The sequence below is a fragment of the Carcharodon carcharias genome, chromosome 14, assembly GCF_017639515.1.
Source record: "Carcharodon carcharias isolate sCarCar2 chromosome 14, sCarCar2.pri, whole genome shotgun sequence".
Lineage (NCBI taxonomy): Eukaryota > Metazoa > Chordata > Chondrichthyes > Lamniformes > Lamnidae > Carcharodon > Carcharodon carcharias.
Window position 1 is genome coordinate 39,290,849 of NC_054480.1, and position 116,142 is coordinate 39,406,990.

Consider the following 116,142-nt stretch of genomic DNA (forward strand, 5'->3'; position numbering starts at 1 on the left):
CAGCAGATTTCCTTCCCTAAAGGGAAGGGCATTAGTGAACCAGATGGGTTTTTACAACAACTGGCAATGGTTTCATGGTCGTCATCATCAGACTTTTAATTCCAGATTTATTTTTACTGAATTCAAGTTTCACCATCTGCCGTAGTGGGATTCAAACCCGGGTCCCCAGAGCATGCTTGTCCAGTGACTATGCTACCACCTCCTCAGTAAACACCAGGAGGTTGTTTCCCCCTTTTGGGGGATCTAGGGGATCTAGAACATGAGGACACAGTCTCAGGGTAAAGGGCCAATGGTTTAGGACTGAGATGAGAAATTTTTTCACTGAGGGTTGTGGATCTTTGGAATTCTGTACCCCACAGGGTTGTGAAAGTTCCATCGTTGGTTATTTTTGAGACATGAAAGACATTTTTTGATGAATCAGGGAATCAAAGGATATGGGGAGTGGTCAGGAAAGTGGAGTTGAGGGTGAGGATTAGTCATGATCGTACTGAATGGCAAAGCAGGCTTAAATGGCCACATAGTTCATTCCTGCTCTGATTATGTTCCAGCTTTTTCCGGTTTATCTGAAGATTTCCAGATTTTGAAGCTTGTTTTTTAGCATGGATTTTGTTACCACTAGATGGCACTTTAATCAGTGTGAGCAATATATTCCAAGAAATGCAAATGGCAAGTCCACCTTCACCCATCATTTAGTTGTAACACATATGGTGAAAGAGCATTATTTTTATTTTCTTAACCAAGACATGTTGTACCAGAGACAATATATATGGAGTAAATTTTTTTGGAACTATAATTTAAAAATAATTGTGTTAGTCTCCCGGGTTAATCTATATTATGCATTCATTTACATTGAGTAGCAATAATGGTTGTACTTGTCAGCTGCACAGTATATGCATTAAAAGTGCTGGTTATAGGAAATGGAGGGTATATGCCATACATGAATCTAATAATACATGTGGCTCATGGTTTTTCATTTTTATCATTAGTCTGCACTCCGAACTTCTATGTCGTCGAAATTTAGGGCTACTTTATATGTGAATCATTGAACCTGGATTGGAACTAAATTTTTAATACTGATTTCTCATTTCTGGACACAGGAGCAAGATTGCGCAATGTAATTTGTCAATCCAGCCCAATATTGTGGCCATGTTGTTTTATACCTCAACTGTTTGACAGAACTCCCAAACTAATTTCTGCAAAAATTGTAACTTGCTTTGTATTTTAAATGACCTGACACATGCCATGATGACAATTAACCTAATTAGAATCAGGAATTGCTGCCAATACTTATAATATTCGGGGGGTTTTTTATTCGTTCATGGGATGTAGGTGTCACAGGCTAGGCCAGCATTTATTGTCCATCCCTAATGCCCTTGATCAGAGGGCATTTTAAGAGTCAATCACATTGCTGTGGGTCTGGAGTCACATGTAGGCCGGACCAGGTAAGGACAGTGGATTTCCTTCTCTAAGGGACATTGCTGAACCAGATGGGTTTTTATAACAATGGACAATGGTTTCATGGTCATCATCAGATAATGATCTGATCACCACCATCAAACTTTTAATTCTAGGGCCAGGATTTTACGTTGGTCAGGCGGGCTCGGTGGGAACGGGCGTGGGCAGCTGGGAACCTGACCGCCGCCCACGATCGGCTCCGCACCGCCATTTTACGGCCCACCCAGCCTAATTCAGCGGGAACGGACGGGAGCTCAATGTCCACCAGGTCCAATGGCAACACAACGGCCAATTCAAAAGCAGCCGCAGCAGCCATGCAAAGGGAGGGCAGGTCAGCGGGGCTGTCAGCCCCACGGTTTTCCAACGAATGTTTCGCTGCCCTCCTGGAGGAGGTGGTAGCACGCTGGGATGTACTTGTCCCCAGGGACAAGAGGAGGAGGCCTCCCCCCACCTCACCAAAAATGCCTGAGAGGAGGTGACATCCAGGGTCAGCTCCCATGATTGGTGAGGCGCACATAGGTGCAGTGCAGTAAGTGTTTCAGTGATCTCCTGTGATCGGGAAGGGTGAGAACTGTAATGACATGGGTCACTGAGCACAGCAGTTAGGAGCGGCCCCCCCAGCTCCCACAGAGCAGAACTCAGAGTTCTTCGAGTGTGAGTGAGTGGCAAATGTCAATCTGGCAGCATCTGGGCAAGGAGCTGAGCCCTGGCTGCTTGGAATGAGTGTCTTGCAACTCCAGGGTCACGAATTGGCTGAGCCCTGCGAGGTTTTCCTCAGGTGGGGTTGGCCAGGCTGCAATGGCAATGCAGGTACAGGGTGGACTAATCAATGCTCCTCTGTCCTTTCAGGAGGAGACATCCCACAGCAATGCTGAAAGATTTTGGATTGGCAGAGGACCACCCCAACTATTAATCTTGACCAGATGTGAGCAGGAGGCATTGGAGCTGGAGAGGTGCCATGCGCCTAGGTCAACAGGCCGCGGTGAGGTTGGGGTGCTACAGGGAGGTAAGAGTGCGGTGCACTGAGGTCAGAATGTCTGTAATAGCAACCATTTCACTGTTGTCTGTATATTGAGTTCAGCCTCCAACATGGAATCCCCATTGATAATGGAAAGACGAAGGCACCCTGATCTGGGTGCCAGGCATGCACAGTAATAGTGTAATGACTTCAATACTGACATGTCCTTGTTTCTCCTTTCAGGCTCACCAGAGGCCCGTCAGGGTCAGGAACCTGAAAGTCAGCCACTCACCCCAGAGGACACAGACAATATAAACACACAAGCGTCACACCCTCTTAGCCACCAGTGCAGATACCAGCACCTCGATGGGCATTAGATTGGCTCAAAGTATCTTGGTGCACAGCGTTGAGGGCACTTCACACCCACTGGAGGTGCAGGTGGAAGCAGAGAGTGCCCAGGTCCCCGGCAGTTGGAGGATTGCTGGGGACCAGGAACTTGCTCAGTTGATGATGTGCCTCTGGAGTCATCCCTGAGGCAGTAGATGCTGGAAGTCCAGGGCGTGTGGCAGGATCTTTTGGCGAAGATACATGAGGAGATGTATGCTATGATCTCCATGATGGAGGAGTCCATGTGGAGCTTGAGCAATGCAATGACTCTCATGGCCAAGCACAATGCCTCCTCCATGGAGAGAATGGCAACTCTCATGGAGAGGCTCCTCCAGGAGCTGGGGATGTGCTTGGACCTGCAAGCCCTCACACCAGCAATGACCTCAGGTGGTCACTGTCAGTGTGGGAGATGGGTTGGGCACCCAGTATCCCAACTAGGTGTCCATCTATCAATGGTGAGCAGGGAGGTCCAAAGCGACCTGACCTTGGCGCATGAGCTGCTTGAAGTCTCTGTGGGCTCCTCTCAGGGCGCTTTGGATGAGGACAGCAGCTCCTTCACCCCTCTGCCAGTGACCGTGGCATCTGATGAGGCTCCGACGACTGGGGAGATGCCAGACGTGGCACAGGCCGGTCCCTCCCAAGTGGGGCCAAGACAAGCTCCACAGGCCAGAAGACACCCGCCAAGGTCATCAAGCAGAGTCAGCAGGCTGTCTCCAATGCCGGTGCCAGCGAGGGGGGAGCACCTAGATGTAGCACCCACAAACGCAAACTTAATGCACCTTAATCACAACATGGGCTTATCACTGGTGATATTTTCTTCCCCAGTTTTAAGTTAGTAGTGAGTAGGTGTGACGGAGAACACCTTTCCATTTAATTTGTTTTATGTATGCCAGGCACCACACCATTAAATGTGTTTATGTTCAACAAGCCTCTGGGTGCTTCATTAGTTCTGCAGGTGATGGGTGACCCATAATGTTATGAGTGACTTGCTTGTCATTGAGCTTTATTGAAATGGCACATAGTGCATGTTGTTCATCAAGCAAATGTTCCTGTCAGGTATCAAGTATGGAGCCTGCAGCCCTGGCAGGTAGTGGTGGTTCATCTTTGGTAGGCCAGCTGAAGGAATGTTGGATCAAAGCCTCCCAGGTGTCCCTGCCTCCCTGGAGGTTGCCCAAGTCAGCATCTGTCCGATCAGTGTTCTCTTGTGCGTGCTCATCCTCAGACTCACTACTGGACTCATTGTCTGCTGCCAGAGCAGCTGTGTCAACATCCTCCACTGCATCCCCCCCCTTTCCAGTGCCAGATTGTGGAGAGCGCACCATGCAACCACTATCAGTGACACATGATCTGCGGGGTATTGCACTGCGCCCCCTGAGCGATCCAGGCATTGGAAGTGCATCTTGAGAAGACCGATGTTTCTCTCTACCACCGCCCTTGTGGAGGCGGGGCTCCTATTGTACCGCTGCTCGGCCTCTGTTCATGGATGGCAAAGAGACGTCATGAGCCACCTTTTGAGGGGATAGCCCTTGTTGCCCAGCAGCCATCCATCCAGCCAGATTGGAGCACTGAAGAGCCCCGGCACCTGAGAGTCTCAAGGTGTAAGTGCCATGGGAGCTGCCTGGGTACCTTGCACAGACTAGCAGAATCTGCATCCTATAGTCACACACTATCTGCACTTTCATGGAGTGGAAGTACTTCCTGTTGACGAAGGCACCAGGCTCACCCACTGGTGCCTTGATGGCCACGTGTGTGCAGTCAATTGCACCCTTTTACAGGGAAACCCAGCAATCGTGGCAAAGCCTCTGGCTTGCTGTGTCTGACTGGCCTCATCCTTGTGGTAGTGAATGAAAGTCAATGCACAGCTGAACAGAGCATCTGTTACCAGCTTGACACAACTGTGGATAGCTGATTGGGAGACTCCACAAAGATCACCCACTGATGCCTGGAAAAAGCCAGAGGCATAGAAGTTGAGGGCCACTGTGACCTTCAGCGCCACTGGCATATGGTGTCTACCCACTCTGTTGGAGCTGATCTCAGACCCTATCCTCTGACAGATGGAGATCATGTTCTCCCATGAGAGGTGGAGCCTCCTTCAGCATTGCATCTCAGACATATTGAGGTAGCTGCATCGCTACCTGTATACCTTGGCAGCAAGATAGTGGTGTCTTCTGCGGCTTCTTCCGCCTTGGACTTCCTGTTGGCCCTGTGCCCCTTGTGCCTGCGCCTGTCCTCCCACAGGTCGCTCCCCCGAAGGCTGAATAGGGATGCCTGGCCTCCTCCCCCTTCTGGCCCTCTTTTTCTCCTCAGAGGAGTTGCCTCCAGCAGAGACCACAATCCCCATTCTCAGGGTAAGGGAAGGCTGTCTGACACCTGGAAGGCCCCAAGTGTTATGAGTCCTCTCGAGTCCTGAACGGAAGCCTATTATTTCAGTCAAAACAGCGCTGAAGCGAATTGAAGTTGTCCTGTTCATACAAGCAAGCAGCAGTAAGTTATAATCTAAAGTACTAACAACTCTCATTAGCAAGCCCACTCACTCCTCTGTCCTCATAGCGCCCACCTACCAAAATATTGTAATGGTGGGCAGTGCTGTTGGGACGCATTCCCGACATCATTGCGCGTCATTTTACATTCCGGCATGTCGGGCCTGCCCCTGCACACCGAATGTAAAATTCTGCCCCAGGTTTTTTTTGTATCTCAAATTCCACCATCTGTCATGGTGGGATTCAAACCTGGGTATTACTCTGGGTCTCTGGTTCACCAGTCTAGTGACAATACCACTCTGCTACTGCCAGGAAGACAGCTGTCAAGGTTCTTTGAGATCCTTGCAGAGTGGGCTTTTTCCCTTTCAAAGCAAACAAAATGTTAATTTCAAATAATGGTAGAATTATTTTAAGGTTCATTGATACAGCTATAGGTCAGTGTTGCCCAATGTGTTAACACTGGTCACATGGCTAATTTAGAATCTACAAGTGGATAATTACACTTTTAGTTAGTAAGCAAAGAAATGCCATTGGGCATGTGACCTGAATACTCATTCACATGGTTTATACACACATACTTTAACCTCATTCTGCATTTATTGATAGAATGGTAAGTCAAAAAACAGTATGGGTGAGTGTTTTTAGATCCTTGGAAGTATTTTACCTCCTTGGTTACTGAAAGAGGGTAGATGTCTGTAAAGTAAATATACATATGAAGTACATCTATTTGTATTGCGTGTGTAAAAAACAAAAACAGAATTACCTGGAAAAACTCAGCATGTCTGGCAGCATCGGCGGAAAAGAAAAGAGTTGACGTTTCGAGTCCTCATGACCCTTCGACAGACATGTTCTGTCGAAGGGTCATGAGGACTCGAAACGTCAACTCTTTTCTTCTCCGCCGATGCTGCCAGACCTGCTGAGTTTTTCCAGGTAATTCTGTTTTTGTTTTGAATTTCCAGCATCCGCAGTTTTTTTGTTTTTATCTCTGTATTGCGTGTGTGTTTGTTATTAAAAGTGCATATTGTTAAAACTATGTTGCCATAGCTACATCTGTGGCTAGTCAGCAATTTCTGTTGGGCAACATTGCTATAGGTGAAATTGGATGAATATATATAATTGTTTAATGTTTCAGAAAAAAACAGGAGTCCGTTGTTTTCAGTGTTGGAATCTTGGTTTGAATAGGATGAAAGGTTTCACTTTACTGGCTGAGAGAGGCAGGTGTTAAATGAGTGCTCAATCTCAGCCCAGTTCCTAGTGGAGTCACAACACAAAACTGCCCACAATTTGGCAAGTTCAGTGAGATAATAGAAAGATGGCTACTGTTAAAATTGAAGAGGAGATGACATTTCAGTACTGTACTTTCTTCTGAAAGTGAAACCAGAGCATCTTGTGTAAATTGGAGGCTACATTAGTCTGCATTTGCCTACACTGACCTGTCTGGCCATAGCCACAAGCTCTGTCATGTTTTTAAAGTTGGCACAGGGTTCTGCTTAATAATTTTGTTTAATGTTGAAGGCTTCAACAAAATATATTATTGCTGAAAAAAGAGATGTTGTCAAAACTTTTTGTCTTGCACTGTCAGGGCAGATTTGCAAGAATATCAAATCTCAAAGGGAGCAACAATTAATACTGCACGAGAAGAGGGTGCTGATTGGTTGACAAATGGACTCTGGTAGAGGTGTTGCAATGGAGAATGCATCACGCTACTTCCATTGAACCAGCATTGGTCATCAGGCTTGATGTTTTTTGTGGGGTATGGGATCTGTTAGGCCATGAGGTTACAGATTGTAATGGTATACAATTCTGCCACTGCTGATGACCCAATGCACCTCTATGGAGGCCACGTTTTGAATTAGTAGATGTATTCTTAGTCTATTCCACACAGCCACTTTTAATGCAGTCATGGGACAGATACATCTGTGTTAAGTAGATGGGTGAGGACAAGCTCAAGTATGTTATTCCCTTGTGTTGGTGTTCTGAAGACTTCCTGCAAGCCTAACTTGGTGGCCACGTCCTTCAGGATTCTTTCAAATTGGTCAGTGATGATACTACCGAGAAACTCTTCTTTCTGGACATCTAGAGTGCATTCCAAGCTCTAACTACCCTCAATGCTTTCTCAAAATGGTCCTCATTAAGGTAGAGCACTGATTCAACAGCTGAGGAAGGGCGATAGGTGGTAATCAGTAGTAGGTTTTGTTACCCATGTTTGACCTAAAGCCATAAGGCTTCATGGGATCCAGAGTCATCTTGAGGACCCCAGGACCACCTTGCTTCCTGCCCACCACCTCTACCCACACCAAGGATTCTATACCACTCTGCCCTATTTCTGTTTGCTCTTCATGTCTAAATTTTGTCATCAATCTCCACTTTTAAAAAAAAGAAAGCTAATATTCAGTGTTCTTATGATTCTTCTTGTTACTGTTGTATTGTTGACTATATTTTAGTCTCTTATTTATATAGATAATTTATTTAGAGTTGCATATGAGGATAACCCTTTATTCCACACAATTCCAGAACCAACATATAATAATTTTAAAAACCTAGGCTGGATTTCTATCCCTGTGACTCATTATGCTGCCAATACAAATTTTACTATCAAGATTTGAGAAGGAATTGGAAGGGGGAGAGTATCTTCATATTACTGCTGATTAGCAGGAAACCCCTGTGCCAGTACTGATAAATTATTTATATATTCATTAATATTTAGAGTGCTGAGGGTCTCAGTGATAAGTCATTTAAGTTGGCCCTGCAATATGTGTCTGATATATAGACTATATTTATCCATAATTTCTAACTTTAGTTCTCATGTGTAGAATTTTTAGGATAGTTGAAATATTCTGGAGGATATTTTACAATTTAGCATGTCTTCCCTGTTTTCTTTTCCTATGTTTCTATCACATTTTTACACTTGCGGTGTAACAATATGCTTGATGGTACGATGTCAGATATAGGACTTGGGTTCTAAATTTATGATTTATGGGTTGCCTCTAGTTTCATGAAACCTATATGTAGCTTTCTATCAAGCGTGTTCTATTTAAACTGTGGCTGCTGTGGCATCAGGAGAACCAGTATGGAAGTTTAGTAACTATGATTTTATTTATTGTGTAATATACCTTTAAGAATAATACTTGTTAAAGTAGATCACATGATCTGTTGTAACCAATAGGGGAGTAGTGCAGGCTACCTCAGCAGTCAGTGTAGAGATAGAGTGGGAGTTGAAAGCACACATGTAGTTGCTACTGAGTATACTGTAAATAAACTTAATGTTTCCACCAAACAAGCAGCTGCAGATCAACTCTATCATTAATGTTACAACTCAACCACCCTACAACAAACCAGCGATGAGGATAAAACAGAATTGAACAGAAGAAACCAAGTTAAAAAGAAATCAGCACTGTATCTTGCCCAGTGATTGTAAGTAGCAAGCTCCAGTAGAATTGAAGAAGTTATCCCCTCTCAAAATTCCATAACTTGGGAGAATTGATCCTTTTGAACCAGCCACAGACGATTGGTCTCAATACATAGAATGCCTCAGGTTCTTTTTTCAAGTGAACAAGATTATGGGGGAAGAGAAGATGTGAGCGAACCTCTTGAGTACTTGTGGCAGCAAAAGCTACAGTTTGATTCGAAGTTTGATGGCACACCGTGCCCCAGATACAAAAAATTTCGATGAATTTGTGGACCTAGTGAAGGGTCACTTTCAACCAAAGCCCTGTCACGATGCAGATGTTCAGGTTTAATTCACAAAATAGAGCCCCAGGTGAGACAATTGCATGCTACGTGGCAAATTTGAAGCAGCTAACGGAACATTGAGAGTTCAGTACGACTGAACGACATGTTCAGAGATCGTTCAGTGTGTGGTGTGAAAGAGGACACTATTCAGAAAAGAGTATTGTCCAAAGTGAATCTGGATTTGAAAGAGACGCTAGAGATAGCGCTGACCATGGAAAGTGCAGTAAGAGATTCAAAAGCAATACAGGGTGTGCAAAATGGTGCTGTCCTCCACTTTGGGTGGGAAGCCCCAGTCGAAAAGGGCGCAAAAATGTGATACTCTGCCGAGAAGTGGGAAATAGCCAAAAAAATAACTTGGCAGTGAAATCAAAGAATAATTTTAATAGAGGTGGAAACAATCGGTCTTTAAGTGATTGGCAGTTTAAAAAAATCGAATACTATCACTGCCACAGAAATGGATATATAATGAGGCAATGCAAGGAAAGATTCAAGCAGGCTTATTAAAAAAAAGAAACACAATGAAATCTACAATGTAGAAGAGCCTGAAACAAATTCTGACATTTACTCATCGTTTAATCTGAAAGTTGGAAAGACAGAACCGATATTTCTCACTGTGAAAGTAAGTGGCCAACCTGTTAAAATGGAAGTAGACATGGGAGTTTCCACTACAGTAATTGGGGAACGTACCTTCAGTTTTCTGAATAATGCTGAACATCAATAAAGTTTAGAACAAACAAATGCCAAGCTAAAAACATATATGGGTGAAGATATCCAAGTAAAAGGTATATGCAGAGTAACTGTCCATTATGAAAGCCAGTCGGTACAGCTACCCTTGATGGTGGTAGTAGGTGAAGGGCCAAGCCTCCTGGGGCAAAATTGGTTAAAGGAGATTAAGTTAGAATGGTCTGAAATTTTTCCAGTTGAGAGCTAGTGGGCTACAGAGCTACTTAGAAAGTATGCCACCATCTTCAAGGATGAACTGGGGAAAATCCAGGGCCTGCAGGCCAAGATTCATGTGGATTTGGAAGCAACCCTCGCTTCATGAAGGGGAGAGCGGTGCCATACACCCTACAAGAAAAAGTCAACACTGAGCTAAACAGGCTAGAGAAACTGCACATTCTCCAACCTGTTCAGTTCTCAGAATGGTCAACACTTGTAGTCCACATCCTTAAACCCAACCAAAGCATCCAAATTTGTGAGGACTACAAACTGATGCCTAATGAAGTAGCCAAGCTAGACAGGCATCCCATTCCAAACATCAAAGACCTGTATGCCAAGCTGGCAGGAGGGACAATGTACACAAAGCTTGACATGAGTTATGTTTATCAACAACTAGAATTGGATAATGCCTTCCGGGAATTTGTCACAACTAATATCCACAAAGGGTTGTACCAATACATGTGATTGCTTTTCAGTGTCTCCTCAACTTGTGCCATCTTTCAGAGAGCAATGGAAAGCTTACTGCAGGGACTGCCCCAGGTTGTAGTCTATTTACACAATGTATTGGTGACAGGATTCACTGAAAAAGAGCATATGGCAAATTTAGAAGAAGTCTTAAAATGTTTCTTGCATGCTGGAGTACATCTAAAAAAAGAAAAGTGCACATTCCAAGCAAGGGAGGTAATCTGTTTGGGTCACTGGGTATATTCACAGAGCCTCCACCCGGTTGAGGAGAAAGTGAGAGCCATAGGAGAGGCACCTGCGCCGAAGAACGCCTCAGAGCTCAAATCATTCCTAGGAATGATCAACTATTCCAGATGGTTCTTACCCAGTTTGTCTACAATACTGGCCCCCCTGCATTCTCTACTCAAAAAGAACCAGTGCTGGTGCTGGGAGGCACCCCAAAAAGAAGCTTTCATAAAGGTGAAATAATTGTTGTACTTGTCCAATCTATTAGTGCATTATGACCAGATGAAAGAATTGGTGCTGACATGCAATGCATCTCCTGACAGAGTGGGAATAGTGTTATCTCATCGGATGGACGATGGCACGGAGGTTTTGCATCAAGGATGCTCATTACTGTGAAAAGGGATACTCTCAGATAGAAAAAGAAAGCCTGTCCATCATCTCTGGTGTCAAGAAATTTCACCAGCATGTACACGGCTGCCATTTTACAATTGATTCAGACCACAAACTATTGCTAGGATTGTTTAGTGAGGAAAAGGCTATCCCACCCATAGCCTCAGCAAGAATACAATGATGGACCATAATTCTGGCAGCATATGAATACACTTTCCTACAAAGGCCTGGCAATGAAATCACAAACGCTGACCCCCTTAGTCGTTTGCCTTTACAAGAAAATTATGAGCACATTCCAATTCCACAGGGACTTGTTTTACTGTTAAATTTCTTAGATTCCTTGTTGGTATGTTCTTGACAGATCAGAGACTGGATTGGAGTTGGGACCCAGTCCTATCTCAAGTATGAGAACAAGTGCTGCATGGTTGGTCTCAGGAGCCCGTATCTGATGAAATGAAACCGTACTTCAACAGAAAACATGAAATAACCAGCCAGGATGGCACCTTATTGTGGGAAGCATGAGTGATAGTTCCTCCAAAGGGAAGGGAACCACTTTTAATTGAACTACATAGTGTCCATCCAGGAATTTCCCGAGTGAAGACCAGCTACTTATGTGGCCTGGGATGGATGGTGAAATAAAGAGTTAGTAAAGCACTGTGTCCAATGTCAGTGACTGCAAAAGTTGCCAGTGATAGCTCTGTTACACCCACGGGAGTGGCCAGGTAGGCCCTGAGTGTGATTACTCATTGGCTACGTTGGACCTTTCCTGGGAACAAGGTTTCTGCTCATTGTTGAAGCCCACTTCAAAATGGTTAGACATATACGAGGTGAAGTCACCAATGTCGAGTAGTACAATTGAGAAACTACGTCAGAGTTTTGCCATTCATGGACTACCAGAAGTAATCATTTCCAATAACAGCACAGCATTTACCAGTGCTGAGTTTCAACAGTTTATTAGCCTCAATGATATCACTCAGGTGAAAACTGCACTGTACTACCCTTCCTCAAATGGACTGGCCGAGAGGATGGTGCAAATGTTCAAGAAAGGCATGAAAAAGCTAACTGATGATTCCTTGGCAACCAAGCTAGCAGCTTTTTTTTTCATTACAGGACTACCCCTCACATAACCACAGGTGTCACACCTGTGGAATTATTATTGAAACACCATCTCAGGATGAGATTGAGCTTAATAATGCCGAATTTAGAGGGGAAGGTGGAAAGGAGTCAGGGAAACCAGAAAACTAGACATGACTGGTATAGTTGTGAGAGGAAATTTACTGTGGGAGAGCTGGTATACATGAAGAACTCCAGGGAAGGACCAAAGTGATTCCTGGGTGAAACAAGTGCAGCGATTAGACCTCTATCTTACCACATGGAGGTGGAAGGCTGGATCATCCATAAACATGTTGGCCATTTAAGGAAGAAAGAGACAAATCACCAAGATTTGGTTCCACTAGTGACCATGACCAGGTCTGTGTTTCCTGTTGCGTTTACTCAACCCAGGACTGATATGTCTGATGTTCCTATAAGAGTTGAGGATACAGAATTGCAAGTGCCCATGGAAGCTCCTGATGTTCAGGCAACTCCGGAAAAGGAGGTTACTGACAAAGAATCTGAAGTTGTGGAGCTGCAACATTCCACACATACCAGGAAAGCACCTGAAAGACTGAACTTGTAAATTCCTTACCCAGTGTAAGTATTAGGTCTCGAAAACTATATACTTGTAAATATAATATGTATAGCCAAATTAAAGGGGGAGGAATGTAGTAATTATGGTTTTATTTAGTGTGTAATGAACTTAAAGAATAGTACTTGTTAAGAAAGATCACATGATTTGTAATAACCAATAGGAGAGCAACACAGGCCATCTCAGCAGTCAGTGTACAAATAGAGTTGGAGTTGAAAGCACACGTGTAGTTGCTGCTGAGTATCCTGTAAATAAACTTAACATTTCCACCCAAAAAGTGTCTACAGATCAACTCTATCACTAACAGTGCAACTCGACCACCCTACAACAGGAAGACTTAGTGCTCTCAGCAGCAAGAAACACCAATAGATACAACTGTTAATACAGGAAGAAAAATCTTCCTGTTTGATGTGGCTGGGAGACTCTGTTTCCAGGCCCAGTGGAGTAGAAAGAGGAAGGAGACATGTGTCAACAGGTCTTCAGCCCCTTCATCTTGTTGACAGATTTCTTGTGTTGCTCTAGGGTTAATGTGCTTGTGAATTAGGGGATGCAGGCAAACAGAAGACATGAAAATGAGACTGGAGGGAGTATCATTGAAACTCAACGTTGGTGACTCAAAGCGAGTCTTCCAAAAGAAAATGGTTCTCTGATTGGAGAAGGGTCAAAAAAGTAAATTCCTTTCTCTTTCAAGTACTGTGAGATCAGAGGTAGGGGACTTCTGCTTACTATTTTTGGACAACAGCCAGGAGGTCCCTATGCTGGTGGCCATTATCACTCAGGTCTGCAGTAATGGTTGCATTTCCACACTTGATACCAAGAGCAAGGCCAGGTGATCATCCTGCATCTGAGCTGTGTTGGGCTGAGACTAGACTTGCACCCCATTTACAGTGGAAGGCGGGGAAGGAGTAGTGGTTGGGGGGGGGGGAAAAGGATTGTATCTAAGCTATTTTGGCCACTTTTGTCATTTCTACTGTCAGGTTAACCCTTTGAGCACTGATGAGAGATTGATAATAATCTAGAAGAAACAAAAATTTAGGATGCAATCTTGTCAATCTTCTGGATTTCTGGCTTTCAAATAGCAGAAAAATGTGACTTGAAAATTGGTTTCAGCAACTGAACATTATTCTTTTCTTTAAAAAAGATCTGATCCAAAATTCAAAATGAAGGATGAGAATCAGGAGAAGGGAGAATAGAAGTTTAAAATATTTTTTCCTCCCTTATTTTTCCAGTAATTTTCAGTTGCAAACCAGCCCCTCCCCCAAATGGGCATAATTCATATATGGACCAGAGTGAAATGTGGCAGATAATTTGACTGTGAGCTGTCATATCACAGCTGAGTTTGATGCTTGTTATAATATAAGAGTCGTGTATATACCAGGTTAATGTGGGACTGAGTACAATACTGCCCATACAGTAATGTAAGAAGGCACATGGCCCAGAGCTAAGGTCAGTATGGTGTTGAGCTGAGAGGTGTTAAGATCCAGACATGGAGACAGCTCCTTATCTGTACCCTTTACTGTATATACGTATATAATTACAATTAGTTAATAAAGCCTTGCTGGTAACATACAGAAGACTACAAACACTTCCTTAATAGACACGTTTTGTAACACTTGACTTTACTGGTCAGGGTGTCTGACTCTGGGTCATTGGCATGATCCTGGAGCTAGTGAGGTATGGCAGAAAACAGATCTTTGAGCTGATGTACGTCATCCATAACCTGTCTTTCTCTTGCCTGAGCAGGGATGCCTGCATAGCTCTGGATCCCCTCCAGCTGGCACCGGATGTCAAGACTGCCACTGTCATTAGCCAGCCAGAACAGCATGGGCCTGAGTACTCAAACAGTAAAAAGTATTCAGACTCAAGTTTCACCTTCAATCTCTCTTCTCTCTTTGTGGAGCAGGTTTGTCCATTATCATTCCAGGTCCAGAAAGTCCCCAATGGTCAGATCAACCTACCGCCCATGAGGTTACCATTGCACCTCTGGTGTAAGTGGCACCAGAGAATGATCAACAGCCTGAGAAGCTTCTACCTCCAGCTATGATGATGGTATCGCTGATTGACACAGCAACCACTGTGCACACACTGCAACTTCCAGACAGCATGCCACAACCACAAGGGATGCTGGAACCTGGTACCAGTCTCTCACCATTGACAACAAAACACAGAGGTGAGTGTACCATTGAATCTTCTTCTTGCCACAGTAATGCTCTTCCTCAGCCTCAGAGGACTTGCAGATGGCCCACGTGGAGAAAGAAGAAAAAGCAGCACCAAGGATATGAATACCATGTTCGTCCGCCCCGCAAGAAATAATCGACAGTAACAGCAACCATCGAACAATGTAACAGCCAAACCAACCAAGCATAGTTCAACATTAAGCAATGGAAGAAAAGAATGAAAGCATATCCAAACACCAGTCCAACCTCCAAGCCAATAACAAGAACCAGAACCAACCGAGACTGCCACTCTTCCGGCAGAATGGTGAACGAGGTGTAGAAGTGTTATGAGACCTCCAGATTTCCTGACTTGTCTAACTTCAAGGACTTAAAGGGGGAGATGGGGTAGTGAGAATGTTGTTAATGTCAATGTTGTAATAGCAATAATGTTGCAATAGCATTAACGTTGTAACAATAAGGTAAATGCATAAGACACAACAATGTCAGACTTGAAGTAAACTAGTGTTGACATACAAAGGTACTTGAGTGTCTTTGTACAGCAGTCACTGAAATCAAGCATGCAGGTGTTGCAAGTAGTGAGGAAGGCAAATGGGAAGTTGTCCTTCATTGCAAGAGGATTTGAGTGCAGGAGCAAGGATGTCATACTGCAGCTGTACAGGGCCTTAGTGAGACCACACCTGGAGTATTGCCTGCAGTTTTGGTCCCCTTACCTAAGAGATATACTTGCCATAGAGGGAGTACAGCGAAGGTTCACCATATTGATTCCTGGGATGGCAGGATTGTTGTACGAGGAGAGATTGGGTCAACTAGGCCTGTATTCACTGGAGTTTAGAAGAATGAGAGGAGATCTCATTGAAACATATAAAATCCTGACAGGAATGGACAGGCTGGATGCAGTGATGGTGTTTCCTCTGGCTGGGGGTGTCTAGAACAAGGGGTCACAGTCTCAGGATACGAGTAAGCTATTTAGAACCGAAGTGAGGAGAAATTTCTTCACTCAGATGGGTGGTGAACTTTGGAATTCCCTACCACAGAAGGTTGTGGAGGCCAAGTCATTAAATATATTTAAGAAGGGACTAGATAGATATCTGGACTCCAAAGGCATCACGGGGTATGGAGAGAGAGTGGAAGTATGACGTTGAGATAGAGGATCAGCCATGATCATATTGAATGGCAGAGCAACTCAAAGGGTTGAATTGCCTTCTCCTGCTCCTATTTTCTATGTTTCTATGTAATGCAACTATATCCATGGGGTTAAGACTTGGGGAGAGGTATAGTATAAGGTTCTGGTATATACAGGATTAATGAGGGACTGAGAACAGTATCACCCACAAAGTAATGTAAGAAGGCACATGACCCAGACCCAGGGTCAGTGTGGAATTGAGCAGAGCCGTGTTAAGATCCAGATATGGAGATATTCCTTGTCTGTACCGTTTACTGTATATATGTATATAGTTACAAGTAATTAACAGACACGTTCTGTAACCAACACCATTACAACACTCGTCAGCCACATGCACTTCCAGCCGACATCACAGATGGCAAGTGAGTTTGAGATTTGACTAACTTGTTTTTTGTTTCTTCGCTGAACCTTGAATGATAAAAGACTATTGGACCTCCCTACAGCTATACTGGTTGAAGTAAGTAACTTCAGCTGTTGTTGCATTTAAAAGAAATGCCCATGGTTTATTGGGAAGCAGCTATTTGCAGAAGTTTCAAAGGTCATAACTCCAGCCTATACAATTAGTGCTGCTTATTTCAAATCATTAAACTGCTCCTGTTTTCAGTATATTATTAAGTATTCTTTTTGAAATAGAATTTAAGCTTGTACTAAAAATGTGGATTGCATTCCAAATGGTACACTTTTTAACCTTGCACTTTTATTCATCAAATGGCAATATAAACTTTTCTATAATAGTTACTTAATTTGGTAGATTCCTTTTGTTTACTTATACATTAGAGATTTTTACCCCCATTATTTACCCACAAGTCTGAGTAAGATAGTCGGACTCAAGAAATTGCTATGACAATTTTGGTGCCTTTCTTGTAACAGTGACCGAGCATAAAATGTTTGACTTCATCTATCAGCCTGGCCAAACTGATTTAGTACTTAGCATAACAGTTAAGGTTATACCTGTTCAGTGTCCCTGCTGCTGTCACATTAAGAGGTAAGCTTTGGGAACTGGTCTCAATACTGTGACTATTTACTTTGGGTGTGGTAGCATTCTCTACAATGCTGACATTTTCCCACAGCGCAGAGGTTGAACAGATCTCTCTGTGTGTGTGTGTGTGTGTGTGTGTGCGAATCGCTTTGGTTAGACAACCCCAAATGGAATCTGAAATCATCTTCTTAAGAGAAGTTTGTCAGTAACCCCTCTATCCTTAATTAAGCTCTGTGTTTCACAGAAAGTGCATGCCTGGATTTTAACCCTATTCCACAAATCAGAGCAGTGGCAAAGAGTGATTGCCTTCTTTTTCCAAACACAGCTTACTTCAGTAGCCACTGTTCTCAAAATTATGTGATCAATAGCTTAGAAATGGTGTTCACAATTACTTGTTAGAGGTCATACATATTCTTGCATATTGTTGGTTATACTGAATATTTGAGGAGTTTTATAGAAACCAGTGATAACAGAAAAGTAATTCATTAGCTAAAATGAATAAATAGCAGTTTTGATTCTTTACTATTTTTTGCTAAGTAATAAAGTTTTTTATGTAGATGAATGCACAATTAAATAATTTTTAAAAATTTGCAGACTTAATTCTGTATTAACCTTTTGTATTCCCAGATTAGATTGTTCACCTTCAGATTCTTATCACAAATTGCTACAGCAGCACAGAAACTGTGACTAATAGCTAAAAAGTAAATAGACCATAAATAGAAACAATTGACTGTAATAGATGGGATTATTCACTGCTGGAAAATTGACCAACCTATATGTTTGCATCAGGGTTCTTTGAACTTAAAATCTGTTATTAGATACAGCAATCACATCTGTAACCTGAGAGATGTGTTGTACACAGTGGTTGACAGCAAATGTTGTCAGCATAAATGTAGGTTTAAATGCTAATGAGCAAGTAGCAAGCCACATTAATCTTTAGTTCTTATTGGTGGATTAAAATTATTTTAACAGAGACAGTTTATGAAATTATTAGAGGAAAAGCACTGATTGCTAACATAATCCAAACCTCTCCTAACTCAGCCAGGTACAGCACAGTTACTATAGTCACCTCTCTTCTCAAAAAAACCAAGCCTTTACCCCAGCCCATCTTTGCAAACTACTTGTTTCCAAATCCCTCATGGCCTGGACCCTCCCAATCTCTAATCTCCTCCAGTCCTACAACCCATCAAGATATCTGCACTGTTCTAATGTAGGCCTCTTGAGCATTCCTGATTATAATTTCTCCACCATACTTTCAGCTGCCTCGGCCCCAAGCTCTGGAACTTCCTATCTTAACCCCTCCATCTCTCAACTTTTTTTCCCTCCTTTAATGCAGTCCTTAAAACCTACATCTTGGACCAAACTCTTGGTCATCTGCCCCAATATCTCCTTACATGACTCAGTGTTATTTTTTATTTCAATATCTCTGTAAAGCACCTTGGGATGTTTTATTATGATAAAGGTACTTTATGAATGCAGTTGTTATTGCAACATGACTTCACAGCACATTGCTAGTTTGAAACATTTTCAGCTTCAAGCAACAGAAATAAAGTAATCAGTGTGCAAATAATAAAGGCCATTTCAATATGTGGGCTACATTCCGTTTCTTGATATCTTTCAGTTGCCTGAAAATTATCTTCCTCTCTGTTTCCACTTATATTACCATGCACTATTTCTTAATTTAGATGACAAGGAAACAGCTTGATTCCAAACCTTTGCAAGTTCAACGTGTAAGTAAGTTAGAAGAATTGCCTTGGGTTAATTCCTGGCAAGCTCCTGGCTTGCCTCTCAGCTAACTGGAAACTCCTTCTTCCATTTAGTACAGTGGAACCTATAGCAAATACAAACATTTGTTAACTTTAGTGCAAGACTATTTGAGACATCTAGGTCTTCATCTAGGTCTTTCCCATAAGTATAATCACAGAATCACAACACAGAAGAGGCCCTTCGGCCCATCGAGTCTGCACCGACAAGTAAGAAACACCTGACCTATCTATTTAATCCCATTTACCAGCACTTGGCCGATAGCCTTGAATGTTATGACGTGCCAAGTGCACATCCAGGTACTTTTTAAAGGATGTGAGGCAACCTGCCTCCACCACCCTCCCAGGCAGTGCATTCCAGACAGTCACCAACCTCTGGGTAAAAAAGTTTTTCCTCACATCCCTCCTAAACCACTTGCCCCTCACCTTGAACTTATGCCCCCTTGTGACTGACCCTTCAACTAAGGGGAACAGCTACTCCATGTCCACCCTGTCCATGCCCCTCATAATCTTGTACACCTCGATCAGGTTGCCCCTCAGTCTTCTCTACTCCAACGAAAACAACCCAAGTCTGTCCAACCTCTCTTCATAACTTAAATATTTCTTCCCATGCAACATCCTGGTGAATCTCCTTTGTTCCACCACATTTCCACCACATTTCACCATCCCGCACCGCACCCCCCCCCCCCTCCCCCCAACCCCCCACCCCGGCCACCACCACCACCCCCACCCTCCCAACTCCCACCATCCCCATACAAATTCCTCCTTCATAGCTTACCCTCCAGAAAAGATTGGCAGGGGTCTGGAAACACCAGCAACTTGCACCTTTAAAGAACTCAGGGAAAAGGATGATGATGCATCCAATCTACTACAATGGAGCACTCATAGAATCAAAGCCAAGCATGAAAAGGTGAGGCAAACACCCACAAATCTCAATCGTCCAGCAATTCAGCAAATTTCATTTTATTGCTCAATTGATTGCGCTGTCTCTAAGAGGAAGTGATGTTCCTGAAACACCAATGCATGCTGATCCCTTTGGAATTGACTTCATCCCTAGTCGACATTCCAGTGTGCCAAATTTATACTGAGTGCTGTCAAATAATAATTGAATGAAAACTATAATGAGTGGCTCTCATGTCCTCTGCATCAATCGTATGAAAGGATGTCAATTTGACATCGCAAACCAAATGTGCTGGAGCTGTACAAATTCCATTCCTTCCAGATTGATGGATCCTGCTGGGACTGTGGCTACCAGTATGCCCTCCTACATAGATTTTGGACATAGCCCACGCACATGTTTCTGTTACAGTCAGCAATTCAGAAGATCAAAATTACTATGACTTTCCTCCACATTTTATGGTCCAGCTGGATGTTCAATAGAAAATGCATCTAAAATGCAGCTCTCTGTTGTGGGAAAACACAGCTGTTTCCACAGAAAATGTGTGGCATGCAAGTCACTCTGAACAAGTGAAATCTACCCACAGCTGGAGTAGTACCAAGTGATTTTGAGTCCTTTCCCATTTTCCAAGCTCTCCCATCCTCACCATGTACACATTGGTCATTACCGCTAAGGAAAGCAGACTGCTTAACTGATAGGGCGAAGATAGCAATGTTCAACTTGTCCGTCTTTTATAAGGCAGAAGGTGGAAAGAAGTACTAGGTAAAATGAAGTGATACACCTGCACCTTTGATTTTTTTTCTTCAATTATACATTGAATAGGTCAGGACCGGTATCAGTAATTAGTCATAGCCTGCAAAGGACCATAGGCATCTTTCTATATTTAGAGAGACAGACAAGTGCTTATAGCTTGAGGGGCACCAATCCACATCAAAGGTGGTGATCAGGCATAACAAAAAGTATCCTGAGCTTGAACTGAGATGATGAAAAAGTGAATGAAGATTTATTGTGGCTAAATAAGGTAAATTCTATTATTATTTGAGATTACAGGCTTTGGTCAGTATTTTGGGGATTGTAATCTGTAATTGTATTCTGAAATAATGCATTCACTCAGTTCAGTCAGTTCTTTCTCTTTCGCCATCTCTGAGCCAGTGGGAATAGTTGACCTGAGTGTGATCTGGCACTATATTGACATGCTGCAAAGGGAATTAGAACAGACTGTAAAGTGTGTGAACATGTACAACTGAGTCAGTTCATCACATTTTATACGGCCAGTGCACCAGGAATACTGTTCTGCATCATTGTTTTCTGAGGTGGGTGATTAGCACACAAAATTGGATGAGGTTTGAAGGTTATGGGCAGGAATTTTTGCTCGGCCGGCTGGCGTGTGCCCGACCCGCTTGAGCATAAAATGACACGCATAGACATCCGCTGAGCTTGCCGATGTCAACACGCAGTTGCGCGATAGTTCAGTCGGTGGGCGCGTGCCAGAGTTGGCAGCGAGCCTGCCGACAATTAAAAGGCCTGTTAAGGCCATTGAATAATCAATTAAATTAAATTTTTGCCGCCCATCCAACCTAACAGTTGGCGGGAAGGTGAAAAGGCCAAGCGGCCTTTGCATTTTTTTTGGAAACCTCATCCACGGACGGGATGAAGTTTCCAAAAGCAAATAATAATAAAATTAAAACTTTAATTTTTCATAAATAACATGTCACAGAGTCACATGAGGGGACATATTTCAATACATTTTTATTTTCTTGATTTTCTTTTTTAAAAATGCTCGGCCCGCTCGCCTTCCTCGCCCCGCCCACACAGGCAGCACTGAGCGTGCTGCTCGCGTGTCACGCTGGGCGGGCCTTAATTGGCCCGCCAGCATGAATCGCAATCTGGTGCCGATTGCGGGCAGCAGCTGGCTTCCCAACCACCCCAGCCGAGCCCGCCCACCAAGGTCAAAATTCTGCCCTATGTTTTCCTCAATTTTCCACCCAAACCATTTGCATATAGTGGATGCAAAATCTGCCATGGGCCAGTGCAATCAAAAATTCTTAGAATGTGACTTACTGAAAAATAAATTGTTTGAAAAACATACCTTGATATATCTGAGTGGTAACTTGGCTCCGTTTGATTACATAGAGCTGAAAAGGAGTTTACCAGAAAATATAAGCTTCAATGAATGTCTGGTCCACCTTCTATGAGTAACCTGATTTCCAATACTGAAAATGGCTGGAGAACTATAGAAAACCATTTGCTAGTTATATTAGTGTATGGTAGTCAGCTGCTTAAATTAAAAAATATTATATTCAGAAGCTTTTAAAACAGGCCTATTAGTGACCCAGAGCCCAAAAGAACCAGGTTCATTTTAAAAGCCTCTTTGAAACCCTTAAAAAGAGGCCTCAAATTGGCAGAAATTCACAGTAATTAATCCAATCTGGGACATGGCCAGTTTGTGGGAAGGGATGACTTCTAGCGTAACGTTTTTTAAACTAGTACAAAAGATCACAGGAGCTTGACAGGTTGCAATTTGCACTTGAAATTCCACAATTTTATTTGCTGCTTTGATCGGTTTTGGGTACGTTACACTGAAAACACAGCACAACCAGAAGAAAATCTATTTCTTAGACTGCAGGTGATAGAATTGCTATAGAGTATTGGCAATCTCAAATTAAGATATGCAGTGCCTTGAGCTATCAATGTTGAGGTCAATCCTATTCCAACTAAACTGTTGACCACTTAATTTCCCTTACTTGGTCACATGTTAGCTGATATTCTTAATGGTTCCTTTTTGACAGGTATTATCCCACACCTTTCAAATCTGCTGTCAGCAGCCCCTCCTCAAAAAAGGCTTCTCATGACCCTCTGTGACTCGTAAACTACTACATGGTTTCCAATTTCTTCTCCAATGCCCATGGGCTGAATCTTTAGCTCGGCGCTGGGCGCGTGCCCAACCTAACAGAGCATAAAATGATGCGCAATGTCGTTGGGTGAGTGTCCCGATGTCATTGCGCACTCGCGCGATATTTCAGTCGGCAGGCATGCGCCGGAGTCAGCAGCTCGCTCATCAACAATTAAAAGGCCTGTTAAGGTCATTTAGGAAGTAATTAAAAGAAATTTTTTGCTGCCTGTCCAACCTTAAGATTAGGGGGCAGGCAAAAAAGCCAAGCAACTTTGTATTTTTTTGGGGTGGGATGAGGTTTCCAGCATCAAATAAAAATAAAAATAAAATTAAAATTTTAAAATTTATTTAATGACATGTCCCTGCTCACGTTACAGAGCCACATGAGGGGACATGTTTTGTAGCATTTTTAAGATCTTTATTTTTTATTTTTAAAACTGTTCAAGATTTTTGAATGTGCATCTGCGAACCTGGGGCAAAGTTCTTACTCGCCCTCCTCCCCCATCCACACAGGCAGCGCCGAACGGAGCCAGGGTTGGTAAAATCACGGTGCGACCTCGATCGTGGTCAACTGCCCGAACGCCCCCACCGAGCCCGCCCAACAAGGGTAAAATTCTGCCCCATGAACTTATTGTCACTTTCCAAATCCATGCCCACCTTTCCTACAATTCTATGTTTGAGTTCCTGCAATCAGGTTTCCAGCCCGGCTACAATACTGAAACAGCCCATGTTAAAAATCACATGGCACTCTTTGATAAACGAGCCCTTCTCATTCTTCTTGACCTTTTTCTAATTTTCAACACAGTTGACCATGCCATCCTCCTGTATGTATCTCTTGTCCAGGTATGTAGAACTTACATTGTTTGGTTCCATTCTTTAACTGTCTAATAATAGTCAGAGAATCATCTATAATGGCTTCTCTTCACACACTTGCTCTGTTACCTCAGGAGTTCCCCAAGGATCCTTCTTGACACCTTTCTGTTGATCATCGACATGCTTCCCCCTCGGCAATGCATTCTGAAAACACAATATCAGCTTTCACATATATGATGACAATTGGCTTTATCTCACCACCATCTGCTTGGACCCCCTCAACTATCTCTCAGTTGTCCCACTCCTTGTCTGACATCCAACATTGGTTGAGCAGAAATTTCCTTCAACTAAATATTGGGAAGACAAGTAATTTTCTTTGGTCCCTGCCACAAACTCTGTTTTTTGTCCACTGTTTCCATCCCTGTAAACTGTCTCAAGCTGAGTAACACAGTTTGTAACCTAGGTATTGTGATTGACCTAGACTTGAGTGTCCAACCACATATCTGCACCACCACCAAGACTGCTTCCACCTCTGTAACATCATTAGATTCCAACCTTCCCTCAGTTCAGAAACCCTCAACCATATCTTTGTTATCTCTAGAGTTGACACCTATTTCTATTATTATTTTCTTAAATTTATTTCCATCCATTGTTTTATCTCCACCTTTTAGCCTATTTCGATCCCTTCCCCCCGCCCCACCCCCACTAGGGCTATCACTTGCTCATCCTGCTTTCTATCCTTAATGTCACCATTAGCATATCCTTTAGCTCATATCACTACTGTCAACACCCCTTTGTCCTTTTGTTTATGACATCTTTGGCAATCTTTCCTTTGCCTCCATCTATCACTGGCCCTCTATCCAGCTCCACTGTCCCACCCCCCTTAAACAGCTTATATTTCACCACATTTCTTATTCCTCTTTAGTTCTGATGAAGAGTCATACGGACTTGAAACGTTAACTCTGTCTTCCTTTCCACAGATGCTTTCAGACCTGCTGAGTTTTTCCAGCAATTTTTGTTTTTGTTTACTCAATTACTCTCCTGGCCAGCCTCCCATCTTCCAACTTACGTAAACTTGTGCTCATCCAAACTCTGCTGCCTGTATCTTAACTCACTCCAAATTCTATTCACCCACAACCCCTGTGCTTGTTTACCTTCACTGGCTCTCTGTCTGACGGTACCCTCATTTTAAAATTCACATCCTTGTTTTCAAATTCCTCCATGTCCTCACTGCTCCATATATTCTGGCCTCTTCTGCATCCTGATTTTAATCGTTCCACTACCTTGGTCTTAGCTCTTGAATTCCTCCCTAAGCTTCTGTCTCTCTCTCCACCTTTCTCCCCGCTTTTAAGGTTCTCCTGAAAACCTACCTCTGGGGTCATCTTTCTTGATGTAACCTTCTATGACTCGGTGTTAAAAATGTTTTATTGATATCACTCTTGTTACGCACCTTGGGAGGTTTTATGACATTAAATGCACTATAAATGTAAGTTGTTGCTATCGTAATGTCGATCAAGTGATTACTACCCTCACACTTCCATTCTAACTACAAGTGTGACCTTGAGACTCCTGGCACTTGCCTTTTTAATTGACTTTAATAATTGCAGACCTTAAATGTACCTTCTACTTTATTTGTGATAAAGAGTTCTGGTAATTTGAGATAATGGGCTGAATTTTTCCGTTGGTGAGAAGAGGGTGGGGCCTGCTTGCCGATGCAAAAATGCCTCTATTTAAATTTTCAGGAAGGCGGGGGCACAGCACGATCAGCCATTGACAGGATAATTAAAACAATTAAAGGACCTGCCCATCCAGCCTTAAGGTTGGTGGGCTGGCCAGGAGCTCCGGTCGGCTTCTGAAAAAAACATGAAACCTCATCCACCGGCGGGATGAAGTTTCATGTCGGTTTTAAAAAAGTTTATTCAAGTTTTTGTGAAATTTATTAACATGTCCCATCTCGTGTGACATTATCACATGAGGGAGACATGTTAATGATTTTTTTATTTTTCTATTTTTAAAGTTTGAAAAACCTTCAGCGATCCCCCTGAGGCTGCATTTAGCACTCTCACATTTGGGGAATCCCCCCCGCCGCCAGCACAGGAATTTCCCAGCAGACGTCACACTGGGTGGGCCCTAATTGGCTCGCCCACTTAAAATGGCGGTGGGGCCCGCTTCTCCGGCAGGTTCGTCTCCCCGCCCGCTGGAGATTGGGTCGGGCCTGCCCACCAGACAGGCAAAAGATTCAGCCCAATGTGTCTGTGTTGGCGGTTGGTGAAGTGAGAGAGGGAAAATAGGTTGATGCTTGTGGTGAAGATCCTTTATTATATTTTGCTGCTGGAAAACATTTGTGTCCTTGTCGTCTGCCTGCTTTACTTTTCTTCAGATGGCTGGGCCCCGCTAGCTTCTCCTGTTTTCATTTCAGACTTGATTTACCCCCACCACCTCAACCATTCATGTGTACTTTTATCTCTCATGTATTTAAGTTCAATTATTATTATTCCCATCATTTTATAAAAATGTTATCTTAACCATATTATCATAAATACCTCCATAGCCATAAAGTGCATTATAGATCATTTAACCCATATGTCCTCTCGCGAGTTTTTAATCTCATCCCCACCTCCTCTTTGTATTGATCTATTTAAACATCGCTCAATTTTTATTTTTCCTGATTTGATTAACTGGGCACTTCTCTGCACATATGCCTACTGAGTTTTTCAGACATTTAGAGTTTTTTTTTTTGCTTTTTACTTCCTGAATTATGGCTGCCTGGTCATATGTTAAGGTAAATTATGGAAATTTCTGAACATCTATTTTTCAGTACAGTTTCGTTAAAAATTCATTTGAAGTAGTATTGAATGCCCATTTTGTTAGAATACAGGGGAAGAGATGCAAAGGCAACAGGAGAGAGTATCAAAGAAGCACAGGAAGAGAGAGAAAGTAAGACTATCACAGGGGACGATGCTGAAATTTGGAAGGAAACACCATTTTATATTATTTTCTACTTGTTTACTAAAATTTCTGAAAATTGTAATTTCAGCTCCAGGGAGAGAATGCACAAAACTGCAGATAAGGTGGAATAATACCTAAGGGCAGAGTAAAAGAGTGACCTTCCTATTAAATGTATGGGAATCATTAGGGGAGATAGGGTAATGAGATGCTGCAGTGGGTAACATACTTTACAGGCCTTTGAGCTCTGGGATGTGGGTTCAAATGCAGCACAGCCTGGTGGAATGGACATCTATGCTGGCAATGTCTTATCTGTGGAATGAGTTGGAGCAGTCCCAATCCAGTTTCTGAAGGGCATGAGTATACAGTGCAAAGCTGTCCTGAAATTTGGTACGACTTATTATTCAAAGGGATCTAAGGATGACTAGTGTGAGAAAATGGAGAAGTGCTGCAGTGGGACAATATGAATGGCCTCCTGAGATTGGGGTTAGGGCATGTTGTTGGTGCAGAGTAGAGAGTGAGCTTTATGCTGCATCTGGCTGTCCCATATCTGACTGGAAAGTGCCGGATGTTACTGGATGCCTGAAATGGAAAATATTCTTGCTCCTAGCACTGACATTCCTCACCGAGAAAAACACTTCAAAATAAAAGGTTGAGGTACAATTCCATCTGTCAATGAGATTGAGGGTGAAGGTAAATGGACTTTGTCAGCTATTTGGAGTGCCTTGTCTATGATGGCTTGTAGGGCTACACATGGATCAATACAGAAGATAAGGAAATGTGCCAGTCTACAGTTCTTTATCTGTAAATTTCTGGATTTTTATGGGATGTATGCCTCCACACTCTGCTGCTTAACGATCATGCCATGAAGGATAAATAAGTTCCAAAACTTCTCGACCCTGCCAGTGGTGGATTTGTATATCTCTTGTGCCAGTATATTCAGCCAATGTAAAAACTGTTATGGCACAGCCTATGGTAAATGCTGAATTGTTCAAATCCCAGAGGAAAACTTGAGACAACTGCCACAACTACTTCTGTAATTTTTATGTTTCGAGATCCGGGCTTTGAATTCAGTAGTAATAAGAGCGCCGAGCCTTTTAGGTTATTTTTTACAAAATTAGGTTAAACAGGGGAAATTATTTTTAAGCAGTCTACAAATTACTACGTTAATAACTCAAACCCTCTAATTAATCTAACTTCCAGTTACACTTTCGTTAAGGCAGCAGTAAGACCCAGTAAAGAAACATGATACCCTGAACAATTCAAATCCAAGTGAGTTTCCTTAACTTCAGTTCTTTGTAAACAGCAGCTTGATGCGTAGATTCTGAAGATGTTTCACACCTGTTAGATCTTAGAATTCCTGCCTTACACACAGTCTTCTCTCCTTTATACATATTTTCCCCTTGGAATGCAAATTCCCATTGTTTCACTATGTCTTTGGACTTTACCTCCCTGATCATAAAAAAATCATAGTACCAAAAATAAATGCACTGTTTCTTAACTTCTGCTGGTTAGACCTGGTATTTCATCCCTCCTTTGAAAACAATCTAGCCTGGTTTATTTTAAAATGCAAATGTTATTTTACACCTTACATTCTAAATTTGCCCCATGTTTACCTATTTAACATTTCAAACCCACCTTCTAACACATCAAAGCCTTCAATTGCTTTTAATCCAATTAAATCTCACACACACCGACACGTACAGGTACAGATGCTATTATACAATAAATTCCAATAACATTATAAAATCTTCCTGGCAAAACATATGCACTTTCCACGTAAATCTGAGAGTTGGTTTAACATGTACTGATTTATATGCACCGAAAGGCTTTGCCTGTTTTACAGCATTTGCTACGGTTTGCTGCTAATCTCGCCCTTTACTGATAACAGATCAGATTACAGTATGTATTCAATTAGCGGCAATCTGTTCAACTCCCAGGATACAAAACAGACCGAGAGAGGGCAGAATCCGAGAAAGGTAAAGTTGAATGGGGGACACTGGAAGTTATCATGATTGAGCAACCCGTTCAGCAGCCTGTGACATTGACCGCAGGAAGCCGGGATTCCGGGGCTCTTGGTTCTGACCATAGCCAGCAGGTGCAGACAGCACAGAGGTTAGGCAGGCGGCCAAACCTGAACGAGATTTTTATTCAAAAATGGAAAGTCTTCAGAACAGCGTGAAAAAGAAAGCAACTGAAAGGCATTACAAGGCTGAAGTACTAATTACAGGCGAGCAATTAAGGTATGGAGACAGCATGATGTCTATACAGGAGATCGCGGCGTTTGTATTACTGCACGACTATTATGTGTGGAAAACCCCAGTGTATTTAAACAAAAGTGTGGAAAATGCGTATCCATCAAGTAAAATTTGCAAATATTTACGAATCTGACAATGGTTGGCTTTTTGACTCATATGAAGCGTTCCGTCCTGTTCATCCCGGATAAAAATGTTTCCCACAAAAAAAGTGACACATTCCGCGTTGTTTGAAAACGCCTTTTAAGTTTCTGCCAAAGATAGCATGCTGCTTAATTATTTCTGTAACTAGATGCACAGAAATACGGGTACATAAAAGGCTGCTTAGCAGGGAAAGTAGTACACGCTCTGCTCGAGATAAGACTTCATCTATTGTACGTTACTGTCAATAATCACAACTGGTCTTCCAATTATATCCCGCTAAAACGATTCTTGACGAATTTCTGTTACTTGGGTTGGTTGAGGTAAAAGGTGAGTCAATTTTGTAGCTTGAAAATGTTGGCATAATTATTTAGAACGGTATAGTTTTAATGGGTACATGGGAAAAGTAGGAGAAGCCGCCAAAAGGCTAAATCCAGGTATCTAACATAACAGTGATCCTTGTGCCTTACAAAGAATAGAGTGCCCTATGCTGATACTATTCAGAAACATCATTATATTACAACGGACTAGAAGATCTCTCATGTGGATAGCACTGTTTAATCTTGCGTGTTTTGATGACACTTAATTGAGTGGAGATGCTGCAGCCCTTGTCATCATCCTGTCATGTCCCACTAGCTAGATTGACCTCCTGAGATAATGCTCATGGTAAGTCAGGAGCCTCCCAAAGATGTCTTCTTGGCCCCCTCCTATTTCTCATCTACGTGCTGCCCATCTCCACCTCAGCACCACTTCTCTCAACCCCTCCACAGTCTCTAATTTGTGACTAAGATAAAAGCAAAATACTGTGGATGCTGGAAATCTGAAACAAAAACAGAAAATGCTGGAAAAACTCAGCAGGCCTGACAGCATCTGTGGAGAAAGAAACAGTTAATATTTCAAGTCCATATGACCCTTCTTCAGAGCTGAAGAGAAGTGGAAATGTGATGAAATTTATACTGTTTAATTGAGTGGAGCCGGATAGAAGGCCAGTGATAAGTGGGGATAAAGAAAGGATTGACAAAGATGTCATGAACTAAAGGACAAAGGGAGTGGTTAGTGCTAAAAAAAAAGGTGCTGATAGTGGTGTAAAGGTAAGAAAGCAGAATGTTGTAATAGCAGAACAAGGGTGGCATTGTGTGAAGGAACACCATGGAATAAGTGACAGATGGCCGTTTTGGGGATCTGATGGGGGAGGGGCAGTACCGGGGAAAAAAAGGATAGAAAATGGGATAGAAGGGGGATAAAAAAAGAGGATACAACAATGGGATGAATGAATACAAATGAAAATAAAAATAAGTGGATCAAAAGTAAAAATGAATGTAGAAAAAAAGGGATAAAAAACGGGGGTGAGGATGGAGGAGAGAGTTCATGGTCTAAAATTGTTGAACTCAATGTTAAGTCTGGAAGGCTGTAAAATGATTAGTCGGAAGATGAGGTGCTCTTCCTCCAGTTTGTGTTGGGCTTCACTGGAACATTGCAGCAGGCCAAGGATGGACATGTGGCCATGAGAGCAGGATAGCCTGTTAAAATGGCAAGTGACCGGGAGGTCTGGATCATGCTTGTGGACAGACTGGAAGTGTTCTGCAAAGCAGTCACCCAGTCTGTGTATGGTCTCCCCAATGGTGGTTTCCTCTACATCGATCAACTTGGCCCTTGCTGCAGCTCATCTGCTGAAACACTCACCCATTCCTCTGTTATTTCTAAACTTGACTATTCCAAAGCTCTCCTGGTGAGCGTCCTATTTCCCACACTTCATAAACTCAAGCTTGTACAAAACTCTACTACCTGTGTCCAAGACCTTTTCAACCATTGCCCATGTGCTTGCTGACCTACATTTTATAATTCCCAGCTTTTTCAAATCCATCAATGACCTCACCCTTCTCTAATTCTGTTACCTCCTCCAGCCCTACCATCTTCTAAGGTCTCTGCACTTCTCCCATTCTGGCCTCTTGTGCATCCCTGATTTTAATCATTCTACCACTGGTGTGCCTTCAGTTGCCTAGGCCTTAAGCTCAGGAATTCCCTCTCTATACCTCCCTACCTCTCCTCCTTTAAGATGGCTCTTAAAACCTACCACTTTTACCAAGCTTTTAGTCATCTGTCTTAATATCTCTATAAGTGTTAAATTTCATTTGATAATGCTCCTGTGAAAAGTCTTTTGACATTTTACTATATTAAAGGTGCTAAAAAATACAAGTTGTTGTTCTTAATACACTGTTTTATAAAAATAGGAGCATCATGCTGCTACCATGGTACAGCTGTATATAACCATTGGAACATAGCCTAATTGCTGCATTGGGCATGTCTTGGGATAACTTAAAGGCTAACTGTTTCTCTAGCAGGAGATACTGACTGACTTTTTTTAAAAAAAGATTGTTTTGCATCTATAACAAAGTGTCTGAAATATGCTGGACTTGCATATGTGTATGGTCATTTTGCAAAGTCCTAGTGCCAGATGAAGCCTTGCTGGCTGTGGAAATGGGTGGCAAATTGGGTTATAATGTTGTAGCTCTTATTCAGCAGAGTCTGCATGGATTTACAAAAGGGAAATCATGCTTGATAAATCTACTGGAATTTTTTGAGGATGTAACTAGTAGAGTTGATGAGGGGGAGCCAGTGAGTGTGAGACCACACCTGGAATATTGTGTGTAGTTTTGGTCTCCTTATCTGAGGAAGGATGTTCTTGCTATTGAGGGAATGCAGCGAAGATTTACCAGACTGATTCCTGGGATGACGGGACTGACATATGAGGATAGATTGAGTCGGTTAGGATTATATTCACTGGAGTTCAGAAGAATGAGGGGGGATCTCATAGAAACCTATAAAATTCTAACAGGACTATACAGGGTAGATGCAGGAAGGATGTACCCAATGGTGGGGAGGTCTAGAACCAGGGGTCACAGTCTGAGGATACGGAGTAGTCCATTTAGGACTGTGATGAGGAGAAATTTCTTTACCCAGAGAGTGTTGAGCCTGTGGAATTCATTACCACAGAAAGTAGTAGAGGCCAAAATGTTGTATGTTTTCAAGAAGGAGTTAGATATAGCCCTTGGGGTGAAAGGGATCAAAGGACATGGGGAGAAAGTGGGAGCAGGCTATTGAGTTGGATGATCAGCCATGATCATGATGAATGGCAGAGTAGGCTTGAAGGGCTGAATGGCCTACTCCTGCTCCTAGTTTCTATGTTTCTACAACTGATGCTTGTTGCTAGAAGACATCACACTGATAACAAAGCTTTTCAAACTTAATCCCATAATTTTTGGAAGAACTCAAATTGTTTCTAATAGTGTCAACATCCAGCTGCTGAAGATAGCTGGCCAGGAGGAGAAGCTGGCATTATGACATTGGTGTTCTATAGTGCCATTGTACTGGCTTGTTTGCTATTTATTGATGCAGCAGTTTTTTTTAAAATGTGGTGTTGTATCAATATACAAGAACAAACAAATCCGTAAAACGATCCAAAGATTAAACTAATGTAGGAAGCCAAAGGATAAATTTTGATAATTGCTTTTTATTTAGTATTTACAAAAGGGAATGGTAAGAATAATGCAGGACTTATAATCAATAATTATGGGGCCTTAGCAACTTTTGATAGTTGTAGACATTTTACAAATAGGTTGTAACTAGGAATATTTAAGGTGAATATGATACCAGGCTAGGAATGTATAAGAATGTGAAATAATTCAGTGAAGAAAGAGCATTCAATTCATAAGTTTACTTTGTCTAGAATCCATATATAACTATTCCATCTTGGATTTCTCTTCCACATCATCTACTTACCCTCTAACCAAGGAACACTCATTTCTGGCAAAGATCATTCCACAGGGAACACACCTAGAAAAGGTGAAGCACAATCATGAGCTTTAAGTCAGCTAGAATTTTATTTTATTTGTCCTTGGTATGTGGATGATGCCAGTAAAGCTCATCCCCAGTTACATTGAGAAGGGGGTAATGGGTCCTATTGAACTGTGCAGTTAAACAAAAACATTATGGACTACCATGGTTTATGTTGTTATTAACCAAACACTGTGCAGATGAAAGCATCAGGTTCCAATCTGTCTTTTAGCCAGTGAAAATAATAACCATGTGGATGAGTTGACACATTTGCATTTTCCATGATATTGAAGTGAAAAGAATGACGTTGCTTTGGTAAAGTTCATAGAAGGCTCTATTTATTCATAAGATGATACAATGACAAGATCAGTGATACCATAGAAATTTCAACTCTAAAAGAGATCATTTAGTTCAATCTATTTGTGAAAATACTACGTCCTCATTTGAGCTATCTATTTTAATTGTATTTTCTTAATTTCTTCCCTTGTAACTTTTAATATTTTTCTTCTTTGTGTTTATTTAGACCCCTTTAAACTTGCAGGTTGATTTAGCTTCAATATCTACTAGTGTTAATGCATTCTGTACACTAATAAACCTTTTGTGTGGGAAAAAAATATCCTTCATGCCCATCCATGTTTCTAGTATAATCCTCAATTTGTTGCTGATTCACCGATCTGTGGAAATAATCTTTTACCAATTACCCTCTCAATATTTTTCAAAATTTTGAACACTTTTCAGATTCCCATTGATCCTCACTGTATACAACTTTATTTTTTAAACCTTTCCTGATAACTATACCCAGTATAAATAAATCAATCTGGAATATAAAGCTAGTCTCAGTAAAAGCAACCATGAAACCATTGTCAATTGTCGTAAAAACCCATCTGGTTCACTAATTCCTTTAGGGAAGGAAATTTGCTGTCTTTATTTGGTCTGGCCGACATGTGACTCCAAATCAACAGCAATGTGGTTGACTCTTAACTGCCCTCTGAAAAGGCCTAGCAAGCCAATCAGTTTAAGGGGAAGTAGGGATGGGCAACAAATGCTGGCTTTGTCAATGACACCCACATCCCATGAAAGAATAAAGAAAATATTTCTGGCAATAACCCATTTAAATCTAGGAATGTGGAACTAAACAGTACTCCAAATTGTGTACTAATCAAAGTCTTGTTGAAATTACTCACCTCCTGCTTCTGTAACACACTTATACATAAAATTTACAAGCTCTTTTCCATTTCTATGTTATTCTAGTTTTAAAGATCTTTCAGTTGTTCCACTACATTGAGAATTCTGCCATTTACAATATGTTTCCATTCTTTGTTTTTTTTTCCTAAGCTATTACTTTGCAGTCATCTACGTTGAACTGACAGTTTGCCATTCTCTGTAGTTTGGTACTGTCAGCAAATTTGATATCCTCAATATCTGTGTCCAGTATCAGTTCAGCATACTGTATTTTTCCTCCTCCACCATTGTATTTGTGAATTTGAGACCAAATATCGTCCTAAGGTGAAGCAGGGGTTAGAGGACTAAGGTCTGCAGATGCAACTCTGTACTTTTTTTAAAGTTATACATTCTATCATTTTGAATACCTTAGTATGATCATTTATAATTATATAGTAAAATCTGGGAGGCAGAGAAGTAGTGTTGGTTGCAACATGCAAGTTCTTCTGTAGTGCATGTTGAGGAGGTGAGAAACATTAATTTCAGGTGCTACAGCACCACCATTGACAGGAGGTTATAATTACAGCTTATTACATTATTAATGTAGAGATAGGAATTTATATTGAGGAGGGGGATGTTGACAGCAGGAAGTAAGGTTTTGTTGGTACAGGTGTGCTCAGATAAAGGATTTTCAATTTATAAAATAGATAACGAACGAGAAGTTCCGACACACATTCTTCAGTCAGATCACAGTCACATCTCACCAATCCAAGTATCATCTTTTTGTTGCTTACTCCCTTCTTTCTTTTAGCTACTCCTTTGTGCATGCTGACACTTTACTTTTAATACTTTCTTTTAATACTTTTAATTAATCTCCTTGATAAATTTCTCGAATGGCACTTCATCAAATGCCCCCTGGAAGTTTAAGCATATTACGGCCATTTCATTTATTTATCTGCTCGGTAATTTTCCTGAAAAGAATGTTTTATGTTAGACAGGCATGATCTGTGCTTTATAAACCCATGTAACTGTCCATTATGAACCTACACCTTTCGAAGTATTCACCCATATTTCCCTTATTATGATCACTGGCAGATTCCCTACTTACCAGTTCGAGGTTAACTGGTCCATGATTATGTGGCTTATTTATTTCTCCTTATTTTAATAGGAGAACATTTGCCTCAGTACTCAGTCCTTTTGGTTCTGTGCTTATTTCCAAATAACTTGAGGTAATAATTGTTAGTGCTCCGACTATATTTAGTAACTAATCTTCAGTATTTTGGAATAGACTATCCAGGCTGTTTGACGTATCAACTTTAAAGTCCATTGACCCTTTTAATGTCACTTTGTTAATATTTCGATTTACCATTTATTCCTGTCTCCTCCTTTATTGCTGCCATCCTTCCTTTACTCTCTTTGTAAAGACAGAAATAAAATGCAAGTTTAATAATTCTGCTGTTCTTTCAACCTGTACAATCAGGGTGCCTTCTTTCCTTCAGTGGTCTTACCTATTCTTTGACAAATTTCTTGCCTTTGTCCTTAATATAAACATCTATTCTTTTATCACACTCTCTATTTAATCTTTCCTATTTCCCTATTTGTTTCTTTCTCATCTTTTGAGATTGATCCCTGTTTACTTCTTTACTTTTAGCCTTTCTTTTACTGGAGGCCACCTTTTAAAACTTCATAGTTGTCCTAATCTTCTTCATTCAGGAAACTCTGGCTGTTACTGCAACTTCCTTATACTTGGTTAGAATGTTTTTGGGCTGTACCTATTTTCTGGGCTGCCCTTTTATCTGCCAGCTTTTCTGCCCAATTAAAATGGGCTAAGTTCAAATAGAATTAATAGGGGGTAGGATATTTCAAATCCAGATGAAGTATACATTGTGCAGGATATTACCAGTTTGCAATGGTTATACCTCGATTCCTGTTTCATTACTGTTGTGTAAAATAACATTACATTCTCTATACTAGGACAAGCCTGTTTATACAAGGCTGTTCTGATCAGTTTCCTGAAGAGCCTGTATAGACTTTTCTATCTATCATTCCCTACATTGTTGGCAATAGACACGGAAAATGCTGGAAATGCAAGATTTGTGGAGAGAAAGGGAAGGTTAAATTTTTTTCCGCACCTTTCATCAGAACTTTGTCACCCATTGGTTAGTTAGTTAAGTTTCTAGTGTTCCACAGTGAGCAGAGGTCCAGATTAAAGGGATTACTTTGTTTTACCAATGCACTTGAAACCTGTATCAGGTTCGCAGATTATAATTATGCGAAATAAACGTGTGGTGATAAATGCATTGGCAGAAACTTCAGGCAAGGAGTTATGTGCTAGGCTGCTTCTTCACTTTCATGTAAATTCATTCAAGCTTGCTGGGTTTCCTTTTTCTTCATTTTTTTCCTTTCACTTCTTAATTCCTTCTTTTTCCTTCACTCTTGGCAGATAGATTGCAAAGCCTTTTGAGTCTTTTCTGAAGCCGCACGAATTCTGTCCTCTATTCTGCCACTGCTCTTTAATTGCCTACTTTAAATTTTCCTGACGTGCAATTTTCTTCCCCTGCTTGCTTGTTCCTCGGACATAGCCAAATCCACGCTTGGAGCTATGCACAATTATGATAAGTGGGCCACAAATATTGTGTGCAATCAGCACACGTCACTTTTGGTGAACTTTGCACCTTCAAACTGCACTGTTTTGGAAAATCTATCCTATTAACTTTTCCAAGCCATTACCCCGTTAGTCTTCACTGTTTAAATAAAGCTTTTCAAAAATTGACAATGTAACGAAATATTGAACTGATAGATTTACATTGGCTATTTTAGAGTTGCAGGATTCTTTTGGTTGTTTGGAGGCCAATTCTGAGATCTGTCACAAATTTGAAATTATATTTTTTTCTCTGACTTGCTCTTCAATAACTCAATCCAAGCAGTTTATCTGATTTCTTTTTGATGAAACTCCACAGCAGTTACTCTAATTATTTTTGATAACTTTGGCCTACTACATGTAGGAGGACCATGACTGGTTTGAGTTTGAATTTAAAATTGTTGAACAGAATTTGACTGGCATTTGCAAATGGAGCTTTTGAAAATTAGTTGTTTAACAAAGAAATATTTTGTTGATGAAAATTGTAATATAGCTTTGTTTTATTTATCAGGCTCCGACTGCATGATGGAAAATTAATCAAAGACCGTCGCTATAATCTGCGAACCTACCCAAACTGCTTTGTTGCTAAAGAGCTAATTGATTGGTTGATAGACCATAAAGAGGCACCTGACAGGGAGACAGCCATAAAACTAATGCAAAAGTTAATGGATCATAACATCATTCATCATGGTATGTTACTGTCACAGTCCATTTACACCATATGTCTTTAATTCCATAATGAAAAAGGACTAAATCCCTTCTCAGCTGTATCATTAAGACTGATAAATCTAATGGAGAGTGAATTTGGGTTGAATGTCATTGATCAAGTCAGCTCCCACCCAGCATGCTTCCTAATCCTAATCAGTGGAATCAGTGGAAGGAATAATGGAAAACTTTGGATCAAGTGGCCAAGGATTTCAAGTAAATAAATCTAAGTATAATGATGCAACATAATTAATAGAGTAATAAAAAACAGAATTAATAGAGTAATGAAAAACTGAATATTGATCTTGTGTTGCTCTGTGTATGTGTCATTCATATAAAATGCTAGGAAATATGAACATAGTAAGATAGTAACAGTCTTATCAGGAGAAGCTTTTTATGTATTGCTAATAACCTGAACCCATTTCTTAACAAGAACTATTTAGCTTTTTCTGGAAATCCATTAAGGTTTTTTGTTTCACCATCTGTGCCAGTAATCTGTTTCATATACTTAACACCCTTTTCGAAAATTGGTCCTCCTATATTTCATTTTGTCTTTTGTTGTCCTTAATTTATAAATATGACCCTTTTATCCTAAATTCTGTACATTGCAGTACTACACTTCATTGGCTGTAAAGGACATTGGGACTCCTGATGTCATGAAAGGTTATATAACTGCAATTCTTTCTTTTTCTTCCACTTCAGTCCATATGAGGAAAATTGAAACCACAGGATTACTGCTGAAGACCTGACAGTCATCTCATAAATATTTTTTTAAAAATTCATTTACGGGATGTGGGTGTTGTGGTTAGGCCAACTTTTATTGCCCACCCCTAATTGCCTTTGACAAGGTGGTGGTGAGCTGCCTTCTTGAGCCGCTGCAGTCCCTGTGGTATAAGTACACCCACAGTGCTGTTAGGAAGGGAGTTCCAGGATTTTGACCCAGCGACAGTGAAGGAACAACAATTTATTTCCAAGTCAGGATGCTGAGTGGCTTGGAGGGCAACTGCCAGGTGGCGGTATTCCCATGTACCTACTGCCCGTGTCCTTCCAGATGGTAGAAGTCGTGGGTTTGGAAGGTGCTGCCTAAGGAGCCTTGGTGAGTTTCTGCAGTGCATTTTGTAGATGGTACACAGTGCTACCACTGATCGTTGGTAGTGGAGGGGGTGAATGCTTATGGAAGGTGTGCCAATCAAATGGACAGCTTTCTCCTGGATGATGCCAAGCTTCTTGAGTGTTGTTGGCGCTGCACTCATCCAGGCAAGTATCTCTCCCAATATTAGTATTAGCCTTCCATTGATCTTTTGATGGCCTTTAGCACACCTTAATGCATAACTTCTCTTATTGCCCTGTAAGTCTGCCCAAGGTGATTGAATACTACTTCTGTCATAGCTAGTCCTTCTATAATGACACAGTTTGTATTTTGTTCTTCAGCTCTCAAGACTTAAAATACTACTGTGGCTGACGAGTGAATAATGAATATGCATTTTCATCTGTATTAATTATTAACAATTTTAAAAATAGAATTAGAATGACTTGCTAAATAATGAAGAACATTTTAGTTTAGTTGCAAACCTATAGCAATTTCACTAACTAATTATACTAAAAAATATAAATTTATTCAAACTATTTGAAGTAAGTGCAATAAAGATGAAAATATCATAAGATCTTTCAAAAAATAAATTATTACGAAGAATTATAATTGATATAATATCCTCTTGTTTCTCTATACAATTTTTCCTGTCTTGAAGATGTATTTCCCTGATGGCCGTGGTCTATGTCTCCTTGCCTGAGTGGTCACATCTGAGCCTAGGCAATAATTTTACCAACATATTTAAGCCTGGTTTTCTAGCATGGATCACTAGATAGTGATTAAAAATAGAAACCCTTTTCTAAACTGTAAATGCTGACACAATTTTAGGCCTCATCTTTCCCTGTCCGACTCTCCAACCTCACAGCATATACCGGGTACTGACTGTACTGTCTGCTAAGAATACCTCAGTACCCATAACAACTAGTTCACTGACTCACTGGGACATCAGAGGAGCATCATCTTTCATGGTCTCGTCGGGACTTGGAAAAATTTATTAATTTTGCTTCCAATCTCCACCCCTCCATCATTTTCACGTGGTCCATCTCTGACACTTCCCTTCCCTTCCTTGACCTCTCTGTCTCAATCTCTGGTGATAGACTGTCCACCAATATCCATTACAAACCCACCGACTCCCACAGCTATCTCGACTACAGCTCCTCACACCCTGCTTCCTGTAAGGACTCCATCCCATTCTCTCAGTTCCTTCGCCTCCGTCGCATCTGTTCCGATGATGCTACCTTCAAAAACAGTTCCTCTGACATGTCCTCCTTCTTCCTTAACCGAGGTTTTCCACCCACGGTCGTTGACAGGGCCCTCAACCGTGTCCGGCCCATCTCCCGCGCATCCGCCCTCACGCCTTCTCCTCCCTCCCAGAAACATGATAGGGTCCCCCTTGTCCTCACTTATCACCCCACCAGCCTCCGCATTCAAAGGATCATCCTCCGCCATTTCCGCCAACTCCAGCATGATGCCACCACCAAACACATCTTCCCTTCACCCCCCCTTATCGGCATTCCGTAGGGATCGCTCCCTCTGGGACACCCTGGTCCACTCCTCCATCACCCCCTACTCCTCAACCCCCTCCTATGGCACCACCCCATGCCCACGCAAAAGATGCAACACCTGCCCCTTCACTTCCTCTCTCCTCACCGTCCAAGGACCCAAACACTCCTTTCAAGTGAAGCAGCATTTCACTTGCATTTCCCCCAACTTAGTCTACTGCATTCGTTGCTCCCAATGTGGTTTCCTCTACATTGGGCGACCGCTTTGCAGAACACCTGCGGTCTGTCCGCAAGAATGACCCAAACCTCCCTGTCGCTTGCCATTTTAACACTCCACCCTGCTCTCTTGCCCACCTGTCTGTCCTTGGCTTGCTGCATTGTTCCAGTGAAGCCCAGCGCAAACTGGAGGAACAACACCTCATCTTCCGACTAGGCACTTTACAGCCTTCCGGACTGAATATTGAATTCAACAACTTTAGGTCGTGAGCTCCCTCCCCCATCCCCACCCCCTTTCTGTTTCCCCCTTCCTTTTTTTTCCAAAAATTATAAAGATTTTCCTTTTCCCACCTATTTCCATTATTTAAGAAAAAAATTAAAAAAAAAAACTCCCACTAGAGCTATACCTTGAGTGCCCTACCATCCATTCTTAATTAGCACATTCGTTTAGATAATATCACCAACCTTAACTTTAACACCTATGTGTTCTATTGTACTATTGTCATTGACATCTTTTGATGATCTGCTTCTATCACTGCTTGTTTGTCCCTACAACCACACCCCCCCACCCCCCCACCCCCCCACCTCCCCCTCTCTCTATCTCTCCGCCCCCCACACACACACCTTAAACCAGCTTATATTTCAACTCTTTCTTGGACTCGAACTCAACTTCTGTCGAAGGGTCATGAGGACTCGAAACGTCAACTCTTTTCTTCTCCGCCGATGCTGCCAGACCTGCTGAGTTTTTCCAGGTAATTCTGTTTTTGTTTTGGATTTCCAGCATCCGCAGTTTTTTTGTTTTTATCTTTTCCAATAGTTCAGTTTAAACTGTAATCACTGGGATAGTGTCAAGTCACCTAAAAGTAGCCCCCTTAGAAAAGCAACAAGAAGGAATTATTTCAATATGTTAATCATTTTGTTATAGTATTCCATGTGTAAGTTCAAGACTGCTTAAAGGAACTAAATTTCCTTGTACTGGTAATGCTAAAGCTCTCTTGAGTCTATCTCTGCTAATACTAATTCAGCTTCCTCACGTGCTTGGTCCTCGTTGCTCTTTCAAACTGCCACCTATGTTGATTGATTAATTAGGATGTAATATTTGAACAAGATCAATGGAAGAGGGCCCAATTAAAGCACATTGCTTTATATGTTAATCTGATTTTTAAGAGGTCAGTGGTGAGGCATGAACCTTACATTTATGCAGAGAATTTATTGCAGTCCTCATTCTTTAATTTAGTTATAGACTTGATTGTGTGACTACACTTTGTAAATGTATTTGAAGTGTAGAATGTCCATCAGAGGATTGCACCCGAGGATTAGGATCCTGGGAGTGACTCTTGCAGTGTTTGTTATATACAGTCATAAATTGTTTATTTTTGTGAGTTCAGTTTTTTCATGTGAACATTTTCTGAACCGTTTTTAACCATCTAATTTCTAGCTCGACTACACCCAAATAATAGAACAGCGAAATGTACAGCGCACTCACATAAACAAGTATCGGAAGTGTTTCTGTTGCTATGTGTATTGGCTTGGAGTTTCTGCTAGGTTGAGGGTTTTTTCCGCACAATTCCCCTGAGATTCACCAAACCAGTGCAAAAGATCATGAAATTTCAAGTTCAGATTTTGCCCCATACAAATTGAGTTTCTGTTAGGTTTCTTTTGTTGTGTTAGAAGGTATTTCTGTCCACAAAAGTGGCCATATTCTCAGGATGAATTCATCCCTTTGTATCTTGAGGTGCATTTGTCTGTCCAGTGCCCCAACTGCAGCATGGCATCTGGAAGGCTGCTGACACTCAGTGAAGGAGACTGCAGGTGGTCTTGCAGAATGCTTGAGCAGCACTGGGCCTTGAGGTTCTGGCTTCAAGCTACACCACTTTGATATATGGACAACAGCACTGGTGGAATGGCAGTTGTGGGTGTACAAATGGTGTCATCCTATGAGAGGTTGCGTACCACATAATCACTGCCACTTCTTGGTGTCTCAGCAATCCAAGTAATGTGTTGGAGCAGAGATTGCTGGAGAGACCCAAGCCCCTGGTATCTGCAGCCATGATGGCAGCAGTCCGAGTCTGCATGGCACCAAGCATAGATCTCATGACCCCAATCTAAGCTTCCAATGCAGCATTGAGATGTTGAATGGCTTCAGTCTGTGCTGCAGTGGAAGCTGTGACATTGGTCACCACATGCTGCATCAGAGCTGGGTCTGCCTTTTCTAACATGGAGTTAGCAACCACTTCCATGCAGGAAAGGGCAGACTCCAAGCTCTATGTGAAGTCAGAACCAAGTCCGAACTGGACTCCTACCATCTACATTGACAACAAGGTTGCTGGCGGGCCTGGGTTAGGTATCAGGTGTGCATGCCGCTCAGCCTTTTCCTGTATGCTGCCCCAATCAAAGCCATCATCTGAGTCCTCTGCAGCAGACTCACCTGCAGCCTTGCACTCCGGGGAGTTGGCACACATGCTATCCTTTTTCCTTGGCCTTGCTGCAGCCCTCTCATGCCCAGTGACTCACCACATGCAGATCCTGCCTCTATACCACCCGTTAAGTGAGTAACAAAATATTGGAGCTGGTGGCTGCAAGTTTCAGATCAAGTGACAGTGCTTCATCCTCAGTGGTGTGCTCTTCTCCTTGCCCTTTATCATCATGCACCACTAGCTGGCCAGGCAGCAAGTCTCGGGCATCAGAAAGCATAAATGTATAAGGCGGGTGGTGGGTGGAAAGCATGTGATACATGGTTAAACCATCTGCAGCTTGTACTTTATAACAGATTGCAGGATGAGGGTAAAGTGGGACCTGGGAGGGTGAATAAGGCAGAAACACAGCATCATCCTGGATGACTTCAGCAACACCAGTTGTAACAGTAGGAAAAATAATATGGAGTACTGTCTCCTCCAGCGGGGTGAGGATATGCAGCTGTGCCTGTCTTCAATCAGTTCTTTGTTGCTGCTTCCTGTTATGCAAAAAGGCAGGGAAGTGCATGCATGTGTTGGAATGTGCTTTGAGGATGTGTCTGTCATAGATGTTAGTATGTGAAAGCTGCAAGATATGGGTGTGGAACTTGTAACAATGGTAAGTGGGTGAAGTGAAGCATTTGCATGTTAGGCATGAATCCTGTTTGCCAGAGGTTGTTAGTGGATCAGTGATGGGAATGTAGCTTATTGAGCAGTGTAAGGTTGGTGGTCCAGTTGTTAGGATATTGTTGACGTTTGAAGATGAATTCATTGCTCTTAATCACTCGTGAGGCCATTGAACTTTTTCTGGCACTGCAGCCAGGTCTTCAGGACCAAACTTCTGGCATTTGTCTCCATGGTTAACTGCTCCCATTCCCTTTGAAGTGCTTGTCTGGAGGGCTCCTGGTCCCCTGCAGAAAGACAGACACTGTCTCTTGCTTTCCGTGTCCTGCACTAAGATCTCCTGTCTTGCATCGAGAACCTGGGGCTTCTTTCTTTCCTACTGCACCATTTCTCATGTATTTTCCTATTCACAAAGCCTCTGCCATCCGCTTCCAGCACTTGCTGCTGCCCAGATGCACCTCCCTTTAATAGTTGTAGGCTGGTTTTATGTACAGGCGAGCTTTAGTTAGTGCTAGCCTCACATGAACCTGGGTCCCCTGCAGAGTGTGCAGCCAGTCAACAGCACATTTGGTGCTGGACTGCATTTTGCAATAGTGGAGATTAATAATAATAAGGCAGCATGAAGTTTGCATGCCAGCTGCATGACTTTGATCAGGGCCAGGGTAATTGTGCTTTGTGAATTTGGATTCCTATTGCCCACCAATAGGCCTTATCTCATTTTTAGCCCAATGTCTGCTGGAGGGGAGAAAATTTATGTGGAAGGAAGGAGGGAAAACACAACCTTTTGTATATACAAAAAAAGCAACCTACTGTCAATAGTTACATGCAAACTTGAATTCCCTAGAGCACTGCACATTGACTGGCTGGTTAATGGTTCATTGTATTGCACAAACTGTAGTATAATTCTACACTTGCTCATAACAAACTTATTCAGCCATTAACATCATGAAATCTGTGAACCTGTCTTGACATCTTGCTGACTCTTGTATTGCGATTATTTTGACAAAAATGACCAATACTGCACAGTCAGATTGTGCACACATTTTGTACTTTCCCAGATTTACAGCAAACAGCTTTGTTTGAAATTAAATTCTCTTGTGCTCTTTATTTCTCTGTTCAGTGTGTCTGTGATATTTGCTTGTATGAAGATTCTAATAATAACTTGTGCTGGAATCAGCAGTACTGTAATTACATAAAATGTCTGAATATTGGCATATATCTTGTTAAAAACTTTAATAGTTTAAAGACTTAAAGCACCATGTACGATTATTGAACAAGATTTCAATACTCTTCACTAGTAGGTGTGCTTACTTTTTGCAGCATGGTAATTATCAAGGTTGCAATTGAACCTGACCTTACACAAAGGTTAATGGAGCAAATATGACGCATGTATTAGAGGTTCCTCTCCATTGCTCACAAGAAATGTAAGAATATTGGGGTAGGTTTGACAATTTGGTGCCCCCAAATATATATTTGCACAACAGGCATACACATTGAGAATTTAAAAGTGGAGGCCATGATGCCTGATTCAAGTCCTTTATGATTTCTGTCTATTGAAATTAATGGATGGAAAATTGTGTGAGCTGAGAATCAGCTACTCTGGCCTCTGTAGCCAAATTCCATATTATACGATCCATTTACATGAAGCTTTGTATTGGGGAATTCAACTGTGAAAGTTACACTGTAATTTAGATTGAATAAAACTCAATGCAAATTATTATTTAGAACTATTTTTAACTTCAGTCTAATGGTTTCCTAGACTTCATTATGCAGTCTTTCACAAACACTGGCAAGGACTGGTTGGGCTGAATGGCCTGTTTCTGTCCCATATACCCTATGTAATCACTGCAAACTGTAAGCTTTTAATTATAATAAGCTTTCAGTAAAGAGAAAGAAATCTTTAATATTTTGTCTACTGAGCAACAAAGTTACTGCCATGAATGATAGTGCTAATAAATGAAAAATGTGACTGGAGACCTCAGTAAGTATTGATTTAAAATATGTACTGGCTTACGTCTTCCACAACATTTATATATAATGCTAATAACATAGGTTACGATATCTTTTTGTTAATCATTTCATCCTTTGAAGTGGGAGTATTGCATGCTAATAGAATCATAAAATCATATGGTGATAGAAAAAAGTAATCCTAGTATTTTGTCTACATATACAGCTTCAGTGCTTTCTCTCAAGTTAAGTATTAACCTTGTGTGCATTCAATTATCCAAATGTAAAAGGGTGAGATCATTTGTTGAATAACCTGAGCTAAACTGCAGCACCATTAAACCCCAAGGGATAAAGGTGTTTCCTTAATTAGGAAAACATATCTTAGCCGGGGTAACTACACAATGCAGCCAAGACCATAATGTGTCCAGTCTTAAGTACATGGCTATTTTAAGAACTTTATTATACTCCATGTTTCATTCTATCTTTTTCTCTGAAGGACTGTCTAGGATTAGCCTTTAACTACAAGAACTTCCATATAATGTTCGCTGCTGTCATAAAGAAGGTGACTTAGGTACAGGGCAATTCTACTTGCTGTAGGATTCATGTGGTGCTTCATAGGCAAGATCATGGCTATGGTGGCATTGTAGCTGAACTTGACCCCCTCGACATGTGTATACTTTTCCAACAATAATCCCTGAATAATGCTCAGGAGATCAACTACTGATTAACCTTTGCCTTTCTCTCTCCAGCTTAGACCAATTGTATAAGTATTCCAGTCACCCTTGAGACCAGCTAAATCCTCAGAGACAGGGATTAAACCTAGAACCCATTTTGGTCTGTAAATTTCTGTATCCGGTTACATGCTGCATTTATCCACTAAGCCATTACTGCAAATTTCCTCTACCCTTGTACACTTACAGGAATTCTTAGAGGCTAGTTTAGGGTTATCCAACACAGGAGCACTCATGACCTCCTCCATGGTTCCGTAATATTTATGATGTGAAAAGTTTCAAAGAAACAATCCTGACCAAATGTTTGATTAAGACTAAGTTTAAGAAATGACCAAATGGTATCAATGGGATTGAAACAGCAATAGTTAAAATCTAGTTTGCAAATGAAGTTTGAAAGAGAATCTTTCCATTTTGGAAATTGGTTTGAAAGGCCTATTTATTTCAGAATAAACCAGTTTTCTTATAAAGTGGATGATGTTTGAATGATGATACGACACCAGATCCTCTTCCACAATGAATCACCTGCATGCAGATATTTGAACTTCCTTATTAGGCCCAGCCAGTCCATGCCGCATTGATGCTACAGTTGAGCTCCCTCCCATCCTTCCTCATACAGTTATCAGCACAATCGTCTATTCCTTCCCCCCTCATACCCTTATCTGGCCGCCTCTTAAATGTATCTATACTACTCACCTCAACAACTTGCTGTGGTAGGGAGTTCCACGTTTTCACTTCTGTATGATTACTTCTGCAGTCACTTTCCTTGATCTCAAGTGAAAATTTGCTTTTTAAAAAAAAACTTCTGGAGCTTCATTCCATATGGAAATGATGGAAGTGGAATCAATTCTTGGATGTTTGATATATTAAAGTTCTGTCTATTTGAGAGCTCGAGTTTCCATGTGTTTCCTCTACAATTTTGACTGCTATATAAATGCAAAACTTTCCTTCTGATCAATGCATTATTATAATGTCAAAATGAATCTTGCCTCATTGGAAGATTATTAATTGCATTGGAATGGCACTGTTATAAAATTAAATTAATCACTAGAAAACATTTTTTTCATTTTAGTTTGTGATGGACATTCAGAGTTTAAGGACGCAAAACTGCTGTACAGATTCCGAAAAGATGATGGAACATTCCCATTAAATAAGGAAGTGAAGGTGTTTATGAGGGGCCAAAGTTTATATGAAAAGTGAGTTGCTTACAAAGCCCTTACATATCTGTCTCTGCAATCTGTCTATCTCATTTTGATATCCTTCAGTGTCAGGTCAATGAGCTTTACAATTACAGTAGTTATTTTGCATGGTAGTGGCTGAATGTCAACCCTAACTAGATGAGACAAACTGATTCCAGTTAGATTGGTCCAGTCTAGTGCCTTCTTTAGCTTCCTAATTTGGGAGAATGTTCATTTTTCAAATTCAGATATTGCAATTCATGAAAAAATATCAACCTTACTTGAAAATATTACAAAGTAACTTTGCCTCTTGATACTTAATAAATAAAAATGTTATAACAAATTTTCTTCTAAGCATCCTCATGTATGTGCTCAATGCCCATGAAGAATTTTATATTTAGTAATAATTGAAGAGAAAATTTCAAATGCTGGAGATCTGAAATTAAAACTGAAATGTTAGAAGTACACGGAAGTCCATTACCACTTGTAAAAAAGACAGATTGAAATTTCCTCAGAACCCTATCACCATTAAAAGATGAAAGCAAGTGTTCCCTTAATGGTGTCAGCCTTGACTCAGTGATAGCACTCTAACTTCTTAATCAGAAGATAATGGGTTCATGTTGCACCTCAAAATGTAGTATGAATTGAGTGCTGCACTGTCAGAGGTGCTGGCTTATTTATGAGATGTTGAACTAAGGCTTCATCTGCCTCCTCGTTGCATGTAAAAGATCCCGTGGCACTATTCAATGAAGAACAGGGGAATTATCCAGGTGTCTTGCCAATATTTATTCCTCAACCAATATTGCTAAAACACATCATCTGATTATTATCTCATTGCTGTTTTCTCAGACCATGCTGGATGTAACTTGGCTGTTGCATTTTCCTACATCAAATCAGTAACTACACTTGAAAGTTACCTCATTAGCTGTAAAATGCTTTGTGACATCCAGAGTTTGTGAAAGATACTCTATAGCTGCAAGTTCTTTCTTAATTTTGGGAAAGGAAAGGTATCCAAAGCCAGAGCTCCATGGATGACTAAAGATACAGCAATTAAAATGAGACACGGAAATGAGGCTTATGACCATTGCAAAGCTAATAATGCAGTAGCAATCAAGCTGAATATAGAAAGTGCAGGGGAGATCTAAGCAAAGGGATTGAGAGGGACATCGAGAAAGTATGAGTAGGTTAAATGGCTAACGTAAAAGGAAACACAAAAGACCTTTATAAGCACATAAATAGGAAAAGGGTAGACAAAGGAAGGGTGAGGCCAATTAAGGACCAAAAAGGAGATGATCTTGTGGAGGTAGAGTACATGGCTGAGGTACTAAATGAGTACTTTGCATCCAACTTCACTAAAGAAGAGAATGCCACCAGTGTAGCTGTGAAAGAGGAAGCAGTAGCAATATTAGATATTATAAAAATAGATAGAGGAGATACTTAAAAGGTTGGCAGTCCTCCAGGTAGAAAAGGTATGAATAGTCTGAATAGGAAACATCCTCGGTTATTGAGGGAAGTAAGGGTGGAAATTACAGATGCTCTGACTGCAATGTTACAATTAATCTTCCTTGGATATTGGAGTGGTGCCACAGGATTAGAGGATTGTAACTGTTGCACACCTGATTAAAAAAAGGATAAAACCTGGAACTACTGCCTGGTGTTGTGGGTGGGGAAACTTTCTTAAAGCAGAATTTTATGGCCCCTTTGCACTGGAGGCAAAGCCGTTAAATGTGGTGAGCCATTCAAAAGTCCATTGCCTTTGGTGGGATCGTAAAATCCTGCCAGCGTAAAATTCCACCCTTTATTCTTTGTGTGCTGCTGCCAAGCTTGCTCATCCCTAATTGCCCTTGAACTGAGTGGCTTGCTAGGCCATTACGGGCAACAGTTGAGTCAGCCACTTTGCTGTGGGCCTTGAGTCACATATAGGCCAGACTGGGTAAGGATGGCAGATTTCCTTCCCTAAAGGGCACCCGTGAACCAGATGGGTTTTTACAACAATCGATGTTATGGCCACTATGACTGAGGCTAGCTTTGTATTCCAGAGTTATTAATTGAATTTAAATTTCACCAGCTAGTATGGTGGGATTTGAACACAAGTCCCCAGAGCATAGACCTGGGCCTCTGGATTACTAGTCCAGTGAAATTACCACCATCTTCCCTGCACAATCTTTTTAGAGCCAAAAATTGGGAACAAAATTAATTGTCATTTAGAAATGTATTAGCTAAGAAATGAAAGCCAGCATGGTTTTATTAAAGTCTAATCATGTTTGACCACCTTGATTATGTTCTTTGGTGAAGTGGTGGAAAGGTTGATGAACATCATGTGGTTCACGTTGTGTATATGCACTTTCAAAAGGTGTTTGAGGCACTTTGACAACGTACCACAGCATAGACTTATTAGTACAATGAAAGTCCATGGGATTAAAGGGACAATGGCTGCAGGAGTACAAAATTGGCTAAGGGACAGAAAAAAGAGCATTGCTGAACAATTGTTTTCAAGACTGCAGGGAAATATACAGTGATGTTCCCCAGGAATCGGAAGGACCACTGATCTCTTTGCTATTTATTAATGGCTTAGACTGGGTTTTCATAGCATAATTTCAAAAATTTGCAACTGATACAAAACTGCCCAGAATGAAAAAAACAGTAAAAAAAGGGAAATAATACTGGTCTGAACTGGTCTTGTATAACTTAAAACAGAAGACCAGTAAAAACTCGGAAATAAGAGCAATGGTCCAAATGTTTTTTCCTTGTGAGTGGGAAATGTAGTAAGTGATGAGGAACACAAGAGCACAAGAAATAGGCGCAGGAGTAGACCATATGGTCTGTCAAGCCTGCTCTGCCATTCAGTATGATTATTGCTAATCTTGGGCTTGATCAGTTCCACCTCCCTGCACATTTCCCATATTCCTTGATTCCCTGAGAGACCAAAAATCTATCTGTAAGATAGTAAAGGACTATGGAAGGACATAAATTGGTGAAATGGATAGCAGATAGCAGACAAAGCAGATGAAATTTAACACAGGGAAATGTGAAGTGTTACATTTTGGTAGGAAGAATGAGGAGAAGCAGTATAAACTAAATGGTACGATGTTAAAGGGGGCGCAAGAACAAAGTGGTCTTAGGGATATATGTACACAAATCTTTGAAGATGGCAGGACAAGTTGAGAAGGCTGCCAGAAATAGCCTATAGATCCTTGGTTTTATTACTAGAGGAATAGAGTACAAAAGCAAGGAAGCTATGCTAAACATTTATGAAATAACCGTTTGGTCTCTTTTGGAGTTTTATGTTCATTTCTGGGCACCACACTTTAGGAAGGATGTCAAGGACCTGCCAAGGGTACAAGAAAGATTTACTGGAATGGTACCAGAGATGAGGGATTTCAGTTATGTGGAGAGATTGGAGAAGCTGTGTTTATTATCCTTATAGCAAAGAAGGTTAAGAGTTAATCTGAGGTGCTCAAATTCATGAACATTTTTGATAGGAATAAAGAAGGAGAAATGGTTTCCAGTAACTAGAGGACACACAATGAGCAAAAGAACCATGAGGAAGCATTTTTTTACACAGCGATTTGCTGTGATCTGGAATGCACTGCTTGAAAATGTGGTGAAAGCCAATTCAATAGTAACATTCAAAAGAGAATTGGGTAAATATTTGAAGGAAAAATATTCAAGGCCATGCAGAAAGATCAGGGTTGAGGGAAAGCTCTACCAAAATCTGCCGCAGGCATAATGAGTTGAATGGCCTCCTCCTGTGTTGTATCATTCTATAATTCTAACTACCAAATAATAAAGTCAGTACTTTGGAGGCTTGTAAAATCACAGTAAATACTGCTGATATATCCATTTATTTCTTTATTTGGTGACGTTTATGTTTGCATGAAGGGCGATTAATGGTGTCCCTTCATCTTTTATGTATTGCAGATACGCAGAAGCTAGCTCAGACTGATAAGTGGGTTTATTTTTTATGGGCACACACATTCCAGATTGCAGGAGGTTGCTTAATATGTTTTGGGCTTGGTGGTATTTGAAGCCCAGCCAGAAAAGCAACGATTAATGGGCCTGCCTATTGTGCTTGTTGAATTCATGCTTTCTATCAGGTTAGCACAAGGTGATGTTGATGCCCATTAGGAGAGTCTAGAATGTCCTAGCTTCCAAACTATATTCATTTCAGGATTTTTATATCTCTACACATTGACAGGCTTATAAATTCTGAGGATGCAATCATGAAATTACAAGAAGAAAATGGAGTGAAGTACCAGCGTGCCATGGTTAGCTGTGACATCATTGACTGGCTAATAAAAGAGGGGGAAGCTTCATCGAGGACGGAAGCAGTGGAGCTTTGCCGTAGAGAGCTTGAACATGGAATCATTCAACATGGTGAGGAAACTGCGACAACAGATTTTCATTAAACCTATCTTTTTAATAGGGACCTTTACTTATGTCTTTTACATTTATAAATGGAGCCACACATATCCTGTTCCACACAGTTCCATCATTCCCCATCCTCACACTGAATCCTCCAATTTATTAAGCTGAAACATTGCATCTCTACCCATCTCCACTGTCTCCTCCAGCTTTATATCTACCCCTGCCCCCACACCCACGTAATTTAGTTATTTAACCTTGACTTTTTGTGTTGTCCCTCTCCTCCTTAGGTCCCCCCACCACTCCTCACCCTTAGGTTGGAATTTAATGGGGCCTCTGGGAGTTGGAAACGAGGCAGGTGGGGGGGAGGACTTAATTAGGTGGGAGCCAAAATTTGGGTTTCCCCATGTTGAAAGCTCTTGAAATAAAGTCAGAGGAGAGCTGTCGCCAAACAACAAAATAGGCCACAAGGCCATCAGCTGACACCAGCCAAGGGAGAGGAGGTCAGGACGGAGGCAACCACAGCTGTCATCATCATCGATGAGCATTGGCGTGTCAGCGCATGCTCAGACTGTGTACCAACTACCTTCAAATGTCTGACAAGTAGTGCCGGAGATGACTCAGGCTTTTCTGGGAGGCAGTCACTGACCAGTGCACGCTCCTTCAATAAACCCTGCAGCTCCATGGATTTGGAGAGAACCCAATGCCAGTTGCCCTCCAGGTGACTGTGGCATTGAATTTTTATGCCAGTGATTCATTCAGAAGGGGCTTTCAGTTCACAACCAATGCCAAGTCACAAGAGCAGTGTGCTTCAGGGCCACCATGTGGTTCCCACAGGGTCAAGCTTCTTGAGTGATTTTGAAGCTGCACTCATCCAGGCCAGTGGAGAGTATTCCATCACAATCCTGACTTGTGCCTTGTAGATGGTGGACAAGTTTGGGGAGTCAGAGGGTGATTGACTGCACTTGTGTGGCCATTTGAACTCCCTGGGAACAGCCAGCTGCATTTGTGAAACAAGAACTTTCACTCCATTAACTAGCCTGCAACCACAGAAAATAAATTACTCAGGTCTTTGCTTTTTTCCCAGGGAGCTTTCATTTACGCAACTCCTAGCTCCGAGAGCCACATGAGGCCCCTCCTGGGTGACAAGGGCTATTCCCTCCATCATCCCCACAGCCTTGTGGGGGAGTGTTGGAAGGCAGCGCATGGATTTTCTTTTATTCATTCATTGGATGTGGCATTGCTGGTTGGGCCAGCATTTATTGTCCATCCCTAGTTGCCCTTGAGAAGGTGGTGGTGAGCTGCCTTCTTGAACGGCTGCAGTCCATTTGGTGTAGGTACACTCACAGTGCTGTTATGAAGGGAGTTCCAGGATTTTGACCCAGTGACAGTAAAGGAAAGGTAATATATTTCCAAGTCCAGATAGTGAATGGCTTGGAGAGGAACTTCCACGTGGTGTTGTTCCCATGTGTCTGCTGCCCTTGTCCTAGATGGTAGCAGTTGTGGGTTTGGAAGGTGCTGTCTAAGGAGTCTTGGTGAGTTGCTGAACTGCATCTTGTAGATGGTACACACTGCTGTTACTGTGCGTCAGTGCTGGATGCAGTGAATGTTTGTGGATGGGGTGTCAATCAAGCTGGCTGCTTTGTCCTGGATGGTGTCAAGCTTCTTGAGTGATTTTGGAGCTGCACTCAACCAGGCCAGTGGAGAGTATTCCATCACATTCCTGACTTGTGCCTTGTAGATGGTGGACAGGCTTTGGGGAGTCAGTAGGTGAGTTACTCGCTGCAGGATTCCTAGTCTCTGACCAGCTCTTGTAGCCACAGTATTTATATGGCTAGTCTAGTTCAGTTTATGGTCAACTGTAATCCCGAGGATGTTGATTGTGAGGGGTTCAGGGATGACAATGCCATTGAATGTCAAGGAGCGATGGTTAGATTCTCTCTTGTTGAAGATGGTCATTGCCTGTCACTTGTGTGGTGTGAATGTTATTTGCAACTTGTCAGTCCAAGCCTGGATATTGTCCAGGTCTTGCTGTATTTAGACATGGGACTGCTTCAGTATCTGACAAGTCACAAATGGTTCTGAACATTCTGCAATCATCAGTGAACTTCCCCACTTCTGACTTTATGATGGAAGGAAGATCATTGATGAAGCAGCTGAAGATGGTTGGGCCTAGGACACTACCCTGAGGAACTCCAGCAGTGATGTCCTGGAACTGAGATGATTGACCTCCAACAACCACAACCATCTTCCTTTGTGCTACGTATGACTCCAACCAGCAGAGAGCTTTCCCCTGATTCCCATTGACTCCAGTTTTGATAGGGCTCCTTGATGCAACACTTGGTCAAAATTGGCCTTGATGTCAAGGGCAGTCATTCTCATGACCCTTCTGGAGCTCAGCTCTTTTGCCCATGTTTGAACCAAGGCTGTAACGAGGTCAGGAGCTGAGTGGCCTTGGCAGACCACTCAGCTCCTGACCAGGACAATTGTAGAGCAGACCATTGGCTTGCTGAAAATGTGCTTCTGCTGCCTGCACAATCTAGCGGAGCATTGCAATACGTGCTGCAGAGCTAGAGTATCCAGAATTGTCATGGTCTGCTGTGTGTTGCACAATGTGGCATTGCAATGAGGAGAGGAATTACCAGACAAGGACATGGAGGAGCTGCTCTCCTCCTCAGATGGGGATGACAGAGAGAAATATGAGGAAGAGGCTCAAGAAATCACCCTTTCCAATGTGCCAGGGCAATGGAGAGAAGTGCCAGTGCTATCAGAGATCTGCTCTTATTTAATTGATTTGTGCAGGAATGAGGCACCCACCTGATCAGCAGTACATGGTCTGCAAATCATTGCATGCTTTGAATGTGCATCCATCTCTGTCACCCTCCACCCAGAGCTACCTCACTACCCTTGTCCTCTACCCCCTAAAAAGTCAAAGGAAGTGGATGTTTATTGCACATAATCAAAAGATAAGACTGACCCCAGGATGTAGGTTTTGCACTTGCAAGTAAGTCACTGAAGCTATTATGAGCGAGTTTCTTGATCCTTGCCCACAGTGACATGGCCATGAGTACACATATCTTATCATAGCAGCAAGTAACTTCAGCCACTCTCCTTAGCATGGCATATTTGGAAGGACCACCACAGGTAGCATATCCAGTCATATTGCAATGCCTTGAGAATACAAATGAACTTGCACATTTGACCATGCAATAAACACTGAATGCGAACACATCGCGACAATGTTGCCACTACATGTGAGATTTCTCTCAGTAGCTTTCATTTATCAATGATTGCCAACCATGAAACATGATAGTACAACATTCCCTCTGAATTCATACATACTAAAAAATGCACATGATCAAGTGAAACAAATATGATATGAACCTTTATATATGTGAAGAAGTTCTTTTTATTCACGGGATTTGGGCTTCGCTGGCAGCATTTATTGCCCATCCCTAGTTGCCCTTGAGAAGGTGGTGGTGAGCTGCCTTCTTGAACCGCTGCAGTCCATGTGGTGTAGGTACACCCACAGTGCTATTAGGAAGGGTGTTCCAGGATTTTGACCCAGCGACAGTGAAGGAACGGTGATATATTTCCAAGTCAGGATAGTGAGTGACTTGGAGGGGAACTTCCAGGTGATGGTGTTCCCATCTATCTGCTGCCCTTGTCCTTCTAGATCGTAGTGGTCGTGGGTTTGGAAGGTGCTGTCTAAGGAGCCTTGATGAATTCCTGCAGTGCACCTTATATATGGTACACACTGCTGCTACTGTGCGTCGGTGGTGGAGGGAGTGAATGTTTGTGGATGTGGTGCCCTTGTACATTGTCTGAATACCTGTGCCACCATTATGCCCTAAAAATGTTTTAACTTTCCTTTTCTGCCTTGGTGTGCAACCCCAACATCCACAGCTGAGGGCAGCCTGTTGTGAACAAAGCCCCATTGCATGCGATTACCTTAGTGGCCGAGGCCTTGAGGGCTCCAGCCTACTTGGGGTCTCCTGCATGGGTGTAGAGGCACCCCCTTCGGCCCTGCCTACGGGAGCAGCCGCTCAACCTGCGAGCGCCCTGAGAGAACAATCTCGGTGTGGCTGGCTGGTGCTCCCCCTCGGTGTGCAATGGCACCTCTCTGTATCCCTGAGCAGAAGGGGTACCTGGAGGGAGGTCCAGGTGCCTCATGCTCCTCTCACCTAGCCACTGATGTATAGAGTCCATGGTGTCTGAGTGACAGAATGTAGGTCTGAGTGTATATGAGTCGTATGTTAGACCTGGCTCTCTATGGCGGTCGGCAACCACTCCATGGAGGAAGCTCACATGCCGGAGCCATGGCAGAACTCGAGGCTTGGCTGAACTCCTTCACTCTCTGCCCAAGGTTCTGCTTAGCCTCTGGCACCTCTGCCAGATTTTCCCCTGCTTGTCTCTGCATCTCCCATAGGCTTATTTTGGCTGAGATCAGAGGACCATTATCAGCTTGGGGTTTATCATGGGCCTAATCCATCAGTTATCCCACTGTTAGTGACCTCAGCTGACACAACCTTTCTCAGCTGCTGACACATGTCTGTAACCCTGATTCTACACACGCACCATCTGAGATCCATGTGACTGCATGATGACGGAGGGGCAGATGACAGTGCATCATCTAAGTATTGTTGGTCACCATCCCCAGAATTGGAGTCGTCACTTTGTTCAATGGGCGGGGACCTTTGCACTCTATGGCAATGACCTGAAGTGACGAACAGAAAGAAGGACATTAAGGAGAAGGACAGTCTATCAGGACACCACAGTTTCATACATGTCCCTTGTGTGCCCATATCTTAACACCACATTGGAGGCATTCTCACTCAACTGCCTGGCTAACCTAGCCTCACCGTCTGCAGTGGAACAGCTGCCCTGCATCCCCTTGATCCTCTGAAACTTCCTCCTTACATGCCATCAAAACTTTCAACTCTGGAACACTTCTCCCCACCTTGGTCCTTCCATTGGAGTTGAAGCTGATCTTATCCTGCATGAGCAAAGTGGAGACTTTGTGGCATGTCAAGAGACATCTAATTCCTTTGTCCCCATGCATTCCCTTGCCACATACGTTTCCCACATTCTAACTGGTACCCAATCACCTTATCAAGCACAACTGTCACATGATCTAAAGTGCTATGCGATTCTGAGGATGACCATGCATTTTCCAGCCTAGCCTCTCTCTCCTCACCTGCAAAGTTCCATTGCTTGATACGTTCACAAGAGGCCTTTTGATGCAACACCACGTTGCCATTTACTCTGGTGGATTGGAGGAGGTCGTTGACCCTTTTGTGACGCTGCACCCATGTCCACTGCTGGACCTCACAGATGCTCATCTCCTCCACAATCTCCGCTCAGGCCTGCCTTGGTCAAGTGGGAGGATCTTCTATTGCCATCCTTTGGGAAGAGCACCTCCCACTGTTCCCGGACAGCTTGGAGTGGAATCTTCAGGAAGCCTTGGAACCCGACATGGTGCTGACGGGGATGGGGGTACTGATGTTTATGCCAGAAGATGACTGCTGCAGAGGAGAGAGTGGAGTGAAAGGTGTCCCGGAAGATGCTTGCTATTGTTGTTTTAGAGAAGGGATGGAGCGGGGGGAAGAGGGGAGGAGCGAGGGAGCTTAATTGACAAAAGCTGCAAAGGGGGGTGCAGTCTGTGGTTCCAGAAACAATGCTTTAGAGGCATTGCAATTGGAATATCTTGCCCCCCAGCTGCCTCCTGCTCCTCCCTGCCTACAGCAATTGGACGCTTGGAGGGGCAAGCCTTTTCCAGCTCACCCGATCTACAGTTGAATCTGGTGATGGTGGGGGCAGACAGGAAATGTCTGCCCCCTCTGCCACCAAGATGCCTGTGGAAGTGGGGCCCACTTCTGGTCCCACCCTTGGGAGCTGCACTGTTTTCACTAAATTCCTTAGTGGCAGTTTTCAGCCACCTTGGCTCCACTGCTGGTGCTCCTACCCTAAACCCTTTGGGCTCTCTATTTCTCTCTCCTCCCTTTAAATCTGGCAACAATTAATGTTTTCCTGCCTGAACCAGAATGTTCATTAGGGTTCAGTTCTCTATAACACGCAAATGCTCTCGTGACAAGTTTAAACATATATTATTTATTGGCTAAGGGCCAAGCATAAGTATTTGATAAACTAGTTCGATAGCTTCATTGTAGGATATGGTGCTATCAAATTTCCTGATTTCTGGTACAAAAAGGTTTAAGGGCTGATGATCAACTAAAAAAAATGTATCCTTTAAGTAAAACGTTGAAGAGACCAGTAGCCTTTCTGATCCTATATAAGAAAAGTACATTTTCTGCAGAATGTATGGCCTTGATAATAACTTGGAGTTGAAAAGAGAGTTGCAGGGCATTGGGTGGGTGGGGGTGGGGGGTGGGCGGGGGGGCGTTGGTGTGGTGGCAGCAGGGTGTTGTTTTGCAGTCAGGAAATCTGGAAGAACGGGTTTCTGGGTGAACGGATATCTCTCAGGTCATGCCAAATTTAACAGTTGGTTATTCGGGCCTCGTCTCACCTCCAATAAAACAGGCTTTAAGTTTGCAAAGGGTTGGATTTGGGTTTGCGATTTTTAATATTTTAACTCCCATGCAACCCTGAAGAACTTATTTTTAGAGTGCTATATTTCCCTCCAATCAGTGCTCGTGAAAAAGCTGATGTAAATATGAAATGTGGAGTCATTAAATATGATTATAAAGGAAAATAGTTGGACATATATATTTGCCTCTGTGGAACATTTCTAGGTCAGGCAATTAGAATGCAATTTGATGCAGCATAACTAAGACACCATCTCTGGGCTTATCCACTAGGAGCTGAAACCTAAATTCATTTCAGATATGACGTTTACAAACACTAAAGCAATGAGACTTTCATTCTGTTGGTCTGGGTTGGATTGCTATCCAGGTTTAAGAAGTGAAAGACCAGCGTGTGCTTCAACATGCTAGTCAGTGCTCCAGCACCTCCAATTGTGGAATACTAATATAATTCTAGAAGTGGAACAGCACAAAGTAACCAGACTGTTTTGACTAAGCAAATTGCTGTTTTGCAGTCTCCAACCGTCACCATTTCTTTGACGGTAACTTACTGTACCAGTTCCGCATAAACTTTCGCCGAAGACGACGACTCACTGAACTATTGAGTGAAAACTCAGGGACAGCACTAGAATCTCACGACAGCCCATTCTGCCTGCGAAAGCTGAATCCAGAACAAGATGGCTCAAGTTTTCTCTCAGGTAGAAGGATTTCCGAGTAGTATACTTGTTTAAAATGTACTTGGGTGTCTGCTTACACTTGTGTAAAAAATGTTGTTTGCTTCATTGCTTGAATGTGAAAACACAGCATTTTTCAAAATCAATGTTCTGGAAATCTTTTCCCATTTATAGTTTGCCCTGATGTTGATTAATTCATTTACCATATGATGCTTTAATTTTCTAATGCTTTAAATTCAAGAATTTCCAATACTTTCAGTTAGTAACTGATTTTGGCCTGGTTTATAGAAATATAGGATTCATGTTAGCAGCCTATTAGTTAAGTGTTCATCCAACAATAGATAGCTCAAAGTGAGTTCCACTGATCAGTAAGAATATGAGTTTAAAATGATCAAAAAAAGGATTAGGAGTGAGTTGTTTTTATTCTTTAATGGGAAGTGAGCATCACTGGCTAGGCCAGCATTTATTGCCCATCCCTAAGTCCCCTTGGAAAGGTGGTGGAGAGCTATCTTCTTGAACCACTGCAGTCCAGGTGTTGTAGGGACACACACAGTGCTGTTAGGAAGGGAGTTCCTGGATTTTGACCAGCGACATTGAAGGCACAGTGATATAGTTCCTAGCGAGGATGGTTGTGGCTTGGAGCGGAACTTTCAGGTGGTGGTGTTGTAGAGGTCATGGGTTTGGAAGATGCTGGCAAAGGAGCCTAGGTTAGTTGCTGCAGTACATCTTGCAGATGGTACACACTGCTGCCACTGTGCATTGGTGATGGAGGGAATGGATGTTGAAGGTGATGGATGGGGTGCTAATCAAGCAAGCTGCTTGATGGCTTCAAGCTTCTTGAGTGTTGCTGGACTGCACTCATCCAAGTGAGTGGAGAGTATTCTATCACACTCCTGACTTGTATGTGGTGGTCAGGCTTTGGGGAATCAGGAGATGAGCTACTCTCTGCAGAATTCCCAGCCTCTCACCTGCTCTTGTAGCCACAGTATTTATATGGCTGGCCCAGTTCATTTAATAGTCAATGGTAATTCCCAGGATGCTGATAGTGGGGGATTCAGCAATGCCACTGAATGTCAAAGACAAATGGTTGGATTCTTAAGAGAGGTTAGGACCATTTCTTTTTTGTACAGAGGATTGTGGGGACATACAATGTCCTACTAGAGACACTGCTGTAGTGAATCCATAATAATGTTTAAAAAGGAAATGGATAAATATTTGTAAAAAGTGAACTGTAAAAGAGTTTGGGGAAAGTCCACAGGAATGGCATTAACAGGAGAGCTCTTTTAGAAAGCAGGTGCAGGAAAATGGATTGAATAATCTCCTCTATAATTTTTTAAATTGCAGCAATTCAAGTAGGCAACTCACCACCACCTTCTCAAGGGCAATTAGGGATGGAGAATAAATGCTGGTCTAGTCAGCAATTCCCACATGAAAGAATGAAAAAAGACCTTTGGCCCATTTGATTTCATCCCTCCAGAATGCCAACATTACTGTCAAATGTATCAATGTGGACTGAAAATCCAAGTATAATAGGAATGAGGGGGTGAGTTAGTCAGGGGTACACACACAGACATTCTTCAACCTTTGAAAAACACTTCTTGCCTCAGTTGTTCAGATATATTCCTAGATTTTATCATTCAGGTTAGATCATTAAGGTCATGGCTGTGTTACCATTGATGGGAATAAATCTGATTATAGGCAGCCAATGTAAGGGACGCCTAACTTGTTTCCTGTTACTTATTTCTAGTGCAAACCAACAAAGAGATAAAGATGGTGTCTGCTGTGCGCCGGAGCAGCATTACCTCTGCTGTCACAGGAAGTACAGCCTTTTACAATACGTCTCCCAGTCTTGCCTGCTTGCCTACAGTGGAGTGTAACCCTAAATCAGGTGAGAGCAGCACAATCTAAACATACAGTGACAGAAATGTAAGTACTTGGGTGCAAAAATTTAATTACAGCACATCACATACATACTGGGAAAGCACATTGCAAAATTAGGAACCTCTAGCCTTGGCCTGTTTTTGTGCATTCAATTTGATGGGTAAAAAATGACAGGCTGTCAGTGCATAATTTTATTAAGTACTAGCTTCAGCCCAGAAGGCTTAAAGATATAATGGCCTCGAAGAAGCTACTATGCAGATTCACCAGAATGATACCAGGTTTAAGATTTGAGTATTGAAAACATGTTGCATAAACTAAGCTTGTATTCCCTTGAGTATAAAAGATTTGGGGTGATTTAATTGAATTGTTTAAATAAAGAAAGGATTCGATAGGGCAGATGAAGAAAAACTATTTCCACTGGTGGGGAATTCAGGACAATTGTGCATAAATTAAAAATTAGAGTCAGACCAGTGCAGTCAGCATTTCTTCACATGAAGGTGAGTAAAAACCTGGAACTCTTTCTCCATTGCACCTTCCCACCCACCACCATCACCACCCAAAGAGCTCTGGATGCTGGGCCAATAGGGATTTTCCAGACTGAACTTGATAGATTCTTGTTGAATAAAGGTCTCAAGGGATGTGGATCAAAGGCAGTAAAATAGGATTGAGGTACAGGTTAGCTCTGATTTAATCTAACATCAGAATAGAGTTGAGGGGCTGAAAGACCTACTCCTGTCCCTAAGTCAAACTTTTACAACAATGTTGCTGAGTGACTGCCCTGTCAAATCCAATCAACCTACTAAAATAGTTTTTAATATTTTTTCCATGAGGGGCAAATGACTGGGGCATAAGTTTAGAAAATTAAATAGTTAACAAGATATTGAATCCTTCTCAATAACTGCTGAACTTGGTTTGTTGAGAACCAAACTATAGAGGTCTATGGGCTGAATTTAACCTACACAAAGGGTTGGGTGGGTTTAAGTTCTGAAAAATATAATTCCCAACACAAATCTTTCTCCAACCCATCTACTTCCAGCTTTAACTAAGCCTGGGCAGTGGCCGGCAGCCAACCCGCTCCAAGGAGGCAGATTGGAAGTTAACGTGATAATGGGGCTGTGAACCTGATTGTAAATCAGCTTTGCAACTTGTCAGCCTTGTCTCCGCAGCATGGGGAACGTCCCACTCCTCTCCACAATCAGTCTGGCCTCTGGTCAGGGAACTGATCAGCGACTCACTGACACGCTTTGGGTTAAAGACATCCATGACGTGTAAGGGAATCCCAAATTGGGGGCTCCCCAAGACTTTTTCACCAACCAGTTCCCTGCAGGTCGGGTAAGTAAAAACTCCCCACTGTGGTTTGAGATATACAGATCAGGTCTGAAAGGTGCAGCTGTTGGAGCTTTTACAGTAGGACTTGGAAACCTGTTTGATTTCCCATTAACCCTATTTATATACTGAGACCAAAGATCCATGGCTCTGTTGATGTCTTCCTGCCGTAACTCGAGTGAATATACAGTAGAAGTGCCACAATCTAGATTGGAACTCTGATGTGTCAAACTTGGCCTTGCCCAGGGGTTTCCTCTAACTCTTTGATGGGGTTGATCCTCCCAAAAGCCCCAAACAAGGCCATTAGTGTGGAGGTAGTCAGACTAAGGCTGGAGTCCCCCAACCTGTGAGATCCTACATCCCTTGAGGCCCAGTGGATCTTTAGAAGCCGGTCTGCTCTGTGAAAGAAGGGCTGGATCATGTCCTAAAGAAAAATGTTATGTTTTTTAAAAAAAATTTGTTATCCCAGCCCTTTTACGAAGGAGGCTGAATAGTCACTTGGTTAGAGATCAGTAACCTTTCCTCAGACCTGGCAGCAGTGGGTCATTCATTTTACCATTAAGATAAAAGCAAAATACTGTGGATGCTGGAAATCTGAAACAAGAACAAAAATAGCTGGAAAAACTCAGTAGGTCCAGAGAGGAAGACTGTTAACGTTTCGAGTCCGTATGACTCTCCATTGGAACTCAAAGTCATACGGACTCGAAACATTAACTGTCTTCCTCGCCGCAGATGCTGTCGGACCCGCTGAGTTTTTCCAGCTATTTTTGTTTTTGATTCATTTTACCATATTGTGCACCCAGAGTCTGCCCAGATCAGTGTCCAAATCACATGGACCTTTCTGATACAGAATTCTCTATCCTCCCCAACCTTGCTCCCATTCATAGTGTGTAGGTGACAATGATGTTCTATTAACTTCAGTTTGAAGTCAGACTACTGAACTCTACCTACCATATTCACACTTACAACCTACAACTGCTAATTGGCCTTTCCAAACCACCATCAACTAGTGGAGGTTGTACCTTCTTCATGCTCTGGCAGTGTTTCTATGCTCAAAGGTTGTGGGGGTCTAGGTGGTTCAGTCTTTGTGTTGGTGACTGCTACAGTGATGGTGGTAGTATCAATGTCTCCTGGTGTGATAGAATTGTGGTTAGAAGTCTGGATGGTCAATATTGTTCTGTGAAAAGAACATAGGGCAGGATTTTTTGGACGGTGGAGTTTCTTGTCACCTGAAGAGTTGGCAGGGAATGCATCCTTTCTGATACTGGCTGTCCCGCAGCCATTTAACATTCAGCCGAGTGTTAATTGGCTAAGGGTGAGACTTCTACCCCCATGGGAGAAGTCCTGCCTTAGCGAGCTGCTGGCCAGTTGGATGACCAGCAGCTCTATTGTCCCAGCAACATCAGGTTAGAGCAGTGGTCATGCTGTGACTATAGCCAGCCCCTGAAGAAGAGAAGCTAATGGAGGCTGGGCAGAAGGTAAGGTATTGGCAGGGCCTGGCTGGCAGGTCCAGGCGAGGGAAATGAGGGGATTGGGGGCCAGTGGGAGGGTTAAGGGTGTATGACTTGGGGGAGGTGCCTTCAACATTTAACTTTATCACAGTATCTTTATAGCGCAGAATATGGCTATTTGGTCCATTGTGCCTGCACCGGTTCTCTGAAGAAACATTTCACCTAGTCCACTTCCCTGCCTTATCCCTGTAACCTTGCACATTCTCGCTTTTCAGGTAGCAATCCAATTCCCTTCTGAATACCTCGATCAAACCTGCCTCCACCACCCTTTCAGGAAGTTTGTTCCAGACTCCAACCACCCTCTGGGTGAAAAATTTTTCCTTACATCACATTTACTCTTTTTGCCAATTATTTTGAATCTATGCCCTCTAGTTCTTGATGTTCTCTTTGTGGGAACAGTTTCTCACTATTTACCCTGTCTATACCCCTCAGGATCTTGAATACCTCTATCAACTCTCCTCTCAGCCTTCTTTTCTCCAAGGAAAACAGTCCCAAACTCCCCAATCTATCCTCATAGCTACAGTTCTTTATCCCAGGAATTATTCTTGTGAATATCCTCTGCACTCTCCCCAGTGCCTTCACATTCTTCCTCAAGTATGGTGCCCAGAACTGGACAGAGTGCTCCAGATGAGGTCTAACTAGTGTCTTATATGAACAGACACCAGCCCACACAGTTAAAGTTGCCAGGCTACTTACGTGGCATGGGTCTTCCATGGGTAAAATAGTGGCAGGGGTGAGGCGAGACATTTAAGTTGCCATTAATAGGCCCAAGGGCGGGTGGGTGCCTGATGCCTCCTGGAATACAGGTCAGAAGTGGCAGGTAGGTGTCGGGCAGGCCACACGCTGCATTTTATGAGCCCACCCTGCCTTCAAACCCGCCAGCTGGGGACTGTAAAATTCTGCCCATGAAGTTCAATTAAATTGGATTATTCTATAATAGAGTTTGAAAATATTACTGGTGGTTACCTACTGCACAGCTGATAATACTCATAATGGTGACAACTCTACTTTAGACTAAAATATGTTTAATTAATTCCAGGAGGGGAGTAGTTAGGTTAGCTGAGCTAGCTCATCCTCCCTTCGCACGGTGGAAGGTGAAAGTTGTAGGAAACAGTCAGGAGCACAACAGCTATTAAGGATAGTGGTTAAAACCCTACTGAAGGTGGAAGTCGCTCTTCAGGATCACAGCACTAAAAGCTCAACAGATTGTCTATAAAGACGATGAATATCAGCCTACCTATTGCCAGGTGCCTCTCCAGTACCTCTGCTGATCTTCCCTGGACAATAAACTACTGTGGATCCCAGTTCAGCAACTTTAATTCACTCATTGCACTCAGTCTGGCCTAAGCTCTCAACCGCTATTTCCTAGGCTTCTATTTTTAGGATTTCCGTAGCCATGTTTAGTTTCTCCTGTGTTTTATCCAACAAAAGCTTCTGGTCTGGATTTTCATCACTGAGGCGGGTACTGGGAGCTGGGAAAATTCCTGACTCGGCCCACCTCCCTGAAGAGAATGTGCCCACAAAGGGGACATTGTCAGGGGTGGGTTTGGGCTGGAGTTGGACCAGCTGATCTGGGAAATTGGTCGGAGGCAGCCCCTGCGGAGGTGGGCTGTTTACAAGGCCCACCTCAGTGCCATGGACCACGCCCCAGTCAAAATAAAAACTGAAAGCCCTCTAGCCCTCACTTCCCACATATTCTCCATGTCTCCTCATGCCCCTATGCCATGTCATAAAAGTCATTTCACTCTGCTTGGCTGAGAGCCCAGATATCCGTTACTCTTGTTGAAACAGCAGCTTCGCATGGAAAACACTGCTTAAGGCGCTCTGGCTCTCTGATTTCTGCGATCCATTTCACAATACTTATTTATACAGGTTAAATGGTTTCAAAGAGCTTATGGTTTCTGCTATTGATACTTTAAAGGGTCTGGATGATTGTCACTTTTATTGTCTTGTGGTGAAATGACCTTTTTTTAAATATGGTGGAAAGTAATGAATGAATTACTTTTTTAAAACGAGGTGGAAAGTAATAAATGATTTTTAAAGCACTTTTTACACAACCTACAATTAATCCTATAGGACTCATTGTTTCTATAGTGTATATCAATGGGCTTGGAAGTGCCATAGCTTGGCATAGGGGGCAAGAGGTACCATGGAGAGTGGATGGGGGCACAGGTTGGCATGGGCACATAAGGACAACTTTTTGAACTTATCTTTTAAAAAGTCCTCTCTTGGGTTCGTGACTCCTCTAAGGAGCTGTGAACCATGACTCTTTAAAACCCTGGCCCAACTCCATGAAAATTGCGAAGGTATAGAGCATGCCTATCTCTTCAATGGAATCAGCCAGGTCAGGAGTGCCAAGTGCAGGCATTTGACATGAACCAGCCTGCACCCTTTAAAGCCACTCCTGAAAAGCAGACAACTCGGGAATGGGGTCGGGAATCCTGGAATTGGAATCTGCCTATCATTTTTAAAGGACCCCCGAGTCATCCTGAATTGGTGAAAATCCAGCCCTCTATCTCTCTGTGCGCATTCTGGCACTCTCAGACCTGAGCTCCTCTTGCCCATTGTTGGCCATTTGTTGCCCACTCTATTCCAACTTCATCCTTCATCTCCCCTGGCTTCTTGTTCCCCATTCTCCAGAATTTCCCCCTTCCTTTTATCTTCTGCAACTTGCCCTTAATTGTTTCCTGCCCAATGGATGCTTCTCCACTCCTTTGCTTTGCTTTTCAATTGTTGGTCCAGCCTCATGTCCACAGCTTCCCAATCTCCACTCTAGACATATCCACAGTCTAGATATTTCCATAATTTATCCAGAAAAATTCCACCCTTCTCCAAACCTTATTTTGGATGAGTCTATCAAAATCTTGTCCTGGGCATGGACAATGGATGGAATTTCCCCTTGCCCCCACTCAGCTGGCTTAATGGTGGGCAGTGGGGGAGGTCCAAAAATTGGTTTCACACAGGTATAAAATGACGGTGGGATCTTCTGCTACTGCCCACTATGGCGGGTTATATTTCCCACCAGAGGCTGTCGTGGTACCGATTTGCATCCTGCTAATGAGATGCAGATGAAGTCCCAACTGGAATCATCCCCATGCCCGATTCTCTGTGATGCCAGTGGGAAACCACACCGGTCCAGAACACGTCTGGACCAACACAATGTGTCAAAGTTGGGCCTTACCTTAAGAAAGCCTTGGGCAACTCGCGGAGATGAGGACAAGATGAAGGCCTTCAGCGACTGGACCCTGGAACACCATGTGCAGCACGGCATGGGTGGAGCATCAACCACATGGATCTTCTCCACAAAGTAACATCCAGGTGGTGGTTGTTCTTGGAACAGCAGCTTTGCCCAGGGATCGGATCTTCATGCAGAGACTTCACCAGGGGATCGGACCTTCATTCGGAGACTTTGCCTAGGGATTGGATCTTCATCCAGAGAATTTGCCCAATAATCAGATCTCCCAGTTGCAGGTGGAAGACGTCAGGCGGTATTGTTGGGCGGCAGGGGTCTGTTGTTGTTGTGGGGGGTGGGGGGGTGGTGAGGGGTGAAAGGCATTAGGAGAGGAATGAAGAGGTGGAGCGGGGTTTCAAGCCTAGAGGGGGCTGAGGGAGGTTGGGAGTGCTGGAGGAAGAGGGAATCAGAGAGGGTCCTTCAATGGGTCAGCTGGAAGTGAGTGGGAGGGTGGGAAGATCGTGTTGGGTTGTGGGTGGTGGGGGTGGGTCTTATGCAGGTCTGAAGTCGCATGGGGGTGTGAAGATGTCTGAAGTGGTGTGGAAGTTGTAGAGGTCTGAAGTTGCATGAGCGTTTAAAGGTCTGAAGGGGCATGAGGGGCATAGAGGTAGAAGGGGTATGGGGGTTGTGGAGGTCTGAAATGGCATGGGAGATTATAGAGGTCTGAAGGGATATGCGGGGGTGTAGTGGTCTCAAGAGGAGTGGGGGACATAGAGATGTGAAGGGGTTCACAGGGAGCAGTCAGTGGAGTCAATGGTGGATTCCTAGAATGCAAACTGAGGGTAACCATGGTAGAAGAGTATGGTGAGAGTTAAAAGGGGCAGTGAGAGCCGGTGGGGTTGGAGGGTGAGGGTACGATGATTTCGCATGAAGGGGCGCTGAGGCTTGTTGTTGGGGATATGTAGATGGGCACAGATTCGGCAGGTGGGCAGGATGAGGGGTATGGGATTCTCTGGGAGGAAGGGGACTTCAACATTAATCAGAACGTTCTGAAGGTGTTGGGGGAAGGTTGAAGGGTGACAGTGGGGATGTCAAACATTGGCAGAATTTTCCGGCTGGCGTGTGGGTGGCGGAGCCTACACGTCAGCGCTTAAAATGTCGCGTGAGCGTCCCGACGTCAGCGCGCGGCATCACGATATTTCAGTCGGCGGGTGTGCTCAGCAGTGGATGCTCGCCCACCATTAATTAAAGGCCTTGTTAAGGCCCTTAACTTGCCAATTGTCCAGGATTTTGAGGGGCCCGTGCGAACTTCGGGTCAGCACACGGGCCCAACGGGCAGGTGGGTAGGAGATTTTTTAATAAAAGTCATGCACTGGCGGGATATGTGGACTCAGAGGTGTTGTTCATGTTTTACACAAAGTTTTAATTGCTGAAAGTGTTTAAAAGTTGTCTGTTTGATTGTTAGCAGTTCACGTCGATTTCCATGACTTTTTTGTGTACATTGAAACCAGTCTGCAGACAGTAATCTTTCTTGGACCTGCAGCTTTCCAGAGGCCTCCATTTAGCCTGGGTATGGGTCCTGACATCTCCACTGGAGGCAACTCCTCTGAGGAGGAAGGGAGGGATAGAATAAGGAGGAGGCCAGGAGTGCACAATCAACCTCCAGGGGAGCCACCTTTGGGAGGCCAGGCACAGGCACAAGGGACGCAGGGCCAAGAGGTTGTCCAAGGTGGAAGGGGCCGCAGAAGACGTCACTATCCTGCTGCCAGGGTATACAGGCGGCGAAGCAGCTACCTCAATATGACTGTGGTACAGTGCCGAAGGAGGCTCCGAGTCTCAAGGGAGACAGTCAATCTGTCAGATGACTGGCCCTGAGCTATATCATAACTGTGTGGGTTGACACCCCATGCCAGCGGCTCTGAAGCTCACAGTTGCCCTCCACTTCTATGCCTCTTGCTCCTTCCAGGGCTCGGTGGTTGATCTTTGCTGTGTCTCCCAATCAGCTGTCCACACTTGTGTCAAGCAGGTTACAGACGCTCTGTTCAGACAGGCATTGACCTTCATCCACTTCCGCTACGACCAGGCAAGTCAGACACAGCGAGCCAGAGGCTTTGCGGCGATTGCTGGCTTCCCCCGCACCAGGGTGCAATAGACTGTACACATGTGGCCATCAAGGCGCCAGCAGGTGAGCCTGGTGCCTTTGTCAACAGGAAGGGCTTCCACTCCATGGATGTGCGGATAGTGTGAGATCACAGGATGCTGATTCTACAAGTCTGTGCAAGGTACCCAGGCAGCTCCCAAGACGCCTACATCCTCAGACACTCCCAGGTGCTGGGGCTCTTCAGTGCTCCGGCTTGACTGGATGGTTGGCTGCTGGGTGACAAGGGCTATCCCCTGCAAAGGTGGCTCATGACGCCAGTACACCGTCCAAGAACAGAAGCTGAGGAGCGCTACAATAGGAGCCACACCTCCACAAGGGCTGTGGCGAAGAGAGCCATCGGTCTTCTCAAGATGCAGTTCCGTTGCCTGGGCCGCTCAAGGGGCGCACTCCAGTACCCCCCAGATCGCGTCTCTCTGATAGTGGTAGCCTGCTACGCCCTGCACAATCTTGCATTGGAAAGGGGGGATGCAGTTGATGATGAAGACCTTGACGCCCTGGATGAGGCTGCACATGATGAATCCAGAAGTGCCTCAGAGGATGAGGAAGCACAGGGCGATGATGAGGGGCAGCATGCCGACCCACTGTTACACCAGGGAGGCAGGGACATCCGGGACAGTTTAATCCAAAGAACCTTCAGCAAGCTCCACACTCATGGATCAGCAGGAACAGCATTGCCTGGCACTTCCACACGTGGCACTTAGTTATGATATCTTCCACCTTATCAGCTGCAACTAAGGGCTTAGTACAGAAGCATCAATGTCCACTCAAACACTCATGATACATCTGTGAAAAAGAAAAATGCAACACAAAGGAAACACCCTCAGCCATGGTTAGAAAAGTGGACTTTATTACTTCCAAAAAAATAACAGAGACTACTGCTCCATTGCAATAAGAAGAATTTTGTACCATATTCTAAGGCCAACACAAAATCACCAGTGACAAACCCATTGAGTGCCTAACGTGCCTTATGCATATGTTTTCGGGTGCTACGTCTAGGTGCTGCCCCATCGGTCAGAGTGGCTTGTGAGACAGCCTGCTGACTCTGCTGTCCTGTTGGCACCAATGACCTTGGCAGGCGTCCTCTGGCCTGAACTGGCACCTCCCCAGTTGTCGCAGCCTCAACGGAAGCAACGCTGACTGGCAGAGGGGTGGAGGAGCTGCTGCCCTCATCCAGAGCGCCCTGAGAAGAACTGGCAGCGACGACAGGCACCTGCTGCGTCGTGAGGTCCCTTTCGACCTCCTTGCTCAACACAGATGCAGGGGAACCGAGCGCTGACGCTTGGTGCCCAAAACATCTCCCACATTGGGAATGACCACCCGTGGTTATTACCACTGAGGGCTTGCAGGTCAGAGCATAACCCAATCAGAAGATTTTCCATCCGATTGAACCCCCCCTCCATGAGAGTCACCAATCTCTCAGTGGAGGGAAGTGTGAAGCTTTGCCCTGAGGTTCATGCCTTCACGTGCACTCTGCCTGGACTCCTCCACTGGAGAGACCAACTGAAGCACACCCTCATGCAACCCAGCCAGATGCAAACGCGCTTCCTGCCGCTTGCACCTCCAGTCCTCTGGTGCTCCTGCATATTGTGTTGACTTTTTGCCTGCAGAACAGAGAAGACCATTTATTGAGGCTGATCGCTCATGTACTCTGCACGCGCACGCCGCACCCCATCCACAGTGGCTGATCTGAGGCCTCCATCGGCACCTGTCGACACTGCTGGTGATCAGTCCCCAGAAGATAGTACAGCTGCTCCCAACCCCCTCCCCCAACGGCCGCCTTGGACACATTAGTCGTCCATCAATTTGAATAACACACGGGTCTTAGCGTCCATGGCAATGAGGCACAACTAGGTGCGGCGCCGATGTCAGCAGATGGCATTTGGCCAAAACACCTTGAGGCTCCCCTTCTACCATCTCATCACCATCAATATGACATGTGTTGGAGTTCTGAGTATGTGTCTAGCTGCCTCCCCTGCAGGTTGCCCCCAGACTACTCAAATGCCACAAACACCAACATATGCTGCGGGGAGAACCCATCTTCTCCTCAACCACTAAGGCTGATGTAAGCATGGTCAGTACCCGTTTGCCCACCCAGCGTGCGCCAAATGCCCAATACAGTAATGACAGCAAGACGTGGTGGGGGAGTGGGGGGTGCTCAAAGGCTAAGGCTACCTTCTGGGTCAAATGCCCAAGGCCGACATGGAACTCACCCTTCCAGAGCGCAGCAAATCATTGAATCTTTTTCTGCACTGGGTGCCAGTGCACCGCACGTCCTCATGGGCACTCACAGCATCACCAACCTCTTCCCACGCCTGGCTGGTGTCATGGGGGGCCCTCATCCTCCCATCCTCCAGATACAACACATGCCGACGGCTGGAAACCATTTGGAGGAGGACAGCAAGGCTTGCATCGGAGAATCGAGGGGCACAGTGGCCCCCTGCTGGCCTCTCCTGTAGCCTGCCCCCCTCCTCCTCTGGAACCACAGCTCCCTTCCTCTCTCTCCGAGTAGCTATGGTGCACTGCTTCAAGCAGGCTGCCTGGCCACTCTTTATACAGGCTGCCGGCTCCCCATTGGAACCGACAGTCTGAAGCCGCCCGCCCCTGTGACTATTTTCCCGGAAAATGGCGGCGCAGCCCGTTTCGGCAGCGGCAATCGGCTGCCTGCCTGCTGCTGAGTCGGTTGGGCCCGCCCGCCCGTCAAACAGAAAATTCTGGCCATTATACCAGGGGGCCAATGGTTATGGGGAGGAGAGTGTGGTGACTGAATGAAGGGAAAAGGTGTTGGAGTGAAGATAGAAGATCACTATCACTATGGCTCAACTGGTCGCAACTATGGAGAGCATGCAAATTGGTTCATCGGGGATGGGCAACGATGCAGCTCATTTCAACTGGACAACTGAAGGGGAACACCAGCATGTAGCCTTTGCAATGCTAGGGCCTTGGGAGCCTGAAGGCCAAAGGCTCAGTTTGCACTGGAGAGTACTTGCATAAGGCTCGCAAGGGTCCTGGCAAATACCGATGATCTTGGTTGATCCTGCCTCCTCCTGCTGCGGACGCGTGTCTATGTGGTGACCACCAGGGTGTGAGACCCTTCTTACATTAGAGCTAATACCCACCGAGGTGTGTGTCCCTGGGCTGGTGGAGGGTAGAGGTGTCTGTCGTGATGCCTCTACAGTTTCTATGATGTCCTTGCTCTTCTCCGGATTTGGGCTTGCGTCAGAGCTTCCTGCGGCTTGGACTTTGCCCTCTTCCTGGCGGCAGGCATAACTGAGAGAGGAGAGAGTGAGTGACAGCATGAACTGCCTCTAACATGGAGGCACCCTTGGCCCTGTGGTTTCTATGACATGCATTTATTCTTCCTGGTTGGAGGACCAAATCCAGTCTCTTCATCTCCAATGGCCGGTCCCGCCCTAGCCCTGCCAGCTGGGCTGCCCGCTTCTCGAACTCTGTCACTTCTTTCATGTGTGACCGACCTCCTTCTGTTTTCTCCTTCCCTCGCCGGTTATGGCTTAACTTGCCCAGCTCAAAGAGCACAGAGAAGATAGGGTTGGAAGGAATTGTATTTAGCATCCGATTATACCTAGCAATTTCATGTATCTTTCTCATGCTTCCAGTCTTAGAGATAACTCACTGGATTATGTGGCATCTCATTAATGTACTGCAGGTTGTCCAGAAGGGTTCAGGCCACCACCCTCCAGAGCGGTGAGCCCATCAATATGCAAGGATACGGTGGGGAGCACTCAGACTTAAGGATTATAGCTTAAACTACACATTGGATGTGATTAAAGTAAAAGTGAACATATATACAAAAGTTTGCTATCTGTGACAGCAATAGTGCACTTGTGCAACCAATTGTGATTTCAGTATTTCTTAATTTTCCTCTCCCTACCATTTCTTTTAAGTACTCGCCTGAATTCCGCAGCATGGGTAGAGGCAGCCTGCTGACCAGTTGGCCCTGTTGTCTTGGATGACCTTGGCGGCCGTTCTCTGGAGACCTGAGGCCTGGAAGGCCCCAGCTTATTTTGGCTGTCCTGCTGTGGGCCAACGTTTGGGGAAGAGGCATCTGCGAGGTGCGAGTCTGATGACGGGCCTCTGGAATTGGCCTCCCAAATGATGCTGGAGAGTCAGCAAGAGGTGAGGGAACATCAGGCAGATATGTCAGGTGTCCTCAATGGATGGCACACAAGGTGGAGGAGGCTGTCCGCCTGCTGGCTGATGAAGTGGTGCTGACGTGCACACATCGAGGTCTCCATGGGGAGAATGGCAGACTCCATGGATCCTAGTCCAGGAGATTCTGCTGGAGATGTGCGCAGACCTGCACTCCACTGCGGGAGCCATAGGGGAGCTTCTGCCGTGGCTATGTGATAGGCGGGTGGAGCACCTCGATCTCCCTCCAGATGCCCCTTCCCCTCAAGGAGCTTCAGAGAGCCATGTCACTTGCAGAGCTTGCTGGTGCCCTCAATGCCTGAGCTCCATATCCTGACTTCCCCCTCCCCTCCCTACCAGACTGCATTGTGAGCTCTCTGTGTGGAAGGGTGAGGGACACACAGTGGCCTCTCCACCTGCAGAGTGGATGGACTTCAGTGGGGTTACGAAGCGTGACCTGATGGTGCTGCCACAGAACCCATGTCCTCTCTACCATTCATTGTGGTTAATGTGAGCGACTGTGGGTTCACTTACCCTGGCTGCACGGATGAGGTCATTCATCCTCTTCCACCATTAGAGGTCTGACCTGTGCTGGAGGCCCTGGGTACTGACTGTGGTGGCATCCTGCTCCCATGCAGAGTTGGTCTCCCTGCTTAGCCTCCTTCTCCCATCAGCTGGCTACAGCATATCCCTCCTGGCCTCCACCTGGTCGAGGAGCATGCTAAGTAAACCTTAGCGCTGGAGGTCCCAGTCCTCTTCTTGCCACCTCAATTAGCATTGTTAGTAAGTTGCTGTCTGGGCACCTTTTACATATGGCATCCGAATATGATGGCAGGGAGTGCGCCATTCAGCCCGCCCCACCACACAATACATTGGGAAAATCCCAACTGCATAATTAATGTGGCTGTGGTCACACGATACCACGTGAATTCCCGGTAGCCTCCGCAGCAGAAAACACTCCCCACCTTCCTCCCCACCCCTGTCAAGAGACTTAGACCGGAATTTTCCAGCCCCCCCATGCCGGCGGAATCTTCTGGTCCTGCGGATGTAAACATAGATTTCAATGGCTTGTTGGCCTTGCTGCCAAGGAACCTGCCGCGTTTGTTTGGGGGGGGGGGGGGCGGGGGGTTGGCACGGGCGTGCTGGAAAATTCCGGCCTTAGTCCTGGTTGGGAAAGTCCCCCCCAGATGAATTTTTCCCTCTCAATAAGAAAAATCTTGCCCCGTCTATGTAACCTGTGATGTTCAATGCCAAAATCATTTATTGTCAAAGCTCTTTATTAAAAGGGGCTAATAATTGGTTTGCACCTGTTTTGGGGGGTGTGGGGATTGTGATCCACCTGCAGCCGGCCCTGTTGAAGCAAGCAGCATGCAAAGTTTGCGGTGCCTCGATATTTGCCTGATTTTAGCGAGCGCAATTTTCGCTTCTGGCACGCTCAACAGGGGTGCCTAACTTAACTTAACGGCACAGATCTTACTAAAAATTTTAGCCCATTTCCCAGCCAGCCCCTGTGCAAATGAATACCAGAGAGGGGAGACTACACCTGTAGAAATGGGGCAGGAAGAGAAACCTACATGGGGGGATGGAAGAGAGCCCACAATCGGGGCTGGGTGGCAGCCTAAGACTCCCTGAGTATCCTGGAGAGGGTACTCCCTCTCTTCCTGGCCAACAGATAATGCAAAAGGCACTTCATTGGTGGAGCCTGCAGCACTCAACCCCAACCAGTTCCCCAACCCCTGGGTTACACTGTTGAAGTTTGCTTTAGAAATGTTGATTCAATGTCCCACCATTCCACGGCTGGACACTCAGGTACCCCGATATTACCACCACTAAAAAGGCAAAGTGATTAGCATGTTGGGATCACATTCCCCATATCTTACTTGGTGGGGGCGATGGGGTGAGGGTGGGGTGCATGGGGATTAATATTGCACCCCTGATCTTTGAAAAATATGTTTGCGCTTGGGGATCCAAGTTTCAAATGTGGAATTTTTCTTCTCTTGGCATTATGTAAAAGTAGCTACAGCAAAGCTTTGCACATTTGAAGACTTTTCTCAATCCATTATGAACTTTTGTGATCATTTCTAATCTCAGAGGTCAATGTCATTTATTTTGTATTCAGTTATTCTGGTTTTATAGGTTCCAGTTGATCTAGCCAATGCTGCGCACGCTGTCAAAATAGTGTTTCTTTAGACCATTCATTGTTTCATTGGTATTAATTAACTATAACGTTTCAAAAACTTCCTATTTTGTATAAAAACAAAGTTACAACCAGTTTTGTTTTACTCATTAATGTGGCCCTGCATGCTGTTCTGGAAGCAAAGTAGTTGACTATTTTCGTGAGTAGTTATTTATTAGACAGCCCTGTCCTTGTTCCTGCTCTCCCACCTACGGGCTGTGCTTGGCATGCTGCAGGTTGTAATCTGATCACATGTTTCTGAGATTTACTGTGTGCAATAAAACTACAACTTTAGTGGAGTGCAATGCCTAGTAAATAACAAAAATTCTGAATTACATTACATCAATTTAATGCAAGGCAATTAACAGAAATAATAAATTTAAATACTTAAGAGATACTAGGGGTTTTTTCTGTAATTGTTGTGGAAGCGAATTGTTTTAATAGATAACAGACATAAGAGCATTTAAATCTTTTGGGGGAAAACGAAAACATACCTTTGCCTGGTGGATAAAGATAGTCTTCGGTATTTTGGCATTGTAAATATCATGATGTAAAAGGGCTTATTCAACTTATACGTGGACATTGAGCCTCAAGGATTTTTCAACAGGAAAATGGTGGTGGCAGAAGCCAATCAGGAGCGAGTGGATTTGCAAAAATCGGAAGAACTAACTCCTGAGCTTTCCTTACCAAATAAAGCTCAAGGCCAGAAAAAGCTCATCACTAACTTTGTAAAACTCCTGCCCTTATGTTAGAATGCTCTGGGTTTGAGCCTAACTCCAAAATCAGAGTATGACTGACACTCCATTGAGGGTATTACATTGTTGGATTACTATCCTTTAAATCAAATGCTGAACTGAGATGTGGGGATTGTAGGGGGTGGTGGGGTATGTATTTTTTTAGTTTTAGCCCAGAATGAGTGCGTAGCCAGTGTGTGTCAGGGATGCCTGACTAAAGCCGCTATTTTCATGTTTGGAACTCATTTGAATCTAACTGGCAGACTGCAGGAACAAACGGGCACTTCACTGCACTTCACTTGCTGGCTTTGGAAAAATGGTCAGCTTCACCGTGGACCCAGCTGATAGGCTGGGCTTGTTGGGGCAGTTGGGTGGTTGGGGGGAAGTGGAGGGAGTGGAGGGGGGCGGGGTGGGGTTTTGCTGGCAGTATGATCCTGCTTCTCCAGGTCTCTCAAAAATTCCCTCCAAAATAGTTATCTGGGTGTTCAGGAGTTTCTAAAGTTTTCTTTCACTTGTCCTTCAGGCAAGAAACAGACAACTTGAAAATCACGTTCCCTCCCTATCCCGTTTAGTTGTGAAGTTTGTCCAAGTATCAGTCACAACATTCCAAAATAATCCATTGTGTAACAAACCTTGAAATGCTATGAGATATAAAAAGGCAATATATAAATTCAACTCTTTTCTCTAAATGTACTAACAAAAAATGATTCCCTCCTGCTAGTTGGTAACAGCCTGCCTAGAAAAGGCCTTGGTAGGTTTCTCATGTAAAGTCATTTTATTGGTTTTAAAATGTTAACATACTGTGTGCAAGCACTTACTGGTGTTTAACATTGTAGTGTTGAAGAGACCAGTAACTAATGAAGAACTCCTGTCACCTGGAGCACCTTACTTAAAGAAAACATTAACAGTAAGTGTGCATTCCTTGACGCTTTAATCAGTTACTACAGTGGAGCTGTGGTACAATCCAAATGGGAAGTTTTAAACTGATTCAACTACAGTACTGCCGTGGGAGAGTTAAGAACCCTTTATCCCAAATTGTATGGAAATTTGTGTAAGATCCAATGTTATCAAAGTGCAGAAACATTTCTGTTAACTTGCAGTGTAATTCACTGAGCTGGAAACCTCAGGAATCAGCGATCCCTGCATTCCAGTTTGGATTGTGCCTGCTGGTGATTGATCTCTGCTGTTTGAGTAAGAGATCAGCAAGTAACCTAATTTGAATTCCATCCCACACAACTACCTTAACACCATGTGCAGAATTTACAGGGCGCAGCAGTCCCCACCTCCCCAGCCAAAAAGTCAGGGGGTAGTGGGGGAACCTGCCTATGATCCCCATGCATGGTTGCCCTGCATCAATCTAACTCTTGAGAGCAGTTTTAACTGCTTCAGGGCGAGACTTGCACCCCATCTCGAGTGTAAGCCCTGCCTTGGGGAGCCATCCAATTTGCCAACAGGTCTGTATGTTCCAGCAGCAGCAGCTAGGAGCAGTGGCCACTGCTGGGGCTACAGGTAGTCCCACTGTACTGATGAATGCAGGTATGTCAGGGGCCGGGGGTTACAGTGAGGGGGTGAGGTGAAGCAGGGAAGCTGGGTTCACGAGGCCGGGGGAGAATTCAAGCAGGGAGATGACATTGTTGGGGTGGGGCCCAGGGGGTCTGTAAAGGATGTTGCCCCTTGCTCGACACCAGCTTGTGCACCACAGGTAAATTAGCAGCAGAGGCAGGATGAGGAATTTAAATGACCATGAATTGGCTTCTTCAGGGCTTCATTGGACTCAGAGTTGGATGGGCCACCCGATGCATCCCCCACCCCCTGTAAAATTTCAGACAGGTCAGAGACTGGTAGGAGGATAGGTAAGGCCACCCGCTGGATTTTACATGCCCCCTGCCTTGAAACGTGCTGCTAGGGGAGCGTAAAATCCAGTCCTATGTGTGCATCTTCTCCCAAAGACCAAGAATATTGCCCACCTGATCAATCCAAAGGTGGGGAGCAGGGTGCCAGGTTCCCCTCCCCAACCTGGAAAAATTTAACATCCATTTTAAAATGGGGGCATCATAAAATGATTAGATACATTTTGTTTGGGGTTCAGACTGCATCCCAGCTCTGGACCCATAACACCCATTTATGCCACTTGAGTAGCACATTCACTGGGCACACTGATTGTCGATCCTGTCCATGCCAACTGAGTGGTTGGGAATGTGAGAACTGATGTTGGAACTCCTACCCTGGCTCCTTGGGCCTCTGATGCCAGGCAGGACTCAATCTGTTTTCTGGCCCTTTGGCCATACTCCTGCTGGGGTTGTGGCAAGGGTTCACCAGAAGCTCCAGGAACTTTCTTGGGCAATCGCAGTGTTCCAGCTGAGTGGGGAGTCTCAGAAACAGCTTATGGTGGAAATATGAAAGTCTTTTGTTAAATCTTTAGTTAGATTATGTGGCTGTGACTAAGTGTTTTATGTTTGTTATGCAAATTTTAACTTGTCATTGATATTATTTAACAGAAAATAATGTTTAAGTTATTCAGACACAACAGCCCTGTAATAGGACATGCAATAAGTATGCAAATGCGTAATAGATGTATCTAAAATTCCCTTCTCTAATTTAGAGGAGGCATTAATCTGCTTGAATAAATTAATTAATGGCCATGTTGAAATAGTGAACAAAGGAATTTTAGAGGTATGTTCTAGATGTGTGTGCATTAGTATTCCACAGCAATATTACAGAGCCAAATTTCACTTCAGACCAGAATGTTAGTCAATAGTAATTTTAACATTTAGCTAAGTTCAGGGCAATTGCAACCTCCCTGGTACAACTCAGGCATTACAACACTGAAATGAACAGTAATGTTTTAGCAATAAAGATTTTCATCTGTTTGGAATAGCTTTATTAATGTAATAATAACACGGCAACAAAAATGGAGCCCGCAGCACAATCTTCCATAAGAATTAATTCTTCACCAGTTCTTGCCCAGTGACCTCCCTTTTGCCTCAAATTCTCTTTTTCTTCTTCAGTTTCTTTTTTACAAACTTTTAACTTTGACATTTTTATTTACTAAACTCTACACCAACCTTTTGTTTTAGAATTTTTCCAAACTTCAAATCTTTTACTTACTTGTGTTTTTTTCCTTTCTCCAAACTTTTGGGCTGTAACAGTGATGTGTCCACCCAACCTAAAAGCAAACATTTAAAGATTAGCAGTTATGTTGCTGTTATATTTTTCTTCAAAAGTAGGAAGAGCAGCTTTTGGATATGGAGTGTAACAGTGTCTGGTTGAGCAAAAGGGTTTGATTTCAAATTAGCTTTCTGTACTATATATAAAATGATATAAAATGATCCCCTATTCATGGTTAGCAGTGATCAATCAAATAACCAGAAAGGTTACCACATGATGAGAGGCAACCAATTGAGCATTTTTTCACCAACATAACTTAGCAAGCTAGCAGCACATAATCTTAGACAAAGTTTATGACATTTTAAAAAAATTTCAATTCTACTTAATGTCAACCACTTTTCTTAAGAATGAGCAGAACTCTGAAACTGACATGTTTGGATGCCTGGCCGTGTTGCAGTTCAGCCAAATCGCAAGGACAAACTAAACATTTGCCCATTCGCAAGTTTATTTATCTCTACTTTTCCCTGCAGCATGTAAAGCTTGTTATGAAGAGCTCATCATTGTATAATTAAAAAATATTTTTGTAGCAGCAGCATAGCACTGTTAATTTTTAGGTAATTGAATAGTCAGCATCAAATGCAACATAGATTACACTGTTCAAAAGCTTTATATATTTTAACTGGTCCAGTTACATCTTGGGGTGAATCGCCTGCTAAAAATGTTAATCCGATTTCTTTTAATTTATAAGCTCATCAAAAATTTGTAATTTAAAGAAATAACCATCTGCATTAGTGGGTGGACCAGCTTTCCTTCAGCTAAGTGGAAGAAGCTATGAACATGCTCCTGTGCCAAATACCTTGCGTGAGACATGCTAATATTGACAGTGTTTTTTTTAATGTAAGCTGCATTGATCAAAAAACAAAACAAGCTAAAGCCATTTTACTGGCACCAACATTTCAATCTGGACTTTGCAATGAAAGTATTTTGAACTGCAACTGGAAAAATAAAGAAATTTTGCTGATTCCTGAAAGTTTTTGTTTTATCTGCATAGTTCTCAGGTCTGTCTACCTTGTATTATTGGTGAACAAATTGTGTAGTTTTGGTAGTTAAATGTTGTTGTGACATTGGTGTGACCTTCAAGCTTCTAGCCTGAAAGCTGAGTCTTTACCAATAGTGCTCCAGCTCTTAACTACACTCAGTACTTTATCATTACAATCTTTGACCTACTCAGTTTTCACATTCTTTCTGCATCCATGGATCACTGAGATGCCTAATATCTTTCAAATGTGATTTTCTTTCGCCGGACTGTTATACAGTCAACTGAAAACTTTAATTTCCTCTGATCTGTATATCAGCGGATGGAATTTTCCATTACAAGCATTTCCAATTGTTAAACAGCATCCGCACAAATATATTTGTCATCAAATCTTATTAATAAATTTCAACAGCTCTCAGTACTTTATGTTTGTTGTCAGGAGCATTTGTTATCTGGGCACCCAATCTTTAACATGGACAACAAAAAAAGTGCTTTTTAGACAAAAACACCATTAGCAGCCATGATAATTATGGTTTAAATACTTCACAGGCATTTATTTTAATACATATTTATACAAGGACAGACTTGCAAGGTCCTACCACTGATGGGAAGGTCGAGGAATTGCATCATGTTGTATCCATTTTTCAGGCACCTAGCAGCCTCCTAATTCTCCAAAATGTCGGGCGTGAAGCATGCGCATACTTCTGACTGGATCCCCAAGATCATCACTTAACCTTTGAGATAGCTGAGGCCGGAATTTTCTGTACTTAGCTGTATGGAGCTCCTCCCACGGTGCCATTAGCATGGCAATGAGGTAAGAGAGACAATATACAAGGCTCCTCAGAGCTCGCCACTTGTGCGCAGGGTAAGTTCACTCCTTGGAGGGAGCACCCGAAAATGGGAGCTCTGAAATTTCTAGCTAGGAGCCTTGATAAACATGAGTGTGGAACACAGAGCTACAATGCTCTGTAGCCCTATCTCTGACCCATGGTCATATTGAGTGAGGCTCCATGCCAACAGTAAGGCCTTGCACAATCTGCTTAACATAATGTGCAGAGCATTGTAGAAAAGAAATACATCCACTTTAAAAGAATATAAAGCAGTTCCGATAAAATAGAGTTATTTTCGTATATTTCTCTTCATTTTAGATTGTGGGTGATGCAGTGGGCTGGGGTTTCGTGGTGCGAGGAGGAAGACCATGTCATATTCAGGCAGTAGACCCAGGTGGTCCAGCGGCAGCAGCTGGAATGAAGGTAATGCTTTAGATCGAAGAAGTATGTTGTTAAAAAAAAAACATGACTTTTGATTCCAAAGGAACTGGGTGATAGGTTAGACACTAACTTTTCACCTCTGTGGTCAGGTTTCAAATCCAGCCACATTAATGGTATGTGATTTTCTGTCTGATGGCTGCACGTTCCTATTTAAAAGGAGTTTGGGTAATGTCAATCCAACCCCAATTGGGCATGGGCCTACTTCATATGGCAGTTTTACTTAGAGACCACAGGGATATATGAAATGGAGAAAAATATCCATCTGGTGCAGTAGCGATGTTTTTTCAAGGTTGGGACTGAGGCTCATTCTTCAAGCAGAATAGAGGAAATTTTACCGTGAACCCTTTTTTAAGTTCATTCATGGGATGTGGACTTTGCTGGCTAGGCCAGCATTTATTGCCCATCCTTAATTGCCCATGAGAGCTGCCTTCTTGAACTGCTGCAGCCCATGTATTGTAGATACACCCACAGTATCCAATTTTCTGTATTGGTTAGATACAACTGAGTGGCTTGCTAGGCCATTTCAGAGTCAACCACATTGCCATGGACCTGGAGTCACATGTAGACCAGACCAGGTAAAGACAGCAGATTTCCTTTCCTAAATGGCATTAGTGAACCAGACGATGGCTTCAAGGTCATCATTAGAATTTTAATTCCAGATTTTTATTGAATTCAAATTTCACCATCTGCCATGGTGGGATTCAAACCCAGATTCCCAGAACATTACCCTGGGTCCCTGGAATACTAGTCCAGTGACAATATCTCTCCCCAGCTATAGCAGCAATATAGCTGATCCGTGTCCTGCAGGCTGCTTAAACCAGGTAAGTTTCTGATTTTCATAGATTTTTGTGAAGCTAGACTGCTGGAAGCCTATCTGCCCATTTCCTTCCTCCTTCTCCTCACCATTCAATTTGCATTTCCCCTATTAACATTAAACTTCCAGTTTGGATCCTCAGAGGAAACTAGATTTCTCAGTCTCTCCCCACCAAATCTGCCCACCAAACCCCAACCATTGAGCTACCTGTAAGTGCTGGTCGAGTGCTTGCTGCTTGCTGGCATTATGCAGGCAAGACCAAAATATCAAAATGGCTCAGTCCTTGAGGACATGGGGTGGGCGCTGCCTGCTGACTGTTCCATGTCTGCCCAAGCTGAAATTGGGCCCAATTGTGTTCTCTGCGGTAAACTGATTATTCCTTAGCATTACCCAATGAGATTAGATTTATGACTTTGTGCATTTGCACAAATATAATTGTAGCGGTAGAGTTAAATTCAGCACGGGTGCAAACTAGTAAAAAGCAAGCTCAGGACTGATGTTAAGAAGCATCTTTTCACACAAAGTGATGAACACGTGCAATGAAAGTGGAGATAAAAACTTATTTAACTGTTTGAAAACTATTTAAAAGCTACTTAGGTGTCCTCGTGTGCAGGGGCCTAGGTTTCTAGTGATGCAATGAGCTAGACAGTTTGAATGTCCCACCTCATCAGTATTTATCTTTCTAGCATCTTCCTATTCATAGATGGACTTTGCTTAACATGAGTTGCTCATCCATGTATTGAGATGCCTTCAATTTGTTTCTAGTGCACCATACCATGCAATTTTAGTGAATTGTCCTTGGCTTTGTGAATTATTTTGTGTTGGAAAAGGGGAAAAAAAAGAACTTGCATTTATGTGGCACTTTTCTTAACTTTAGGATGTCCCAAAGTGCTTTACAGCCAAATAAGTACGTTTAAAGTGTCGACACTGATGTGTTATAGGAAACACAGCAGCCAATTTGCAACAACTAGCTCACTCAAACAGCAATGTGATAATGACCAGATAATCTGTTTTTGTGATGTTACTTGGGGGATAAATATTAGCCAGAACACTGGGGATAATTCCCCTACGTTTCTTCGAAACAGTGCCATGGGATATTTTAAGTCCACCTAAGAGGACAGTTGGGGCCTAGGTTTAATGTCTCATCTAACAGATGGCATCTTTGACAATGCAGCACCCTTTAGTACTGTACTGGTGGGTCAGCCTTGATTTTTGTGCAGAAGTGCTGAAGTAGGACTTGAACCCAAAACCTCCTGACTCGGATGAAAGTACTATCCATTGAGCCATGCTGAGATGGCTGAATAATATACAGGGCTAATTAATATGGGTAGAAAACTGGTGGTATCTGAGCAATTAGCAGAAATGCAAATCAGGTGGGATGAATAACAGGTGCATAGTTCAATAATGCTAGTTTTCTACACCCCCGAAGGTTGAAATTTACCTCATGGAGTTTAAAAAAGCATTTGTAACACAATACAAGGAACTCTCTTATTACAAAAATATGTTGAATATAATGAAAATGAGTTAAAAATGGCAATCAAAACTCAAAAGATTTTCTATTGTGGCCTGTGGATGATTCGTGAACAGAAAGGTAAAACAACTGGTAAGAGAGACCTTGTGACTGATCTGTGATTATATACTATGAAGACAGTTGCAAAAAAAAAAATTATGTTGGTGTTAGCCGATGGCATGGTTGCTGGTTGAATTTCCTAAGGAGATTATAATTATGTTACTAGCTGTTTGGCAAACTACAAAGCAAATGGGAAACTCTTTAATGAGTGCTCTAATGAAGGACATCTAGTCTTAGATATTTTTCTTCATCATAAGCCTTCCCACACCATTTGTTTTCTTGCCAAGGGCTTGGTGGCCAGAAGTAATGGACTGCACCCAAATCAACATTACTGCTCCTCTGGTTGCCAGGAAACACTCAACAGGAGCTCCTCATCTAATCTCCCTCTTCCAACAGTCAAATGTCTGGTCTCCATGTGATGCCTCACTGCACTGTGCAACTCAAAAGAGGAACTGAGAAGAATGTAAGAATTTGGAGCTAAATCCTCTCGCTTTTTGGCACCGTATATCAGTTCGCTAAAATGGAACTAAACATTGCCTCTTTCATTATATTTTGGAAACAGCTGGAAGATTTAAGCCTTTTCTGTGCTAATGAGTGCCCACACATGTAGAGTACTGACATATGGCTTCTTACAGTTAGTAAGCTTTGAAATTATAATTCCTTGTCAGACATTTCCAATTTTAAATCTTAATTTGTGATTGATTTAGCTTGAAGTTTCATTGCTCCACCAATATATTTGAAGGCTTAGGCTATTAGATTCTGATTCTCTTTCAGCAGCATGCACATACAGAGGGTGGAGTCATCCCAGAGTTGCGGTAGTGGCTGTGAGAAACGACGTTTTACCCACCAGCTGCAATGACGAGTTTTCACGCCATATCATCCACTTCCTGCCTCATTAATTATGCAGCCAGAGGAAACACAGCATCTCGCTGGCGGCAGCCTCTGAATCACCCGCCAAGCCGTTACTTCACCCTTTCCTCACTCTGGGTGCCATACTTAAATTGCAGCCGCCCACACAGTTCTCAATTCTTGGAGCTCAGGGCTGCTCTAGTGAAGACGTGGCCCTGAAAACCAAGAACAATCCAGTGTCCTGTCACTGGAATGCCTTTTAGAGGCTGCCGTGATGTCCTCCAACCCAGTTCTGGTCACAGGAGGTCCAGCAATCTCACCACTCTGGCTTGAGAAGCGGTGGCAGTGGTGGCCAATGCCAGCGCTGCACAGAGAGGTTGGCCATCCAGTGTAGAAGGAGGATGAATGATCTTATCTGTGCAGCCATGATTGAATGGCGTAGAAGCTTCGATGGGCTGAATGGCCTAATTTCTGCTCCTATATTTTATGCTCTTAGGATAAAGCAATTATTTCATCACTCCAAACTCACATAGTCACAAGACCATCACACATTCACTGGCATCTCACCCACTGCCAGCTTAAGGGACATCACCACTCACTCTCTCACACACACCTTCACATCTCCATCTGGCCTCATCTCCTCTGGAGACTGCCTCCTTAGCACTCACCATCTTGAGGTCACTTGCACAGATCAACATGTGCCCCTACACACACCTTGGGTTACCCTCCTTCCTCAGTACAGCTCTCATCCTGCAGCCTCTTCCCTTGCCTGAGGCCACTTCTCCCCCTTCCCCAAGAAAGCCCTAGCCCTGCAGCCATTGAAAAGCCACACATGCCTTACAGTTGGTCTGGTAGGTAGAAACCTGCTTGTGAGCCCTCCTAAAAGTGATGTGGTGCTGCCTGTTAAGCCTGGTGCTGATGACTGTGAGTGCTGCCTGAAGCAATGTAAGCAAACAAGCCTCAAAATCCCAAGCAAAGTGCAGCTCACCAGGTGCATGTCGCTTATGTATAGTTGTGAAACATATGTCTGGATGATCCAGTGTAGGGGGGGATGATTCTGGTGAGCAGGGCTTATAATGAGATGCTAAAGTATTAGAATTAGGTTCCCGACATGCGGTGGTGGGAAACACAGCCTGCCATTGACCGGTGGAGCAGACGATCTCAAACAGGTGATACGATGACATGAAACCGATTTTTGTGATCTCCTGATAGTTTCTGCTCATGCCCGCTACGACACTTGCTGTAAACTGGAGTGGACGATTCCACCCATGGTTTCAGGTAACTCATGCTCCTGTACTAAATTTATTTTCTGTTTGTTATTTCGCCATGGTTATTTATTTCATTGAAGTTGTTAACATTGGTTAACATATTTTCGCCTTTGATTTCTTAAGTTTTGTATCTTATTGTCTCCACCTGAAGATGTCACGTTACCCGGGCTGTGGTTCTGTGGACACCAGTCATCCTCCTACACTTCACCCAAGCAGCTGTTCTTCATGCATGGGCCTCAAGAGTAATTATCTTCAAACTTTTGAGCTTCAAGGTAGCAGAGTTTACATCCAAGCACATGCACTCCCAGCAGGGAGTCACAGGATAGTGACCAGCGATGTATACAAGTATGACATTCTCAGCTCTCAAGCCTGTTCTGTTAGCTATTCTCAGCCAGGTTGAAATTTTCTCCCTGCAAAATTGCAAACCTAAGCGTGACAGAGTGTGATTCATGCCCTGCAGGCAAGAATTGTGCTTTATCCTGGTGCAGTCCCTTGAGTTCACCTAATTTTAATCCTATTGCTGAGTTCCCCATGCTATGAGTGTGACTCGTTGGGAGTTCAGCACTTGGGGTGGGAAGCTAGAGTGCTGCTGTATAATTTAAAAGGTTACTGGGGTCACCAGACTTCAATTTATTTTATACAATTGGCAAAATATTTTTCAAATAAGGTAATTTCTGTCAGTGCTGCAGGAGTGCAGAGAACCTAACTTTCCAGATAATCTGTAGAAGTGCTTCTACATAAAGTCAGGAATTATGTAAGCGGCCAAGGAATGCCAAACAGCAGCGGTAGCAGGAGATGACCACTAGGATCACTCATGCATGGTAATTCCTTACCACAAAATGTTTTAATGACCTTGCTAGTGTAGGCAATTCAATTGAAATCCTCCACATCTTCTAAGAATGACCTGAACTAAGCATTTCTTGCTGTCCCAGTCTCTGTTAATGTGTTTGAATTAATCATGATAAATGCCAAGGAAAAAGTAGATGCTTTTTACATCCCCTGGAAGTGTTCTTTCATTCACAACCTTCATGGAAACATGCTTCTAAAAGCCTTACATAGAACCAATGGTTTGGTCATGTACCACTGAACTTCCCCATTGTGGGTTGCAGGATATTTTTTTAATATTCATTCATGGGATGTAGGCATCTCTAGCTAAGCTAGTATTTATTGCCCAACCTTAATTGCCCTTGAGAAAGTGATGGTGAGTTGCCTTCTTGAATTGCTGCAGTCCATGTGTTGTAGAACACCCAGTGGGCTGTTAGGATTTGGATTTTGGCCCAGTGACTGCGAAGGAATGGCTAGGTAGTTCCAAGTCAGGATGGTGTGTGGCTTGGAATGGAATTTGCAGGTGGTGATGTTCCCATGGGTTTTCATTTAATCTGGGTTTCATTGCATCCAACGGCAATTGATATAGTTATTACTATCAGCATTTTGAATGACTATAACAGCCTGGAAAGATTGGCGACAAGTGTACAGATCTCCAACTATGATGTTCACCTGCAATGAAGAGGAAACATTGTAGATCCTGTGAATGGAAGCTGTGGAAGGTGAACACGGGAAAGTTGGAGGGTAAATGCTAATGGTATGTTTGTGATGACATTCTGCTTGTCCAATTCTACTATATTCCACTTTAACAGTCAGAAACTCTTCATGAAATATTCATGCCTTCTACTGAGTTATGTGAATCCTTTCTTCTCAAAATGGTATCTAATTTCTTCTCTTACTCTAGATGACCCCAATCAAAAACTACCACCTTCCCACTGTGTTGGGTTTGACCAGCATTTCATAGCACATACCATCACTCACTCTGTCTGTCTGGAATATATGGCAGCTCCAGAGACATCTGCAGTGGAAGCCTCCATTACAAAGATAAGGAACTATTTGCTTGTCCTCCATGGCTCACACTACTCCAATAGAGGCCTGAGATTCCAGAGTTGAAGAAGCTATCTCATCCAACCTCTAAACAAGTGGAGTTGGCTTGCAGTTAAGTACCTTACACAGTTGCATTCATCTCAATAGTATAATTCGTATCAGCCATCATTTCAACCAGCGCTTGGATTTGGCAGGTAGTTTTACACCCGGATGCTCTTCTTGCCGCTAACCTTTTCCTTTTCATCTGGCCTTGGGACCGGCACTGACATAGGCTGACTTGCTTGCGCCAGTGGCTGTGTGATGGAAATGGAAATTAAGCAACGGTTTAACTCTGGCTGGAGTAATTGGAAGAAGTGCAGTGGAATGTTGTATGACAGAAAAGTATCGCTGAAACTGAAAGGAAGAATCTATAAGACCAACCTTGCTAAATAGTGAAGAAACTTTGGTAACATCAAGAAGAGAGGAACAATGATTGGATACTAATGAGACGTAGATGCTGAGATGGATGTGTGGGCTAATGAAAAAGGAGAACATGTGGAACAAGTACATCAGGAGGGTCAGTGAAGCATTGAAGAAAGTAGCCAGGAAGAGATCAAACTGATATGGTCATGTGTTGTGAAGAGAGAGAGGAAATGTGATGAAGCGAGTCATGGAAATGGGACTGCCAGGAAGAAGGAGAAGAGGAAGGCCTAAGACCAGATGGAAAGATGCGGTGGTGAGAAACTTAAACACAGTGGGATTGGAAGATGAATGGGTGACTGACAGGAGGAGATGAAGGCTGGGATTTTCCGGGTGGAATGTCGAGGGTGGGACTTGCCGCGGGTGAGCTGGCACCCCAGCCAGAAGTCCATTGACTTGCAGCGGGACCGGAAGATCGTGGCGGCGGGTGGGTATGGAAAATCCCTAAGAAGGATGATCAACCAGTATTGAGATGACCCCAAGTAAAATGAAAGAAGAAGCTGAAAGAAGAAGTATCATTGGTATCTGCTTTCCATGAAGAGGCAAAAGTAGTGGCATGCCAGGAATGGGCATGGATACTGCTTTCTCTCAAAATAACAGCATATATGGGGCATGTACTCTCCCTTCCACTGCCTACATGTGTCCGAAAGCAAGCAGGGCATATGCAGCTGCACAAGAAATACAGCTTGTTCATATCACTTTAGCCCAAAGAGACTCCTGTAGCAAGATAGTAGTGAATTGATGTAATATTACCACTCAGAAAGCACTTAGGAGAAAAAACAGATTTGGTTCAATGGTTAATATATCATTAGACAATTGCCAGAAAAACAAGCATTCAATTGTATGCTGGTGTCATTGCAATAGAGCTGCACATTGAAAGAATGCTGATTTATGTGCTGGTGTTAACCAAGGGAATACATTAAGTGAACTAACATGACATTGTGGCTCTTTGGCTTTTTGGGAAACTTGCCATTCAGTAAAGGTAGAACTTAGAAAATCCATTTAATACTGGTATAATTCTGATTCAGCACAAATATGGCAGGAATCATATCACTACTAATGAAGCAGGAAGCTCAAGTCAGGAAATTTCCTAACTTGGCAGACCTGTCGCCATAGAAATGTCCATCACCACTATTTTCCCTCCAAGGAAGCGGAGGCAGCATCAAGTCAGGCCTGCCAACTGCAGAAGCAGGTCAAATGTGGCCGTGGAGGTGGGCAAGTGCTGATGAGGACTGGTTAGAAGGTCTGCCTTGGTTCTCTGGGGCTTCAGCCCAGTTGTTAGGCCCCCTGGCCCTCAGCCCTCACACTCCCTCATCCTCCCCACCCACTCCCCATGCCTTTTCTATGCTCCCCTTGCCCCCTCCATGCCCATTGATCCAGTATGCAATATGAACAGAAGCAATGACCAATATAATAACAGTGGCAATTTTTGAAATGATCATGAGAAAAACACCCATTCAGAAATCTGCTTTGAAAAAACTACTGCTCTCACAACCCTATAAAAATGTCAATCAGAAAGAGAGAAGCTTTCCCTCACTTCACACCTCTTAATTGTGTCCAAATAAACTTACATTGAAAAAGCAGATTAAAGAAAGAATAACTTTTTATAATCTCATAGTGATGTCAATCAATCAAAATAAACACTCCCCCTCCACCTGCCTAAATTGACCCCTGATGAGCTCATCCTTTAGTGAGACTTGGAGCTCAGCCAAGCATTCATAATGAGGCCACCTGGGAATAGTCAGACATCTGTTTCCCCAGATGGCCTCATGGGGTGCATGGAGGGGTCATGGGTAAGACCTTTTAAGCATATCTTTCAGAAGGTTCCCGAATCTGGACTAAGGTTCATGACTGCTTTGATGCACCCTGAACCACGAGTCTGCGAGAAGCTGGCCTGACTTCACAAAAATTGTGGCTGATATGAAATGCCCACCCCCACACTGGAACCAGTCAGGTTGGGAGTGCAGGGTGCAGGCTTACCACCCACACCCTTATTCTGCACCAGGAATGGGGGTTGAAATCCTGGAATCGGGCCCTGCCCACCATTTTTAAAGGCCTCCAGAGTGCACCCAACTCCACAAAAATCTGGCTTCATGCCTTAACACCAAAAATTGGGCAGTAAAATAACACAAACTCCTCCTTATCTCAGCTTCTGGAACATTGACTGTAAGGAGACTTCTAAACCTGTGAAACATCTTCAATTTAAAATGCAATGTAATGAATTTTCAAATACATTCTGTATTAAAAATGGTCAAAAATTACCAAAATATGCCCATTCCAAATTTTTACCAAATAACCACTGCTAAGAGTGCACATTCAAGGACAAAATTGGGGTTTGTCTGTGATCTTCCTTGTGGTTGAACAGCCTAAAAATTTCACAGTTTAGGTTCATGGAAAAATATTGACTACTTGGTCAGGAGTCAGAAAGGTGCAAGAGTCACAACCTTTAGTAAGAGAAAAAACTGCAGGAGAAAAGAAAACATCACCATTTTCCTCAACAGAGGAAACTGTTTTCTATCCCTTTCGTGCATGGAGTGCTAAATCTAATTGACTTAATTGTAGCAAAGAGTAAACCATGCAAACCACAAGTAGGCTTATGGTACCAGGTAATCACTTGTCCTAGCTACATGCTTATGGGCACTCCCCTCATAACCACACTAGCAAAAACGATAAGCACTATGTCAATAAGAACAAATTCAAGCAAATAAATTTTTTAAAAATCAGAAAACTTGGGAAGATGCCAATTCTTGTTGTTGTGCAATTATTGTTGTCCACTGATTAGAGAAGTGAGTGAACAACAATACTGTAACATTCTAGCATTGGAAGGCAAGTTGGGTTTGTCTCAGACCAGATTGCATTTTAATTAAGGTGGCTAAATAGTCCATAATTTGACACAACTTTGGTTCACTATGTGCTGATTAATACTGTACAACTTATAAGGATGAATTTGTGGTGACATTGGTCCGGATATTGAGGTCAGTGGTGAAGGTACTCACTACACTATTCATTACACTAACAGCTGCCTACAGACATTTCACAAGCTTTTGAGCAGTAACTTGCTTTCCCCGGATGTCCGATCCAGCCTGGTGTCCTCTGCAGATAATCTGTGGCCTGTATGAGCAGGACTCTTAAATCAATCAGATTCAGGAATCCTCACTGAGACATGCAGTCTAAACCAGGAATTATAAACTAAAACATTTAATTTACTGTAAAAGCATGCATAGAAAGGTAAATAAAGTGAGGGAAAGCAAGACAGGATTAAAATAGAGAGATAAAGGAGATATAAGAGACAGAAAGAAAATTAAAAATAATCTCCAACAATAATTAAATTTCCAAGGAATAAGATTGCACACTTATAAAGTAAAATGTTTAGTCTCAGAGAGGTTGGGTAGAATTTAACTCCCAGGGGGCGGGGGGAGGTGAGGGAGGTGTGGCTCTATTATGGAGCGAGAAGGTACAGGGTGGAGACCCCATCACCTTCTCGACTCTCCCCAGTTAAGTCCTCAACGCTACCTGCCCAAAGGCAGCCACTTAAGGGCTTCATCCTGTCACTACTGGTATTCAATCAGCAGCGGACAGGGGTCATGGCATGTAGGCAAATTGGGCCATATGAATCCTGCCAGATGTATCATGAATGCAAGGCATTATAAGGTGCTTATGTTTTGGGCTGTCTCTTTAACTCAGGATGAAATGGAGGAATGAAGAGGATACTGTGATCTGATATGTTTTTTGCCCAACAACAAGCCTGTGCAGCTTGGTTACCATGGGGACAGGAGGGATCCAGGAGAGGCTATTCAAATGTGCATACTGTAGTTCACACCTGAAAACAAAGGCAAGAGCAGCTGGCTTAACTGAGTCAGGTGTGCAGAGTCGGGAAAATTTCCAACTCCCCAAACCCAACTCGGGAGAAACTCCACCAAACCACTGGATTTTTGTTTTGGGGTGGTTGTCGAGGGCAGCGGGTGCTAACTGCAGTTGAGACCAGCCCCCAGAAACATTGAGGAGGCAGCTATAGAGGCTGATGAGTGCCGAGGCGAGCTGTTTAAAACGCCTGCCTCAGTGCCTCTGGGGCTTTGTCCCAGTCATAATAAAAACAGTAAGGCCCTCTAGCTGTCACTCTTCACACGCCCTCACCCCCCACACTCCCCAAGCCCTCTCCATGCCTACTCATGACATCTCATGCCCCACCCAGCCCTCATGGCCCCATATACCCTCCATGCTAACCTATCCACCCCCGTTGGCCCTTCATATCCTCTATGCTAACTCATTCCCCACATCCCCATGGCCCCTTATAATCCCTATGCCAATTTATGCCAACCTACACATCACCCTTTGCCATTACATCCTCCATGCCAACTCACCTAGTATCCAACATGGGCAGAACTCAGGACCCATGCGAGATTAAATAAAATGAAGTTCTAAGTATCTATTACAGACTTCACAATATTAAAAAAAAACTTTCATTGATAAAAGCCCACTCAATACATTTAAATCACTTCAAGTACTTTATCCCTTATAAAAAAAACAAACATTTGTATTCAAAGCCCTGCATCAATGATGGCTAATCTCTGTTTAAGCACTTGAAGCTGTCAATCAAACTGTGAATTTACAGGCCTCCCATTATGATAGTTGTTGTGGAATATTTTAAACCAACACCCATCACAGGGTCTTTTGTTCAAACGTCAAGTAGCCTTTATTTTTTACACTGGTGGGGAGACAATCTCTACTGGTAAACCAAGAGACTTCTCCAATGATGCAGAGCTTCAAGCAGTCTGTATACTATTCTAATTATGTTACAATCATAGTGCCGCCTACAACAGAACCGATACTATTAGAAAGACTGGAATTTAAGACATCACAACAATGACACAGGATAACCACCATCATGTCATCTGATTAAGAAATGGAGAAGGCCATTGTCAGAACCAAATGGCCCCAGACAACAGCAGCTCTTCTACTGTCTGAGGCAAATTTCAATTTCCCTGTGTTCAGCAGCTCTACCAGTGTATGTCACATGTGCAACACTATCTGACCTGACATGGTTATTGGCTCGCAGACTTACACTGCCCATGCTGCACAGTCTAATGCGGCTACTTGCCATACCCTGGGCTACTGGGAATTGCTGGGTGGAATAATAAGCTACTGACCTTATGTCCATGCCATACTCCTGCACATTACTGCATTGTAGAAGTTTCCATCCACATTGTCGTGCACGTGGAATGGCTGGGACATATTGAGCAATCTAAGGGCAGGGGCTGATGTCAGAGCAGCCTTCAACTCTCTGTAGGCCTTATCCTGTCCTGGTCCCCAATCCACCTTTCCTGTTGCCAGCCTTCCTCCCTTTATTAGTCGTTGTATTGGTCCGTGGTTGCCGCAGTCTGGTATAAAGTTTCTGTAGTAATTAAATAGTCCTAACACCTTCCTCACTATTCTGACGATCATCGGTCTTGGACTGTTTTTGATGGCGGTTTTTCTTTCTTGGGGGAGTACCTTACAACCCTAACTAATTTCATGTCCCAGGTATTTAACCTGTGGTAGTCCCAATTGTGCCTTTTGCAGATTTACTTTAAATCCTGCCTCCTTTAGGGCCTGCAAAGTGCATATTAGAGTGCCCATGTGTCCCTTTTCATCCTCTGAGGCTATCAGTATATCATCTACATGTTGTAGAAGTGCACTTTGATACTTTGCCAAATCCACTCCTTCCAGTGCTTGACTCGTTACACTATGGAACATATTAGGGCTGCTATGGAATCCTTGTGGGACACTGGTCCAAGTGCATTGTTTCCCTTGTACCATCAATGCAAATTTTTCTTGTGACTCACCATCCAATGGTATGGACCAGAACCCACTGGTAATGTTCAAGACTGTGAACACTCTGTGTTCAGGTTTTAATCCATTAAATATTGTGGAGGGACTTGCCACTATGGAGTGTTTACTAAGGGCTGTATTGTTGACTGTCAGTCGATATGATCTATCCAGTTTCTTTGCAGGCCCTATAAGGGAATTAGTGGTCAGTATGGTTTCTGTCAACACCGCTTGCTCTACTAGATCTGCCACTATATTCTGCATGGCTTCCCTTCCCTCTGGTTTTATTGGGCATTGTCTATGGACTTGGTCTTCCGGACCCGTTATCTTAATCGGTTCCGTCCTTACCATCCAGAGCCTTGTTTAGATTCTGCTCAAACCCCTTCTATCGCCTCACACAGTGGTCCCCACTTGCTGTCCTTGCTCTAATCCTGGCTTAGGGCCTTTGTGCTGGATATTTGTACCATGTATTGGGCGCCTGGACTTTGCATCCTTTCCCCTAGGTCTCTCAATATTATTCTCTTGTATTTAACAACATCTATTAACAAGTTTAGTTCACTCAGTATATCTCTTACTAAGATTGTCCCTTCAGGGTTTTCACATACCCATACTTGTACCGGGGAATATTATACCCCCATTTCCAATAATTGTGTCTCACTTTTATAAGCCCTAACCTGTTTTCCCCCCACTCCCTGTATTAATATTAAATGTTTGGTGAGAGGAAGTTTCAAGTTTGTTATGGACACCGAGGCCCCTCTATCTATTAGCACCTCACACTGCCGGCCCCCTAACAGCGCTGCTAAATATATTCGGAGGTCATGGTCCTCTCTGGCGGCCACTGCTGCCTATTGTTTCTGACTCGGGGTTTTAATTTTCTTGATCAGTTGGTTTTTGTTCATGTCCTCCATACTGGATGTTTGTCCAGTTGGAGGAACCAATTGTTGTTTGGGGTCCTATCCTGCTTTGTCTCCACCGGCTGACCAACAGCCCTTGGCCTCTTGGCCAGGCTTGTTACAGTTCCTACACTTTTGCCTATTGCCCTTTTTTGGCATATGGCCCTCATTGCGCCTATGTCCTGGACGGTTGCAATTATAGCAACCGTCACCTTTTCCTCCTGTTTTTACCACGGCTGCCACTGACTCTGCTGCGGCTAGTTTAGCCATCTGTTAATTGTCTATGCCCGTAGCCCATCTAACTAAGGAGTTGTAACCCTGCATCGCGACTAGTCCCGTCCATATTACATCCTGATGTGTTCTGCTCAGTCTGTCTTTAAACATTTTTAAGAATACTGCATCGTTCTTTGCTGGGTCTTGTACGCCTGAGGGTACTATATAGGACGTGCACTTTATCTCCCCATTGACATGTGCTGATTCCCTTTTATTGTGTGTTACTCCCATTATTATATCCCAATTCACTGGCACAGCTCCCAGTGTGGTAGTCACTGCTATTTTAAAATGATCAAACGCTATCTGAGACTCTTGGTCTCAGGCATTTTAGTACGTATTAGACCAGCTATGCCCTGATTATGTAATTGGTGGGTTATCCACATTTCTCTCAATTTGTCCCAAAAGAGTTCATTGCTCTGACGGGGGGTGGAGTTGGGGGGGGGGGAGGTCAGTTTTGGCAACATTTCCAATAACTTGATTTTGTCACTTGGGTAAAACAGGACATATATTGTTCTAAATCCGACCGGTCCCGGTTGGCCTTGGGCATCCCGGGGTCTGGGCACAACTTCTACTTTGATTAGTGCTACTCCAACGGCAGCCGTCATATGATGAAGGTGGATATTTTCCTTCTTTGTCTTTTTCATAATTATACGCCTCACTGTTTATATCTGGACCTTTGGTCCCATATTGTGGGGCTGTTGGTGGTACTGGGTAAATGTTAGCTACAGCAGATGTGTTTCTGCACCTTTTGTTCAGATCCCAGTATGCCCTGACTATTAACAAAGCGACCTTTTCTTCCAAATTTCTTTCCTTTTTTCCACCTTGCCTGTTGTTTCCCAATCGGGTCATCTGGATTCTACCCCCTCCTCTCTCATTTTTCGTATGAGTTTCGGATTATTTTCTCCTAGATATCTAGTTAACCATCCCTCCAGGCCCCACTCGAGTTCTAACTTCTTTTCCAAGGCCATTGTTGGTTTGGGTTATTTGTTGTCAGTGGTACGCCTCGACTTCACTTCCTCCGGAAGTGAGCACGTTACTTGCAACCATTACCGAGTATCTTATACACGTTTCACCCAAACCCTTACCCATTGATTGAGGTTTGATTCAGACCATTAAGTTCTCTTGGACTCAGGGCAGTGGATCGTGGGCGGTTTTGGCTTTGCCCTAACTACGCATGGTAATTTAAAAGGTACTCACGTGGTGGCTCGGCTGTCACTCGCCCATTTCTCTCGTCCTCAGTGGGATCCCACCCTCGTCGCCAATTTGTTGTGGACTATTTTAAACCAACACTTAACACAGGGTCTTTCATTCAAACATCAAGCAGCCTTTATTTTTTACACCGGTGGGGAGAGAATCTCTACTGGTAAACCAAGAGACTTCTCCAACGATACAATTTCAGGCAGCTTATATACTATTCTAATTGTGATACAATCACAGTGCCGCCTACAACAGAACTGATACTATTAAAAAGACTGGAATTTCGGACATCACAACAATGACACAGGATAACCACCATCATGTAATCAAATTAAGAAATGGAGGAGGCCATTTTCAGAACCAAATGGCCCCAAACAATGACCATTCACCCATGTCAAGGAAGGAGAGAAATCTCTTACAAAAAGATCAACTTTGGAGCCAGGGACAGCTCATCTTGGTAGGATCCATTGTTTTCAGTTGTGGAAATAACATCAGCACTGAGTAGGTCTGTCCAGAACAGACTTGCTGGATCAAAGTGGGTGCTAAGCACCAGTGATCCAGCAAGCTGTTCTCAGGAGATGTATTTGTGATATTGTTTACTGAAACAAAATGTGTGACATCTGCAATAAAGTTGCTTTTGCAACTAATAAGCTTAGCGTTCAAGAATCATTTTAACCCCATAATTGCTCAAAAGCCCCACTTCAATAATGATAGTTTGTAGAAGCAATTAGCAGCTCCAAATCACTGGAGTGGACCTTACTGCTGGTAATTGGTTTGGAAGCTCCCCGAAAACTGAGGGAAGTGCCTTTTGGCGGCCATTCGACATTACGACTCAGCGAAGTGGGGAGACATGACCTTTTGGAAACAAAAACAGAAATACCTGGAAAAACTCAGCAGGTCTGGCAGCATTGGCGGAGAAGAACAAAGTTGACGTTTCGAGTCCTCATGACCCTTCAACAGAACTAAGTAAAAATAGGAGAAGGGTGAAATATAAGCTGGTTTAAGGTGGGGGGGTGGGGGGGAGAGAAGTGGGGGGGGGTGGGTGGGGGTGGTTGTAGGGACAAGCAAGCAGTGATAGGAGCGGATAATCAAAAGATGTCACAGACAAAAGAACAAAGAGGTGTTGAAGGTGGTGATCTTATCTAAAAGAATGTGAAACACCTTGTCAAATACCAGGAGAGAAATGGAAAACAATGAAGGTGAACAAGGCAAAAGAGAGATATGGAAATCCTGTCGGAGAGAAGAGCAATACTTCTTCAAGGTAGGCATTTCTTGAAGAGAAGTGGCAGTTAATTAAACACAGAGATAAAAACAAAAAACTGCGGATGGTGGAAATCCAAAACAAAAACAGAAATACCTGGAAAAACTCAGCAGGTCTGGCAGCATCGGTGGAGAAGAAAGGAGTTGACGTTTCGAGTCCTCATGACCCTTCAACAGAAGTAAGTAAAAATAGGAGAGGGGTGAAGTATAAGCTGGTTTAAGGTATTATGACCTATTGGAAGTTGGGAGCGATTGTGGGCTGTGTCCTTTAAAGACTGTAATCCTGAGGAAAGCCTACTGTAATATACAGAATGCTACATGGTGTTATCAATTGCATTAAGACAGTAATAAGGGTTATCCTTTCAGTAGCTCAGAGTATTGGTTGCCTACTAAGTAATGTTTATTGCTTTTAATTTATTACAGTGAAAGTCTTAAAACTTGAAATCTTGTCATGCAATTCCTTTAAGTCGGTCACCACAAATTCAAGTATCTTTTAAAAAAAATAATCAATCTCTATGGCGATCATAACAGATATGCCTGCAGCCACCAGCAGCAAGGGAGTGACCAACAGGAATCCACATCCTTGACTGGCCCCTGCAATCCTGCTCCACTCACCTTCATCCTGGGCTTCCAGGGACAATTTTCATCCTCAGGCTTCCAGCAAAGGCACTGTTCCTGATGGCACTGCCAGTCCTGGCGAGCTGCCAGACTCTGGCCAATGGCTCTCTGAGTGGGAATTCGCCCCATGGGGGAATTTTCCCCTGGTGAAGCTGGGACCTTCAATGGCAGCCAGTGGACTGCCTAATTGTGATTTAACCCTGTCAGGTCTCCCAGAACTGGCTGAGGCAGGGTTGCCATTTGCTTTCCAGCCTGTTCGCAGGCCCACCACCGTGACCTTTAAATTCTGCCTGTTGTTTTTCAGTGATACAAGATTTATAAATGCACAGTTAAGAATTCACCTCCTCTTTACTAAAACAAAAACAGAATTACCTGGAAAAACTCAGCAGGTCTGGCAGCATCGGCGGAGAAGAAAAGAGTTGACGTTTCGAGTCCTCATGACCCTTCGACAGAACTTGAGTTCGAGTCCAGGAAAGACTTTACTACATGAGCCTTGACTTTTCCAGGCATGTTTAGTGAATAAGTGCTGCAGCTTCGCACCCTTACGTTGACTTCAATGCTGAGTCTATCAGTGAGGTAACAGTGTGGTGCAGCTTGTGGAGGAGCAATACAAACTGGGCAGTAACTTCCAGATTTCCACTTTTAACTGTGCATGTGTGGATGCTTCAAGTTGCTTTTTGATTTGCTCCATAGTAACATTGAGGCTGATAGCCTCACTGTTACTCTTAATGCAGAATCCGGGCATTTAAGACTTTTAACTATAACATTTAAATCAGGATTTGAAAGGACTAAAATCTGACAGCATTTCTTATTGAGGATAAAATGATGAGTAAAACAATAAAAACAAGCATACAATTTCTAGGAGTCATGAAATATTTCAGAAGCAGTGCTTGCTACTGCTTTATTCAGTGGGCTTTGACTGTTGCACTTTTCAGAATAGTGCCAGAGGCAAACCTGATTCAGTCTAGTGTTAACTGGAGAAAGCTAGATTCACACCTCAAGCAATGACAAATAAAATGTAACCATTATTTTACTGCCAGGCTTCAGGCATTGAGCTTTAAACGAGATAGGTACTCTGGCTTAATCTACGATGAGTCAAATAGGAAATGATATTCTCGTATATGTTTATTGTATTGCAGTTTAATCACATTTTTAGAATAAAATCTACTTCTCTCTAGTCATTGAACAAGTAGTGTTCTCCTTTGCCCCCATCAGCTATTCAAAGACTGGACTTAATTTTCAAAGACTAAAGTATTTATTTAAAAACACCCAAAATGAAATAATAATGTAAATGTCTAATGTTTCAATTACTGCAAATCTCTCTATATGCCCATAAATTGCAACTTCAGGTAGTTCACATTGTGTAACCAAATTATGTAGAACCGTTGATATTGAATTGAATACTTTGAGGAGAAGCAGATTTTGTTTTCACCCTCATCAGGTTAACTCTTGTCTCCTTTTGCCAGATCAGAGGACAAAGTACAACAGAACCAAATTTGTTGATGACACAAAGGAATGAAAGTTGTGAGTGGTATGCAAAGAGTGCAAAGGGATATCGATATGTTAAGCAAGTGGGCAAAAAACTTGGCAGATGGGAGTATCTGGTGGGAAAATGTGAGCTTGTCCACTTTGGCAGGAAGAATAGAAAAGCAGAATATTATTTAAATGGATGAAGGCTACAGAATGCAGAGGTACAGAGGGATCTGGGTGTCCTTGTACATGAATCACTAGAAATTAGCATGTGGGTACAGCTAGTAATTAGGAGGCAAATAGAATGTTGATTTTCATTGCAAGGGGATAAAGGATAAAAGTAGAGAAGTCTTTCTGGAAATGTAGAGGGCATTGGTGAGACCGCAACTAGAGCACTGTTCCTTACTTAAGGAAGGATATACTTGCATTGGAAGCAGTTCAGAGAAGGTTCACTAGGCTGATTCCTGGATGAAGGGGTTGCCCTATGAGGAAAAATTGGACCGGTTGGTCCTATACTCATTGGAACTTAGAAGAAAGAGAGGTGATCTTATTAAAACACAAGATTCTGAGAGGGCTTGGCAGGGTAGATGTTGAGAAAATGTTTCCTCTCAACAGGGAGTCCAGAACTAGGCTACACAGTTTAAAAATAAGGGGCCTTCCACTTAAGATGGAGATGAGGAGAAATTTCTTCTCTTGGAGAGTCATTGGCCTTTGGAATTCTCTTCCCCAAAAAGCACTGGAGGCTAGATCATTGAATATATTCAAGACTCAGCTAGACAGATTTTTGATTGACAAGGGAATCAAGGGTGATGGGGACAGGCAGGAAAGTGGAGTTAAGGCCACATCAGATCAGCCATAATCTTATTGAATCGCAGAGCAGACTTAATGGACCGAATGGCCTACTCTTGGTCTTAAGATCTTAAGAAAGTCACCAGTAAGATTATGACGGAAATTTATACTTCTGTAAGCGAAAAGAAACACGTTCATCATTTTGTACACTGTGAAAAGTCAGCACAAAAGGAGACAATTTGGGCATCACGCCACTACTAGCTGCCCTTCATAGCTATCTGGTCTAATCCAAAGACTTTCCCTCTGCCCTTTAATACGGTTCTTCAGCTTTCCATCTAATTCCCTCTTAAATGCTGTGCTTGACTCAGCTTCCATTATAACTTATAATGATGCATTTCATGTTTGTATGACCCACGTCGTGGAAATCCATTGATGGGCAGCACACAGTAATATCTGTAATATTGAGAATATTGTGTTTTATTTAAAAAGTATCATAATATTTTTTGCAACCCACTGATCCCACCCCTGATCTTCGCTTAACTTCCAAAGAAAACTTGAGTAATAAATAATCCGTGTCAGTACACATTTTGCATCCATGACTCTGTTGCTCCACCTGCTGTGTGAGTGTATTACTGCTGGGTTTCAGTTACTTTACACAATAGTTTGCATTCGGGATTCAATTATTTTCATATGTCTACAAATTTCAACTTCGAGGTTCTTGTGTATGACGTTAACATGTGAGGCCTCCTGAACAGCAGACTGGTGGGCGACATCAGCGAAAGGCCCCTTTATTGGGACTGCTGCATTGTTCCACGGATCCTGCATCACTGACCAACAGGATGACGCTGGGACTTTTTAACATAAAGTCAGAATTTCCTGAAAACGGTGATGCTATTATGGTGCAGAGATTCCAGGATTAATGGTATGAATGACTTATACCACGATTTATTATGCACCACAATTTCCTGGGACTTTTGCGCTGCTTCACGGAGATGTTTGCCGAAGAGGTTATGGTTGCTCCACCCTCCCATCAAGATCAAAGACAATCTCAAATTCCCTGAATTAAGGCTACTTTAATTGCCGCTGCCATAGAACTGGTTGGTGCTGCTGGGTTACAGGAATCTGCTAGCAGGTTACAGAATGGCACTGCTGGGCTCGGGATTAGCATAATGTTCAATCATTCAGCAGGCTACCTATACCAAAGATAACTATTTAATATATTGATATCTTTATCATAATCTAAAGCAGGCACAGGTGCACACCAGTTTTATCATTAAACTGAGGAATGGCCTTATTTGCAATAAACTTAAAGTCTAATGTCTCAATTCTAAAGGAACCCTTGAGGGTACAATTTTTACAGCACTTCTAGGAACTTCATTTTAATCTTATACCTCAGTATAAAAGCAACTATTTTGACAAACAGGCATTTTACCCCAACTGATATTATCTTTACATTAACATTTATTGAGTTTGTGCGCTAAGTGTGGATTGCAACCAGCAATAAAATATGGCTAGAGATTACACAGCTGAGGTGACAACCATATACAAGGGTCCCAATTTATATATTTCTAAAATGTAGGCTTGTGTTTGTTCTTCTTCATTAATGAATAATCAATTTAACTCAAAAGTATAGTTCAAACATAGTATTTTAAAGTATGACTATGTTGGAATGTAAGGACAAAACAAAATACATTAAGTTAGAAGTGTATCCCAAAACAAAGCACAACAAAGTTCCAATCCTTGCCCATATGCAGCAAGACCTAGACAACGTTCAGGCTTGGGCTGATAAATGGCAAATAACATTTGTGTCTCACAAGTGCCGTCTCCAACAAGAGAGAATCCAATCATCTCCCCATGACCTTCAATTACATTACCATTGCTGAATCCCCCACTGGGGTTAGCATTGACCAGAAACTGAACTAGATCAGCTAAATAAATACTGTGGCTAGAAGAGCAGGTCAGAGGCTAGGAATTCTATGGCACTCTAACACTCAAGAAGCTCAGCACCATCCAGGACAAAGTAGCCTGCTTAATTAGCACTCCATCCACCACCTTCAACATTCATTCCCTCCACCACTGATGCACAGTGGCAGCAGTGTGTACCATCTACATGATGCACTGCAGCAACTGACCAAGACTCCCTCAACAGTACCTTCCAAACTTGCGACCTCTACCACCTAGAAGGACAAGAACAGCATATCCATGGGAACACCACCACCTGAAAGTTCCCTTCCAAGCCACGCACCATCCTGATTTGGAACTATATCGCCATTCCTTCACTATTGCTGGGTCAAAATCCTGGAATCTCTAATAACCTCATGTGTGTGTACCTACACCACATGGTCTGCAGTGGTTCCAGAAGGCAGCTCACCACCACTGCGACAAGGGTATTTGACAATGGGCAATAAAAATGCTGACCTAGACAACAGTGCCATGTCCTGTGAAGGAATTAAAAAAATCTAAATCAGCTGGACATATGTCTCCTGGAACTCCTTCCCCAAATTTAGCAAATAAGAATCATTAGATCAAAACTATCAGTTTATAATCCTCGTAACAATTATTGTAGTAGAGGATAGAGTATAATTCAGGAAGTTAAAGGTGCACATAATAAGGATAATGCAGTAATCAAGGGCACTTTAATCTTCATATTGGCTGGGAAAATCAAATTTTCAGTAATAGTGTAAGAGGATAAGTTCATGGAATGAACTAATCTAAAGATTATTTCAGTATTCTGAGGAGTGGGGGGTCATTTTGGAAGGAAGAATAGTTCACGGCATCTCAGAGAAGTCGTGAACCAGAGTCTGATTTTGGGAACCTTTTGACAGGTAAGTTTAAAAGGTCTAACCCATACCCTCTCATATCCCCATGCCCCCGCCATGCCCCCTTGAACACATGCCCCTCCATGCTCACTCACCCAGTATGCACTATGTACAGAACCAATGAGCTAGGTGATTAAAGATTGCCAGACATCTGTTTCTTCAGATGCCCTCATTATGAATGCTTAGCTGAACTCCAAGACTCACTAATGGATTAGCTTAGCAGCGGTTTGTTTACATAGGTAGAAAGGAGTGTTTGCTTTGACCTATTGACATCTTTATGGGTTTATAATAACTTATTCTTTCTTTGATCTATTCTTTCAATACCTATGTTTATTTGAACAAAATTAAGAGCTATGAAGTGAGGTAAAACTCCTGTTATTGACACTTTGAATGGCTTTGTCTGGGTGACACAGAAGTCTTTTTTTTCCTCTCTCTGGGTAGGATTTTCCTGTGGCCTTTGAGATTGCAATGTTTGGACCAAATGGGGGTCCTGAGCCTGCGTCTGTTGGGAGCCAGACCAACAGAGCTATTTTTCTGCAGATGGGCTTCAAGTTGGCCACCTCCATGTTCATCCTATTAAGAATGGCAGGTGGACTTCCAGTGCTGTTGGTCCAATGCTGCTGGCCCCAACCTGCGCAGAGAGGCCACATCCATGGAACTGGCAGTCATCTCACCCAATGTGGGGGTGGGGGTGTGGTGTGGTCACTCCTCCACTGGCAAATTATCTGTGGGCCATCCATGTCACCCTTAATTAGGGCCTTAATTATTTAAATTGGCTGCCCCCCTCTGTGGTGTGGACAGCCTATCCACATCCCTCCCCGTGCCTGGGAAAGTTCCTTGGCAGTGGGAATGCATTGCAGAGCTTCCTGACCTGCTGCTCCACTATTTTCTGGGCTCCCCCATCTCCAGGCACACCACTGTGGAACCAGGAAAACTCAGCGCTTTATTTCTCTTTCTGTACCTGCTTTGACATTGAATTCACCATTCTAACTTACTGTCCCTTGCACTGTTCATTGCACAATCCTGCAATCTGATTGTTTAAGGAGATACACAATTACTCACCCTGCTCACTCCGATCTAGATTCCTTGTAGACAACACTGCAGCTTTTCCATCTCGCATGTTCAGCAACTTGTGGGCACCGTTCATAGGCATGCCACAACCATTTTTGGGCCAATGTGTGGGTTCAGTTGCAAGTAGGTTGAGTGAAGGGAGGGGTTGGGAATAGCTCAGTACTGCAGTGTGAAAGTTGTCATGCAGTGTATATTTTACATTTATATGTGCACATTTTTAAAATGTATTTTCTGTTTTCTATCAGGTCAGACAGTTTGTTGTTTCTGTGAACAGCAGGCATGTAATGCATTTGGACTACAAAGCAGTTAGCAACATTATCATGACTGGACCCCGCACACTAGTGATGGAAGTTATGGAAGCAATTGAATGATGAAGATGATGTTTGATCAAAAAGCTGGTTGATTTTCACATCTATCCTCAGAAAGCAAAATGGTTTCAAATACTATAGCCTAGAAATCATTATTGATAAATATAGTAGACAAAGGCTTAAGCATTTGCATGATATTTCTCAATGATATTAAATGTCATACAAATGTGTGAAATATTTGTCGACTAATAACACCAACAGCAATTTCTAAGCCAATATTCACTTGCTGGAAAACTGTTCACACACATTTTATCTGTTTTTATTGTTTATTTATGATTTTTTTCTTTGCTTACCTCTTCTTGCTCCAGACAACTGCAGGTTATACTGACATATTTTGTTCATAGGGCTTACCAACTTCCTTCACATGGGAGGAACTAGATTTGCAACTCTTACAGATCCAATTAAACCTCTTCATATAATTTTATGCTACTTTAGTAGCCCATCATGTAATCTTTGTTGGAATGTGACACTTTAAAAAATAAAATAACCTCCCACTGAAAGAAGGCTGGAGCCAGGCCAGATCGGAAGCACCAAGGTCACTCTTCCCTACTAAAATGAAAAGCTGGCTCTAGTCCAAGTTTCCATGTTACCATTGAAAACAATCCATGCTTATCTGAACATAGAATTAGCAGAATTGGGTTTTAACTAGTTTCTTCCATAACTAGTCCTTTCTCGTCCCTTCACAGAACACTCACTCTGTACTACATCAGTGTTTCCATTGTCCATCTCAACTATCCTAAAAAAGTAGTAATAAAGGCATGATGTTATGTGTGCCACTCTGTTTCCCTGTTTAATGATATAAAACAACTGGTCAGAGGCAGCTTATACGTTTTTATAAAAAGTTCTCTTCACTGACATAAAATTCTGCTCCAAGGCCCTGAGTTTCATCCCAATTCATTCATTAGAAGGAAATTCATGCTGTCACCAAAGACATTTCACACGGTACAACTGCTCTCAGGCTACATTTATTCAGTAATTTGAAGTGCAGTTGTAAAGGAAGACTGACTGACTGGTGGTAAGATATCATCATTTAGAATATTTTAGGGTTAGGCAATGTTATAATGAATCATTTTGTCTTTAATGAGTGAGATAAGTGCCAAATTATGGCAGATTTTGTGCTGTGTGCTACATGAAACTGCCCAAACGCTTATGACCTTTAACAGATGTTGGAAAAGGGAGAATTTCAACCTGTTAATCTAAACTGCATTCAGACTAGATTATCATGGGGGAAATGTAAAGGGAAATATTTCAATCTGGTCCAAGCCAATTATAAAGGCAGGAAATATTGGAAACACAGCAGGTCAGGCAGCATCTATGACTATGAATCGGGGGTGGTTGGGTGGTCGGGGTGGGTTGTAGAGGAGGCCAGGAGAGTAGTCGGTTGTGGAGAGGGGTTGGGTGAGGTTGTGATCCATTGAGGTATTGGGGTGGGGTGGGGTTTGTACCAACGGAAGTTGAAACTTCCCGGGCAATTCCCATGCAGTCCTTGCATGGGGATTCCAGGAGGTCCCCCAGCACATCTTCCAGGGGTGTAACCCTCTGGCAGAAGATCTTGGCAAATGCTTCTTGCCTCCCCAGTCTCTTCCACTCTTGCCTCCAACAACAAGTGTGAGAAGTTCATGAACTTTATTGTCACTAAGATCAAAACCATCCAATCAGTTGCCTCCTTCCCTTCAACCAGGCCACTGGGCCAGAACATCCTCTAAAGTTCACCACTGACCAAGCCCTGAAATTGCATCTTTCTCTAGTTCCTCTCCTATCTCCCCTCATGTCCTCTCCAAGCTCATCCTGTCCATTAGGTGCATCTCCTTCTCCCTTGACCTCATTCCCACTAAACTGCTGACCGCCCAACATCCCTTCCTGGTCCCATGTTCACTGATATGATTAATGGTTCTCTTTCTTCAAGTGTTGTCCCTCATTCCTTTAAATCTGCCATCATTGGCTCTCTCAAAAAAAATCAACCCATGACCTTTATGTGCTTGCAAATTACTGCCCCATCTCCAACCTCCCTTTTCTCCAAAATCTTTGAACATGTGTTGAACATGTCTTTGAACCTTCCAGATCTGTGCCCATCTTTCCTGGAACTTTATGTTTGAATCCCTAGAGTATGCATCCCTTCAATCAAGTTTCTGCCCATGCCACAGTTCTAATCAAAGTCTCATGGCTCCCTGTGTGACTATGATAAAGGTGAACTATTCCTCCTCATCCTTATCTACCTGTCTGCAGCCTTTGACACATTTGACCACACAATCTTCCTCCAATATCTCTACATTATTATCCAGCTGGGTTGAATGCTCTCACCTGGTTCCATTCTTATTTATTTAATCATGGCCAGAGTATCACTTGCAATAGCTTCTCTTCCTGCTCCTGCACCATTACCTCTGGTATCCCCTGAGGATCTATCCCTAGCCCCTCTTATTTCTCAGCCGCCTCATAGACATTGTCACAGTTCTCACATTTGCACTGAAGACACCCAGCTCTACCTCACCATCGTCTCTCTCAACTCCTCCACTATTGCTAAATTATCAGGCTGCTTATCTGACACCCAATACTGGATGAGCAAAAATTTCCTCCAATTAAATATTGGGAAGACTGAACCCATTGATTTCAGTCTATGCTCCAAACTCCATTCTCTAGCTATTGATTTCATCCCTCTCCCTGGCAACAGTCAGAGACTAAATTAGCCTGTTCACAGCCTTGGTGTTTTATTTGACCCCTGAAGTGAACTTCTGATCACATATTTGTGCTATCACTAAGACCGCCTATTTTCAGCTTCATAACATCACCCGACTTCACCCCTGTCTCAGCTTATCTGCTGCTGAAACCCTCATTTATGCCATTGTTACCTCCAGACTTGACTATTCCAACGTATTCCTGGCTGGTCTTCTACATTCTACCCTCCTTAAACTTGTGGTCATCCAAAACTCTACTGCCCATCTCAGAACTCACACCAAGTCTAGTTCACTTATCACCCCTGTGCCAACTGATTTACATTGGCTCCAGGTCAAGCAATATCTTGATTTAAAAAAATCATCTTTCTTTTCAAATACCTCCATGACCTCACCCCTCCCTATCTCTGTAACTCCTCCTGCCCTACAACTCTCCAAGGTAGCTATGTTCATCTACTTCTGGCCTTTTGAGCAACTCCAATTTTAATTGATCCACCATTGGTGACTGTGTCTCCAGCTGTCTTGAGCCTAAGCTTTGGAATATGCTCTCCACACCTCTCCATTTCACTTTCCTCCTTTAGGACACTCCTTAAAATCTACCTCTTCAACCAAGCTTTTGCTCTTCTAACGTAATATCCCCTTAAGTGGCTTGGTTTCATATTTTATTCTATAATGCTCCTGTGAAGCAATATGGGTTGTTTTATTATGTTAAAGGTACTGTATAAATGTTAGTTTTTCTTCTGTTGTTGTCAATTCATATCATCAACCTGAAATGTTGACTTTGTACCTCTCCTGAAGTTTGTAAGATGGTTATGTTTTGGGACTGTCCCTTTAATTTAGGGTAAAATGGAGGAATGATGTAACTTATTCTGAATTCGGCCCAACAACAAGCTTGGGTGGCTTGGTTGTTAAAGGTGAATCCACATTGCCTTACTGGGAAGAAGGTGCAAGATAGTCACACTGTAAACAATGACCAGGGCAGTTGTGTGGACTTTGGATAGATTATTCATCTGCAAGTCACAGGGAGATGTTAGGAGTGTCAAGTTTTGGTAAATGGTTTTACTTTAAACTGTCTATTTAATTTTAACATTGAATGGAGTTGGAGGTCGGAAAGATAGTTAATTAGCATTTCTACCTGGATAAAGGGCCCATGTGATTCACATTGCCATGAAGAAGGGCTTTGGAGAAGCTGAGTCCATAGGAAGTCATTGTAGTGCCAGGTTACAGTCCCTGAACCTCATAGACACGTCAACTTGTGAGAGTCTGGGAGAGAGAAAGGGAGAGAGCGAGAGAGAGAGGGAGAGAGCAGAAAAATGAAGGCAGCCAGTCTTGTACCTTAAACAGTGAAAATGCTGGCCCTGTCAGTACCATGCAAAATGTGGGTGAGAGTTTGTGCTCAGATTGAAGAGACCGAGGGCAGAAAATTGTTGGAGGGGGGAGGAGCAAAGTTGGCCAGCCCGCCCCACAGCCATAACGTGCTGCGGGTGGGTTAAATTGGGGCAGTGTGGGACTTCCGCTCACTGAGGAAGAATTCCTGCCCTCAGAACTGCCAGCCAATTGGATTGGCCAGCAGCTCCATCAGTCCTGTCAGTGCCAAAAGCACATTAATGAGCACTGCCAGGACTGCAAGCAGGCCAAGGATCTTGGAGCCAGGTAAGTCCAGGGTCTTGGGTGGGGACTGTTAGGGTAGTTTAAGGAGGGGAGCGGGATGTCAGGGGTGGTGTGTTTTATGGAGTAGGCAGGTAGGAAGAAAGGGGTTATACTGTCTGAGGGAGGGCTGCCCCGATCCACAAAGGGTACCCCCTGAAGACAGTAACCCCCGTCTTCCCATCCTTTGAAAATATTTTTTTAAAAAGCAGCTTGCCCAACTGATGACACCAACTGTTTTATGGCTTAGCAGCATGTTATCAGGGCCAACCGGCTTTTTAACAAGCCCAATTGACCCTTGATTATTTATTTAAATATGGCGGACAGGCTGCCAATTTCGGTACCTGCCCACCAGCCGTATTGTAGGGGTGAGCTTGCAGGTGGATGGGAAGGTGGTGGGGTGGGCTCCCACCTTATTTTATGTGCTCCCTGCTAAAAATACACAGCGGGGGCATGTAAAATGCAGCTCCAAGTTCAGAAAAATTTAAATAAGATTGGAGGATTCGCCTAGCTTGACTTGAGGGAAGAATTTCCAATTTGTCCCTCACTATGAAAGCTAGTTCCGGGATTAGAAATTATCTGGTTGGAAACGGAAAAATGAAGTAAGCCATCAGGAGTTGAGTATAGCTTTGGGTTGGTTCCTGGAGAATGAAGTGTCCACTCAAGGGACAGAATAAAGTAACCATGGCAGGGGTTTTTCAGTTGTTTCAAAAGTTAAATGATAAACTTTTCCATAGTTTAGAGTATAAACTGAAATAGGGTTTAGTCAGTGTTGTTTTTAGTTTGTTATAGTAAAACTCTTAAAACTTGAAATCTTGTTGTGTGATCCTTCCAGTCAATCACTGGACATTAGATTGTCTTTCTAAAAGTTATTGGTTTCCACGGGGACCATAACAGTCTACAGATACTAGCTGACCGGCTAAGTATGTCCAACATTTTCTGTTTTCGTTTCAGATTTTAAGCTTCCACAGTATTTTGCTTTTATTTGCAATTTCCTGATCAAAGGTAAGTAAGACAGGTTTTCAGCAGAACTACTAAGTGCTATTTTAGGTATCCAGAAAATATTTGGTTAAGATCATAGAAGTCAAGATTCTCTTCTTAGAAAGAAAGACTTACATTTGGAGAGTGACATTCACAACCTCAGGATGTCCCAAAGCGCACTACAGTCAATGAAGTACTTTTGAAGTGTAGTCACTGTTGTAATGTAGGAAATGTATATAGTATGTTACGGACAGGAGAGGGTTAATTTAGAACAGCCCTGATTTCTCCACTCACCACCCTTCTGTAAACAAGTAGGTGGTTTTGATTTTTGATTTCCTCCTTTATAAATGGTGGCATATTTCTCAACCCTTCAGATTGGAGTGATCCAATCCTCTATTAATAACCCCACAGCAAACTCGAGATAAGGTAAAATAAGAGGGTAGGTTTATTTCACACATCCACAAAACGCGGGAAGGGTTTTTGCAACATCTGGCCTTTTTTGCATTCACGCAATAAAAGAGCGATAAGGGAAAGAAAGGGGTTCAGGGCAAAGACCAAGATAAAAATAAGAATTATTGTTTCACATGAGTCCAGAATCAAAGTCCAATGAGGAATTCTTTTGCAGAATCTGGCTGACTGAAGTCTGGTGGTGTAAGATTCACTTTTCCAGTGGTGTTGATGTCCCAAGATGAAGTAGGCAAGTTAGTTCTGTAGGCAATAGTACAAAATTGTTCCAGCAGAGTCAGGTTAGATGGGGGCCAGTTGTACACCTGGCCAGAGATTGCGTCTGTACTGCCTGCAAGTCAGATGTTAAACAGCAGACATGCGAACATATGAGTTATGAACATACATACGAAATAGGTGCAGAAGTAAGTCATTTGGCCCCTCAAGCCTGCTCTGCCATTCAATAAGATCATGGCTGATTTGTTTGCGTTTCGAGTTCTACATTCCCATCTACCCCCGATAACCTTTGATTCCCTTGCCTAACAAGAATCTATCTACCTCTGCCTTGAAAATATTCAGTCACCCGACTTCCGCCGCTTCTGAGGCAGAATTCCAAAGTCACACAACCTTCTGAGAAAAAAAAAATTCTTTTCATCTCTGTCCTTTAAAGGCAAGCGCTAATTTTAACATAGTGCCCCCTAGTTCTGAACTCACCCACAAGAGGAAACATCCTTTCCACGTCCACCTTGTTGAGACCGATCAGGATCAGACTGAAGATAAAACCCAAAAGCTGTATAATTAAAGCAATTCAAAGAGCTCAAGTCTCAGTCATGTGACAGCATAGTTTTGGGCTGAGCTATTCAGCTAACAAGGCCCCGTGTTAAAACCTGCTGGGCAAAATTTTTCATGTCTGCTGGTGTCAGGCGTGCTTGGCAGTGTGAGTGGACAATATGGTGAGAAAGCCAGAAATTTGCTTCATGACATCGTGAAACCAGTTTCCAATCGTCCACCTAGCCCATCGATGGCAGGCTACATTTTCTGCCATCAGACATCGGGAACCTCATTGTAATACACCTGCATGTTATTATAAGACCAGCCCGCTGGAATCATCCCCCCGCTGCTGGATCATCCGCCCACCAATCACACCATTGTGTTTCAGAACAGCATCTAAAAGGGATACACTTGGCTGGCTGCACTCTGAGGGAAACTCGGAGGTCAGTGCATGGTAACGTTGCGCAGCGCTTGTGAGGGTCAGCTGATGGATATCAAGATTTGAAGTGGGTTTGAGGGTGGAGTTCAAGGGCTGCCCTACGGTTTGATGGTAATACACAACCATGTGTGGGGTGGGGAGCGAAGCGGCCATGCATTAGGCCGTACAATGTTCACCTTGAATAAAGTGACCATTTCTCTGCAGCTGAGAGAGTTTGGACGCAGCCACATTGACATACATGGAGTCAGGTTTCTAGCTTATCTACCCACTCAAGCAACACAGAGGCATAAAAGTGCCACCAAGTGCTCCAGAGCTTTTCACCCCTCAGGCACAGACAGCAAACTAATGAGCATTTTAGTAGACTGCAGAACAGTCGGATGACTGGGCAAGTTGTAAAATCTCCTTGCGGAAGCTGGCCATGGAGCAGTCTCTGGTGGAGGTGCTCATAGCCCCTTGCAATGTCATCATCCCAGTTTGGACCTGCCTCCTCCATGATTCATGCTAACAGTGCAGCCTTGCAGCACAGGTTAGGAGAATGCCTGAGCTGAGAGCACAGCATACAGTCCAGTGGGCAAAGCTGCTGCCAATTGGTCGGGTGGCGTGCGGAGGGGGTGGTTGGGGTTTCGGGCAGCCATGCAGTGCACTAAACTCTGGCCATCCAAGTGGTGGCTAGCGCGCTCTGGAATGTGTTAAGGGACCTTCAGACTTAATCAAGAGAGGTTCTTAGAACACCCAAGCTAACCCACTCTCTTTCATCCTGCAGGAGAAGTACATCTGCAGCATGGAGCCTGTTGAACTATGCCTCGTGGTGTACAGACAGCGAAGATGATGAAGAGAACGACAGAAGCGCCTGGCTGCGCAGAGGGAAGAGCAGAGACCTCAGGAAGAAGGGACAGCTGGGGCTTCAGCACATGCTGTTGAAGAGCCACAGCAAGCCGTAGCTGGTTGGCACCGAGCTAGACCCAGGGCCTATGGTTGCCGCCTTTCATTCCTGCAGATGACCAAGGACCAGTGTCACGTCTAGGAAACTGGTCGGTCACGCCTGCCAGCTACTGCAGGATTTGGCACCAGGGGGACATGGAGGGTATCCATTGCCAGTGGCCGTGAAAGTGACTGCGGTGCTCAATTTTTACGCCAATGGCTCCTTTCAAGGCTCCACAGGTGACCTCTGTGGGATATCACAAGCCTCCACCCACAAATACATCCATGAGGTCAAGGGCACCATCTTTGCGAGGGCACACAACTTTGTGCATTTTGCCTGGGACTAGGAGAGCCAGGATGCAAGAGCAAATGGATTTGCCCAGATCTCGGGTTTCCCACAGGTGCAGGGTGCCATCGACTGCACTCAGATCTCCATCACAACAAGCAGTTAATTATGTCAACCACAAGGGATTCCATTCCCTAAATGTGCAGCTGGTGTGCGATCACCACAAATGCATCCTGTGGGTCTACACATGGTTCCCAGGGACTGTCCATTACTCCTACATTCTTAGTAGGCCACAGACCCCTGATGTCTTCCAGGGTCCACAGAGGCTGCAGGATGTCTCCTCGAGGACAAGGGCCACCAGCAGAGGAGGTGGCTGATGACACCTGTGCAGTGGCCTCAGACTGCATCAGAGTGACAGTATAATGAAGCTCATGGTGCAACTTGTGACTTGGTGGAACAGACCATCAGGATGCTGAAGATGAGGCTCTGGTGCCTGGACTGGTCTGGTGGAGCCCTGCAATACAGTCCACAGAGGGTGTCACGCATCATCATTACCTGCTGTGCCCTTTACAACCTGGTGCTGCAATGGGGAGAGGAGCTGGCTGAGGAGGAGATGGAGGAGCTGGAGGTCTTATCAGATGAGGAGGAAGGCAATGGTGATGAGGGTGAGAAGGTCCTCGGAGGCAACGATGACAGGGATGAGGTTCTCACACTGGCCAGATGAGGCAGGCTGTGCTTGAGAGACCCTCATAGCTGCTAGATTTGTGGAGGATGATGAAGACATGCAGTGAGGCAACACCATCGACCCTCACATTGAATCTGTGAATGTTTTACTCCGGTCTGGCTTATGGCAACACCAATACCCTTTGTGGTAACCCTCCTGTCATGGAGGTGCGGTTGAGGCCCTAATAGTCACTCGATTGCAGGAGAATGCTGACGACAGGCAATGAGGACACTCCAAAGATCTTCACATAGCCTCTGAGAATGTCTGAATCCTGTCTGCCCAAGAGCAGCTTGCTTGCGCTCCTTGATCAGGGCCATATCATAGAGACGTAGCCATGAAACTTTAGAAGCACCTGATCCTTTGCCCGCCTTCAGCACCTGAGCCCTTCTGGTGCATAGCATCACTGGTTATAGATGCTGAAGAGATGAGGGCCAGCCCCACCTTATAGGTGCTGAGAGCACACAGAGAGAATGACGGAACTTGGTGACGTCTGCCCACGACATTCTGGCACCAATGACAAGCACCATTGAGGTGCAGACATCAGTAATGTATCCGGGGAGTGTGAGGCTGGACCATCACTTTGGTCTGAGGGCTGCACAAAGAACAGGAAAATGGCCCTGGCCTGAATCTTGTGCAGAGAGGTTTCACATCTGAGTGACACGAACACAGCTCATCAGAACAAGGAGCCATAGGCAGGGAGGCATTGTTGAGAGTTTATTGACAATAATGAACATTATGTACAAGTAATTATCACCCGTGCCCAGGCTGTGCAACTACATCTTCTTAATGCTTGGCCTCAATAGCCAAGTGGTTATGGTACTGGGTTTATAACCCCCAGATCAAGAGTTCAAATCTCACAATGGCAAACTAAGAAACAATGTAATTTCATCTGAAACAGATGGAAACGGGTTTGTACTTGAAAGAGTTACATCTTCTTAATCTTCCTAGCCTTGTCACTACATTTTGGTGCTCCCCTGACATCCATAGCAGAGGTGGAGGCAGCCTGCTGACTGTTACACCTTGTCTGTGATGACCCTGGAGGGCTGAGACCTGGAGGGCTCTGGCCTGCTTTTGGGGTCCTGCTGTGTGGCAGTGGCACCCTCCTTGAGCTGTGGAGCGGGAGCTGCTGGGGTCACACGAAGAGGGGTCTCGGATGGGCTGGACACTCCTGGAGACTCCAGGGTGTGCACCTACTAATCCTCCTCCCTTTTGGGCACCCAAGGGACCCTGGCTGACTCCTTGAGGAGAAGGTGAAGCTGAAGTGAGACTGAGCTCCCCTGCACCCCTCTTGTGTAGACACTATGGCATCAGCTATGGAGTTGAGCCCACACAGCAGTGCAGGTGCGATGTCCTGGACCAAGGTCTCCATTGCCGCCACTATCCTCCCAGTGCTGACCTCAGTGTGTTGCAATGCCAGCGCTATCACCTCAGCCTTAAGGCAGATGGACCCCTCCATCGTGCCTTGCACTCTGAGGAGTGCAGCAGACATCCCTTCCTGATGTTCCAGAGCTTGCCTTGGCAGCTCCAGCAACTGTGACATGACCGAGTCCAGAGGCTCATCTTCTGACTCGGACTCAGCAAATTCCTTGCCTCCAGCAGTCCTCTGAGTGCCGGACACCTGGGAAGTCTCTGCCGTCTTCTGCTGTGGATCAGGAAGTGCAATGTGCCCATCAGATTGTGATCCCGAGGCTCCACTCAAGCTAGGTCCCACCGAGGTGTGTGTCCCTGCGCTGTTGGAGGGTGTGGGTGAGCGCTATGATGGAACTTCAAGGAGGGTGCCTTCAGATTCCTCTTCAGAGGTTTCTTCAGGGCTAGACTGGAGGCCCTGGGTTGTGGACTCTGTCGGTTGTTTCCCAGATGTGCCTGCAAAATCAAGGGGAGATAATTAGTGCATAGTGGCCTGTGAAATGGGACAAATCAGTCACAGCATAGTTGTCTGATGGATGTTGCACTGTTGGATCCTCACTTGGTAGAGCAGCGCCAATCTCACCGTCAGCACAGGACCAGTCCAGATCCTAGCCGGCCGCTGATGGCTCTGTGTGCAAAGTCCATGAGGTCCTTGATTTCTGGCATTCCTCCACGTCTGCGACCTCTCCCGCTTATTGTGTGCCAGCTTGTCCTGTATGAATAGAGATGGAGAGAGTGTAAGCAGGACACAGATGATAAGTATGGCTGACATGTGTGGGTGGTGAGTGGTCCCATGGATGGGATGAGGACAATGAAAGTGTGCATGAGAGAGTGAATGGTGATGTCCCTTGAACTGGCAGTGAGTGAGGGCCCTGTGGATGTGTGATGGGTTTGTGAGTGTGTGAGTTGAGGGTGATGAGAAGAGTGACTTACTCTGGTGGAACAGAAGAGATCATTCATCCTTTTGCAGCACTGGGTTGCTGTCCTCTTTTGCAGGGCGCTGACCACCGTTGCCACTGCTTCTCAAACCAGATTGGTGATGTTGCTGCCCATCCTGCGGCAGAACAGGGGTAGAGGACATCATGGCGGGCCTCCATGGTGTCAAAAGGCACTCGAGGGATGCGTCATTTATCCTGGGGGCTGCAGTATATTTGTCTTTTGGAGCCATGTCTTCGTGCAGCAGTCCTGGGCTGGAAGCACTGAGAGATCTGCACGTGGCTGCACTTTAAATCTGGTTCCTGGCGTGATGCAGCGAGGTGATGGTGTGGCGGGCGAATGACACCCCGCTCACTATTGAAATGGTATGTTTCCTGGGAATGCATAATTAATGAGTCGGGTTTGGGAAGATACAGCGTGACAAGCTGCCATTGCACCCGATGGGTAAAACATTGTTTTCCTAGCCCACTAACCACACTTAATGCAAATATGGGGTGATTCCGCCCATTGTGTTTTGTGCAGGTAACTGTAGAACCATTAACACAATGTTAGAGATGAAAAGTCCTAAATAGCT

At 43.6% G+C, this 116,142-nt stretch overlaps 1 protein-coding gene across 1 annotated transcript; it reads left to right on the forward strand.

The window, feature by feature from the left end:
- The first annotated feature begins 28,527 nt into the window (after nt 1-28,527).
- Nucleotides 28,528-104,458, forward strand: LOC121287519 (DEP domain-containing mTOR-interacting protein-like). Its single transcript, XM_041205453.1, has 9 exons — nt 28,528-28,613; nt 36,914-37,092; nt 46,740-46,863; nt 51,044-51,222; nt 58,268-58,450; nt 60,174-60,314; nt 76,370-76,440; nt 80,826-80,930; nt 104,221-104,458. The coding sequence occupies exons 1-9, from the start codon at nt 28,528-28,530 to the stop codon at nt 104,344-104,346; spliced, it is 1,194 nt and encodes a 397-aa protein (XP_041061387.1). The 3' UTR covers nt 104,347-104,458.
- The last annotated feature ends 11,684 nt before the right edge of the window (nt 104,459-116,142 follow it).

Coding starts and splice junctions, on each gene's coding strand:
- LOC121287519 (XM_041205453.1), top strand. CDS start 28,528: ATGGAAAGTCTTCAGAACAGCGTGAAAAAGAAAGCAACTGAAAGGCAT. Junction 46,864..51,043: donor GGCCAAAGTTTATATGAAAA/GTGAGTTGCTTA, acceptor ACACATTGACAG/GCTTATAAATTCTGAGGATG. Junction 51,223..58,267: donor ACATGGAATCATTCAACATG/GTGAGGAAACTG, acceptor GCTGTTTTGCAG/TCTCCAACCGTCACCATTTC.